Here is a 121896-nt window from a genome sequence, read left to right on the forward strand (position 1 = left end):
GAGAGCCGTTCAGCAGTGGAACTCTCTGCCCCGGAGTGTGGTGGAGGCTCCTTCTTTGGAAGCTTTTAAACAGAGGCTGGATGGCCATCTGTCTGTGGTGCTTTGAATGCAATATTCCTGCTTCTTGGCAGGGGGTTGGACTGGATGGACCATGAGGTGTCTTCCAACTCTTTGATTCTATGATTCTCTGATTCTGTGATCTATCTTTCTTCTAGCACCCTACTAGTATATATCTAGTATTTATGCATTTCTTCCAGTACAGAATCTAGAGTAGGTAATGCTTCTTGGCAGGGGGTTGGACTGGATGGACCATGAGGTCTCTTCCAACTCAATGATTCTATGATTCGATGAAAATGAACAAAATCTGGCCACCAGGATTTAAAAAAAAAACTCTGAAATCTTAACAGTAAATAAAGAACAATATTCAAAAACAGGGGAACTCCAGACAAGAAACAGTCAGGGACAGCTAATCACCTCTCAACAAAGGATTCCCCCAGGCAGTAAGAAGCCATGCCTTTAAAACTGCTAGGCCATTAAATGTTTATCAAGGTGGCCAGTTGAAACATTCACACATACCTCCAGCAAACAAGAGTTCTTTCTCCCATCCTGGATATTCCACAAATATATAAACCCCACTTTCCTAGTTTCCAAAAGACCTCACAACCTCTGAGGATGCCTGCCATAGATGTGGGCAAAATGTCAGGAGAGAATGCTTCTGGAACATGGCCATACAGCCCCAAAAACGTACAAGCCAGTGAGAGAAAGACCCCAAACCCTTAATTCCTTCCAAAGACCCAAAGGAGATTGGCAAGAAACTCCATGTTCCCCGCCTCTCCCAATTGCGAGTTCAAGGATTCCCCCGAGCAAACAATCTCTAAAGAGCTTAGAGGCAGGATTAAGTTTGGGATGTACCAGCTGTGGGATTAAGGCTCCCAGAGGCTGAAAGAGGCTCAGTTTCCCCTAAAGCACCAGGAACACCAAGGCAGAGAGGTGAACATAAGGAGGGTACGATGCACCTGTGGAAGGTACGGATGGCAGGGAAGGAGGGCATATCAGCCTAATAGAAAGCAAGGCATGGTTTGGAGTTGATATAAAATGATGTTTGTGGTCATCATATTGATTTATATCCCGCCCTCTCCCCAATTTGGAGCATAAGGAGGTTTACGGCGGATTAAAAGTTAGTAAGGGACTTTAAGAAAGGCTAAAACCCAATTAAAAATACAAACTATTCAAAAAAGCACAACAAAAATAACAAGATAGATGGGGATGTTGCCACAAGTGCTAACGTGGGATCGTAGTGCTATAATTGTGCAGAGTGGAGAGGTCATTCTGGGGTTCTCGTGCCAATAATTGCCTTATGTGGTTTTATTGTGAAGCTGTTCAAGGCAGGCTTGGGCCATGGGACGCATTTCACACAACGCTTGCTTGTTTGTTGTCTTCATTTATTTCCTGCCTGTTCCCGGTAACAGGACTCAAGGCAGCTAGCAACATACTACACAAAACAAAGTCAACAAATGTATAAACAGGAAGTTTGCAAAACAATTAAATGCATTGTAAGCTGGAACAGTAAGCATTAAAGATATTAAAGGCAACCCTACGCTCTCTATGTGGGGTTGCCTTTGAAGACGGCTCGGAAGCTCCAATTAGTCCAATGCTCAGCAGCCATGATACTAACTGGAGCGGAGCGCAGGGAGCATACAACTCCTCTGCTGCACCAGCTCCACTGGCTGCCGATTTGCTACCGGGCTCAATTCAAAGTGCTGGCATTGGCCTATAAAGCCCTAAACGGTTCTGACCCAACCTACCTATCCGAACGTATCTCTGCCTATCAGCCCACCAGGACCCTAAGATCTTCTGGGGAGGCCCTGCTCTCTATCCCGCCTGCTTCACAGGTGCGGCTGGCGGGGACGAGAGACAGGGCCTTTTCTGTGGTGGCCCCTCGGCTATGGAACGCCCTTCCCATGGAGGTAAGATCAGCCCCCTCGCTGATGGTGTTCCGTAGAAGATTAAAAACCTGGATGTTCGAACAGGCATTTGGTTAATTCGGTGCAATGAATGTGATGATTAAAGGATTGGTAATATGGACGACGAAACTGGATCACGATTTTAGTCAGGAGATGCATTGGATTGTTATTGATGTGCCAATATTGTGTATTATGTTTTTATGGTTTTAAATTGTATACTGTTGACTGTTTTATTTTGTTGTACACCGCGTTGAGTCGCCAGCTAGGCTGAGAAACAGCGGTATACAAGTTCAGTAAATAAAATAATAAATAAATAAAGTGTTGTGATGGAGTCTTTGAGTAGTGATACTACTGGGAGTATTAGGAGGGGACTCTCATGGTTGTGAATTAATAAACTTTACTTTTACTAAATACAGGTCTGGCGCTATAAGGGATCTGTCTTGCAACATAAAATACATTAAAATTATACCCCCCCCCCAAAAAAGTGGTAAATCTTAGGAAATGGAGGAAGCATATCCAAAAAAAATATTTTCATGTCAGGAGCAACTTGAGAAACTGCAAGTCGCTTCTGGTTTGAGAGAATTGGCTGTCTGCAAGGACATTGCCCAGGGGACAACCAGATGTTTTGATGTTTTACCATTATTATGGGAGGCTTCTCTCATGTCCCCTGCATGGAGAGTTGGAGCTGACAGAGGGAGCTCATCTTATAGAATCATAGAATCAAAGAGTTGGAAGAGACCTCATGGGCCATCCAGTCCAACCCCCTGCCAAGAAGCAAGAATATTGCATTCAAATCACCCCTGACAGATGGCCATCCAGCCTCTGTTTAAAAGCTTCCAAAGAAGGAGCCTCCACCACACTCCGGGGCAGAGAGTTCCACTGCTGAACGGCTCTCACAGTCAGGAAGTTCTTCCTCATGTTCAGATGGAATCTCATTTCTTGTAGTTTGAAGCCATTGTTCCGCATCCTAGTCTCCATGGAAGCAGTAAACAAGCTTGCTCCCTCCTCCCCAGATTCAAACCGCTGACCTGTTGGTCAGCAGTCCTGCTGGCACAAGGGTTCAACCCATTGCACTATCAGGGGCTCCAAAATGAGATGGGAACATCAGGGACCACATGTGGCCTGAATGCTAAGCTCTCCCGGATTTCTAATACGACATTTTCTTGCTCCTCCATAACATGCCAAGAATTGAAGTCGGGACCTTTTGTATCCAGAGTATGTGATCCACTAAGTGGTACCTATATAGTTCTGCCAAGTTTTCAAAATAGCAACAAGGGACCGTCAAAATTCATGACATGCAGGGTTGGCAGTCTGCAAGTGGCTATTAACAACTTTGTTCTCGGCGTAAATCCCAAGTGAATATATTGATTTCCCTTAACATAGTCTCACATTAAAAATTACACGTCTGTCTCATTTTGGAGGACCTGCACCCCAAAATACTGGAATCTGTGGCCTCTTTTTCAGAAGAAAGGAAAGGGAAAAGCTCTACTGGATGTCTACTGGTTCTATAAGAAATTGTTGTTGTTGTTATTATTATTATTATTATTATTATTATTATTATTTGATTCACAACAAGAATGGTACACAGCAAACAAGATCACTATGCTGGTTGTTGTATTTGATCACACATCGGACACTCCCCAAGTGTGTAGGACTGTATGCTGTATCAGTGAATAATGCATGCAGATCCCAGTAGGGTGGCATTTTGAAGCTGACAGTTGGTAATTTTGTCAGAATCGATTGTTTTTCCGTGCAGGCCAAGGTCTTTAGGCACTGCACCCAGTGTGCCGATCACCACTGGGACCCCCTTGACTGGCTTGTGCCAGAGATTTTGCAATTCGATATTTAAATCCTCCTATCATGTCAGCTTTTCAAGTTGTTTCTTCTCAATTCTGCTGTTTCCTAGGATTGTCACATCAACAATGCATTCTTTGAGGTCAGGAGTATTGTGCTCCAAAACTCTGTCACTCTGAATTCAGAAGTCCCAGAGAAGTTCAACATGCTTATTTCTGTAACTTTTTCAGGGTTGTGATCCCACCAGTTCCTTGTCACAAGCAGATGGTTATTTATGGCACCAGTTCCAGTGGATCATCTGAACAATTGTGTTATGCCTCTGCTTGTAGTCTGTCTATGCAGTCTTCTTGCAGCAGCTGAGGATGTGATCTATTGTTTCATTTGCTTCCTTGCTGAGTCTACAGTTGGAATCTGTCGTCAACTTTTCAATTGTGCTTTGAATGGTATTGGTTTGAATGGCTTGTTCTTGGGCTCCGTCTCCTTTTTCAGAGTTCTATTTGTGAGCCACGTCCATGTCTTTTCCTTGTCCATTTTGCTCAGTGTATTGCTGAAGGCTTTCATGACTGGAATTACTAGGTTGTTGTAGGCTTTTTTGGGCTATATGGCCATGTTCTAGAGGCATTCTCTCCTGACATTTCGCCTGCATGCATGGCAAGCATCCTCAGAGGTTGTGAAGTGTGTTGGAACTAGGAAAATTGAAACTAGGAATATTCCACATATATATAAACCCAATTTTCCTAGTTCCAACAGACCTCACAACCTCTGAGTATGCTTGCCATAGATGCAGGTGAAACGTCAGGAGAGAATGCCTCTAGAACAGTGGTTCTCAACCTTCCTAATGTCACGACCTCTTAATGCAGTTCCTCATGTTGTGATGACCCCCAACCATAAAATTATTTTTGTTGATACTTCACAACTGTCATTTTGTTACTGTTATGAATCGTAATGTAAATATCTGATGTGCAGGATGTATTTTCATTCACTGGAACAAATTTGGCACAAATACCCAATACGCCCTAATTTGAATACTGGTGCGTTGGGGGGGATTAATTTTGTCATCTGGGAGTTGTAGTTGCTGAGATTTATAGTCAACCTACAAGCAAAGAGCATTCTGAACTCCACCAACGATGGAATTGAACCAAATTAGCACACAGAACTCCCATGACTGACAGAAAATACTGCAAGGGTTTGATAGGCATTGACCTTGAGTTTTGGAGTTGTAGTTCAGAGAGCATTGTGGACTCAGTAATGGATCTGGACCAAACTTGACATGAATACTCAATATGCCCAAATGTGGTCACTGTTGGAGTATGGGGAAGATAGATCTTGACATTTGGGAGTTGTAGTTGCTGGGATTTATAGTTCACCTACCATCAAAGAGCATTCTGAACCTCACCAATGATAAAATGGGGCCAAACTTCCCACACAGAACCCCATGACCAACAGAAAATACTGTTTTCTGATGGTCTTTGGCGACCCCTCTGACACTCCCTTGCTACCCCCCCCCCCCCCAGAGGTCCCGACTTCCAGGTTGAGAAACACTGCTCTAGAACATGGCCATATAGCCCGAAAAAACTTACAACAACCTAGTTATAAATCAGCTTTCGGTGTACATCCATCTGTTTCCTCAAATGTACACTCTCCTTTAGCACGATGGGTTATTCCTTCAACTTAGGATAAAATGATTAACCTGAAGTATTATTAATTTTAATGGAAACCATGACATATGTGGACACATGTGCATGCATGTACACACACAGAGAGATTCATAGAGTGTGTTGAGATGTGTACGTGTATGCAATGCATGCACACAGACCTTGGCTTGTCATTATTACCCCCTTGGCCATCCCCCCTACTTTTGGCTCTGGCGCCTCAACCGAAACAAAAGCCCTTTTGAACAAGGGCAAGAGGGGCTGCGGAGGGGAGAGGAGGGCCATTTTGCTCAGAGAGCCCCTCTCTCCCCGCTAATAGCGCCTCGCCTGCCCTTTGCAGAGTTGGAGCTCAGCCTGCTCCTAAATGATGCTATTTGTACTGTTTGGCTTGGCAGTTAATGGAGTCAACCGGGGCAGGAGCGAATGCCGGAGGGTCACTCCCAGGCTAGTTTTGCAGCCACCTCCCCTTTCCTTGCGGCCTCCTTGGGCCGGCAGTCTCTGGGTCTGACCCTCTGCTTCCTGTATTTAGTCTGCTTTGGCAGAACAAGGAGTGGGGTGGGATAAACATGTCCCCACCTCCTCATCCGAAATTTCATCTGTGTCACTTGGCTCAGTGACTAGGTCAGTGGTTCTCACCCTTCCTAATGCCGCGACCCCTTCATACAGTTCCTCATGTTGTGGTGACCCCCAACCATAACGTTATTTTCGTTGCTACTTCATAACTGTAATTTTGCTACTGTTATGAATCGTCATGTAAATATCTGAGATGCAGGATATATTTTCATTCACGGGACCAAATTTGGCACAACTACTTGATATGCCCAAACTTGAATGGAGGAGTTGGCAGGGAGGGTAGAGGGAGGATTGATTTTGTCATTTGGGGTTGTAGTTGCTGGAGTTTATAGTTCACCTACAATCAAAGAGCATTCTGAACTCCACCAGCAATTGAACTGAACCAAACTTGGCACACAGAACTCCCATGACCAACATACTGGAAGGGTTTGGTGGGCATTGACCTTGAGTTTGGGAGTTGTAGTTCAAATAAATCCAGAGAGCACTGTGGACTCAAACAGTGATGGATCTGGACCAAACTTTGCACAAATACTCAATATGCCCAAATGTGAACACCGGTGGAGTTTGGGGGAGGGGGGGGGGGGGGTAAATAGACCTTGATATTTGAGAGTTGTAGTTACTTGGATTTATAGTTCATCTACAATCAAAGAGTATTCTAGACCTCACCAACAATAGAATTGGGCCAAACTTCCCACACAGAACCTCCATGACCAACAGAAAATATTGTGTTTTCTGATGGTCTTTGGCAACCCCTCTGACACCCTCTTGCGACCCCCACCCCCAGGGGTCCCGACCCCCAGGTTGAGAAATACTGGACTAGGCAATGCCAGCCAAGAACACAATGTATGTTAACACCACAAAGTCAGGGCCAAAAGGCACCAATGGGTTACAAAGGGGCCACTGTTGAAGAGTCATTGGACTACAATGGCCCGGAGAAGGCTAGGAAGCAGATCCGAGAATCTCAATTCAAAACTGGAATCCATCTTCTTTGTGGATGCATCTACACTGTAGAATTAATGCAGTTTGACCTCACTTTAACTACCAGTTTCCATCATCTTTATGGACACTCTTGAAGGGTGATTGGATTACAATGACCTGGAGAGGGCTAGGAATTGGATCGGAAAGTTTAATTTCGAAACTGGAATCCATATTCTTCATGGAGGCATCTATACCAGGCATCCTCAAACCGCAGCCCTCCAGCTGTTTGAGTCACCAACTCCCAGCATTCCTGACCATTGAACAATCTAGCAAAGGTTTCTGGGAATTGAAGGCTCAAACAACTGGAGAGCCGTAGTTTGAGGATGCCTGATCTAAACTGACCCCAGTTTAACTCCCAGCTTCCACCAAGAAGGAATCCATGATCTTTCTGGACCACTCTCAAAGGTTGATTGGACTACAATGACCTGTAAAAGACTGGAAACTAGATCCAAAAGTCTCATTTCGAAACCAGAATCCATCCTCCTTTATGGATCACTATTGAAGGATCTTTGAGGGGCTAGGAACTGAATCCAAGAGTCTCCATTCAAAACTGGAATCCACGTTCTTCATGAGTGCATCTACACTGTAGAACTAATGCAATTTGGCTCCACTTGAACTGCCACGTGTTGCATTCCAGGCCTGGAAACACCTATGACCATTGCACCACACAAGAGTCCAGGAATATAAACAAACAATTTATTGTAAAACACACACACACACAAAAGCATATAAGATCAAGAATAAGGAAGGAAGATATATAATCCAAAAAGGTTTAGCAATAACCAAACAATAATCCAAATGTCTCATAAGGTTCCAGAGGTGACAAAGTCCAGGAACAGCCGGAAATTACAGGTATAACACAAGTCCAAAAGCAAGTAAGTATAACTAGTAAAAACTTGAACAGGAATACAAGAACCGGAGCATAGAAAACTTCCAGGATATCTTAAATCCAAAACCAAGGCTTGACTTAATCCAAGAACCAGAGAACTCGGGCTAGGTTCTCACTTTAACACTACGTTGCCTGAACTGAATTTAAGGTACCAACTTGCTGTTTAATAGACACCCATGAAATCATTCCTTTTCCCATGAATTTTCTCCACAACTTTCCCATGTAATCTCTCTGAATATATTTATATATATTTATATTTATCGTGTCAGGGGCAACCAGACCATTGTATTACATTTCTAACAGAACAAAACAAACAAACAGATTAAAAAAAACCACAAAGTTTGCAAGCTTGGTAGTTGATCTCTCTGAATGATATAATCTATTTTCTGCTCTGATCTGTAAATGAAGACTTTTGTTGATCTCCGTAGATCTCCGTAGCTACAGGTGGTTTCTCCTGGGAACCCTCCTTATCACTCAACTCTTCACTCGATTCCTTATTTGCTGCTGCTACTTCTGACTCCTTGGAATGCCCTTGAAGCCCTGCACTTTCTGAGTCAGTTTTCTCATAGAGAGAACCATCCTTTCCCAGGCTTGAACTTCTCATCACTTTGTGCTATAGGGAAGCTTACAATCATTTCTAAATCATCAGTTAAGCCATCGAATCCTCGGAGTTGTATTTTGGTGAGGCACCAGCACTCTTTGACGGAGAAGACTAAAGACATACAACTACAACTCTTTGGATTCCATAGCATTCAGCCAGGGCAATTTAAGTGGAGTCCAAATGTATGAATTCCACAGTGTAGATGTTACCTAGGTCTCACCAGGGTGGTTTGAGCTTGACTCAGGAGACCAGGGTTCAGCCATGGAAACCCAACTTGGGAGAGTCACACACTCTCAGCCCCAGAAAACCACATGATAGAAAAACAACTCTATAGCCAGGTGCCTTGCAAGCATGCCTCTGGAACAAAGAGTTTTAGGAAAGTTTTCATTCCCGAACAAGATGTTTGATCTTCTGCATCTGCGGAGCTATGCCTTCTTTTGCATTCTGAGACCGAAAGGCATTCGTCCTCCACTTCTTCTGTTCTCCAGGATGCCTTTCTCTTCAAAAGCGTGAAGGCCAGCCCAGACTTTTCTTGTGCCTGGGAGCATATGGGAGCCATCAATCGCCCATGACATCCAAGGTGAAGGGTCAACGCTCCATCCATTGCCGGTCTGTCCAGGAAATATGACCTTTCCCAATTACACCTAACTGAGCTGACCTCCCTCCACTAGACGGCAGGGCCATTCCTGCCCCGGTTGACCTGCAAGAAGAGTTTCCACATCCAACGCAGTCCGGACCATGCAACCCAAAGGCAATCTCTAACCCAAAGAAACCAAAAATGGGGAAAAGTTTGGCCCTCCCATTTTGGATCATATTTGTTCATGATCAGTCAAACCACAACTACCAAAGTCATAGGTACGGTTCTCGGACTGGTTGTTAGGGCATAGATGGTGACAATAATGGTAGCCCAGGCATTGGCAAACTTCAGCCTTCTAGGTGTTTTGGACTTCAACTCCCACAATTCCTAACAGCCGGTAGGATTTTAGGAATTGTGGGAGTTGAAGTCCAGAATGCCCTTCAGCGCCGAAGTTTGCCCATGCCTGTGCTAGCCATTATTTGGAAAGTTGACTTTCTATAGGTAGAGAGATGCGGTTGGCTTTCCGTATCATGGATTAGGCATCAATGGATACTGTAACTCCCCAAAAGTAAAGATGTGACCAGATCATTTTATATAATGTGACTTGAGCTTCCATAGACTTTGGCATCCATGGCCTTTAAAAATCTAGAGTTGGAATGTGTCCAGAGAAGAGTGACAACATAAATGAGGAAACATGAAAATGAACAAAATCTGGCTACCAATATTAAAAACAACAGAGAGTAAACAATCAGGCACATCAAATCACCTCTCATCTCAACAAAAGATTCCCCCAGGCACTGCCAGGCCATCAAATGCTAATTAAGGTGGTCAGTTGAAACATTCACACCTAGCTCCAGCAGACAAGAGTCCTTTGTCTCATCCTGGTCATTCCACACATATACAAACCCATTTTCCTACTTCCAACAGACCTCACTACCTCTGAGGATGCTTGCCATAGATCCAGGCGAAACGTCAGGAGAAAATGCCTCTAGAACATGGCCATATAACCCGGAAAAACCTACAACAACCCAGTGATTCCGGCCATGAAAGCCTTCGACAATACAGTGACTAAAGATTTGGAAACCAAGCCTCATGAGAAATGATGGCTTAGTGAGCTGGATATCTTTAGCTTAGAGAAGACCTATAGGTGACATGATAGATATCTTTCAATACGTAAAGGGGTTCTTGGGTGCATCTACACTATAGAATTTATGCAGCCTGGTCCATCTTTAGCTAATGTGGCTCAAAGCTTTGGGATCATGGAAGTTGTAGTTTAACAAGGTCTTTAACTTTCTCTGCCAAAGTGGTGGCTCTCCAAACTACAACTCCCACGACTCCATATCACTGAGCCGTAGCAATTAAAGTGGTGTCAAACTGCATTTCAGATGCTCCAAAGATTAGGATATTGATTAATTAATTAATTTACAGTATTTATATTCCACCCTTCTCACCCTGAAGGGGACTCAGAGCAGATCAAAGAACATATATACGGCAAACATTCATTGCTACTTCATAATTGTGATTTTGCTACTGTTATGAATCCCTATAATGGAGTTCCCGGTGGCACAATGGGTTAAAGTGCTGAGCTGCTGAACTTACTGACCGAAAGGTCGCAGGTTCAAATCTGGGGAGTGGCATGAGCTCCTGCTGTCAGCCCCAGCTTCTGCCAACCTAGAAGTTCAAAAACATGTAAATGTGAGTAGATCAATAGGTACTGCTCCAGCAGGAAGGTAACGGTGCTCCATGCAGTCATGCTGGCCAGATGACCTTGGAGGTGTTTACGGACAACGGCGGCTCTTTGGCTTAGAAATGGAGATGAGCACCAACATATAGAGTCAGACACAACTGGACTTCATGTCCTTTTCCTTTAACTATGAATTGTAATGTAAATACCTGATATGCAGAATGTATTTTCATTCACTGGACCAAATTTGGCACAAATACCCAATACGCCCAAATTTGAATACTGGTGGGGTTGGGTGGGACTGATTTTGTAATTTGTGAGTTGTAGTTGCTGGGATTTGCATTTAACCTAAAATCAAAGTGCAGTTAGAACTCCACCAATGATGGAATTGAACCATACTTGGCACAAAGAACTCCCACAGCCAACAGAAAATACCGGGAGGGTTTGGTGGGCATTGAACTTGAGTTTTGGAGTTGTAGTTCACCTACAACCAGAGAGCGCTGTGGACTCAAATAATGATGGCTCTGGGCCAAACTTGGCACAAATGCTCAATATGCCCAAATGCGAACACCGGTGGAGTTTGAAGAAAATGGACCTTGACATTTGAGAGTTGTAGTTGCTGGGATTTATAGTTCACCTACAATCAAAGAGCATTCAGAACCCTACCAATGATAGAATTGGTCCAAACTTCCCACACAGAACTCTCATGAGTAGTAGAAAATACTGTGTTTTCTGATGGTCTTTGGTGACCATCCCAAGACACACACACACCCGGATCCTGACCCCCAGGTTGAGAAACACTGACCTAAACATTGAGAATAAACTCTAGACTGTTTGGCAATGGAATAGATTGTCTCAGGTAAGGTAAAGGTAAAGGCTTTCCCCTGACATTAAGTCCAGTCGTGCCTGATTCTGGGGGTTGGTGCCCATCTCCATTTCTAAGCCAAAGAGCCAGCATTGTCCATAAACACCTCCAAGATCATCTGGCTGGCATGACTGCATAGAGCACCATTACCTTCCCTGCAGAGTGGTACCCATTGATCTATTCCTTTCCACCTGCTACTAAGGAGGCTGTTCAGGTCCTGAACCGGTGCTTGGCCGCTGCGATGGTCTGGATAAGGGCGAACAAATTGAAATTGAATCCAGACAAGACAGAGGTACTCCTGGTCAGTCGTAAGGCTGAACAGGGCATAGGGTTACATCCTGTGTTGGATGGGGTCACACTCCCGCTGAAGACGCAGGTTCGCAGCTTGGGTGTGATCCTGGATTCATCGTTGAGCCTGGAACCCCAGGTCTCAGCAGTGATCAGGGAAGCATTTGCACAGTTAAAACTTGTGCGCCAGCTGTGCCTATACCTTGGAAAGTCTGACTTGGCCATGGTAGTCCATGCTCTGGTTACATCCTGTATAGACTACTGCAACGCTCTCTACGTGGGGTTGCCTTTGAAGACTGTCCGGAAGCTTCAAATGGTCCAACGCTCGGCAACCAGGTTACTAACAGGAACGGCACTCAGGGAGCATACAACTCTTCTGTTGCGCCAACTCCACTGGCTGCCAGTTTGCTACCGGGCACAATTCAAAGGCCTTAGCCTATAAAGCCCTAAACGGTTGTGGCCCAACTTACCTGTCCGAACGTATCTCCTCCTATGAACCAGCTAGGACGTTAAGATCATCTGGGGAGTCCCTGCCCTCAGTCCCGCCTGCATCACAAGTACATCTGGCGGGGACAAGAGACAGGGCCTTCTCAGTGCTGGCCCCTCAGCTGTGGAATGCCTTTCCCACAGAAATTAGATTGGCCCCCTACTTGTTCACATTTCAGAGGAAAGTGAAGACCTGGTTGTTTGAGCAGGCATTTGAATAAGCAGTGTAACTAATATAGAAATATGGAACCTTTGGATGACGAGACTGGATCTTGATTTTAACTATGAGACGAGACGAGATGTTATGATGTTTACTGATAATTATAATGTTATTCTTTTAAATTGTTTTTACCTGTTTTATCATTTTTAAGTATTGTATTTGCTTTGTTAACTGCTCTGAGTTGCCCTGAGGGCTGAGAAGAGCGGTATACAAATATAGTAAATAAATAAATAAATACTCACATTTGCATGTTTTCGAACTGCCAGGTTGACAGAAGCTGGGGCTAACAACGGGAGCTCACGCTGCTCCCTAGATTCGAATCTGTGACCTTTCAGTAAGCAAGTTAAACAGCTCAGCAGTTTAACCCACTGCACCACCCGGGGCTCCAGGCAATGGTCTTGAAACCAGAGGTTGGATGGGCATCTTTTGGGAGTCCTTGGTTGTGTATTTCCGCGTAGTAGTGGGTTAGACTAGATGACCCTTTGCGGTCCCTTCTAAATCTAAGATTTTATAATCCTATAACTTTTATTTCCCCGTTGCAGGATACAGTAATTGGAATATAAGGATTCTCTTTCCTTTTAATGGCCATCATGCACTACCAAAATAGAAGCGATGAATGAAATAGAATATAAATTTACATCTTAAAGAGCACTTAGGATCCAAGGAAGAAAGAAAAGTTTTCTCTATGACTTTTTTGAGTATTATAATTATTTTATTTTATTTTTCCAAAAAGAAAAAGAAAAGAAACACACACACCCCGAGAGGACAGAAGCATGTCATTAAGGACAATGGGGAACTTTAATCAGGTTTGCTCGAAATAAAATATATATAGAACCTCGCTAAAAAGATTTGAATGAAGGGTTTTAGGAGCGCTGGCATCAAAGCCTGGTTGCCTTTTGAAGTTGCTAATCCCTTTTGGAAATCATATTTTGGGCATAAAAGCTCACAATGGAAGGAGCTATGGAGGTCAGGCCCTGGATGTCGGCAAAATCATATCCCTCCGAGATGTCTCTATTATATCTCCCGCCTCGTCTTTCATGGCTTCACAATCCCCCTATTGTTGCCCGAGGTCCCCACCGTTATCATGTTAGACCAAGCTGGGGTGAGACGGAGCTCGGGGCGGAGGCGGGAGAAGGGGACCCCGCAGAGGACAAATCAGGTCTAGCAAGGAGGCTGGAGGAGAGAGAGGGAGCCAAAGAAGACGCCATGCTCAGTGCTGTCGAATCATGGGAGCCATAGTTTTTCAAGGGGTGCATCCACACCGTCAGTTAGTTTGGCCCCACTTGTACTGCCAGGGCTCAATGCTATTGAATCGTGGGAGCCATAGTTTTCCGAGTAGTGCATCTACACTGCAGAATTAATGCAGATTGACCCTATTTGAACCACCATGGCTCAATGCTAATGAATCATAGGAGCCATAGTTTTCCGAGTAGTGCATGTACACTGTAGAATTAATGCAGTTTGACCCCACTTGTACTGTCATGGCTCAATGCTACTGTATCATGAGAGCCATAGTTTTCCGAGTAGTGCATCTACACTGTAGAATTAATGCAGATTTACCCTATTTGATCCGCCATGGCTCAATGCTATTGAATTGTGGGAGCAATAGTTTCCCAAGGGGTGCATCTACACTGTCAGTTAGTTTGGCCCCACTTGTACTGCCAGGGCTCGATGCTATTGAATCGTGGGAGCCATAGTTTTCCGAGTAGTGCATCTACACTGCAGAATTAATGCAGATTGACCCTATTTGAAGCACCATGGCTCAATGCTAATGAATCATAGGAGCCATAGTTTTCCGAGTAGTGCATGTACACTGTAGAATTAATGCAGTTTGACCCCACTTGTACTGTCATGGCTCAATGCTACTGTATCATGAGAGCCATAGTTTTCCGAGTAGTGCATCTAAACTGTAGAATTAATTCAGATTGAGCTTATTTGAACCGCCATGGCTCAATGCTATTGAATCATGGGAGCTATAATTTCCCAAGGGGTGCATCTACACTGTCAGTTAGTTTGACCCCACTTATACTGCCTTAATGGGGTTTGGACCTACTTGAACTGGCATGGCTCAAAGCTATTGAATCGTGGGAGCTATAGTTTTCCAAGGGTGTATCTACACTGTCAGTTTGACCCCACTTGTACTGCCTTAATGGGGTTTTGACCTACTTGAACTGCCATGGCTCAATGCTATTGAATCATGGAAGCCGTAGTTTTCCAAGGGGTGCATCTACACTGTAGAATTAATGCAGTTTGACCCTACTTGAACTGCCATGGATCAATGCTATCGCATCATGGGACCCATAGTTTCCCAAGGGATGCATCTACATTGTATAATTAATATAGTTTGATCCCACTTGCACTGCCATGGCACAATACTATCAAATCATGGGAGTCATAGTTTCCCAAGAGGTGCATCTATATTGCATAATTAATGCAGTTTGACCTCACTTGTACCGCTATGGCTCAGTGCTATGGAATCCTGGGAGCCATAGTTTTTCAAGAGATGCATCTTTGTTTTATAATTAATGCAGTTTGATCCCACTTTGTCCTGCCACGGTTCAATGCAATGGAATCCTGGGATCCATAGTTTCCCAAGGGGTGCATCTGCATTGTATATTTAATGCAGTTAGATCCCACTGGTACCACCATGGCTCAAATGCTGTAGGATCATGGGAGTCTTAGTCCAACAATTTGACTCACTTGAACTGTTGTTGCTTAATGCAGTGGAAACATGAGAGTTTTAGTTTCCTGTGAAGTGCATCTGCACTGTAGAATTAATGCAGGTGGACCCTACTTTAACTGCCATGGCTCAGTGCTATGGAATCCTGGGAGTCATTCAAGGGGTGGTTGATTTCAAGGGGTGGTTGATCAACCATTCCTGGTTAAAGTGTGCAGTGGATGGAGCAAGCCCCTATCTATATATATATAAATGCTCTGTGCATAATGAGTACCTTAAAAACAAAGGAACCAATGAATGAAATCACACCAAATTTGGCACCAAAATGTCTCACAACGCAAGGAGTGACCATCACTCAAAAAATTATGATTTTGTCATTTGGGAGTTGCAGTTGCTGGGATTTATAGTTCACCTACAACCGAAGAGCATTCTGAACCCCACCAACGATGGAATTGAAACAAACTTGGCACGCAGCTCTCCCATGACCAACAGAAAATACTGGAAGGGTTTGGTGGGCAGTGTCCTTTGGTTTTGGAGTTGTAATTCACCTACATCCAGAGATCACTGTGGACTCAAACAATGATGGATCTGGACCAAACTCTACACAAATACTCAGTATGTCCAAATGTGAACGCTGATGGAATTTGGGGAAAATAGAATCTTGACATTTGGGAGTTGTAGTTGCTGGGATTTATAGTTCACCTACAACCAAAGAGCATTCTGAACCCCACCAACAATGGAATTGAACCAAACCTCCCACGCAGAACCCCCATGTGGGCCACAGCAACGTGTGGCAGGGGACGGCTAGTTCCATATATATCTCCCCTTTGGAGAGCATACATTGGGACGGAAAAATAAAAATATTGCAAATATATATATAAATACATAAAAGATAATTATGCTCTGGGCACAGCACCCTTCTAGAATTTATTTGACAGAGCCTATTAGTCGCTTGCGTGTTACGCCCAACAAATAAATAAATAAACGTGGAGCGATGCGCTGTTTTCTCCATATCTGGTGTTATAAATATAACCTCTCAAAGGGAACTGTCTGTGGCTTTAAAAGAATGGGCTTTGCCAGAAATAGGAGAGTATGGCCATGCCTTAGGAAAGGGTGGCTGGCTCAAGAAAGCCAACGGTGGCATGAATATATAACCACATCAAAGGATGGGAAAGTTGCATTTTGGGTTGACATCTGCAATGATCCTCAAGCTTTAGTCCATTTTTCCCTAAGCTCTATATCAGATATAAAGAGATCTGCAGTCCCAAAAAACCAACATCACCTCACTGATCTATTCCAGCAATTTGTTTCTCCACCCAGTCAACAACGAAGTGCCATTACTGCTCAAGCAGGGAGTTTTGAGATGGTTGAACAGAAGCTCTCCGAAGCTCTAGGTGCTCTTACTGCCTATTACAGGGAAAACCAGCTGATCCCTAATCCATCTAAAACACAGACATGTGCCTTTCACCTTAAGAACAGACAAGCATCCCGAGCTCTGAAGATCACCTGGGAAGGAATCCCACTGGAGCATTGCAGCGAACCCACATCCCTGGGAGTCACTCTGGACCATGCTCTGACCTACAAGATGCACTGCCTGAACATCAAGCAAAAGATGGGTGCTAGAAACAATATCATACGAAAGCTGACTGGCACAACCTGGGGATCACAACCAGACACAGTGAAGACATCTGCCCTTGCGCTATGTTACTCTGCTGCTGAGTACGCATGCCCAGTGTGGAACACATCTCACCATGCTAAAACAGTGGATGTGGCTCTTAATGAGACATGCCGCATTATCACGGGGTTTCTGCGCCCTACACCACTGGAGAAATTACACTGTTTAGCCGGTATTGCACCAGCTGACATCCGTCAGGAAGTAGCAGCCGATAGTGAAAGGACCAAGGCAGTGACATCTCCAGCCCATCCCTTGTTTGGGTATCAGCCAGCACATCAACCACTTAAATCAAGAAATAGTTTTCTAAGATCTACAGAGTCACTCGCTGGAACACCTCAGCAAGCAAGAGTCCAAAAGTGGCAGGCTCAAACCCAGAACCTCAATCAATGGCTGATTCCAAATGAGAGACTCCCCCCTGGGCACACAGAAGACTGGGTGACTTGGAAGGCGCTGAACAGACTGGCACCACGCGATGCAGAGCCAACCTCAAGAAATGGGGCCACAAAGTGGAATCCACGACATGCGAGTGTGGAGAAGAGCAAATTACAGACCACCTGCTGCAATGCAACCTGAGTCCTGCCACATGCACAATGCAGGACCTCCTTGCGGCAACAGCAGAGGCACTCCAAGTGGCCAGATACTGGTCAAAAGGCATTTAATCAACTACCAAGCTTGCAAATTCTGCGCTTTGTCTGTCTGTCTGTTTGTTTGTTTTGTTAAAAATGTAATACAAATGTCTGGTTGCTCCTGACACGATAAATAAATAACAATGAAGTTGATTGATTAATCCACTGACCATATCAACAGTAAAGACAAAACAATAAAGTACACAGACACTAATCACTATCCTAAGACTCCTATAATAGTGAATTAACATACATTAGAACTTGATTAAGTTAAAAGTTAAAAGTATTTTAAAATATCATTAAAATGCCAAGGTAAATCTTCATACTACAAAAGTTAAAAATCAAAGGTTAAAACAAAGGTTAAAATAGACTAGCTATTACCCAATCCCAATCCAGTTCAAATATCTGCATCACCCCTACAGTTTACCCCAATCGCCTCCTAATATGCAGTTCTCAGCTGTGTTGCTTTATGAAGAAAAAGGGCCGTTGAAGGTCGCAGGTTTGAATTCAGGGAGTGGCGTGAGCTCCCGCTGTTAGCCCCAGCTTCTGCCAACCTAGCAGTTCCAAAACATGCAAATGTGAGTAGATCAATAGGTACCGCTGCGGCAGGAAGGTAATGGTGCAGTGGGTTAAAATGCTAAGTTGCTGAACTTGCTGACTGAAAGTTCAGCGGTTCGAATCCGGGGAGCAGGTGAGCTCCCACTGTTAGCCCCAGCTTCTGCCAACCTAGCAGTTCAAAAACATGCAAATGTGAGTAGATCAATAGGTACCATTTTGGCGGGAAGGTAACAGTGCTCCATTCAGTCATGCTGGCCATATGACTTTGGAGGTGTCTACGGACAACACCAGCTCTTCGGCCTTTAAATGGAGATCAGCATCAACCCCCAGAGTCGGACACAAATGGATTAAATGTCAGGGGAAAACCTTAAGATCTTCCGGAGGGGCCCTGCTCTCAGTCCCACCACCCTCGCAATCGCGATTGGTGGGGACGAGGGACAGGGCCTTCTCGGTGGTGGCTCCTCGGCTTTGGAACTCCCTCCCACTCGAGATTAGATCTGCTCCCTCCCTCCTGACCTTCAAGAAACTAACAAAGACCTGGCTTTGGAACGTGGCATTTGAGGACTGAGTCTATAACCTTCGCCCACATGGAAGGAGGATGATGAACTGTGACTGTGACTGTATTGACGACTTGGCTTGTGTAATGTGATGATGATGTTTTTATTGTTCTTATATTTTAATATGTAATGATGATGCACTGTGTTGTTTTTGTACATTGTTGTATATGAACACATGTTGTGAACCGGCCTGAGTCCCTCCTTTGGAGGTGAGAAGACCGGTATATAAAACTTCTAAACAAATAAAATAATAAATTTACCTTTACCTGTTGTTGTTGTTGTTGTTGTTGTTATTATTTCTCGATCCTTCAGGAGTTAACCACAGACACATGCTGAAGGACCCAGAAATACTACCGATACTACGTTATGCTCCTGCTGAAAGTGTTTCATTTTAATAGAGTTTGCTACTATTTGCAATTTTGTGTTTCCACAGTAAGCCCAGAAATGTATGCCGAGGACAAAGAGGGAAAGTAAGAGGAGGAGAGCGAAACTGGAACATTATGAAAGGAGCATTAAAAGTGGAGCAACAGTGTACTAAAAGGGACCATCGCTGCCAAGTTTGGACAGGGACAGTGTATGAGAGGACCACAAGTCCCCCATAATCATTATTCCATATACACCATAGGTAAGGTGGAGTCAAAGCATGATATGCCACAACACAGACCTATTTGCGGACTCCACCCTTTGCAATACACGGATGCACAGATCTTTTAAGGTGATTCTCCTTTGCCTTCTCCTTTCAGCAGCCTGGGCTCCTCATCCCTGCCAGTCATCCATCCTCTCCAGGGGCTGCCTGCAGCAATGTAAATAAATAGCAAAGGAGCGTGTAGAGGCAGCCTTTTCATTGCTGTTCTCCAGCTGCCCCCGGGCTATTATATTAGGCTTCTTCCTCCCCTTCCATGCATACACATACACACACTCCTCCGCTCTTATCTCTGCAAGGAGACCAGCTTAGTCCCTCGGTTAGGAAGGGTTTCCAAAGAACTTGGGTGAAGAAAAAGGAAAGTGGCAGAACTGGGCAGAGCTGCTTTTTGAGGCAACACAAAACACAATCAATTCAATGTGGATGAGTGGCGGGATCAAAAGTGGTATCCTTTCGATCAAAGGCATCCCCACATAATCTCAGATGAGGTTCAAAAGAGCATCCGATTGAGGGACGTCCACATTGTGGTGGAATGAAAATCACACGTAGCTCATATTTTTACTGTCTTGCCAGAGAAAGAAAATATGCCAACGCAGACGATCAGTAAAGAACAAGGAGTTTACTCTTTGTAATGCAGAGCAACACATATAAAGTCATGTGAATAGTTGCAATGACTCACACAACGTCCTTTGAGAGAGATTCAAATGGTTTTTGGATGTCCATGTGGAAGATCTTCTTCCGGGATTGTGGCACAGCTGGCTGAGTGTCAGCTGCATTAAGATCACTCTGACCAAAAGGTCATGAGTTCGAAGTCAGCCCGGGTTGGAGTGGGTTTCCAACCAATTGTGTGTAGCCTGTTGTCGACCTTTGTAACCCAAAAGACAGTTGTATCTGTCAAGTAGGAAAATAAGGTACCACCTTAAAGTGTGGGGAGGCTAAATTAACTGATTTATAAGGCCATAAAGAAGACTCCAGCAAAGCATTCCAGCGGGGAAGCATGCGGGGAATGCGGAAGTGCTTCATCAGCATCGCAGATGGACGATGAAAGCGACAGCTCCCCTGGCGGCCAGAAAAAGGTTAAATATACCTCTGTGTATGTCTGTATATGTTTGTATGTCAAAAATTGTCATTGAATGTTTGCCATATATGTGTACACTGTAATCCGCCCTGAGTCCCCTGCGGGGTGAGAAGGGCGGAATATAAAAGCTGTAAATAAATAAAGAAATAAATAATTCTAGCAGCTCATGAACCAAGAACTGTTTCTCTGCAAGCTACTGCACAGCTAAAGCCTAAATATGTAACATTTGCCAAAATTCCCAGGCTCAGCTACTCTCTTGGGCCTAGCTATGATGGATTGCCTAAGTAAAGTAAGACCCTGAAGGTGGTTTCCTGAGTTAATGATCTTTCTCTATATTACTCTGCAAATCTGTATCCTCAGATCACAACATTCCCAGATTCTAGCATCTGAAACCACGCCGAATCACTTCTTGCTCCCAAAGATCGTGGCACCAACTAGATTGTGGTCTTTGATAGTATGATAGACACCTTGTTTGTCCAAGCAGCTTTTTGGAAAAGTGGAAATGCCGATTATGGTCGGCATTTCCACTTTTCCAAAGAGCTGCTTGGACAAACAGGGTGTCTATCATACTATCAAGCCATGTATGAAGGAACACCAGAAATCTCTCGTTCCTTCTCCAATCAGGATGAATCCAAATGACAGGACTGCTTCCAGTTCAATGGGAAATGAGTAGGTGACATTTCACCCTGAACCTCTTACGGATTTCAGTGTCAGGAGAATTTTGGCCGCATTCAGTAAAGTTTGGAAATTCTGGACTGAATTTGTGGGTGACTGGAGACCTCCAGTGGCGAAGTGGAAAATATCTGCCTGTTACTGAGAATCTCTGATTCTCTTAGGCTTTGTTGTTCAAAAGTGTTACCAGTTGTACAAAAGTGTTACCTCGGCTGATCACAGAACCCACACCGCTTCATAGGGGGAGATACAATCACGAAGATAGGCAGGGCACAAACCGTTTAGGGCAGTGGTTCCCAACCTGTGGTCCACAAGAACTAAAATATGGTCTGTGGCCTCACCGTTACTACACTGTTGCAATGAGAGTGACTAGTCTTGCAAAACTCTCATATAGTGCCAAGGCTTATTAAATATGGTTTTCTGTGGGTGAGCAGATGGTGACTATTGGCAATATGTTCTGTATCAGAAACTAGAGCTGATGTGGTCTATCCAATGCAATTCTCTGAATCAGCACCTTAAATAACCAAACTGAATCTAAAGTTGACCAAAAACTGATTCGTAACCCTTTGGGTACTAATGTTGGAGAGTCAAAGTGGTCCCTGGTTAAAAAAAAAAGATTGGGAACCACTGGTTTAAGGCTTTGTAGATCATAACCTGCACCTTGAATTGGGACCAGCACCTTACTGGCAGGGAAACACTGGGAGAATGGGTCACCAAACAAGAGGCAACCATTATTAATGAGGAATAATACACAGTCTCGGAGAGACTGCAGCCATTTGCTTTTACTGGGAAGAACAACATACAATGCTGAGTTAATTGAATGCAAACTATTCTTGTTTCACTTTGAGCCCATTTTGCAGCAGTTGAAGCAAGCTGAAAACAGAGGGAGAAAGCGGAGGAGGAAAGAGAAGCAGGGATATTTTAAAAGCAGCTGAAAATGGGAATAGCAAGAGTTCAAGGGGGCCACAGGGGCACAGCGAGTTAAAGCACTAAGCTGCAGAACTTGCTGACTGGAAGGTTGACGGTTTTAATCTGTGGGATGGGGTGAGCTCCTGCTGTTAGCCCCAGCTTCTGCCAACTTTGCACTGTGCAAAGATCAAATAGGCACTTCGTCGATGGGAAGGTAACGGTGCTCCATGCAGTCATGACCTAGCAAGTGTCTATGGACAACGCTGGCTCTTTGGCTTAGAAATGGAGATGAGCACCAACCTGCAAAGACATATTTGACTACATTTATTGTCAAGGGGAAACCTTTACCTTTAAGAGATCAGGACAGTTAGAGGATATGAGATAAAAATATAGTCATCACCACACACGATGGTGGTGTTGATGACAGTATTTTCCTCTTTTTTCTCCACCACATTTCAGGCTGACTGACTGGTCACCGAGAGGCGATTACACCATGTTAAGAGGGAGCTAATTTTCAATTTGTTTGGATTAGCTGGGATTCTCTTGAGTTTAGGTTATGCCCCAGAGTCTTGATGCTGCATTACTACGAAACACAGAAGCATGTTCACCATTTCTTCGGTACAGGATTAAGACACACAATGACACCCATCAAGTTGCAAATATCCATTTTTTTAAAAAAAAATGCCTTTGGGGTTTTGCTTGGGACTCTTGCACCCAAAGCCTCATTCCGGTAAATATTCAAGCCCGCTTCCAATTAGTCCGGGTCCTTCTTCTCCTCCAAGTGACGACATCTTCCTCCTTTTGAACCCCTTCAAAGCTGAAACAGGTCTCCATCGCTGCTAATTCCGTTTGACACCCGTGGCCAAAAATCTACCTCCAAAAGGGACGATTTCTCCTGCTTTAATTGGGGACACTTCTTCCTTAATTCCCTTTAATTAGACAAATTGGCCGCGGCCTCCAGCGATGGCGGAGAGGCCCTAACAGTGGGAGGCAGGAGGTTAATAGCAGCTAAAAATAGCCTGCCGGTAAGGACCTGGAGTAGGTGCACCGAGGAGCAAAAAACACTCTTCCCTGATTAATAGAGGGGTCGAGGTGGAAGGTAAAGGGCTTCTGGTGGCCTAGGGGACAATACAAGAGGGCAACATCTTCTTGAACTTGACACTCCTTCATTTGGTTTACCATCAAGCGAGTGGAACCATTCTCTTTCTGGAAAAGACTGTCTGCACCTAAACTTGGGAATGTGATTTTCTTTGCTCACACTTCCCAAAATCAAAAGGAAAAACACATTTCACAAGATTCTGAGTGTTGTAGTCTCTGAAAGTAACATTTCCAAGTACATCATAACATTTATCTCAATGCCAGTCATCAATAAGGCTGTCTGCACCTGAACGTGGGAATTGCTTCAGTCTCATCAATGTTGGAATTTCATCACGGTCTTGTTTCCAAGTGTTCCTAGTTTCCAAGTACATCATAACATTTATCCCAATGCCAGTTGTCAATAAGGCTGTCTGCACCTGGACTTGGGCTTGTGATTTGCTTTGCTTACAATTCCTAAAACCGTAAGCAAAACAAATCTTACAAGATTTTGGGAGTTGCAGTCAAAGAAAGTAACGTTTTCAAGTACATCATAAGGGGTCTACCTATGCCGTCACACCTGGGGGCTATAACTCTTAGTGAAAGAGACATAGACATGGCATCTTTCCCCCAGGGGATTGCTTCTTGCCTTCTTTTAGAGAAGTTGAACTCCCAAGGACCAAAACACTGTAGATAACTCAAAATAGGTTTTATTGTTCACAAAGAGTTACCTCTTTAAGGCAATAAGCTGGAAGTTTCAAAGGGGATAAAGGAAATATACATTACAATCTCTGGTTGTCTTGGGTCCAAGGAGATTTCGCAGCTGAGAAGCTTTTCCTGTTCCCTCTTTTCTCAATGGCTGTGAAGGTCGGAACAAACACAACCCCCAGTCCAATGGCCTATGTTGAAGGCACAGAGTCTTCCTTTTGATGCCAAAGGACCAGTTTGAAGGCGCTTGGGTCTCCTCAACATTGTCCAGGGCGATCTCGACATGAAGTATGAGTCTCAAGGGTAAAAACCTTAGAATTGGTGATGAGAGGTAACTTAATTAAAGGCTTTAGAGCCAAGTCTCTTTCTCACATCTATCTGATAGAAAGTTTGATGGTAGAATGGAAAAGGAAAAGCTCTGCCCTCCTCCAGGAAGAGGTGGAGCCAAGCAATTGAGCTGAGGAAGCAATATAACTGGTGCAAACAACATTGATTGACAGCTATAAATAACCAATCAATCCAATTATACATTTACAAACTAGGCAAGTTTGGGCATGTTATACAGTTTCAACCTTTGCACTTTAAAGTTTTGTACACAGGTGGCGCCACTCGCACCATCACACTACCAACATTTATCCCAAATGCCAGTCATCAGTAAGGCTGTCTGTACCTGAACTTGGGAATTGCCTCAGTCTCATCAACGTTGGACTTTCATCACAGTCTTGTTTCCAAGTGTTCCTTGTTTCATGTACGAAGTTTTGCCAGGCTCCTGATCTCTGAATTGGATTTTCATGCTGCCTTGTTCTGTGGATTTTGTACCTTTGAATCTCGTGTTTTACCTTGTGCCTTGAAGTTTCATGGACTATTTTTTATCTTGGAACTATACTGTTTTTTTACCATTTTTACTACATTGCCTACATTTATTCTTCAATAAACTTCTTGCTGATTTTACCAAGCTGGTGTGGCATTTAAGGTCAGAGGTGTTCCTGCTCTGGAGTCAGGGAGTCAGATGAGATGAGCTCTGAGGTCTCTTCCAGTTCTGTCATTCTCAATCCTACTGGATTCAGTGTGTTTGCACCCAGCTAATTGCCAAGATTATTGTAGTCACCAAAAGCTCTGAACCAATGAATGTATGGCTTAAAAGGAGAGGGTGGAGCAAAACTGTTTTATGTTCCAATCACACACAATTTGGGAAACCCAACACATGATAAGAACTGGTTTAGTTGAAATACTGTGAACCATCCGAATGACATCTTTGGGCCTGACCAGGCTAAAAGGAACCCCCAGTGGCGCAATGGGTTAAACCCTTGTGCCAGCAGGACTGCTGACTGAAAGGTTGGTGGTTTGAGTCCATGGAGCAGGGTGAGCTCCTGTCTTTCAGCTCCAGCTTCCCATGAAGGGAAATGAGAGAACCACCCCTGAGCAATGTTTTTGCAGATAGCCATTTATTTATTTATTTTATCTATTTATTTACAGTATTTATTTCTCGCAGGGGACTCAGAGTGGATTACAATGTACATATATATGGGAAACATTCAGTGCCATAGACACACAACATATATAGACAGACACACAGAGGCTATTTAACTTTCCAGCTTTCACGAGAGACCACCAGGGGAGCTGTCACTTCACCGTCCATTTGTGACACTGATGGAGTACTTCCTCATTCTTTGCTTGCTTGCTGGAGAATTTATGGCATTGTAAATTAGTTAAATTAGTCTCCCCGCATGAGCAGTACCTAAATTTCCTACTTGACAGATGCAACTGTCTTTCGGGCTGCAAAGGTCGACAGCAAGCTACACAAAGGTTGGAAGCTTACCCCAACCTGGGCTGGCTTTGAACTCATGACCTTTCAGTCAGTAGTGATCTTAATGCAGCTGACTCTCCACCAGCTGTGCCACATTCTCTCACACCAGAAGCAACTTGAAGTTTCTTAAGTTGCTCCTGTCTATCAGCTCCAGCTTCCCATGAACGGAAATGAGAGAAGCATCCCCTGGGTAACGTCCTTGCAGACAGCCAATTCTCTCACACCAGAAGTGACTTGCAGTTTCTCAAGTTGCTCCTGACACGGGGAGGGGGGGGGGAATCCAAAAAGTAACCTCAAACACTCGACCTGTAGTTGTGAATTCTCCAGGCTCCCCACCAACATCAGCAGGACTCAGTCTTAACCTGGATTAAAGCCTTAGTGGCTTAATCTACCAATTAAATTAATGAAAGCTGGCACTCGTAAGCAAAAATATCACTGAAACACTGAACATAGTCCGAGTGGTTCTCTTTTCTTTTATCCCGTGCCACTGGATTTCAGCCATCCAAGCATGAAAAATTATTCATGCACATAGAGAGAGAGAGGCCCAAAAATAATGCCCATTAGAGTTAATGGCCAATTTGGGACACATGTCAGAGCATTTATGGTGCCACATAGATCCAGGCTGAGCATTGCAGCTTGCCTGGAGGACTACTTCTTCTGAAGTGATTTATAGGAGCAGTAATATTGGTTCCTAGACACCTACAGTTAATACAAGAAGCAGTTGAACTGAAGCTGTTGGATGGGGTAACAGGGCACCCATTTCCACCCACTCAATCATCTGGATTTGCATCCCTCCTTTTCAAGAGCAGGACCCAGCATGGCAGAACACAGACATTAAGAATATTTTCTGGATAGATTACCTGCTCTTTAAACATCAACTGAACTATGATTAAATATGATTTCACATTATAATCACACTTGCCATATGGGTGTCTCAGAGGGTTGCCAGATTTAAAACAGAACATGGCTTCTATACATTCAGTCACATGGTAGTCAAAAGTGTTTGTGGCGTAATGTAAAATAAACCATGTGTAGTTCATGTTTGATTAGCCCACACACTACCATGCCAGAGAAAGAAAATATGCCACACAGATGCCATGCATTATAATCACACCCGCCATATGGGTGTCTCAAAGGGTCGCCAGGTTTAAAACAGAACATGGCTTCTATACATTCAATCACATGCTAGTCAAAAGTGTTTGTGGCGTAATGTAAAATAAACCATGTGTAGTTCACCTTTGATTAGACGACACACTGCCTTGCCAGAGAAAGAAAATATGCCACGCAGATGAACAGTAAAGAACAAGTAGTTTACTCTTTGTACTTCAGAACAACATCTGTACATCAACTCACATCATGTCCTTTTATGAGAGACTAGCTGTACTCGGCACGCATTGCTGTGGCCAACCTTCCCTCCTTCTTTCTCTCCTCCCTCCCTCCCTCCCGTCTTCCTTCCTTCCTTCTTTCCCTTTTTTTCTTTCCTTCTCTCCTTCCTTCCTTCTCTACCTCTTTCCTTCCTTCCCCTCCCTTTTTCTTTCTCTCCATTCTTCCTTCTCTACCTATTCTTGGACTGCAACTCCCAGCAGTCCTCTGATTGATCTACCTACCTACGACCTTCTAGCTATCTAGATATATAGATAAGATAATCTATATATCTTATCTATCTGGAGGATTGCTGGGAGCTGCAGTCCAGGAATGTTGTTGTTTATTCATTCAGTCGCTTCCGACTCTTCATGACCTCATGGTCACGAAGAGTCGGAAGCTCCCTGTCGACCATCAGAGCTCCCTGTCGACCGTCAGAGCTCCCTGTCAACCATTCCCTTCCCCGGTTCCTTCAGAGTCAAGCCAGTCCAGGAATACAAGATAGGAAATATGTACAGATTGGGATGCTCTCAAAGAAATCCAAGGAGAAGTAAGCTTGCAGCATGGAAGTAGTACATTTGGAGCATCCTCCTCCCCTAAAGGGCTTGGTCTAGGAAATGCTGGGAGTTGTTTTCACGCATGCGCTGTATTGTCATTTGGCTTTTTTGGGTTTTTAAGTCCTTTCTGCTGTTTTTTGGGAGGGGTTTATGAGTGATGGTCAGTTGTTGGTCTGTTAGGGGTGTAGTGTCCAAATTTCGTGTCAATTTGTCCAGTTGCTTTTGAGTTATGTTAATCCCACAAACGAACATAATATTTTTAATTATATAGATTTAAAATTGTCTTTCTTTGTCAATTTGGGTAAACTCCTTCAGCAGCTCATGAAACTCTGTCTCTCTCTGTTTCACTCTTCAAACTGTCTCTCTCTGGACATGCATAGCTCAAGCCTGAACAAAAAATGTAACAGTAACCAAATGTCCCAGGCTCATCCTGCTCCCTGGGCATTGCCCAACCAATCAGCTTCATGCAACTTATTTTATAATAGACACACACACATTAACTGATTCCTTGCATGCTCCAACAGTGTTGTGATGCCATTTTGGCACATTGACTTATAGTTCCACTATGTGGCTTATTTGCCTGGAGCAAGAAGTAGCTGCTGGGCAGAAAAGGAGAGAAACAGTTCCATTTTGGAGAGAATTGCAGAAGACCCTGGTAATCCACTCAACTGTTCCTTTGGCTCCTTTCTAAAGAAACCCAGCAGTAACATCAATGATTAAGGCTTTGTTGTAATCCCAGATTTGGCAGCCACCATCCCTAAACTTAGACGGGGGAAAGAACACAGCAGAGACTTGGTGTTCTTTATTTCTGCCAACTTTCATTCCCTCTCATCCTTATTTTAGCCGAAAGGAGGAACTGCTGTGGGGTTGGCTGAGAGGCGCTGCCCAGGCCTGTTATCTTTTGAAGAGCTGCCGTGGATTAATAAATGGCATCCAGCAATGAAAAAGACCTGGCCCTTGAAAGTTTCCTGAATGAAAGGCCTCTCTCTCTTTTCTCTTTCCATCCCTGGAGTCCGCAGTCTCACTGTCTGCCGGTTAAGATGCAACTCTGCTGCCAAAAGATAAAAAGCGGAGCTCCGAGAAAACAGAGCAGGTCTTGAGAGATCTTGTCTCCAGCACCCAGGTTACCATTGGAAACATGAAGCAGAAAAGCTGCAAGAAGGGTACAAGCAATATCCAAAGGGCTCTACATTTTGGGGGAAAAATCTAAAATAATCCTAGGTTTTGCATAGATCCCCTGTGCCTTTCTGGGTGAGGTTTGAGCAAATGCTGAGACAAACTTTGGAACAGAATCCTTCCTGGATTTACATATTAGCATACATATGCCTCATGGACCAGTATTTGAACACCCTAGAATCCATGGCAAAGGGGGTTTATAGAGATCTTGATAAAAAAAAATCCTAGCAATCTCAGGCATATTATCTGGGGGAGCCACCGGAGAAAGGTAGGAAATAATAATAATAATAATAATAATAATAAACAAGAAAACTGATGACAATCCATTATGCATTACACCCGCGTAGTGATGTCAACAGACTTGACCTGCCCAGAAAATCAGGAGGCAGAGGGCTTCTGCAAGCCAAACAAAAAGTAGAAGAGGAGAAATATGCCCGGGCAGATGATGGGAAAGGCAATCAAGAACCAACATTGAGGGAAGTCAATAGTAGTAAACTGCTTAAAGTGCAAAAGACAAAGAGGGAATACCGTAAAAACACAATGCAGAACAGAAGAGAAAACTGGCGAAAGAAGGCTCTCCATGGACAGTTCCTGGGAAAAATGAGAGCCAAATTGACAAAGAAAAAACATGGCTGTGGCTCACAAATGGAACTTTGAAAAAGGAGGCAAAGGAGAGCCTGATTCTGGCAGCCCACAAACAATCCATTAGAACAAATGCCATCAAAGCCAGAATTGAAAAGTCAACAACAGACCTTAAATGTAGACTCTGCAAGGAAGCAGATGAAACAATACATCACATCCTCAGCTGCTGCAAGAAGATCGCACAGACAGACTACAAGCAGAGGCATAACACCGTTGCTCAGATGATTCATTGGAACTTATGCCACAAATACCATCTGCCTGCGACAAAAAACTGGTGGGATCACAAGCCGGAAAAAGTTACAGAAAATGAACATGTCAAACTACTCTGGGACTTCCAAATTCAGACTGACAGAGTTTTGGAGCACAACACTCCTGACCTCATGATCATGTTAAAAAACAAACTATGGATTGTCAATGTTGCAATCCCAGGTGACAGCAGGATTGCAGAGAAACAACTGGAAAAGCTGACACGATATGAGGATTTAAAGATCGAACTGCAAAACTCTGCCAGTAAAGATGATCCCAAGGGTGATTGGCACATTGGGTGCATTGCCTCAAGACTTTGGCCTGCACTTAAATACAATTGGCATGACAAAATTACCATCTGCCAGCTGCAGAGGGCCACCTTACTGGGATCTGCATGCATTATTTGCCGATACATCGCTGTCCTAGACACTTGGGAAATGTCCGATGTGTGATCCAATACAACAGCCAGCAAAGTGATCTTGTCTGCTGGGGACTCATCTTGTTGTTATTTCAAATAAAATAAGAATAATAAGAATAATAATGAAGCACTGGATGCAGTGCCTAAAGACTTTGGCCTGCACTTAAAATAATAATAATAATCATCATCATCATCTTTATTTGTATCCTGCCACCATCAGGGAATCAGGTTGGCTTACAAAAGCACTCAACAGTGCAGGCATATACAAGGAGCGTTCATTAAAGATTTCCCCGACCCACTTCCTGTGGACTGAGAGCAATGAAATTTGGACACATTCCAGCTTGTCAATATCTCTCTTCAGTTGTGGTGCCCAGAACTGGACACAGTATTCCATGTATGGTCTAATCGAGGCAGAATAGAGGGGTAGCATCCCTTCCCTGGATCTAGACACTAGACTCCTATTAATGCAGGCCAAAATCCCAGCATTACATGGTTGGCTCAGACAATGTGTCTCGTTGCTTTCCTGCTTGTTTCCAATGGCAAGCTGGATGCTGGAAGCACAATCTCTCAAAACCCTCTCCGTTTTCTTGGAGCTCCTTTTTTATCTCTTGGCAGCATCTTAGCCAACAGACAGTGAGACTGCGGACTCTAGGGATGGAGAGAGAGAGAAAGCAAAGAAAGGCTTTTCAGTCAGCAAACTCTTTCAAGAGCCAGATTCTTTTCATTGCTAGATGCCATTTATGAATCCACGGCACTTCTTCAAAAGATAACAGAGTTGGGCAGCACCACTCATATATACAGGATGTCTTTTCAGTCACTGGACCAAATTAGGCACAAATACCTGATGTGCCCAAATTTGAATATTGGTGGGGTTGGGGGGTGGGATTGATTTTGTCATTTGGGAGTTGTAGTTGCTGGGATTTATAGTTCACCTACAATCAAAGAACACCCAAACAATGGAATTGAACCTAACGTGGCACACAGAACTCCCCTGACCAACAGAAAATACTGGGAGGGTTTGGTGGGCAATGACCTTGAGTTTTGGCGTTGTAGTTCACCTACATCCAGAGAGCACTCAACAAAGATGGATCTGGACCAAACGTTACACAAATACACAATATGTCCAAGTGTGAACTCTGGTGGAGTTTGGGGAAAATAGAGCTTGACCTTTGGAAGTTGTAGTTGCTGGGATGTATAGTTCACCTACAATCAAAAGACCACTCTGAACCCCACCAATGATAGAACTGGGACAAACTTCCCACACAGAACCCCCATGACCAACGGAAAATACTGTCAGTTCTTGTGGGTTTTTTCGGGCTATATGGCCATGTTCTAGAGGCATACTGTGTTTTCTAATGGTCTTTGGCGACCCCTCTGATGACTCCTCCCGACCCCTCCCAGGGGTCCCGACCCCCCCTCCCCAGTTGAGAAACATTGCCTTATGGTGTTCTTGGAAATGTTACATTCAAAGGCTACAACTCCCAGAAACTTGTGAAATGTGTTTTGCTTATGATTTTGGGAAATGTAAGCAAAGCAAATCACATTCCCAACTTCAAGTGGAGACAGGCCTTTTCCAAAAATCCTACAAAGGAAAGGACTGACTCAATCAATGGTCAATCAAATGAGAGAGGGTCAAGTTCAAGAAGACGTTGCCCTCTTGTCTTGCACCCTAGGCCACCAGAAGCCCTTGCCTTCCACTTCCACCCCTTTATGAATCAGGGAAGAGTGTCTTTTGCTCCTTGGTGCACCTACTCCAGGTCCTTACCGGCAGGCTATTTTTAGCTGCTATTAACCTCCTGCCTCCCACTGTTAGGGCCTCTCCGCCATCGCTGGAGGCCGCGGCCAATTTGTCTAATTAAAGGGAATTAAGGAAGAAGTGTCCCCAATTAAAGCAGGAGAAATCGTCCCTTTTGGAGGTAGGTTTTTGGCCACGGGTGTCAAATGGAATTAGTGGCGATGGAGACCTGTTCCAGCTTTGAAGGGGTTCAAAGGGAGGAAGACGTCGTCACTTGGAGGAGAAGAAGGACCCGGACTAATTAGAAGCGGGCTTGAATATTTACCGGAATGAGGCTTTGGGTGCAAGAGTCCCAAGCAAAACCTCAAAGGCATTTAAAAAATGATGGGTGTATCATTGTGTGTCTTAATACTGTACCAAAGACATGGTGAACATGCTTCTGTGTTTCATAGTAATGCAGTATCAAGACATTGGGGCAGCCATGAGCACTCTTGGGCATTCCCTCCAGGTGTTTTGGAATTCAACCTCCACAATTCCGAATTGTGGGAGTTGAAGTCCAAAATACCTGGAGGGAGTATCCAAGTTTGCAAAAAAAATTTATTTATCGTGTCAGAAGCAAATTGAGAATACAGTTAGAATGTATAAAAAACCACAAAGTTAAAAACTTGATATTATGCTAAATTTCCTTTGCTGGTCACTTGGAGTGCCTCTGGTGTCACTGTAAGAAGGTCCTCTGTTGTAGTGCGGCTCAGACCGCATTATAGTAAATGATCTGTGGTTTGCTCTTCTCCACCCTCGCATGTTGTGGACTCCACTTGGTGGTCCCATTTCTTAAGGTTGGCTTTGTATCTCGTGGTGCCAAAGCGCAGTATGTTCAGTACCAAGTTGCCCAGTCTTCCTGTGTGCCCAGTCCGGGATTTAGCCTGCCACTTTTGGATTCTCGCTTGCTGAGGCATTCCTGTGAGCATCTCTATAGATCTTAGGAAGCTGTTTCTTGATTTAAGTCATTGGCTTGCTGGCTGATATCCAAACAGAGGATGGGCTGGAGGTGTCACTACCTTGGTCCTTTCATTACTGGCTGCTACTTCCTGACGGATATCAGGTGGTGCAATACCAGTTAAACAGTATAATTTCTGCAGTGGTGTAGGGCATAGGCAACCTGTAATAATGCGGCATGTCTCATTAATAGCCACATCCACTGTTTTAACATGGTGAGATGTGTTCCACACTGGGCGTAAGTATTCAGCAGCAGAGTAGCAAACCACAAGGACAGATGTTTTCACTGTGCCTGGTTGTGATCCCCAGGCTGTGCCAGTCAGCTTTCGTATGATATTATTTCTAGCACCCACTTTTTGCTTGATAGTCAAGCAGTGCTTCTTATAAGTCAGAACACGGTCCAGGGTAACTCCCAGGTATGTTGGTGTGCTGCAATGCTCCAGTGGGATTCCTTCTCAGGTCATCCTCAGAGCTCGAGATGCCTGTCTCTTAAGATGTGCATTCTTAAGATGTGTGTCTAGTTTCCAACAAACCTCCCAACCTCTGAGGATGCTTGCCATAGATGTGGGCAAAACGTCAGGAGAGAATGCTTCTGGAACATGGCCAGACAGCCTGGAAAACTCACAACAACCCAGGTATCCCCTTAGTGTGTTGCTCTAACTTTTCTTACATCCATGAAGTAGTGGAAGGAAGGAAGATAGATGGATGTGCTGTAGTGCTTTATGGATTTTCCTAGAGATCTTGCAGTCAGGAAGTTCTTCCCAATGTTGGAATCTCTTTTTCTGCAATTTGCATCCACTGCCCCATGTCCTAGCCTCCAGAGCCACAGACAACAAGCTTGCCCCCTCCTCAATGGATCGTCCTTTTGGATATTTAACCATAGCTATCAAGTCATCTCTCTGCCTTCTTTTCTCCAAGCCAAGCAGACCCAGCTTCTTCAGTTACTCCTTAGAGGGAGTCTTGGCTTCCAAACCTTTGACCATTTCAGCCATCCTTCTCTGGACACCAGTTGAGCCATATACCCCTTGAATGGTAATGTAGGACTGACACAACAGGTAAAAGTCAAACCATGGCTAAAGGCATTCCTTCTAGCCCAGCCCATTTGAATTTTTGCACTTTCCCTCGGCTCTACTTACGAATCATTGCACTTATTTGAGCTTCAACCCAGCTTCAATTTTTGTTTTCAGCCATGATATTGTTCTTATGATGTTGTTTTGTGATTGTGTTATGTTTTTATTTGACTGATTTTAATGTGGTTGTTTTTATCTGTAATCTTTGGGCCTGTCCCCTTGTAAGCTGCCCCTAGTCCCCTTGGGGAGATGGTGGCAGGGTTTAAAAATAAAGTTGTTATTATTGTTGTTGTTATTTAGACCTTCCTTCTCTTCAGATGGCAGTTTCTTGACTTTCCTCCCCTTCAGATGGTGGTTTGACTTTACTTTCCTTCAGATGGTGGTGTCTAGATCCCCCTCCCCTTCAGATGGCGGTGTCTGGATCTCCCTCACCATCAGATGGTGGTTTGTAGACCGACCTTCCTTCTCTTCAGATGGTGGTGTCTAGATCTCCCTCCCAATGGGATGGTGGTTTCTAGACCTAACCTTCCTTCAGATGGCGGTGTCTAGATCTCCCACCCAATCTTGACCTCCCTCCCCTTCAGATGGCGGTGTCTAGATCTCCCTCCCAATTGGATAGCGGTTTCTTGACTTTCCCCCACTTCAGATGGTGGTTTCTAGACCTTCCTTCTCTTCAGATGGCAGTTTTTAGACTTTCCTTCCCTTCAGATGGCGGTGTCTAGACTGCCCTCGCAATCGGATGGCATTTTCTAGACCTTCCTTCTCTTCAGATGGCGGTTTGTAGACCTTCCTTCCCTTCAGATGGCGGTGTCTAGATCTCCCTCCCAATCAGATGGCGTTTTCTAGACCTTCCTTCTCTTCAGATGGTGGTTTCTTGACCTACCTCCCCTTCAGATGGTGGTTTCTTGACTTTCCTTCCCTTCAGATGGCGGTGTCTAGATCTCCCTCCCAATCGGATGGCGGTTTCTTGACTTTCCTCCACTTCAGATGGTGGTTTCTTGACTTTCCTTCCCTTCAGATGGCGGTGTCTAGATCTCCCTTGCAATCGGATGGCGTTTTCTAGACCTTCCTTCTCTTCAGATGCCGGTTTCTTGACTTTCCTTCCCTTCAGATGACGATGTCTAGATCTCCCTCTCAAGCGGATGGCGGTTTCTTGCCTTCCCCCCACTTCAGATGGTGGTTTCTTGACTTCCCTTACCTTCAGATGACGGTGTCTAGATCGCCCTCCCAATTGGATGGCAATTTCTTGACTTTCCCCCACTTCAGATGGTGGTTTCTAAACCTTCCTTCTCTTCAGATGGCGGTGTCTAGTTCTCCCTCACAATCAGATGGCGGTTTCTTGACTTTCCCCCACTTCAGATGGTGGTTTCTTGACTTTCCTTCTCTTCAGATGGCGGTGTCTAGATCTCCCTCTCAATCGGATGGCGGTTTCTTGACTTTCCCCCACTTCAGATGGTGGTTTCTAGACCTTTCTTCTCTTCAGATGGCGGTGTCTAGATCTCCCTCCCAAACGGATGGTGGTTTCTTGCCTTCCCCCCACTTCAGATGGCGGTTTCTTGACTTTCCTTCCCTTCAGATGGCGGTGTCTAGATCGCCCTCCCAATTGGATGGCAATTTCTTGCCTTCCCCCCACTTCAGATGGCGGGTTCTTGACTTTCCTTCCCTTCAGATGGCGGTGTCTAGATCGCCCTCCCAATTGGATGGCAATTTCTTGCCTTCCCCCCACTTCAGATGGCGGTTTCTTGACTTTCCTTCCCTTCAGATGGCGGTGTCTAGATCGCCCTCCCAATTGGATGGCAATTTCTTGACTTTCCTCCACTTCAGATGACGGTTTTTAGACTTTCCTTTCCTTCAGATGGCGGTGTCTAGATCTCCCTCGCAATCAGATGGCGTTTTCTAGACTTTCCCTCTCTTCAGATGATGGTTTCTTGACTTTCCTTCAGAAGGCGGTGTCTAGACCCCCCCCCCTCCACTCGGATGGCGGTTTCTAGATCCCCCTCCCCTTCAGATGGCGGTGTCTACATCTCCCTTCCAATCTGATGGCGGTTTCTAGACCTTCCTTCCCTTCAGATGACAGTCCCTAGACCCAATCGGATGGCTGCACTTGTGGAAGATGAGCTTCTTGCGCTTCCACTGTCGTCCATGAATCTGCAACCCGCCCCTTACGACATTCAGCGCGACGGGCCTCGCTTGACGGCAGCCCTCCCCTCCGTTTGTCTCCATGGAAACCGCTCCTCTCTGATTGGCCCTCGCGCTTTGCGTCACGGCAGCCCCGCCCCCTTTTCCCGAGCATGCGCAGAAAGCGAGCAACGGCTGTGAGGGCGGGACGGAGCGTCGCCCGAGGAGGCCTCCTTGGCGGGGTGGGCTTCAGAGGCCGGGAAGGAGGGAGAGGGCGGAGGGGAACCGAGGCGGAGAGGCCGGGAAGGCCTTTGCCCTTAACGGAGAGACAGGCGGAGGTCGCCATAGCGATGTGAAAGTGGGGGTCATGACGCGCGAGGGGCGTGGCCTCCCTCAGGAGGGCGGGGCCTCCGACCGGAAGTGGCTCTGGACTGGGGAGGTTGTTCCCAGAGAGGGAATCTCCTTGGAGGCTCTCCTTTGGAAACCATCCTCATCCCATGCAAAGCCATATACACACAGAAAGGGCCCAAAGTGGGGAAGGGATGGCCTGCCTTCTCCTTTGCTACAGAAACAACCCGCCCAGAAATCAAAACAAGGAAGGAAGTGGGCTGTTGTGGGTTTTCCTCAGAGGTAGTGAGGTCTGTTGGAACTGGGAAAGTGGGTTTATATATCTGTGGAATGACCAGGGTGAGACAAAGGACTCTTGTCTGCTGGAGCTAGGTGTGAATGTTTCAACTGACCACCTAGATTAGCATATAATGGCTTGACAGTGCCTGGAGCAAACTTTTGTTGAGAGGTGATTAGATGATTAGATTAGATCACCTCTCAACAAAAGTTTGCTCTAGGCTCTGTCAAGCCATTATGTGCTAATCTAGGTGGTCAGTTGAAACATTCACACCTAGCTCCAGCAGACAAGAGTCCTTTGTCTCACCCTGGTCATTCCACAGATATATAAACCCTTTTCCCTAGTTCCAACAGACCTCACTACCTCTGAGGATGCTTGGTATAGATGCAGGCGAAACGTCAGGAGAGAATGCCTCTAGACCATGGCCATATAGCCCGAAAAAACCTACAACAACCCAATAATAAATACAGTAACAACTATGTTTCCTAATAGTAAAGAACAGGGTCTGAACTACTCTAACACCAGATGTGGCCCTAGGTAATTTTCAACGGTAAGCAAACAGTATTTTGGCGCCCCTCCCCTCCCAACCTATCACTGATATATATTTACTGTTCATCGTGGGAGTTCTGTGTGCCATATTTCGTTCAATTCCATCATTGGTGGAGTTCAGAATGCTCTTTGATTGTAGGTGAACTATACATCCCGGTAACAACAACCCGCATATGTCAAGGTCTATTTTCCCTCAAGAGCACCCCTGGGCAAAATCAACTATACTGCAAATGCTTACTTTGCGTAATGGGTTGAGCCGCCCGTCTAACACCCATCTCTTCTAAGGTTTCAAAGAGAACGAAAGACTCAATTACTACATCTCTCCTGGCACACAAGCAGAGAGAGATCTCAAAGCACAGAGCACATACTCTCCATACTGAAGTGTAAGAAGGCAGAAGGCAGATTCAAAAAGCTTGCAGTAGAAAAATATCCCTTTTAACCAATCAGAATGAGAGTAGAAACAGAAAGGGAGAGGACAAAATACATTCCAACTGCCATTCGGGGCCCTTCCTCACAGCCCTCTATCCCAAAATATCAAGTCAGAAAACCCCACATTATCTGAGTGTGAACTCAGATAACCCAGTTCAAAGCAGATACTCTGAGATTTTCAGCGATATTCTGGAATATAGGGCTGTGTGAAAGGGCCCTTAGAAGGGAATCTACTAAAATAACTGCTCCTTGTTGAGGACTTGAGACTTGGGCAGTGTGGAGTTGAATTCCAACAATAGTAACTCTTCCAGGAGGGGATTTCTCTTCCAAGGGGTAGATTTCTCTCACGTACTATTGCCTCACGCCCATTCTTAACTAGGAGTCATTTGTAGGTCGGATGTTTGTAACTCAGGAACTGCCTGTATTCTTCAAACACTCTAGGCCATTATATGCTAATCAAGGTGATCAGTTGAAACATTCACACCTAGCTCCAGCAGACAAGAGTCCTTTGTCCCACCCTGGTCATTCCACAGATATATAAATCCTTTTTCCTAGTTCCAACAGTCCTCACTACCTCTGAGGATGCTTGCCATAGATGCAGGCGAAACGTCAGGAGAGAATGCCTCTAGACCATGGCCATATAGCCCGAAAAAACCTATAACAACCCAGAACTAATCTTGTTTGTCAGCCCTTTAACAGCCATGACTCAATGCTGTGGAGTCCTGGGAGTTGTAGTTTAACAAGATCTTTAGCCTTCTCTGCCAAATAGTGCTGGTGCCTCACCAAACCAACTCCTAGGATTCCATATCATTGAGCCATGGCTGCTAAAGGGGTGCCAAACAGCATTAATTCTACAATGTAGATGGAGTCAGAAGCAATCTAGTATTCTTTTGGCAAGATAGGCATGATTTCTTTTTGTAGCACATACATAATTATTGCTGCCGTTAACATATATTGTTCTGTAGGATTCTTCAACATCTCTTCATGCTGATCCTTCAATAGTCCCAATTCAATCATACAATGGATTCCTATTCAGAACATTTGGGCTTACTACATATAGGAAAAATGGTGCCCACATTCTTTTGACAGTTCCAACACATATTAGACCGCTGGGTTGTTGTAGGTTTTTCGGGCTATATGGCCATGTTTTAGAAGCATTCTCTCCTGATGTTTCGCCTGCATCAATGGCAAGCATCACAAACTCTGAGGATGCTTGCCATAGATGCAGGTGAAATGTCAGGAGAGAATGCTTCTAGAACATGGGCATATAGCCCGAAAAAACTACTACAACCCAGTGATTCCAGCCATGAAAGCCTGACAGAATATTAGGTAAAGGTTGTCCCCTGACATAAAGTCCAGTCGTGTCCAACTCTGGGAGTTGGTGCTCATCTCCATTTCTAAGCCGAAGAGCCAGCATTGTCCATAGACACCTCCAAGGTCATGTGGCCTGTATGACTGCATGGAGCACCATTACCTTCCCGCCGGAGTGGTACCTATTGATCTACTCACATTTGCATGTTTTTGAACTGCTAGGTTGGCAGAAGCTAGGGCTGACAATGGACAGAATATTAGATCCTTGTTAATACATTTTAAAAACATGGTTTATAGGGTATACAGTACACAGCTTTTATTGGCATACAACAACAAAATCACCACACAGCCATATAGGAAGTCACAGATAAAAAGGAAAACATTAATAAGAGTTACTGATCTCATGACTAAAATTTGCAACAATCTCACAAAAGAATGCATCCGAGTTGTTTGTTTGTTTGTTTTTTAATAAATTTTTATTGATTTTGCAGTATAAAATGAACATATACATATGGGAAGAAAGGGAAGTGCATGGGTGACAATATCCACGTTACAGGGAAACAAACAAACAGACTGACAAACAGATAGCCCCGGTGCCAACCCTCCCCTCCCCCCTCCCTACAAAACTACCCTCCCCCAATCTACCCCCCTACCCCCCCTACTCTAAAGTTTAAAATCGACTTCCTCTCATCTCGTCCACTTTCTGATATATATCTTCTTTCTGTAATTCTATTACCTATCTTCTCTCCTCACTTTCTAACCAATGCTAGTCTCATTTCAGTATATTTCATTTTCTATATAACTTTTGAGCAAGCTCCAGTCCGTCATAACAGTTCCTTTTCCGTTGTGTTGTCTAATCCAGAAGGTCAATTCGTCAATTTCCTGTACGTCCAATAGTTTTTCCAGCCATTCTGATCTTGATGGTATTGCGTCTTGTTTCCATTTTCTAGCAAAGGTCATCCTTGCTGCAGTTACAAAAAAAGTAAACAACTTTTCCATATTATTATCGGGGAATAACTTTAGGTCATACATTCCTAATAAATATATTTCTGGGTTCATCGGTATTTTCATCCTTAAAATTTTTCTGCACTCTTTATTAATCCTCCCCCAGTACTCCTTAGTTTTAGGGCATGACCACCATAGGTGGTAGAAGGAGCCCTCTTTCGCTTTACACTTCCAGCACCTATTATCCGCTTTCCTATACATTTTTGCAATTTTCTGTGGGGTTAAGTGCCAGCGGTGCAACATTTTCAGCCAGTTCTCCTTTAGGTCTGAAGCATAGGTGTATCTGAGTCTTTTCACCCATATTGTTTCCCATTCCTTTAATTGAATGCTTCTACCTATGTTTTTCACCCAGACAACCATTGAGTTTTTAATCAGCTCCTTTTCTGTAGCCCATCCCAATAAGTTTTTATATAATAGCGTTGTTGTTTTCCTTTTACTTTTTTGAATTCTATCCCACAGGTCATCTTCCTCTCCAAATCCCAGCTTTTTATCCTCTCTGTAGCTTTCTTTGATCTGAGTATACTGGAACCATGAGATGTTCCTAAAATCTTTGGCTATGTCCTTTTGAGATCTAAGTTACCTAGACCCATTCTTTTTAAGGAGGATATCTCTATATGAGGGCCATTGGACCCACCCCAGTAGTCTGCGTTGGTTTGCCTCCAAGGGTGAGATCCATAGTGGTGTTCTATGGAAGAGATATCTTTTATATCTTTCCCAGACTCTTATCAACGCGGACCTCACAAAATGGTTTCCGAAGTTTCCTTCCTTTTTAACTCCTCCATACCAGAGGTACGCGTGCCAGCCCTTTCGGAGCTCAAAGCCCTCGATAGTCAATATCTTGATGTTAGTTAATTTTGTCCAGTCCTGGATCCATGTCAGGGCGCACGCGTCATGGTATAGTTGCATATTTGGTAGTCCAAACCCCCCTTTGTCTAGTGGCATTGTCATTATTGTATGTTTTATTCTGGGTCTTTTATTTCTCCAGATAAACTTAGATATCGTGTTGTTCCATTCCTTGAAGGTTCTGTTGTTTCTGATGATGGGTAGGTTTTGGAAAAGGAATAGCAGTTTGGGTAACACACTCATTTTTATAGTCGCTATTCTACCTAAGAGTGAAAGGTTAAGTTTGTTCCATGATTCTAGTTCCTTTTTCATTTCTTTATGCATCCGAGTTGTTTGGAAGACAATGAATTTTATAATACCCTTGCCATTGAGAACACAGGAAAAATGGAATTGCTGTATTTCATCTATATATTTTCATATTTAGGGCATACAAACAGAATAGTGAAGTGTGTTGACAGAAACTAAATCGGAAGAACAAAACTTTTGGAACGTTCTACGTTCTATCTCCCATCCAAAAGAGCTGATAGCAACCAAAGGCAAAGCTCTGTTTTGGGTGGGATTAATCAAAAGGCAAAGACGCTCGCATGGCATTAATGATGTGGTAGGGGAACAAGTTGCCTTTGCTGCCAGAGTCAGATTATGAAAGTAAAGCTCCGATACTAAAACAGTTGAAATGCTCATTCAGATCCAATGTTAAAACAGTACAAAGATTAAGGACATAAAATGCCTTTACAGCCCAATCCACACTGCCATATAAAATCCAGATTATCTGTTTTGAACTAGATTATATGGCAATGTAGACTCCTTTTTTTTTTTAAATAATCTTTATTGATGTTTTCAAATAACAGTAAAATAAGGGGATGGGTATGGGGTAAAAGTAAAAGGAAATGAGAAGAAAATAGGGAAAGAAAAGAAAGGGAAAGAAACAGAAAAGGAAAAAAAAAAAAGAAAGGGGACCAAAAGAAAAAGGGGGGAAAAGAAAGTTAAAAGAAAATATCTTGACCTCCTGGTGTCTTCCAAAAATCTTCTGTTCGTTCTTCTCATTCAAAAAAAAAAAAAAAAAGAATAAAAAAAAATAATCTTCTTTATCTTTCTTCTCTTCTGTCTTTCTTTCCCTTCCTCTATGGTTTTCATCCTCGTTTCTCCTCCTGTCTCTAGATCAATATCTCTTTCTTCTTGTCCTTTAAGTATTTGGTAACGTCTCTCCAGTCTGTTTCCTTTCTTCCAGTTTCTTTGTTTTTCAATAATAGAAAAGTGAGTCTATCTAGATTGCTGATATCCAGCAATTTTATCATCCATTCATCTTCTTCCGGTGTTTCTGTTTGTCTCCATTTTTTTGCGTAACACATCCTTGCAGCCGTTAATGCTAGGAATAGGAATCTTATCCTTATTTTTTTCCATGTTGTCATACATTCCCAACAGGAACAATTCTGGTTTCATTGGTAGCTTAATTTTTAACATATTTTGAATTTCTTTTCGTATCATCTTCCAATAACTTTTTGCTTTCTCGCAGGTCCACCACATGTGGAAATAAGAGCCTTCTTTCTTCTTACACTTCCAACAGGTCGAACTTGTATTTTTATATATTTTCCCTAATTTTTTGGGGGTCAGATACCACCTTAATGACATTTTTATCCAATTTTCCCTGAGATCAGTGGCAATGTAGACTCCTATCCCGTTCAAAGCAGATAATCTAAGGACCCTTCCACACACAGCCCTATATCCCAGAATATCAAGGCAGAAAATCCCACATTATCTGAGTGCGGACTCGGATAACCTAGTTCAAAGCAGATATTGTGGGATTTTCTGCCTTGATATTCTGGGATATAGGGCTGTGTGGAAGGGCCCTGAGTTATCTGCTTTGATAATCTGGATTATATGGCAGTATAGAAAGGGCCCAAAACCATTCAAACACAATCTAGAAATAGTTCTGAGATCTAATTTGGAAACAGATGATATCAAACATAATAGAATACCTTGGAGCCCCCGGTGACGCAGTGGGTTAAACCCCTGTGATGGCAGGACAGGTCGCAGGTTCAAATCCGGGTCGCAGGTTCAAACCCCTGTGATGGCAGGACAGGTCGCAGGTTCAAATCCGGGGAGAGGCGGATGAGCTCCCTCTTATCGACTCCAGCTCCTCATGCGGGGACATGAGAGAAGCCTCCCACAAGGATGATAAAACATCAAATCATCTGGGCTTACCCTGGGCAACGTCCTTGCAGACGGCCAATTCTCTCACACCAGAAGCGATTTGCAGTTTCTCAAGTCACTCCTGACACGACAAAAAAAAATAAATAGAGTACCTTTGTACTCCATATATGCTCTCTGAAATTCAATCCAAAAACAATCCTAAAAGCTGGTCTGGAAACAACTAAGGTAGAGCAATTCTAATCCTAATAGTACATTTATGCGATAGACTACTGAGATTCCTCCCAGCTCCATTGAACCTCACTGTTGTGTATCAAACTTCTTTTATTGGTGTGTTGTAGGGCTTGTCCTCATGTAAGCCGCTCCGAGTCCCTTGGGGAGATGGTGGCGGAGTATAAATAATAATAATAATAATAATAATAATAATAATAATAATAATAATTATTATTATTACTATTTTATTCTCTCTTTTATAGACACATTGAAGTGTGATCAAGCATTGGGAAAAAGGCTATAATGCCGTGGAATTCCTTGTGAATGGATATGTACATAAACGTCCTATCACACATGAAGCTCAGAGGGTGATTTAAATAAGAATCTGACTTTTGTATTTATTTGTCCATTTGATAGGTTCCCCTCTGAGAAGGTCTGTCATGTGGAGGTTTCTTGTGGCCAGGCTGCTCCTCTTCCTCCTGCATCCCAGATATACGCTCTCAGACTCAGAATGTAAGTGGTTGGCCGTAGTCAACAGGTTTGATAACCTCGGAGGTGACCGGAACGTCTTCTTTCAGCAGCGTGAAATTCCCTCAGTAAAGGATGTCTTCAAGGAGCTGGTGGATTCGGCCATAGACCCTGATGACAAAAACGCAGTGAGTACTCGCATCCATGTTGAGAAGTGGGAGATGAGAGAAAGGAGAAGATCCAGAAGGGCTATTGGGTTACACAGGTTGCCAAAAATATGATAGCTGGGACCCAATGCTGGTTGCACGACAAGGGTAAAAATTTGAGAAGTGAAGACGTTACGTATTTGAATGTGTTTATATACAATATCTGGATATCCTTAAGCACTATTCTTGACTGTTTGTTGTCCCCCCCCCCCCCTTTTCTGGCGAACTATCTTGCCACGACTCTGTTACACCTGCATCTCTCATTCGCTGTGCTATCTCGGCATTGGGTCCCAGCTATCATACCTTTGCCCATAGGCCTTCAACTGAAGCTGTGTTCATTATAAGCCATATAGAGCTCTTCAGGGCCCCATTTACACTGCCATATAATGCAGTTTGAAATGGTCAGTGTAGACTCATATCATGCATTTAATTATATAGGAGTCCTGGTGGTGCAGTGAGTTAAACCCTTGTGCCAACAGGACTTAAGACCAACAGGTCGTAGGTTCGAATCTGGGGAGTGCATGGATGAGCTCCCTCTGTCAGCTCCAGCTCCCCTTGCAGAGACATGAGAGAAGCCTCCCACAAGGATGGTAAAACATCAAAACATCCTGGTGTCCCCTGGGCAATGTCCTTGCAGACGACCAATTTTCTCACACCGGAAGCGACTTGCAGTTTCTCAAGTTGCTCCTCACACGACATTTTTATTAAATTATAAGGTCAGTGTAGACTCATATAATGCAATTAAATTGCATTGTATGAGTCTGTGCTGGCCATACAATACAGTTTCAAACTGCATTATATGGCAGTGTAGATGGGATATCGGAGTGGGGATGGAAGTGGGATACTGGAGTCATAAGAACATTAAAACTACTGGTTCAGACTGTTTGCTCCAACATTCTGTTTTCAGATGTCCCTACGGAAAGCACACAAGCAAGACTAATTGATGAGGGAGAATAGGATATCCTGCATCTCCAATAGGAAAGAATGGTTCATGAGAAGAACTAATACTGCATTTATGCAGTGTTGCCGAACTGGTCATCAATCATTTAGAATTTTAAATGATGGCTCTGCAGAGATTCAGACACAAACTTGTCCACATTTGCAAGACTTTGTGGTGATGGGTTTGCTATGAGTTTTTTGGGCTTTGTGGCGATGTTATTCAACGTTGTGTTCTCCAAATGGAAACTGCAGCGGAAATAACTCTCTTCTTTTACAGAAATACCTGGGGTTTCCATACTACTTGAAAATTAACCTGACCTGCAAAACACTGGTAAGGGCAAGGCTGCAAACTTGGCCAAAGCCTACCGGATCTTGGTGGGAGGTGAATTCAAATTTCAAGCGTACTTCCAGAAGCCCACGGAGCTAAGGTTGTTGACAGAAAGATCACAGGTTTGAATCCAGGGAGCAGTGTGAGCTTCCTCTGTCATCCCCAGCTTCTGCCAACCTAGCAGTTCGAAAACATGCAAATGTGAGTAGATCAATAGGTACCTCTCGAGCGGGAAGGTAACAGCTCTCCATACAGTCATGCTGGCCACATGACCTTGGAGGTGTCTATGGACAATGCTGGCTCTTCAGCTTAGAAATGAAGATGAGCAGTGTCTGGTGGGGACGAGGGACAGGGCCTTCTCGGTGGTGGCCCCTTGACTCTGGAACTCTCTCCCACTGGAGATCAGAACTGCCCCCTCCATTCTGTTGTTCAGAAAATGGGTGAAAACCTGGCTATGGGGTTTGGCTTTCGACGAGTGAATCAATATTTCTGTAATCGGATAGATGACAATGAATGATGGACAACGAATTCACTATGACGACTGACCATTGTTATTATGTGATTGAATTTTGCTGTTATAACGTTTTAATTGAATATGTTATATGATGTTTTTAATTACTGTTTTGTGATTTTATTGTTGGAAACCGGCTCGAGTCCCCCGATAGAGGGGAGAAGACCGGTATACAAAATTGCTAAATAAATAAATAAATATATGGCCCCAGCCCATCTCACATCTCACTCTATGCATCTCACTCTATGAATTATCTCACTCTATGAATTATCGTGGAGGTTAAGATCCTCTGGTGAGGCCCCGCTCTCTGTTCCACCACTGTCACAGGCCCAATTGGCAAGGACAAGAGAGAGGGCCATCTCAGTGATTGTCCCTTCCTAGTGAGATTAGGTCAGCCCCCTCCCTCCTGTCCTTTAGAAGAATGATAAAAACTTGGCTGTGGACCAAACCTTTGGAGCAGTGCAATAACAACAGCTATAGGAACCTTACTATGTCCACCAGATTTTATGCAGATAGTTGAGATTGCTTAAATAGTTAATGTGGAGATAAATGATTTTAATGTTTCAGTGATTATGTTTGTGCACAGTCTATTTATGCCCGGCACTGAATGTTTGCCACTTATATGTTGTGCTCCGCCCTGAGTCCCTTTCAGAGTGAGAAGGGTGGAATATAAATGTTTTAAATAAATAAACCACTCTGTGAAGGTTTGTACTGCTCTCCCCTTCCAGAACTCTGCAATGGCACTTCGGACAGCTCACTACAGTGGACTGAAACCAGTGGTGACTGTCACTTTTGAAGAACCCACCCACGCTGTGCGTCAGAAACAGGAACAATTGCAGATCGAAATGACGGGAGCTCCGTTCAGGATGGGAGGTATTTTCATACCCTTGGGGGTCACAGCATCCTGAGGTCCAGCGGCACCAAGTAAGCCGGTGGCATAGCAGGAGGTTCCTGACTACAGTTTAGAAAATAGGTTTCCAGCAAGGAATTTTTGTAATTGTAATGTTTTTAAATTGTATTGTGATACTATGTATACTGTTTTGTTGGAAACCGCCTTGAGTCGCCGATAGGCTGAGAAAGGCGGTATACAAATACAATAAATAAATAATAAATTTGGTTCAATTCCATCATTGGTGGAGTTCAGAATGCTCTGTGATTGTTGATGAACTATAAATCCCAGCAATTACAACTCCTAAATGTCAGGATTCTATTTCCCCCAAATTCCAGCAGTATTCACATTTGGGCATATTGAGTATTCTTGTAGAGTTTGGTCCAGATCCATCATTGTTTGAGTGCACAGTGATCTCTGGATGTAGGTGAACTACAACTCCAAAACCAAAGGACACTGCCCATCAAATCCTTCCAGTATTTTCTGTTGCTCATGGGAAAACTGTGTGCCAAGTTTGGTTCAATTCCATCGTTGGTGGGGTTCAGAATGCTCTTTGATTGTAGGTGAACTATAAATCCCAGCAACTACAACTCCCAAATGACAAAATCAATTTTTTTTGAGTGAAGGACATACATTGGGCTGTTAGGTGTCTTGTGTCCAAATTTGGTGTCAATTCACCCACTGATTTTTGAGTTCTGTTAATCCCACAAACGAACATTACATTTTTTATTTATATAGATAGAGCTTTTTCTTCTTCTTTTGGTGTTACTGGAATTAGAGTGCATCTTAGAGTAGAAGAAATATGGTATTTGTTTATTGTTCTGTGGCTCAAGTGTTGGATAAAGATTAGGTAAATCTTCATTCAACTCATTAGATCTCAGCCAGGCTATCGTAAAAATATTTTGAAAAAAAATGGGTGATCATATTTTTGAGCCCTTTGGAGAATTGGAGGAACATACATTTCACTAATAATTCATTTGCAGGTATCATCTTCAATGACGATTATCACTCTGAAAAATTAATTAATAAGCATTCACAAAACATTAACTCAGTAATTAATGGCCAGTTTAGGCATGCTAAAGATTTGGTGGTATGGAGACATGGAAACTATGCTAAAGTACCATTGAAAGCAGAACTCTTTTTACTGGGATTATTAGACAAACAGACATTGAAACCTCAAGAAAGAATTTTTCTTTATATGAGAACAGCAGCCAGAACTGAATAGATCAAACTATGGAAACAACAAAACATACTAACACCAGAAGACTGGATTACAAAAGTTTTTGAAATGGCCAAAATGGACATTAGCTCTACAACAAATACAGAAATTCTAGAAGAATTGAAACCCTTTATTGAATTTATAAAGAATCAAAGGATTTGTTAACTAATTATTATTATTATTATTATTAAACTTTATTTGTACCCCGCTAGCATCTCCCGAAGGACTCGATGCAGCTTACAAAGGCCAAGGCCTCAACAAAACAATACAACAATACAAAACCTAAAGCAAATTAAAACAATTAAAGCAATATAAACAACAAGCAATAAACAATACACCGAGACACAATAAAACTGGGCCGGGCCAGAGTAATGGGTACAGGATTAAAAGTGCTGATGTGACAGGAGGTATATAAGGCATTATAGGGCAAGTGCAGTGTGTGGTGTGCAGCAATCTTAGTTCTAGTAAAGTGCTTATGGGACTTGGTATTGGAGGATTCCTATTCTGGGAAGGCACATCGGAACAGCCAGGTCTTCAAGTTCTTTCTGAAGACTGCCAGTGTAGGGGCCTGTCTGAGATCTTTGGGGAGGGTGTTCCAGAGTCGAGGGGCCACCACAGAAAAGGCCCTGTCTCGTGTCCCCACCAAACGTGCTTGCGACGCAGGCGGGATCACGAGCAGGGCCTCTCCAGATGACCGAAGTGAGCACGTGGGTTCATAGGCGGAGATGCGGTCACGCAGGTAGGATGGTCCCAAACCGTTCAGGGCTTTGTAGGTAAGCACCTGCACCTTAAATTGGGCTCGGAAAATAAACGGCAGCCAGTGGAGCTCCTTGAACAGGAGGGTTGACCTCTCTCTGTAAGGGGCCCCAGTTAACATCCTGGCCACTGCTTGTTGGACCAGTTGGAACTTCCGAGCCGTTTTCAAGGGCAGCCCCATGTAGAGCGCATTGTAGTAGTCCAATCTGGAGGTGACCAAGGCATGGACCACCCCGGCCAGATCAGCCTTCGCAAAGTACGGTCGCAGTTGGCGCACGAGTCTTAATTGTGCGAAAGCCCTCCCAGACACCGCCGACGCCTGAGCCTCAAGCGTAAGCGATGAATCCAAGAGGACTCCCAAACTGCGGACCTGCGGCTTCAGGGGGAGTGTAACCCCGTCCAGCACAGGTTGCCACCCAATACCCCGGTCAGGTTTACGATCGACCAGGAGGACCTCTGTCTTGTCGGGATTGATCTTCAGCTTGTTCCTCCTCATCCAGATAGACACAGTGGCCAGGCATTCGTCCACCACCCGAGAGGCCTCCTTGGAATTAGGTGGAAAAGAGTAGTAGAGCTGTGTGTCATCTGCGTAGAGATGGCACCTAACTCCAAAACTCCGGATGATCTCTCCCAGCGGTTTCATGTAGATGTTAAAAAGCATGGGAGACAGAATAGAGCCTTGCGGGACCCCACAGGTCAAAGGCCAGGGGTCCGAGCAGGCTTCTCCCAACTTCACCATCTGGGATCGACCCTCCAGGAAGGATCGGAGACAAAACCGTGCCCCCAAGACCCATCCCAGAGAGTCGCCCCAGAAGGATACCATGGTCGATGGTATCGAAAGCCGCTGAGATGTCCAAGAGAACCAACAAGGTCACACTCCCCCTGTCCAGCTCTCTACGGAGGTCATCCACCAAGGCGACCAAGGCTGTCTCGGTACCGTGACCAGGCCTGAAACCAGACTGTGACTGATCTAGGTAATTAATGTCATCTAAAAAGCCCTGGAGCTGGGAGGCAACCACCCGCTCCAGCACCTTACCCAAGAAAGGGAGATTGGAGATTGGTCTGAAATCGTTCAGCACCGTGGAGTCAAGGGAAACCTTTTAAAGTAGTGGACGAACCACAGCTTGTTTCAGGTGAGATGGAAAAATCCCTTGCTCCAACGATGCATTAATGATCAACACAAACTAAAAATAATATTAATAGTTGATACATTTTGTACTATTTATATACTCTATATTCAAGAGACTTTAGATAATTGACCCATCAGTACCCTTGAATTAGACTAGAAATGGTTGCAAGCCTTATTATTTAGGTATTTTATAACCACACACACACACTTATATATACACATGCATACATACAAAAATACATGTTTGGGTACTCTTTTTAAAAAAAGAAAACATAACAATGTAACAGTGAATTCTCATGTACACAATATTAATTGAGTAACAAATGGAATTGAATTTTTAGATTTATATGGCCAGAGTTAAAACGATATAAAATACAAGTAAAGAACTGAAAAAATATAATATAAAAATAACTATTTTTATACCCTGCCTCTATCTCCCTGAAGGGACTCAGGGCGGCTTATATGGAGCCAGGCCCAACAGAATAGTTAAAACATAACACATTAAAATGCATATCAACAAAAAGATAACAATATAAAAATAAAAACAACATTAAACAGTATATAAAACATACATCAAACCAACCCATAGCAAAGTAGGAAGAACATTATTATTTATTATTTATTTATTAACTACATTTCTATACCACTTTTCTCACCACTGGGGGGACTCAAAGTGGTTTACAACATAATAAATGGCAAATTCAATGCCTCACATATATATATAAATATCACATATCTAAATCAATAACATATAACTGCAGATAAAAGCAATTAAAACTATAAAAACATCAAACATAGACATAGACATAAGCACGAAACATATTATTGCTGCAATTGACAATGTAGACATTGGATAGTATGGGAAAACATGACTACCAGTCTTGACATTGGACGACAAGAGTGTGGTCTTTTCTGTTTTATAGAGGACATTTGGAACTTTCAGAACTTTAGACGATGTGTATAATAGCACTTGAGTTGAAGATATAGTTGTAATAATTATAACAAATAGAAGGTTTCTTTCCCCCCTCAATCCCCTTTCTCTTCCTCAGTGACATAGTAGACATTTATATAGGCCTGATCTACTAATCAGAGCTCCACAACCCTTTCCTCCTAATTTGTTCTCCTTTTCTTTGTGTGGAAAAAAATAATGCATAATAAAAATCAGTGGAGAGGAAGACACATCAAGCAAACCCTTGCTGTGACTGCCTTCCACCTGGAAATCTGTGTCCTCACTGTAGATCCAGAATAGAGCTCTACAGTCACTTACAGAACCACTGCCAAGACTCTGCTCTTGGAAGACAATCATACTTGACCACAAGTGATCGCCTGTGAGATGTGTTTTTCCCCCAAATACTGAATGAGACTCATTCCGTTTCCAGGTAATGAATACCCTTGGCGTGTTGTAATGGCTTTGCAAATAAATCCACAAAGTTACCTGCCCATCCAAATTACTAATACTCATTAATATTATTCAATTGGTTGTAATGCACTTGTGTTTCCGTTTGTTCTCTGAGCATGCCCTGTCTCCAAAAGGTTGCCGAAGCGATGAGGTTTGCAGGATGTGCTGGTACACGCCGATGCCCTTCATGAATGGCAGTGTCGTCATGGATGTGATTGTGGCCAGCAATCACCTTGGCATGACTGTGGACGATAAGAGGTGAGAGAAATGCTTCGGTTTGTGGTGCAACGTTCAACGTATAGCTAGAGTGAACACAATTTTGAATGTCCTAATCGCTTGGAAAATAATAATAATGATAATGATAATGATAATGATAATAATAGTGCAATTTTCTGTCATTGTATATTTCTGCCGCTTCTGTGATGGTTCATTTGTATTTTGATTCTGTAGCCCACTTGTCGATTGATGTCCAGAATGAGCAGCATCCACCGCAGTCCTTTTTATCCTGGGCGTCGACCGTGCCAGTGTAGACTTCATTTTGGTTTGCTTCTCCATAGTGCTAATGGGTTAGGTGCTCTTGGTTCCACTCCTCAGCTGAGACCTCTCTGGCTTGGTTGGACCTGCTGGTAGTTACACTACTGCCAGCACAGCTCTCAGCGTCCTTGGAGCAGTTAAGCCCCCCACCACGACAAGATGGCACCCATTGGGGGGAATTGCAGACTGTGAAAGCAAGCTGATGAAACCATGGATCATATCCTCAGCTGTTGCAAGAAAATCACACAGACGGACTACAAACAAAGACACAATTCTGTGGCTCAGATGATTCACTGGAACTTATGTCTCAAGTACCACCTGCCAGCAGTAAAGAATTGGTGGGATCATAAACCCGCAAAAGTCATGGAAAATGAACAGGCAAAAATACTGTGGGACTTTCAAATCCAGACTGACAAAGTTTTGGAACACAATACACGAGACATCACGATTGTGGAAAAGAAAAAAGTCTGGATTATTGATGTCGCCATACCAGGTGACAGTCACATTGAGGAAAAACAACAGGAAAAACTCAGTCACTATCAAGACCTCAAAATCGAACTGCAAAGGCTCTGGCATCAACCAGTACAGGTGCTCCCAGTGGTCATTGGCACAATGGGTGCCGTGCCAAAAGATCTCAGCCGACATTTGGAAACAATAAACATCGACAAAATCACGATCTGTCAAGTGAAAAAGACCACCTTACTTGGATCTGCACACATCATTCAAAAATACATCACACAGTCCTAGACGCTTGGGAAGTGTTCGACTTGTGATTTTGTGATACGAAATCCAGCATATAGATCTCGTTTGTAGTGACATACTGTGCTTTTGTGTCAATAATAATAATAATAATAATAATAATAATAATAATAATAATAAACAAATGTCATCAAAGACAGAACTGAAAAGTCGACGACAGATCCCAAATGTAGACTCTGCAAGGAAGCAGATGAAACAATAGATCACATCCCCAGCTGCCGCAAGATCGCGCAGACAGACTACAAGCAGAGGCATAACGACATTGCTCAGATGATTCATTGGAACTTGTGCCACAAATACCATCTGTCTGCGACAAAGGACTGGTGGGATCACAAGCCTGAAAAAGTTACAGAAAATGTACACGTCAAACTACTCTGGGACTTCCGAATTCACTGACGAGTTTTGGAGCACAATACTCCTGACCTCACGAAAATGTTAAAAAAATAAAGTATGGATTGTCGATGCTGCAATCCCAGATGATAGCAGGATTGAAGAGAAACAACTGGAAAAGATGACATGATATGAGGATTTAAAGATCGAACTGCAAAGACTCTGGCACAAGCCAATCAAGGTGGCCCCAGTGGTGATCGGCACACTGGGTGCAATGCCTCAAGACCTTGGCCTGCACTTAAACACAATCAGCACTGACAAAACTACCATCTGCCAGCTGCAGAAGGCCACCTTACTGGGATCTGCATGCATTATTCGCCAATACATCACACAGTCCTAGACATTTGGGAAGTGTCCGACGTGTGATCCAATACAACAACCAGCAGAGTGATTTTGTTGGCTGTGGACTCACCTTGTTGTGTTTCACATAATAATAATAATAGTCTTTATTTCTATCCCACCCTATCTCCCAAGAAGGGACTCAGAGCGGTTTACAACAAAAATGGGTCCAGGCCGGAGACCACCATGACAAGCTCAGGCAGGGAGACTGTTGTGTAGCAGGGTGGACAGTCCATCAACAGAATCCATGTTCTGTCCCAGCCACTCACCCTTAGATAGACACTCTCAAATGTGTTCAACTGTGGGACAGGACACCGGGTCAGGTGCATGGAATCTCAATAGACTACTGCAACTCTTCCTCCCCACCCCCCAGGTCTGGCCTGCTGATACACACTGAAAGCTGATGGACAAAGTTGGGAGAAGTTCACCCCCCCACCCCTCCTTTGTCCAACCAGGTCTCAGTAATGCAGGCTAGGTCAGCGTACTCATCCAAGATTAGATCTTGGATGGCCGTTGATTTTCCATTCACCGACTTGGCATTAAGCAGCAGGACTTTCAGCCTGGCCGGGGGCGGGGGGGGGGGGGGTGAGGCTGCCTGAAAATGATTGATGAATTAAAATGACTTCCAAAGCTTGATGCACAACCGATGAAGTGGTAGCCAAACTCATATCATTAGCAAGACTGGATCCAACTTGTGTGCTGTAGGGGCCATTCCGCTTTTATAAGGCAACTAGTCTAGGCATTTTATAAGGGCTAACATTATAAATAATCATTGTTTATTTTTGGATTTTATGAATAGTCCCCTTAGAAAATGCATATGGATGTGGGTGAATTAAAACTCCCATAATCATAAAGAAAGAGAGAAAGATAAAAAGGGGAAAAAAGGAAAGAAAGAAGAAAGAAAAGAGGAAAAATAAAATAAAATAAATAATAATAACCGCTCTGAGTTGCCTGAGGGCTGAGAAGAGCGGTATACAAGTGAAGTAAATAAATAAATAAATAATGGAAAACACAGCATAGCAGATAAGTGGTTAAAAATCTGGAGCAGGATGGTATATATCTCCTTTGTTGACTTCCTGAGTATTTTCCAAGTGGCTTTTCCTCTTCTGTCTTTTGTCTTGACTTTTCTTCCCTCTTGTTTTCTCTTCTTTTTATATTATTATATTTCCATTTTTCTGTTTCAAAATAATTTGTCGCTTTTGTCCAGTCAGTTTCTTTTATTGGGGTCCCTTTATTTTTTGATATTAGGTATGTTAACCTATCCATATTTTTAATATCTACATTTTTTTCTATCCAATCACTAATTTCTGGCATCTTTTCTTTTTTCCGTAATTTTGTGTAGCAAATTCTTGCTGCAGTATTCAATTAAAAAAGGAGTTTATCTGTATTTTTTCTAATTTTTGGTCTATTATCCCTAGTAGAACTATCTCAGGTTTGAGTGGGATTCTTATATTTAACATTTCCTGCAATATTTTGTGATTTTTCCCCCAATATATATATTTCCTTTTTCTCTTTCTCTCTTTCTTTATGACTATTATTATTATTATTATTATTATTATTATTATTAGATATTTTGTATTATTTTTTTAAAAAAAACCTTCAATAAAGGTTATTTTTTTTTAAAAAAAAACTTCCATAATCATCTGTCATTGCCCCTGCAGCAGCAGTTGAAGTTGGGCACGATGGGTATGTGTGCCAGGTTTGGTCCAAATCCATCTTTGGTGGGTTCACAGTGCTTGCAGGATGTGGGTTGACTACAACTCCCATTGTTCTCTGTCATTGACAAGAGCCACAGGGCTCTGTGGATAGGACCATCTTTGTGCTGTCATGCACTGGGCCTGTGAAAAGGTCTGTAAACAGGGCGTGCTCTGTATGCCCAACAGGACACCGGGGATGCCTTGGATTAGAGGCCCTATAGATTTCTCTAAACAAAGTCTTTAGAAACTTGGAAAGTTTAACGAAGTTCTTTATTAGTGCTTAGGTCTTCAATAAATCAAATAAATACTTCAAGGCTTTGAATCAACTGGTGGCTTTCTTAATCTTGACAACAAGGGACAGGCAACTGTCTTCATGAACTGTTTCTTTCCCTACGTGTCTGTGCTGTGAATGCGCACTAATGGTACTCTCTCTGCGCATGCGCAGTCTCATCCGGAATCTTCAGTTGAAATTCAAAAGGAAAAAGCGGTTGGCCCCGCGCACACTCCCCAAGATAGCATAAATAGCCCGCGGCAGGCCAACCGCCTCCTGATCTCTTCATCCGCGCTCACAGCAGCAAGTTCGGATCTTCCTATTGCTCAGATCTACTTATTATTTGTTATTGTTGTTACGATGTCCCTTACAAAGGGATTTAAGCGTTGCTCTGCCTGTCAGAGTAATTACCCAGACAATGATGCACATTCGCTGTGCATCGCCTGCTTGGGTGAAGGACATTTATCTCAGGCCTGCTCCATATGCCAGTCCTTCACCCCACAGACAAGAAAAAATAGGGAAATTCGTTTAAAGGCTGCCCTTTATGAAAGGGCTCTTCTCCCTGTAATGGCTAAGTCTACTGAGCCAAAAAAGAAGAACTTACCTGGTCTGGCGTCCCAAGAAAAGCCGGCGAAGAAGATGAAAAAAACTAAAAATATTGAGGGCAAAACGGCCGCGGCGAGGCTCCCAAAGCAAGCGGCAGGAGTCATGGCCGCAGCTCCTCAGCTGGCCCCTTTAGCTGAGAGGGGAGAAGAGACTCCTCCACGTGGCTTTACAAATGCAGAGGAGCCGGCAGGAGCCTCCGCTCGCCTCGTGCGAGCACAGGAGGATATTGAAAGTGAAAGAGAGCCGAGATCGGCTGCAGCACGCCCCGCGCGTGCGCGGGAGGAGACCGGCGTCACGCCCCCGATGCCGACACTCTCGGCGCCGGCTCCTCCCACTGCCCAAGGGACTGCCTCAGAGGAGGAGTCAAGGCATGCAGCCTATGAAGGGCTCCTCCTATCAGCTGGCGCGAGTGCTGGGGATTTGAATCGGCACCGCGCGAGCTCCGTGCAGCCTTCCACATCGGGGATGCCAGGCGCTGGGGCCCCGAGTCGGCGCCGTGCTCGCGCTCCATCCCGTAGGAGCAAGGGCAAGAGAAGGCGTCGGGATCGATCCAGTTCCAGTGACTCCTCCTCCTCCTCCTCTTCAACGTCCAGTTCCTGCTCTGATTCATCCTGCTCTGCTAGGATGCGCAGGCAAGCACGTGCAAAGAAAGTGAAGAAAGCCTCTTCTTCAAGGCTTTCCCGACGGAATGATAGAGAGCTTCCCCTCCCTCACCCAGGATTTTATGAAATCACACCTCAAGGGAGATTCATCTATTGTGGACCACCACAACCTATGCCTCCTACTCAAGAGAATTTACGTCCTCCTAGGTGTCGTAATGAGGACTATAGACTTAACAGACAATTACCAGAACAAGAGACAATCCCTGGGTGCATGAGAGATGAGCGCCAGGGATGTTATTATTCCCAAAGGGGCACACCGTTGCCATCTGTCTGTGAGGATCACCATCCAAATGACATTATTGACTCAGATGCTTCTGTGGAGATGATGGAGGCCCCAAATATAGACAATGATAAGGAGCTTAATGGGGACCGTCTGGATGACTTTAATAAATTTGTGCAAATGATTGGGAGAATGATAACTGCATTAAGCATTCCTGCTCCCAAACCTGTTTCTACTGTAGAAGACCATATGTTTACTCCTGAGGAACAGAACACTTCCTCTCCTACACTACTCCCAACATTGCCATATTTGCTTAAGTTGACAAGGGTCCCTGACATTTCCCCGTCAATTGCCCCAGCAATTCCTAAGCGGGTTGACCTTTTTTACAAAGTAGACCTTTCATCAGCAAATTGGATTGCCCGCCCCACTGCTCCTAATACGGTAGTGGCGGAAGCAGCTAGGTCTAGAAGGCCTAAAAAATTTTCTGTGTCACCACCAGACAAGGAAGGCAAAAAGATTGATTCCCTCGGGAAGAAAGTGCATATGGCTGCGGGGTTATTCGCTAGGATGGCTCATTACGCCACCTTTATGAGCGGATACCAGAGTTTTCTCTGGAACAAAGTCCTACCTTTTATTCATCTCCTGCCTGCTGAAGACCGCCGTCTTCCTAAGGCTTATCAAGAAGAAGCCCTTATTCTTTCCAAATTTCAAAAAGCTTTTGCCAAACATATGGCAGAGACATCTGGAAAGCTCTTCGCCACGGCCACAGCTATACGTCGTCATGCGTGGTTGCGTGCTTCTTCGTTATCAGAGGAGAGTAGGTTGTTGGCAGAAGACCTTCCAATGCATGAGGAAGGTCTTTTTGATCCAGCAACGGATGAGAAAATTAAGCATTCACGTGAGGTTATGCAGGCGGCCAAATATCCCTATCCATATTCTTACTCTTGGCAGCCAGGTAGCCAGCAGAAGCCTCGTTGGCAGCAACGAGTAAGTCCAATTTATCGTAAGTCCAATTATAGTGGATATCGTAAGTCCAATTATAGTGGATACAGTGCAACTCAGAACAATCGGAATGCTTCAACAAAGTTCCAATATAACCGTAGGCAGAGCTTTGGTGCAAAGCCTAGGTACCAACCATATAACCAGAATAAGGTTAAGGCTGCGGGAAATCCCAGGCGTCGTCTTTGACGATCCATCTGTTTCTGTCCCGCAACAGTTAGGCTCTTTTCAGCCTGAGCCTTCAGAACTAGTTGGGTGTTATATATTTAAGGATAGACTTAGGCCGTTTGCACGGTCTTGGGCCGCAATAACGACCGATAGTTGGGTCCTCCAAATTGTTGAGTATGGTTATTCAATAGAATTTAAATCTCGGCCCCCGTTGGGACAGTTAAAAGTTACTCCCGAATCCCCAGCACTGCTGGAAGAGATTGAGAAGTTATTGAATAAGGGCGCGATTTCGCGCGTTCCCTCTTCAATGTTCAACAGGTGTTATTTTTCTCGTTATTTTTTAGTAACCAAGAAAGGTGGAGGTTTGCGTCCAATACTAGATTTAAGGGGAGTGAACATGTATATTGATTCGAGAAAGTTTCGTATGATTTCTCTTCCTATGATCCTTCCCTTTTTAAATAAAGATGATTGGTTCGCATCAATTGATTTAAAGGACGCATATTTTCACATTTCCATAGCTGAACACCACAGGAAATATCTTGCTTTCATGGTTGGAGAAAGGGCCTTTAATTTTAACGTCTTGCCATTCGGCCTTACTACGGCTCCTAGAGTCTTCACAAAATGCATGGCGGTAGTCGCTGCCCACCTCAGGACTAGGGGCATTACGGTGTATCCGTATATAGATGACTGGCTGTTAGTAGCGAGCTCATGTGACCGCCTGCGTGTGCATGTTGACACAGTTCTCTCTCTTCTCCAGTCTATAGGTCTTGTGGTGAACAGGGAAAAATCCCATCTAGTACCTGCCCGCAGGATTCAGTTTATTGGAGCCGTCTTGGATTCAACTTGCCAGAAGGCGTTTCTACCGGAGGAGCGTTTCGCGTCACTCAAGTCCCTGGTTGTGCAAGTCCTATGTTCAGGGGAAGTGTCAGCAAAGACAATTCAAGTACTACTGGGCCATATGGCCTCTACAACAGCGGTCACGCCATATGCCCGCTTGCGTTTCAGACCCATCCAGAACTGGTTCCTGTCAGTGTTCCGTCCTGGCATAGACGACCCCCATGTGCGGTTTCGTGTGCCGGAGGAAGTGCGGACCTCCCTATTGTGGTGGACAGAACCGACCAATGTTACTGTAGGCCTACCTTTTCAGCCTCCCGAACTGTCGAAAGTTGTCACGACGGATTCGTCTTTAAGAGGGTGGGGAGCGCATTTCAATGGTCTCACTGCCCGAGGTCTTTGGACTCCAGAGGAGGCCAAGTTCCATATAAACGTACTGGAACTGCTCGCAGTGGAAAAGGCACTAAAATCTTTCGAAATGGAATTGTTGGGCGAGGTAGTGCAGGTGATAACGGACAACACTACGACAATGTTCTATATAAACAAGCAAGGGGGAACACGGTCCCAGACTCTGTCAAGACTGACAATGCGTATCTGGGACTGGTGCATAGCGAGAGAGGTCCATCTGATGGCCGTTCACCTCCCAGGGGAGGAGAATGTTTTGGCGGACACGCTAAGCAGGACACCCATTTCGAGCCACGAGTGGTCTCTCAGTCAAGAGGAACTCAATATGATCTTCGTGATTTGGGGGGTCCCGAAAATAGACCTGTTCGCGTCGAGGGAGAACGCGAAATGTCCCCTCTTCTGTGCGCGCAGAAGAGCCAATCTAGCGCAGGGATGTCTGGGGGATGCATTCCTTCTCAAGTGGTCAGGAGATTTCCTTTACGCGTTTCCTCCGTTTCCCCTATTGGCGAAGGTCCTGTCAAAGTTAAGGAGGGACAGAGGGAACTGTATTCTAGTGACACCATGGTGGCCTCGTCAACCATGGTTCTCAGTTCTTCTCGGAATGTCCAACGGGAGATACAGACGTCTGTCGAGCAGGACAGACCTTCTGACCTTACAGGACGGAAGGGTTTGCTACCCGGACGTTCACGTGCTGAGGCTCACTGCTTGGAGGATTGCCCCAGATCATTAGATCTTACCTTAGGTTTGTCTAGTCCAGTTAGGGCTATTTTAGATGCGGCACAAAAACCGTCTACTAAACGTTCTTATGTTTATAAGTGGGCTCGTTACACAAAGTATATGTTAAGTAGGGGCTGTGACCCTGTTAGAGCTCCAGTTTCAGTAGTGTTAGACTTTTTGATTTCCTTATCTGACTTAGGTTTGTCTATCTCATCATTAAAGTGTTACCTCGCAGCCATCTCATGGTACAGAAGGAAAGAAGGGCTGCCCTCCCTTTTTGGGGAATATTTAATTAAACTTTTCCTCAAAGGTTACGGGAATGTCAAACCAGCAGTTGCCCCTGTTATTCCCTCATGGAGTTTGGAGATAGTGCTTTCATCTCTTCAAAGTGCGCCTTACGAGCCTATGGCCACGTGTGATATCTCTCATCTTTCCTGGAAAACTTCCTTTCTGGTGGCAATAACGTCGGCTCGGCGCGTTAGCGAACTTTGCGCACTTAGATCAGATGAACCATATCTCCGGTTCCACAGGGATAAGGTAGTGCTCCGTACAGACATTGCCTTTCTTCCCAAAGTATCATCACATTTTCATATGTCACAGGAGATTATTTTGCCATCCTTCTTCCAGAACCCAGACTCCCCTTTGGAGCGTAGTCTCCATTTGCTTGATGTCCGCAGGGCGTTGGCGTTCTACCTTAGTAGAACTAAAGACATAAGAAAGACGCCTAGGTTATTTGTGAAGTATAGGAAAGACTCTTGCGGTTCTCCTGTGTCATCGCAGCGTCTATCCTCATGGATAGTTTCTGCAATCAAGTTGGCTTACCAGAAATCTGGACGTGAGATTCCATCTGCCGTGAAAGGACATTCCACAAGAGCAGTATCTACTACGGCAGCATTTTGGAAGGGTGTGCCCTTGGACGCCATTTGTCGAGCTGCCACATGGTCGACGCCGCTGACATTTGTTTCACATTATAAGCTTGATTTGATGGCGAAGAAGGATGCGGCGTTCGGTCGAGCAGTGCTTTTTTCTGCGGTGGCATGACTCCCGCCATCCAAGGTGGGTAGCTCGCTAGTCTTATACCATTAGTGCGCATTTACAGCACAGACACGTAGGGAAAATGAGAGGTTGCTTACCTGTAACCGTAGTTTCCCTAGTGTTGTGCTGTGAATTCGCACGGCCCCGCCCATCCTCCCCGCAGTTTGTCATGCCTCCTCCTTCTGGCTGCTTTGGCGGCGGAAGAGATCTGGAGGCGGTTGGCCTGCCGCGGGCTATTTATGCTATCTTGGGGAGTGTGCGCGGGGCCAACCGCTTTTTCCTTTTGAATTTCAACTGAAGATTCCGGATGAGACTGCGCATGCGCAGAGAGAGTACCATTAGTGCGAATTCACAGCACAACACTAGGGAAACTACGGTTACAGGTAAGCAACCTCTCATTTCTCTATCAGGGAAATCCTTGACCTCTACCTGGGCAATCTGTCTTAGGCTCTGCTGGCCTGGGCCCCTACACCTGGTCCAAATTGCGTTATGGCTGCCGCGAGTGGTCCTTACCAAACAGAGTCCTTTTGTAGATTTCCAAGAGGAAAGAAGGTCTTCAATTCCCAGCGAAGGCTGGCTGTAAAGCTGTGGGACTGGATTTCCTGAGCAAAAGCGATGCTTCTCTGTAGAGCTGTGGGACTGAATTCCCCCAGCAAAAGCTGGCTGTACTTCCCCAGCAAAAGCTGTAAAAGACGAAGCTTTCTACAGGTGGAACTGACTCACACTCTGTGCGAAAGGCTTCTCTGTGAGAACTGAACTAGAGGTCCCCTTTTCCCCTCCTAAACCCAGAAAAAGGGGCAGAACTAAAGAACCTAATGATGATTGATGGGTCATTGGCCCTATAATTGCAAACCAAGGAAAGCCACCTTTTTGCAAAATGCATGGAACTTTGAAATACATACAAACACTCAAAGAAAGAAAAAGAAGCTGGAGCTCCTGGTATAGCCATACCAGAACAATCGTCATAAAATACAAAGATAGGTTGATACATACCTACATATATACATACATTCCTACATAAATATTTTTATCATATAAATAGATATGAACATTATTACATTAGCTGGTTTCTCTTTTCTTTTTGAATAATGTCTCTTAGAATGGAGACTGTTCTTTTACAATAGGTGAAATCATGCTGTTGTTCACATGTTGATAGACTTGATGGTTAAGTCACATTAAACAGTTCTTTGCATACTTAAGAACTATTTATAATCAGTGGTTACAGAAGTAAACATTAGTTTTTTCACAGACTTCAGACCTAGCCAGTGCAGCCTATAGTGAGCAGTATTGTGAATTGCAATCCAACAACATATGAAGGATCTGTGGTGTTGTCTAACATAACAGTGTAAAAGATATTGATTCCTGCGATTTTTAATATTCATAATATTTTCTTATTTCTAGGTTCTCTATCAATGTAAATGGATTTGTGAGAGCAACTAAACAAAGAGCTAGATTCAGGATTGGGAGAAAGGTAAATTCCTGTGGTTGGTGAGGGTTCTGAGTTCACACAATTATTCAGCAACTGAGTTGTTAATATTTCCATTATTATCATCATCATCATTATCATTATTAAGATCACCCTCATCCTCTTTGGTATCCTGCCCTTTCCCCAATATTGTGGCTCAGGCCACCTTACAGCTCCACATACAAAAACACTAGTTAAATATGTTTAAAAGGTATTTTGAAAAGCAGTACATCTGTGAAATGAAAAATATTTAAACATTCATTAAAAGATAGGTTAAAAAAAATTTAAGGATGTACAGAGTTTCTTTATGTTTTGGCATGGGAGCTACCATTTGCAGCCGAAAGTACATGAGTTTCCCATTTGGTTGTGCCACGTTTATAAAAAGGGCTTTAGAGGGCAAACATGATATGAAGATAGCACAGAGAAGGATTCAACATAAATCTGGGTTATCCATGCGTCCTTCCTTCCTACCTTTGCGCACGGAGATTTGTCATGGAGCAGCATTACAATATATCACCATAGTCTGCCACCAAAAGTGGCACAGGCCATGCAGAATGTTTACTTTGTATTCTGTGGAATGTAGTATTTGGGCCTCCATGGCTTCAATATGCAGGAGAAAGGTTAATTGTGTCCTGATGCTCTCCTCTCTGGCCTCTTTATGTCCAAATAGCTGGATGCTTTGAATCACTTCATGTCTCTGTCACATGCGTCGCGTCCCTTGTGGCACACCCACATCCGCGCCCCTGTGCTCATCCTTGGTGACTTCCCCATGAGCAAGGTTGTCCTCCTCTCTGACACGGGATTTGAAGATTACTTTCCAGTAGAGGTAAGAGATTATGGGGGTGAGTTGGGGGGGGGGGTGCAGGACTCAGGGTAATCATGGCGGTCAGCCTCTCCTGGTTTCCTTCTCATGCAAACTACACGATAAAAGGATTGGAAACCCAGATGCAGCACAGATTGGTATTAGACTACCTGTTCAGAGAAGGAGGTCTATGGGTTTGGTTGAACATGACATCAGTGAATCTGGGCAGAATGAGGAGGATGTTTCCAAGATACACCAAATAGTCAACAGAGTCAGATCCACATACACTCAGAATTCAGCTTGGTGGGGGTGGCTCACTTCAGGCTGCCTGGCTTGCAGTGGTTAAAAGCTTTGGTCATGTCTGGAATTGCAGTGGTCATAATGTTACTGATATTTTTGTGTTGCTTCACTTTGATAATATGTGATTGTAAAGTTACATTATCCTCTGCAGTGACCTCTAGAAAGACTGAACAGTCACAACTCTTGGATGTCATTCCCAACTGGGATCAAAACAGAGAATACATCCCTAGGTTGGAAGAAACATCCTGAGTGGTCAAAGATGATTGGCCAGAACAGGGGGTCATTGTGTGGCAATAGATTGACTGTTTTTTTGCGCTGCTTGTGTAAACCTGCTTGATTTGTATTGTCGAAGGCTTTCATGGCCGGAATCACTGGGTTGTTGTAGGTTTTTTTGGGCTACATGGCCATGTTCTAGAGGCATTCTCTCCTGACGTTTCGCCTGCATCTATGGCAAGCATCCTCACTACCTCACTACCTCATATAGCCCGAAAAAACCTACAACAACCCAGTGCTTGATTTGCTTCACTGAAGAACTTCAGCTTTGCAAAAAGAGAAAGTCAGGAATAAGGGAGATGTAGCTTTAAAAGGGAATTTTCAGGGATGTTCCAAATGCAGATATGTCATGATTGACTATCATATTGTCCTGCTTCTGCAGAGGGCCTTTGTTAGGGTCCCATATGTGCACTATAGACTATAGTTGTGCCATTGTTAGGGTCCCATATGTGCATTCGTGCCTGTCAAAATCATAAAGAACCAATGAACATCTGTATTGCCAGCTTAGACCAATGAACTGATTGATCTTTGAACAACAATGAAATGTGTATTCAATTTACTGCCAAAGTGATAAAAGCTCTGCGTCCCCACTGAGGGGTGTGGCAAAACCTTTCGATTGCATTGTATGAGGGTTGGAATTATTTATTTACATATAATTCAAAAGTGATACATGCCACCAAGTTTTACAGTCCTTCAATATAGTTGCCAGCATTGTGTACAACCCATTTCCAATGATGTGGAAATCGTAGGACATTTGTTGCAGCTCCTGTTCTGTTGATAGTTCAAATTGAGCGGTCAACTGCTGTAAGAATCTCTGGAATAGTTCTGAAGCGAATGCCACGACATTGTTCCTTCATCTTAGGAATTAAGTCAAAGTCGCAAGGGCTAGTGTATAGTGGATGGTACAGCACTTCCCAGCCCCATCGATCGAACAAATCAGCCACAGTGTGAGCTGCATGTGGCCGAGCATTGTCATGCAAAGTGATAGGGGCATTCTGCAGAAAGTGTTGCTGTTTTCTTCTCAAAGCTGGTCTGAGATGGTGTTCCAAAAATGAGCAGTAATACTTCGCATTGACAATCTGATGTGTGGGAACAGCATTAGGATGACACCATCACAGTCGTACTCTAGAATCACCAGAACTTTCACATTGCTAGGGTTCTGACAAAATTTTGAACTTTGCCATCTTGCTATGGCCATGCAATAAACAGGCTTTTTTTTTGTTTGTTTTTTGCAGTTTTAAAGATCCAACTTGCATGGTGTCCTTTCTAGCCCTCTGCACTGGAAAGGGAGCTCCTGCTTTTCGGATTCGGATTTAAGGAGTATTTTGGATCTTTGCCCCTTCATTTTCAGTAGTAATCAAAAATTCAACACCTTAGTTTGATGACAGTTAACTACACAGAACATACCTTTCTGCTTTGCACTTCCAACAAGAAGTGTATTTTCCCGGGAGGGGTGTCTCTAGGAAGGAAGTCTGAGGGCAGGCCTAGGAAATACACTTCTTGTTGGAACTCAACCACATCCTTGTACAAGGACTTAGATAGGCAGATGAATTAGTGAGCAGAGAAAACCCTTCCTGCATTGGCCTCTCTGTCTGCCTGTCACTCTGTTCTCTCCTTCAATCACATTACTGTAAAGCAATGCTTTTGGGTTGGAAAGATTAACCAATTACAAGAAACGTTGCCTAGGGAATGCCCAAATGTATTGACTCAGTCTTCAAGGATGCTTTTTCCGTGTAAGTTACAGACAATGCAGTCACTGTTGCCCGTTTTTGATCTAAAATTGTCTAGCTGCTTGTGCTCCCTTTATTTTATCAGTTTTATATTTGGTTGTAGGTTTTTTGTGCTGTATAGCCATGTTCTAGAAGCATTCTCTCCTGACGTTTTGCCTGCATCTATGGCAGGCATCCTCAGAGGTGAGACCTCACCCCCAACACCTCTGTCGCACGGAACTGCTGCCACTGCCAGGGTCTGACCTCTGTGATATCACAAGCCCCAAAACCCCAGGTTTTTCCCCTCAAATCTCAGGGCCTGGGATAGTCCTGAAATGAAGGGACCTGGGTTCAAACCCAACAGGAAAAAAGCAGGCTCCTTTCCTGACCCTTTCATGGTAATGTCCTTGTTGCCTTCAGCTCAATAGGACTCATCTTGGTCTCTTCACATAAGATGCGCCTTGCCTCCTTTTCTGCTCTAGGTGGGCATCGACAGCTGCTGGATTGGCTCCATCTCCTGCCCGCAGAGGGGTTTCTCCACTTCCATTGCTGACAGCATTGCGACAGAAAGCACCCTCTTCATCCGGCAGAACCAGCTGGTCTATTACTTTGTGGGGCATTACCCCATTCTGCACATGAGAGGCCCAGGTTCAGGTAAGTGAGCCTGAAAAAAGCAACAACAACACAGGCCATAACGACCTGTGTTTGACCAATATGCAAGTTCTTTGATTATATCTTTTCAATTCCTACCTGAAAGAATAAGTATTATCATCATCATCAAAGCTGCTTTACCCAGTTCTCACGCTCCACCCCACCCCTCGGACATACAATTTACATACAATAAACTACATAAATTACATTTCAAATATCAGTCTTAATCTCAATTTTTTCACTTCACATCTTAATACATTCTCTAAATAGTTCCTAATGATCCCACATACTCTTCACTATTATAACATTTTCTATTTTGTCTATATTGTTCAATTTACAATTTGTTATTTCCACATTTGACATATTTACTATATAATTATACCAGTTTGTCAGAGTCCACTTTGTTTTCTCTTTCCAAACTCTCACTAAAATCACTTGTGTATATGCTGTTAATTTGTCAGTCACTCTTTCCCTTTGCACATTATATATTCCTGGTATGCTTTCATGTAATACATTTCTATTGGCTATTATTAGTTGAAGATTTGACATTCTATTAATTTCTCCTTCAATCATTCTCCAGTATGCTTTATAGACATCCAATTCAAGAATTCCCATTTTTTTCCTTATTTGAATTTCCATTACAATTTCTACATTTTTATTGGATCCCCAATTCTTCTTCCCTTCACAAATCCATATTGATCTTCTTTAATTATATTTGGCATTATTATTTCCAGCCTATTCACCAATTTTTTTAGTGAATACAGGAAAGGAGATTCTACCTGAACATTAGGAAGAAGTTCCTGACTGTGAGAGCTATTCAGCAGTGGAACTCTCTGCCCTGGAGTGTGGTGGAGGCTCCTTCTTTGGAGGCCTTTAAACAGAGGCTGGATGACCATCTGTTGGGGGTGCTTTGAATGCGATTTTCCTGCTTCTTCGCAGAAGGTTGGACAGGATGGCCCATGAGGTCTCTACCAACTCAAGGATTCTGTGATTCTATTAATATTTTGTAGACTGATAGGTCTATATGACCCTGGATGTGTTAAGTCTCTTCTCTTTTTTGGTATTGTAAGGATTTCTGATAACTTCCATGCTTGGGGGACTTTTTGCTCAGTATAGATTTCATTAAATAACTCTGTTAAGTGTGGTGTTAGTTCATATCTGCTTCATAATATTCCACTGGAAATCCATCAGGCCCTGGTAATTTGGCTCCCTTTAACCCTTTTATTGCCCTTAATATTTCCTCTTGTGTTATTGGTTGATTTAGTAGCTCTCTGTCTTTCTCTATAATTTTTTTTCCCTTTGGTATTTAAACTCATGAGAAGCAAGGAAAGCTTAGAGAAGACAATGATGCTGGGGGAAATGGAAGGAAAAAGGAAGAGGGGCCAACCAAAGGCAAGATGGATGGATGGTATCCTTGAAGTGACTGGATTGACCTTGAAGGAGCTGGGGGTGGTGATGACCTACAGGGAGCTCCGGCATGGACTGGTCCATGAAGTCACGAAGAGTTGGAAACAACTGAACGAATAACAAATTTAAACTTCCTTGCTCTACTCTTTCCTTCTTATACAATCTTTTATAATATTTGGCCATGATCTCCCTAATCTTACTTTAATCCTCTTGTTCCTTCCCATTTTCATCTTTCAATCTGTTTATCCATTTTTTGTTTTGTTTTTCATTTAATATGCCATCTTCCCCATTTTATATTCCAACTCTGGGAATAACTTTTTACACATAGGTACTTATTCATTATATCCCTTTCCTCAAAAGCTTCTAGTTGTTTTCTTTTCTCTTTAAACTTTCTCAAAACCTTCCTACCCCTTGTTTTTGTGTCTGTCTTGCAGGATTTCTATTTCTTTTATTCTCTTATCTTTTTGATTTCTCCATCTCTGTTTAGGATTTACCTCTAAACTTATACACTATCCTCTTATAACAGCTTTGATGGCGTCCCATACTATATCTTTAGTTACTTGTCCTCTGCCATTAGTCCCAAAATACTTATTTATTTATTTCTTAACAATTTCATATTCTTCCTCTCTACTATTTAGAATTGTATTATATCTCCAGGTTTCTTCTGTTATCTCTGTTTCTATTTTGCTGTCACTCATAGTGGTGTGTGATCTGACCAATAGGTTTTTTGGGCTGTATGGCCATGTTCTAGAAGTATTCTCTCCTGATGTTTCGCCTGCATCTATGGCAGACATCCTCAGAGGTTGCGTCATGAGGATGCTTGCCATAGATGCAGGTGAAACGTCATGAGAGAATGCTTCTTGAACATGGCCATATAGCCCGAAAAACCTACAGCAACCCAGTGATTCTGGCCATGAAAGCCTTTGAAAATACTTCTGACAGATATATTGGAAGACTTTTTACCTGTAAGATCAATGACTTGTTTGTGTTTTTCCCCAGTACAAACCTATTTTACTATATATGTTATGTCTTCCCGAGGAATATGTCCATCTGTTATGCTCAGTCTCCCCTTCGAATAAATCATTCATATTGTATTCCTTTATGCTTAACTTTATTTTGTCTTATTGATACTAATTCCAAGTTGTAATCTCCCACACAATACAATTCCCTTTGTGCAAATTTATCCACCTTTCTAAATATGTGTTTTAGGTACCTTTTTGATTCTTGTTTGTTGCTTATATACACACAAGTTGTTATTTATTCATTCAGTCACTTCCGGCTCTTCTTGACCTCATGAACCAGTCCAGGCCACAGTTCCCTGTCAGTCGTGGCCACTCCCAGCACCTTCAAGATCAAGCCAGTTCCTTCAAGGATACCATCCATCCATCTTGCCCTTGGTTGGCGCTTTTCCCTTCCATTTTCCCCAGCATCATTGTCTTCTCTAAGCTTTCCTGTCTCCTCATTATGCGACCAAAGTACTCCATCTTTGTCTCTAGTCTCCTTCCCTCCAGTGAGCAGTCGGGCTTGATTTCCTGAAGTATGGACTGGTTGGATCTTCTCGCAGTCCAAGGCACTCTCAGAACTTTTCTCCAACACCACAGTTCAAAAGCGTCTCTCTACATTCGCTCAGCTTTCCTTATGGTCCAGGTCTTTCATCTGTAGGTTGCTATGGGGAATACCATTCCTTTAACTATGCATATCTTCGTTGCCAGTGTGATGTCTCTACTCTTCACTCTTTTATCAACATTGGTCATTGCTCTCCTCCAAAGAAGGAAACATCTCCTGATTTCCTGGCTGCAGTCTGCTTCTGCAGTGATCTCTGCACCCAGAAATACAAAGTCTCTCATTGCCTCCACATTTTCTCCCTCTATTTTCCAGTTATCAATCAGTCTGGTTGCCATAATCAGCAATACATTGAGCAAGAGTTGCCAGATGTACAAGCTGGGTTTAGAAAATGTAGAGGAACAAGAGACCAAATTGCCCATATCTGCTGGATAATGGAGGAAGGCAGGGAGTTTCAGAAAAACATTTATTTCTGTTTTATGTACTATTCTAACACCTTTGACTGTGTGGATCATAATAAATTGTGGCAAGTTCTTGGTGGTATGGGGATACCTAGTCACCTTTGTCAGAGTTTTATATTGTTTAGGTCATTTCTTAAGTGAAAACTGGGTGATTGTAAGAATCATGTCCAATCATTGTATGGCCAGCAACAATCAAGCCACCTGTGGGAGCTGAGGTACTACTAATAGAGACTAAGTACATTGTATTTCTTGAGGTTGGAGTTTGGAGGTTGCAGGTTGGAGAGAGATTGGCTGGAGGCTGGAAAGAGGTTTGGAATTGCTGAAGGTGTATTATTGCTGCAACGTCTGAAGAACAAGACTGTGAAGATAAAGACTTTGTGTTTATAAGCTTTTGTGTGGATATTCCAAGGACTCTGCTTTATTTGTGAATATCTTTATATAAATATTTCTTTGCTTGAAGACAGTTTGCTTTCTGTTGGTTTTTTCCCCCTCTTTGGACAACGGGGTGCAACTTCTGCAGAAGGGGTTGAATGTTGCCAGGAGGAGCTCAGGAACCAACCTCAGTTTGATAGCAGCACCAACCTTGTCTCTCTCCTGAGGAATCTGTCTAAGGACCAAGTAGCAACAGTAAGAACTGACCATGATACAACACACTGGTTCAAGATTGGGAAAGGCATACGGCAGGGTTGTATACTCTCACCCAACCTATTCAACTTGTATGCAGAACACATCATGCGATGTGTGGAGCTTGAGAAACCTAGGCTGGAGTTAAAATTGCTGAAAGAAACATTAACAACCTTAGATATGCAGATGATACCACTTTGATGGCCAAAAGCGAGGAGGAGCTCAGGAACCTTATCACCAAGGGGAAAGAAGAAAGGGCAAAACCTGAGTTGCAGCTAAACATAAAAAAAACAAGATGATGGCAACCAGACTGATTGATAACTGACAAATACACATCAGAGTAATCTCTATTTTTTCTATTTTTCCTTTTATTAATTTTTCCTATTTTTACTGAAAGAATAACGTTATAGTTTTAAAGGCTTCACTTCCTTCGGATCTTCCTATTTCGCACTCGCCAACCGTTATTGGAGATAGTGCAGACTGAAACTTTTGCTTGGCACTAATTTGTTTAATTCATACTGCAAAGAGGAATGAGCCCATTTTTAGGCAATGATTGTCACAAGAAATTGCAGCCTGGATCAATGGCATTTTGTCGTATTTCTCCACTCTGTTTTAACTGTGGCATTGTTGTTGTTTTCTTATTTTTCTGCTTTTCCTTTAGAGATGTGGACACGTGTATTGAACAACGTCTGTGTGAAGCAACTAAACCCTGTGTTTTTTGTGAAGAATAACACCGAATACGTGATTGCTCTTGGTGGCGGCGGGCAAGAAGGGCAATTCTTTCTTATTTCTGTGCAAGGTATTTTTCTTAGATTGCCAGAATTCAGAGCAGAATGGATGGCTTCTGTCTTAGCAGGCCGGTCCTGCTCTCTTTTTGTCCCATGTGAGGAAGTGGGCCAAGATGGCTTGAATGGAGTCAGTTGGGTGTAGAATGTCCTGGTGATGGACAAAAGATAGGATTCAAGAAAAGTAGATCCAAAAAGCAAGGAAAAATTAGCTTCTGTAGGATATGGAGAATTTCCATTGAATTATCTGTATGACAGTGGTGTTCCACTGCTTTTTTAGGGTTTCTAGATTAGTGGGAGGATGGATGAGGTAAAAAAAAAAGAGAGAGATGAGTAGATAATGTCCTCCAGACAGCAGGGGAAAAGGTAAAATTGAGAATTTTTGCACCGGGATTGTGGCGCAGCTGGCTGAGTGTCAGCTGCATTAAGATCACTCTGACCAAAAGGTCATGAGTTCGAAGCCAGCCCAGGTTGGAGTGGGTTTCCAACCAATTGTGTGTAGCCTGTTGTCGACCTTTGCAACCTGACAGTTGCATTTGTCAAGTAGGAAAATAAGGTACCACCTTAAAATGTGGGGAGGCTAAATTAACTGATTTATGAGGCCATAAAGAAGACTCCAGCAAAGCATTCCAGCGGGGAAGCATGCGGGGAATGCGGAAGTGCTTCATCAGTGTCGCAGATGGTCAATGAAAGCGACAGCTCCCCTGGCGGCCAGAAAAAGTTAAATAGCCTCTGTGTATGTCTGTATGTCAAAAATTGGCATTGAATGTTTGCCATATATGTGTACACTGTAATCCGCCCTGATTCCCTTGCTGGGTGAGAAGGGCGGAATATAAAAGCTGTAAATAAACAAACAAACAAATAAATAAATAAATAACAAATTCAGTATGGAGAACTGCAAAGAATAACCACTTAGACTCAGAAAAGGCACTCCTAATCACTGGGTTGTTGTGTGTCTCCTGGGCTGTATGGCCATGTTCCAACAGCATTCTCTCCTGACGTTTCACCTGCATCAATGGCAAGCATCCTCAGAGGTTGTGAGGTATGTTGGAAACTAGAAAAAAATGTGTTTATATAATAATAATAATAATAATAATAATAATAATAATAAACAACTTTATTTGTACCCCGCCACCATCTCCCCAAAGGGGACTCGGGGCGGTTACATGGGGCCAAGCCTGAACAAGAATTACAATATAACAATACAAATTGCAATCAAATAAACAACATAACATTAAAATATAAAACATCAAAGCATATAAAACAAGATACACAAAACATAAGAACTAAGCATAATGACAGAAAGACAAAGGGCGAGCCACATGTAAAATGATTTAAAAACTCAGGGTGAGATAAGGGGGGATAACTAATTGTAAGGGTAAACTCATAGAGAGATAGGAAATTAAGCCAAACTTCGTATGGGGGGGGGGGGGCTCTCCTGGGACAAGAACATTGGAGGAACACTAGCATAAAATTATGTGGCTACTCTTCAAAAGCGCGACAGCAGAGCCAGGTCTTAAGACTCTTTTTAAAAGTTTCCAGGGTAGGGGCTTTCCTAATCTCTCCAGGCATTGAATTCCAGAGTCGGGGGGCCACAGAGGAGAAGGCTCTCTCCTTTGTACCCACAAGGCGAGTCTGAGAGACTGGTAAGGGCGAAAGGAGGGCCTCACCCGAAGATCGAAGGGTACGGGCTGGTTCATGGAGAGAGATATGGTCATGAAGGTAGGCAGGTCCCAAATCGTTTAGGGCTTTATAGGTATGAACCTGTACCTTGAATTGTGATCAAAGGATGAACGGCAGGGTGGGAGAAATAACTCTTTTCTGTTTGCGGTAGGTGTGAATTGGCCACCTTGATTACCATTTAATGGCCTAACAGTTTTCAAGGTCTGGTTGCTTCCTGCCTTTGGGAATCCTTTGTTGGGAGGTTTCCCTGCGTGGCTATGCTGTGAATGCGCACTAATGGTAACCTTCTGCGCATGCGCAACATAGCTCGGAAATCTTCAGTTAAAATTTTGAATAGGACGGCGGTTGGCCCCGCGCACACTCCCCATGATACTATAAATAGCCCGCGGAAGGCTAACCGCCTCAGTTCTCTTCATCCGCGCTAAACGCAAACAGCTCGGTTTTGATTTGAACTACTTTTCTTTACTGTGAGGCTTGAGTCTGGGAAGTTTGCTTCAAAATGTCACAAACGAAGGGTTTTAAACGTTGTAGTGCTTGCCCTTCTAACTTTCCAGACAATGATGCCCACGATCTGTGTATAGCGTGTCTGGGTGAGGGGCATCTGACTCAGAGCTGTGTCATTTGCCAGTCCTTTACTCCCCAGACAAGGAAAAATAGGGAGATTAAATTAAAGGCGGCGCTGTACGACCGTGCTCTCCTCCCTCCAACTGAGGATCGCCATAATGGCGACCAAACACAGTCAAAACAGGACTTACCTTTGAAGACTTTAAAGAAACCCAAGAAGACTAAAAATGTTGAGAAATTGAAAGCGCCCACCATTACAGTGAAGAAGAAGACTGGTCTCTCCAATGGAGCGGCTTGGCTCGCTCAGCTGGTGGAGAAAGGAGAGGAGCCCTCTCCAGCCGCGGCAGAAGCCAGGCCTGAGCCGATGCCGGCACAACCACGCCACGAGCGTGCCTTGCAAGCAGATGGGGAGTCGGCATCGGCGAAGCCACGCCTCGCGCGTGCGCGGGAGACAGCTCAGAGGAGTGAAACCACACCCCCGATGCCGATGCTCTCGGCACCGGCCCCGCCTCCATCCCTATCAGGCGAAAGGGAGGAGGAGCAACGCGGGGCTTCCCCAGCTGGGCCGTCGACGTCAGCTACAGCAGGGAATGCCCTTAGTGAGCAGGCTCGGCGCCGATCGCGTGCACCTTCGCGCGCAAGGAAGATGAGGGGGGCGCGCAGGGATAGATCCAGCTCCAGTGACTCCGCATCGACGTGTTCAGACTCCTCCTGCTCTGTGAGGAAGCGTCGGCAAGCAAGACTGGAGAGGGCATTTTCGGTGGCATCTTCAAGGTCCTCTTATTATGGGGGTCGAAGGAAGATGACTGACTACCCCCCCCCCCCCCACAAGCGGGGTTTTATCAGGTGACTCCCAATGGGGGAATTGTATTCTACGGAGATGACAACCTACCTTCTCCTGTGGTCCAGAGAACCAGCAGGCAGCCAGCGCAAGATAAAAGGGCCAATGCGTCGGATCATCGCCTTCAGGCCGTGAATAGAGACATGGGGCGCCCACTTAGGGGCACACAGTCTATGAATGTGAACGTATTGCAGCGCACTCGTTGTGATGACTTGAATATGGACAATGTTGTTGATACAGATGCCTCTGAGGAGGTGGATGAGATACCTAAAGATGAAAAGGACATGGAGTATTCTGCAGGTCGATCGGATGACTATAATAAATTTATGCAACTGATTGGGAGAATGATAACTGCCTTGGACATTGCAATTCCAAAGACGTCATCAACGGTTGATGACCCAATGTTTCCTTCGGAGGAGCAAGACAATCCATCGTCTGCTATTCTCCCAACATTACCATATTTATTGAAGTTGACTAAGATCCCTGATATGTCCCCTTCTCTCGTTCCTGCCATCCCTAGAAGAGTAGACATTCTATATAAAGTTGATTTATCCACAGCTAAGTGGATAGCCCGTCCTTCTGCTCCTAACACCGTGGTTGCAGAAGCGGCTAAGTCCAAAAAGCCTAAAAAGTATTCAGTCTCTCCCCCTGATAAGGAGGGCAGAAAGATAGATTCTTTAGGAAAAAAGGTCCACATAGCAGCTGGGTTATTCACTAGAATTGCTCACTATGTAACATACCTTAGTGGTTACCAAAGTTTTCTGTGGAACAAGTTGGCACCATTTATTGACAAGCTACCATTAGAGGAAAGACGATATCCTAGAGCATTCCTAAACGAGGCTATACCCCTCTCCAAGTTTCAAAAAGATATTGGGAAGCATATGGCGGAATCTGCCGGTAAACTGCTGGCCACTGCTACCGCTATTCGACGTCATGCTTGGCTTCGAGCCTCCTCTTTATCTGAGGACAGCCGATCTTTGGCTGAAGACCTCCCAATGACTGAGGAAGGCCTATTCGATCCCACCACAGATGAAAAAATCAAACATTCCAGAGAGGTTATGCAGGCAGCCAAGTATGAATACCCATGGCAGCCTGGTTACCAGCAGAGGCAGCGCTGGCATCAACCAGCGAGTACATACCGTAAAAATTATTTTGCTGGATATGTCAATAATTCGGGGTTTAAGAATTCTAACACCAAATTTCAACCCAATAGGAGGCAAAACTATAATGCCAGGGCAAGATATCAACCATATAACACTAAGGCTAGGAATGGAGGGAACCAAAAGCGTCGTCTTTGATGTTCCCGATGCATCTGAGATTCAGAGGCAATCATTGTTATGTGGGGCAGAGGTATCGGTTGCTACAACCCCAAATCAACCAGTAATATTTTTTGAAAGATTAAGGCCGTTTAGGCATGTTTGGAGTTCAATTACTACTGATAAGTGGGTTTTGCAAGTTATTAGTGATGGTTATGCTATGGAGTTTGTATCCTTGCCCCCGTTGGGCAATGTGAAGTCTACCCCGGAGTCACCTCCCTTGCTGGAGGAAGTAAATAAGCTGTTAGATAAACAGGCTATATCCCCTCTTGATCCTGGAGTTTTGGCTGAATGTTTTTTCTCAAATTACTTCCTAATTAAAAAACGGGGAGGTGGCCTTCGTCCTATTCTGGATTTGAGGGAAGTTAATAAGTTTATATTTTCACAGAAGTTTAGAATGGTGTCTTTGTCGTTAATTCTTCCTCTGCTCAATAAAAATGCCTGGTTCGCCACCATTGATTTAAAGGATGCTTATTTCCACATATCAATGGCAGAACACCACAGGAAATACCTTTCCTTCATGGTAGGCAAGCGGGCTTTCTGTTTTAACGTCCTCCCTTTTGGACTGACGACGGCCCCTAGAGTTTTTACGAAGTGTATGGCGGTCATTGCGGCTTACCTTCGAACTCAGGGCGTGACCATTTACCCATACATAGATGACTGGCTTTTGGTGGGAAATACTTGCGAGGGACTGAGAATGCACATCAAAACGACACTTTCTCTCCTCCAGTCCCTAGGGTTGGTGGTCAACGCAGAGAAATCACACTTGCTGCCGAGTCGCAGAATCCAGTTCATCGGAGCTGTGCTGGATTCGGTGCATCAATGGGCCTTTTTACCGGAGGACCGCTTTGCGTCTTTGCAGTCCCTAATAGATCAAGTCGTTCGGGCGAACCGGGTGTCGGCGAAGAAAGTGCAAGCGCTGCTCGGCCATATGGCCTCGATGACTGCCGTCACCCCGTATGCCAGGCTTCGTCTGAGGCCACTGCAGACCTGGTTTCTGTGTGCCCACAAAATTGGAATAGACAAGCCCCATGCCAAATTGGAAATGCCTTCTGTGATCAAGCAATCCCTCAATTGGTGGTCGGACCCTTCCAACGTTCTGGCAGGCCACCCCTTCCAAATCCCCGAACCTTCCAGGGTCATCACCACCGATTCCTCCATGCATGGTTGGGGGGCGCATTTCGAGGGACTCACTGCCCAAGGTGTATGGTCCCCCGAAGAAGCGCTGTCACACATCAATGTGCTAGAGCTTATGGCAGTGGAGAAGGCCCTAAAGTCTTTCGAGCATGCACTGTTGGGTCAGGTGGTGCAGGTGGTAACAGACAACACTACCACAATGTTTTATATAAACAAGCAGGGGGGTACCAGGTCACGACCACTGTTGGACCAGACAATTCACATTTGGGAGTGGTGTGTGGCAAGAGGCATTCACCTAGTGGCGGTTCACCTGCCAGGGAAGGAAAATGTACTGGCAGATGTGCTCAGCAGATCTCCTCTGTCAGTCCACGAGTGGTCCCTCAATCAGGACGAACTGGAACTCATCTTCAAAACATGGGGAAAACCAAGGGTAGATCTCTTCGCGTCTCAGGAGAACACGAAATGTCCCCAGTATTGTGCACGCAAGCGACCCGACCACGATCAGGGATGTCTGGGGGACGCCTTTCTTCTGAGGTGGGCAGGAGACTACCTGTATGCTTTTCCCCCGTTCCCCCTGTTACTCAAGGTAATCACGAAGCTACGAAAAGACAGGAGCAACTGTATTCTAATTGCGCCGTGGTGGCCTCGGCAACCATGGTTTGCGGCACTTCTAGAGATGTCTCAGGGTGTATACAAACGTCTGCCGGCCAGACCGGACCTCCTGACAACACAGAACGGCAAAGTACTCTACCCCGATGTCCACACCTTGAAACTGACAGCGTGGAGGATACTGCTCCAGGTTTAGACGACAAGCTGTCTGAGAAAGTTAGGGAAGTGTTGGATGCGGCTCATAAACCATCAACCAAGCGCTCATATACATACAAGGTGAAGCGCTTCAGGGAGTTCGTAAAATCGAGAGGGAAAGATCCAGTTACGGCACCAGTGACAGAGGTGCTGGAATTTCTTGGTTCTCTAATGGATTCAGGGTATACATTGTCATCGGTAAAGTGCTACCTGGCCGCAGTGTCGTGGTATAGAAGGAAGCAGGGCCTACCATCTCTTTTTACAGACTATTATGTCAAGCTTTTCCTAAAGGGGATGGGAAATATGAGGCCAGCGGTTAACCCTGTCGCCCCGTCGTGGTGTCTGGAATTAGTGTTGGAATCTCTCCAGGGCCCTCCGTATGAACCGATGGCTACGTGCCAGATGTCGCACTTGACCTGGAAAGTCTCATTCCTGGTAGCAATCACGTCAGCCAGACGGGTGAGCGAGCTGTGTGCTCTCAGGGCGGACCCGCCTTATCTCCGTCTCCATAAAGACAAGGTGGTGCTCCGCACAGACATCTCGTTCCTGCCTAAGGTGACATCTAACTTCCACATGTCTCAGGAACTTGTGTTACCAGCTTTCTTCCAGGAACCTTCCTCTCCACTAGAACGGAGGCTCCATCTACTAGATGTACGTAGGGCCATTGCCTTTTACCTTGATCGGACTAAGGACATTAGAAAAACACCTAGGCTGTTCATAAAATATCGCCAAGATTCTTTGGGTCTCCCCGTATCCTCGCAACGGCTGTCGGCTTGGCTCGTATCAGTTATCAAGTTGGCATATCAGAGATCGGGACGGGAACTTCTGCTTGGGGTCAAAGGCCATTCGACAAGGGCACAATCCACGTCTACGGCTTTTATGAAGGGTGTGCCGTTAGAAGCAATCTGTCGTGCAGCCACGTGGTCTACGCCTATGACTTTTGTGACACATTACAAGCTGGATTTGGCATCGAAGAAGGATGCTTCTTTTGGTCGAGCTGTGCTTTTTTCTGCGGTGGCATGACGCCCACCAGCCACGGTGAGTAGCTTGCTAGTCTATTACCATTAGTGCGCATTCACAGCATAGCCACGCAGGGAAAATGAGAGGTTGCTTACCTGTAACCGTAGTTTCCCTAGTGGTATGCTGTGAATCCGCACGGCCCCGCCCATCCTCCCCGCAGTTTGTCATGCCTCCTCTTTGAGCAGTTTTTGCGGCCGAAGAGAACTGAGGCGGTTAGCCTTCCGCGGGCTATTTATAGTATCATGGGGAGTGTGCGCGGGGCCAACCGCCGTCCTATTCAAAATTTTAACTGAAGATTTCCGAGCTATGTTGCGCATGCGCAGAAGGTTACCATTAGCGCGCATTCAGAGCATACCACTAGGGAAACTACGGTTACAGGTAAGCAACCTCTCATTTTTTAATACTGGTAGCCAGATTTTGTTCATTTTCATGGGTTTTTTCCTGACAACTACCATTTCAGACTACACAGAGAAGGTATTGAAATCCGTAAGCATATGGACAATTTCAACAGAAAGGAAGAAGCCATGAAAATGACCAAAATCTGGCTACCAGTATTTAAAAAGACCCTCTAAAATCAAGACAGTAAATAAAGAACAACACTGAAAAACAAGGAAATTCCAGACAAGAAACAATCAGGGCCAGCTAATCGCCTCCCAACAAAGGATTCCCCCAGGCAGGAAGCAGCCAAACCTTGAAAACTGCTAGGCCGTTAAATGCTAATCAAGGTGGCCAATTGAAACATTCATACCTACCTCAAACAGACAAGAGTTTTTTCTCCCACCCTGGACATTCCTCAGATATATAAACCCAAATTTCCTATTTTCCAACAGACCTCACAATTCCAACAGACCTCACAATCTCCATAGAGGCAGGCAAAAATGTCAGGTGAGAATGCTTCTGGAACATGGCCACATAGCCCGGAAAACACACAACAACCCAGTGTTTCCGACCATGAAAGCCTTCAACAACACACTCCAAATCAGTCAATAAGAGATCTATAATACAGTATAATATAAGGCAACAGATAGTAGCATAGTTTTAGGCACTGTTACTGAAGAACTTGACTAGTACTTCCTAATTTGCTTATTGTTTTTTGAAATTTATGTTTTCCCTTATTGGTCAAGAAGAAGATGTTTGCTGATGTGTGAATGATAGGACACATCTAAATAAATCCGCTGGATAGGATGAGATGGAGCCTGTGGAAACAAGGCCATAAGCATCTTGCAAATCTGTTGACACTGGGTTTGTCTGTATGTTAAGAGGGCAAAAATAGCCCTCTTAACATACAGACAAACCCAGTGCAAGTTTAATGTTACCATTTTTTGTTTTTGTTTTTTTTCCCCTTTTACAGATGGGATTGTGAACACCACTACCTCTTTGAGGGCTCGGAGTAAGACGGTGTGCCAATATATGAATATAGGTCTCTCTACATTTCTGCTGTTTACCCCACACCTCCTGTCCTGGTCTGCTAAAGTGGGTAGGGATGTTTTGGGGGTGGGGAGCAGGCAAAACCAGAATGGGCTAGTAGTGTCTTCCCCTTCTCCTTGTAATGATGATTATGGAGAGAAGAATCCAATGGGGAGTGCTCTTCTGGCACTAAAGACTATTCCAAACCAACTTAGCATGGTTGAGCTGAATGTAAATTCTACAGATCTTCCTTATACCCAGGGTATAATATAAAAATATTCAAAATATCATTACAAAAAAATGAACAAGCATTCATGAAAATGGTGATGATGATGATGATGATGATGATGATGATGGAAGGAAGGGTGGAAGGGAATGGAGGGAGGGGGATGGAAGGGAAGACAAAAGGGAAGGAAGGAAGGATGAAAGGGTAGAAGGGAAGGAAGGAGGAAGTAAGCGTGAGGGAGGGAAGGGAGAGGGAAGAAAAGACAAAAGGGAAGAAAGGAAGGAGGGAGAGAGTAAAAGGGGAGAGAAGGAAGGACGAAAGGGTGGAAGGGGAGGAAGGAGGGAGCAAGCGCGAGAAAGGAAAGGGAGAAGGAAGAAAGGACAAAAGGGAAGAAAGGAAGGAGGGAGAAGAAAAGGGAGGGAAGGAAGGGAGAAAGGGTGGAAGTGAAGGGAGAAGGGAGTAAGCGCGAGGGAGGGAAGGGTGAAGGAAGAAAAGACAAAAGTGGAAGAAAGGAAGGAGGGAGAGAGGAAAAGGGGAGAGAAGGAAGGACAAAAGGGTGGAAGGGAAGAAAGGAGGGAGTCAGAGCGAGGTAGGGAAGGGAGAAGGAAGAAAAGACAAAAGGGAAGAAAGGAAGGAGAGGAAAAGGGAGAGAAGGAAGGACAAAAGGGTGGAAGGGAAGGAAGGAGGGAGTACGCGAGGGAGGGAAGGGAGAAGGAAGAAAGGACAAAAGGGAAGAAAGGAAGGAGGGAGAGAGGAAAAGGGGATAGAAGGAAAGAGGAAGGGAAAAAAAGGAAGGAAGGATAGGATGGTGAGAGAGAGGAGGACCTGAGAAAAGAGCCCAAGGGCCTGGGTTTGCCCATACGCGCAGTAAACATTTGATTTTCATACCTGTTTTATATACATAAAAATTGGGGTCACATAAAGAATAGTTGAGATCACACAAAAATTTCTCGGGCAGAAATGGGCCGTGAGTGGAAAAAGTTTTAAAAGCCGTGATCTAGGTGATAATGATAATAATAATAATTTTTATTTATTACTCACTTCTCCTTATGGCTCGAGGCAGGGCATAGCCTAATCAATAAATAAGGGCGCATATTAAAAAAAAACATGGAACAAAAATTAAAACATAGTAAGCATAGAAAGTGATTTTAAAATTTATAGTTAGGCTTATGCAAGCCACACAAGCCAAAATTTCTTTTACATTTGGCTTAGCATGGCATGTTCTGTTCTGGGTTGCAGTAGCATCATATCCAGATGTAAGCGCGCACACACACACAGTTTTCCACTTCCAAGATATCAACAAACTGTGAGTGATGTTTTTTTACCTCTTCCAGGTCACTGCCGACTCGTGTGGGTTATCTTCTCTACAAATGACAACAAGTTCATTTTGCTGGTGCATGATCAGGGAGCACCGCTGCACTTTATTGTGGAGTACCAGAGAAGTTCAGGCATGAGCAAACTTTCTAACTTGGGGGCCGCATGACGGGCTGCAGCAGGGTGGGTAGGTCAGGGTGGGTAGGTTCACTCAAGCCCCCTCACTGCCCTTTCCTCCCCTTCCTCTTCTCTTTCAGAGGTAGAAAGTGAAGGAAAGACGGGACACGTTTGGATCCCAAAAGGGTTGGCCTTGACCAAGATGAGATGGTGGAGAGAGAAAAAAAGTGTATTCATTAGACCTTGTATTGCCTACTCCTGATATAGAATCCTAGAACTGGAAGAGACCTCTAAGGGCCATCCAGTCCAACCCCCTGCCATTCAGCAAGGCACAATCAAAACACTCCCAATAGACAGCTTCTGCTGAAAAGCCTCCAGAGAAGGAGACTCCACCACACACCGAGGCAGCCTACGACACTTTCCAACAGCTCTTACTCTCAGGAAGCTCTTCTTAATCTTTTCAGTCAAATCTCTTTCCCAGCCATGTGAAACCATTGCTCCCTTGTGCCTGGTCTCTAGAGCAGCAGAAGGTTAGACCCCCCCCCCCCCAAGGGACACCCTTTTAAATCTTGAAAGGTTCTCATGTTCCCTCTCTACTGTCTCTTCTCCCAGCAAAACATCCCCAAGAGGAAAGGAGGAAGGAATAAGAGAAGGAAGGAAAGAAAGAATCGATGGATAGATGGATGGATGGGGGGAAGGGAAGGGAAGGGAAGGGAAGGGAAGGGAAGGGAAGGGAAGGGAAGGGAAGGGAAGGGAAGGGAAGGGAAGGGAAGGGAGGAAAGACAAAGGGGAGAAAGAGGGAGGCAGGGGAGGGAGGGAGGGTAGGAAAGAGAAGGAAATAAGTATAGGATGGGTTGTTGTAGGTTTTTTTTTTTAGCTATATGGCCATGTTCTAGAACAGTGGTCCTCAACCTGAGGTCCCAAGATGTTTTTGGCCTACAACTCCCAAAAATTCCCAGTCAGTTTACCAGCTGTTAGGATTTCTGGGAGTTGAAGGCCAAAAACATCTGGGGACCCCAGGTTGAGAACCACTGTTCTAGAGGCATTCTCTCCTGACGTTTCGCCTGCATAGGATGGTGTGAGAGAGGAGGGCCTGAGAAAAGAGCCCACAGGGCCGCATCCTGCCCCTGGGCCTGGGTTTGCCTATACTTGGGTTAGATTGACTCTTTTAAGCATCATCCTTCAAGCCACCTGCCAACGCATGGCGACCCCATGCATTTTACAGGGTTTTCAAAGGCAAGAATGCTCTGAAGGTCATCGTCATTTAAAATTCAGGTGGGAGTTGCCCAACAAATAATTGCTTTTGCATCAGAGAAGAATGGCAATAAAATCTATATGTTTGTATACATAAACAATTGCAATATTTGAGTGTTGTGTGGCTTCCAGGCTTTTTGTCGTGTTCTAGCAGCATTTGTTAAGATTAACTTCACAGTTCAGCAGCAGATCAGTTGCACAACTTCAGCGCTTTCCAGTAGCTTCTTTCTGCACAGCTCTTTTCAGTCAACTGCTCCCACAGCCTGCAGCCACGCTGGAACCTTTTACAAACACTTGAGCACATGCCTGGCCATTGTCAGTTTTACCATTGTCTTTCCCCCAGTCTAGATGATATTACAGATTCACCACAGCACACAGCCATATCTTGTCCTAGTAGACAGGTTCTTTAATTACATATAGCCTTCGACAAACAACATCACAACACAAGGAGAAATATACACTGTACATGGTTTCCTTATATACAATTCATTTACACATAGCAATCTCTGATTGGTTACCAACTAATTGACCCAACCCAAACCCAGGATTGCATCATTCACAATCACCTGGAGTAGGCCAGAACACATTCCCCAAATGATTCCCTATATACAATCAATGCATATATACAATCAGCATTCCCAACAGAAGCCCATTAGCAGTGCATGACTCAGTTTATTACATTACAATACATTGTAAAACCTGACAGCATTTTTTCCTGATGTTTTGTCTGCATCTGTGGCTGGCATTTTTTTTTTGTTCTTGTTGTTGCCTTCTCCCCTTGGCTGATGGTCATCAGACAGAGGATAAGTGATGTTGCTGGTGACAGAGCAGTATACGCCTCAAATCCTCATCTCCAGAGGTTTGGCTTTCAACCCCTTCAGCCTGGAAATCACACAACATTCCAATGATTCTGGCTGTGAAAGCCTTCAACAATATATCATGCCATTCCCTCCTCCTTCGCATCACGTTGTAGTGATTTCCCTTACTTTAGGTTAGAGACAGTCATGTACTTCTTCCGTCTTGTTCCTTCTTTCTAGTATGTTGTTGTTCATTCGTTCAGTCATCTCCGACTCTTCGTGACCTCATGGACCATCCCACGCCAGAGCTCCCTGTCGGCTGTCACCACCCCCAGCTCCTTCAAGGTCAGTCCAGTCACTTCAAGGATGCCATCCATCCATCTTGCCCTTGGTCGGCCCCTCTTCCTTTTACCTTCCACTTTCCCCAGCATGATTGTCTTCTCTAGGCTTTGCTGTCTCCTCATGATGTGGCCAAAGGACTTCAGCTTTGTCTCTAGTATCCTTCCCTCCAATGAGCAGTCGGGCTTTATTTCCTGGAGGATGGACTGGTTGGATCTTCTCGCAGTCCAAGGCACCCTCAGAACTTTCCTCCAACACCACAGCTCAAAAGCATCGATCTTCCTTCGCTCAGCCTTCCCTAAGGTCCAGCTCTCACATCCGTAGGTGACTACAGGGAATACCATGGCTTTGACTATGCGGATCTTTGTTGCCAGTGTGATGTCTCTACTCTTTACTATTTACTATTTCCTTCTAGTATAATAGTTATTATTTTAACATTCTGTACAGAAATTCTAACAGATTAAATTACAAAGCCTTCATTTCCCTCTTTTTTTTCTTTTTACTAAATTTTGAAATGGTTCCCAGTCTTTGATAAAGCTTATTTTTTTTGTTCATCATACCCAATTTATCCATTTCCGCTATTCTAAGACACTTTTACAGACTATTCTTCTATTGTGAGATCTGCTGTCTGGTTTTAGGAATAAAGCCTTGCAGGGCAATCTGGAGGTTGTGGGGGAGCTATTAACAAGCTGCGTATCTCCTAACATCACTTCAAATCACCAAATCCTATAATGCAAGTTGGTTTGACTCTGAATGAAGAAATTAAAAAAAATAACAACCCAAGTAAGGCCTTTGAGAGAATGAAAAAGAATGGGTCCAAAATTCATATAAGATCTATTAGATTTATCCAAGAGTGGCAGACAGTTTAATCGGCATGAAACAAAATCAAAGAAAAAAGACAGGTGAGGGCAAAATAAAAACAGAACAGTGCATAATTATGAGGTAAGATAGAATTGGGTTGCTGTGAGTATTTCAGGCCATACTTGTAAAACTCTGGAAGATCTCAGAGTTAAATTCAAGCTCATAATAATAAACCACTGGAGACAAGTGGTTTATTTCTTCTTTCCACAATCCTAAAAAGATAGTTCTAAAGTTTCCCTGTTCAAACCTCCTGTATATATCAGTCCCAACTTCCATCCGCCCCCTAGTGGGCAAAGACTGTTCCTACTGCAGTGTTAATTTTGCTCACAAAACAAATGTCTTATTTACACTACCTTCCCTAACTGTACCAAGCCCACCTCCCTTCTCCATTGCAGACAACCGAAACAGCCAGTGCCAGGCTGATACAGTGATTCTGACATTGGTAATGCCATGAAGTTGTGAACACCAGCTCAAATCACTGGTCCATCTAGTCCAGGCATGGGCAAACTTTGGTCCTCCAGGTGTTTTTGACTTCATCTCCGGTAGGCTGTTAGGAATTTTAGGAGTTGAAGTCCAAAACACCTGGAGGGCCAAAATTTGCCCATGCCTGATCTAGTCTATAATCGCCCACTCTAATGAATGTCTGCCTTTCTTTACCTCTTTAAGTTTTACTAACTGAATGGACCCATCTGTTGGTCATCCCAAGGACATCCCAGCTCAGATGTTCTCCACATTCCTAAACAGTTCCATCTCAAATGTGTTGTTGAAGGCTTTCATGGCCAAAATCACTGGGTTGCTGTGAGTTTTTCAGGCTGTATGGTCATGTTCTAGTAGCATTATCACCTGATGTTTCTCCTACATCTTTGGCAAGCATTCTCAGTGGCCAGTTGACCAGTAGAATCATCTGCAAACCAAATCAAAAAGTGGGCCACAAAGTTTACAGAAAATGTACGCACACTGGTAGATACCTACATAAATACTCCAACCATCACAAAGGTTAAAAAAAGCATAATTAAAGCCCTGGTAGACCATGTGAACTGGATCTGCAAAGTCCACCTCCTCCAAGATGAACTGAACCACCTAAACTGGGCTCTACAGGCCAATGGAGACTCTATCACAGGCATCAGAAGAGCTGCAAGAGCAAGAACAAGCCAGTAGAGTCAAGACAAAGACCCACCCAGAGGAAAAGTATTCTTGCTATACATCAAGGGAACCACTGACCACATGGAGAAGATGATGAAGAAACACAACCTACAAACAATCTACAGATCCACCAAAAACATTCCACAAATGCTACGTTCAGCAAAGGATAAGAGGGATCCTCTAACCACTGCAGGAGTCTATTGTATAGCATGCAGCGGTGGACAAGTCTACGTAGGAACCACCAAATGCAGCATTGCCCAAATACAAATCAAAGAACATGAAAGGCACTCTAGACTAGTTCTACCAGAGAAGTCAGCTATAGCAGAAGCCTTGACTAACCAACCTGGGCACAGAATATTATTTGAGAACACAGAAATGCTCGATCACTTAAAAAACCATCATTAAAAAAAACAGACAAGCTATTGAAATCCATAAGCATATGGACAATGTCAACAGAAGGCAGGAAACCACAAAAATGAACAAAATCTGGTTACTAGTATTAAAAAAACACCAGAATCAAGGCAGTAAATAAAGAACACAACTCAAAAATAGGGGAATTCTAGACAGCAAACAATCAAGTGCCAGTGAACGCCGCCCGAACAAGGAGTGCCTTCAGGCACAACATCCAGGCTACCTCTATGCAAATACCCTCACTGATTGACTTTGCAAAGCTACTCAATGCTAATCAAGCTTGCTCGTTGCTACATTAACACTTGCTTCAAACAGACAAGGGCTCTTTCTCCCACCCTGGACATTCCACAGTTATATATTCATTCCACTTGCCTCACTGCCATCAGAACCTCTGAAGATGCCAGCCACAGATGCATATGAAATGTCAGGAGAGAATGCTTCTAGAACATGGTCATGCAGCCCAAAAAACTCACGGCAACCCAGTGATTCCGGCCATGAAAGCCTTCGACATCACATTGAGATGGAACTGATTAGGAATGTGGAGAACATCTCTGCTGGACCTTGGGATGACCAAAAGATAGATCCATTTAGTAGAACAAGGTACAGAAAGGCAGACATTCATCAGTGAGTATCTCAGGATTGGATGGACCAATGGTTTGAGCTGGTATTCACAACTTCGTGGCATTCGTATGGCACTCATTTACCCTGTAAATCGACTGCCTTGCATCTTTCAAAGATGGGGAAGGGGAACAATTCAAAGAGTCATCAAATCAATTTCCCTACGTGGCTGTGCTGTGAATTCGCACTATTGGTACTTTTGCGCATGCGCGGCATCGCTCCGGAATCTTCAGTTAGAATTTAAAAAGGATCGGCGGTTGGCCCCGCGCACACTCCCCCTAACATTATAAATAGCCCGCGGCTGGCTAACCGCCTCCAGATCTCTTCATCTGCGCTAAAGACAGCAGCTCGGATCTTCTTTATTTCAAAAATCGAAATTTATTTAATATGTCCAATACTAAAGGATTTAAGCGTTGCTCTGCCTGCCGGAGCAATTTCCCAGATAACGATGCGCATTCTTTGTGCATCGCCTGCCTGGGTGAAGGACATTTATCACAGGCATGCTCTATTTGCCAGTCCTTCACCCCTAAAACAAGAAAGAATAGGGAGATTCGTTTAAAAGCTGCCCTTTATGAACGGGCTCTTCTCCCTGATATACCACAAAACAAAGAAAAACTCTTACCTGAGATGGCGGTCCAGACTACAACACTTAAAAAGTTCAAAAGGAAGAAAGTTATTCAGGGTAAAGCGGCCTCGGCAAAGCTCCCGAAAACGGCAGGATCCGAGGCCGCGACTTCCCAATTGGTCTCTCCTTTTGAGAAGGAAAAGAGACCCCGCCACGTGGCTTCAATGCTGGAACTGAGCCGGCATCGACCTCCGCTTGCCCCGTGCGAGCACAGGAGGAAACTGAAACCGAAAGGGAGCTGAGGTCGGCTAAGACATGCCCCGCGCGTGCGCAGGAGGACACCATGACGCCCCCGATGCCGACGCTCTCGGCACCGGCTCCTCCTATAGTTCAAGCTGCAGGCTCAGGGGAGGAGCCGGGACGGGCGTCCTTAGCAACGCTCCCCTCCACATCGGGAATGCCTGTTGCTGAAGCCCTGACACAGCGCTGAGCACGCACTCCTTCGCGCTCACAGAACAGCAAGAGGGGGCGTCGAGGCTCGAGCTCCAGTGACTCCTCCTCCTCCTCTCCATCTACATCGTACTCTGACTCCTCATGCTCTGCAAGGAAGCGCAGGCGTGCGCGCGCACACAGAGCAAAATCAGCCTCATCTGCAAGATCCTCCCGTTGGGGGGATCGAAGTGATAGAAGACGTTCTCTTCCTCACCCAGGAGTCTATGAGATAACCCCCCAAGGGCGATTTATCTACTGTGGTCCACCAGTTTCCCCAAACCAAGAAGATACTTACCATTCTAGATATGGTAAAACAGACTGTAGATCAGACAGACAGACAGACAGACAGTTGCAAAGACAAGAGACTTTCCCTGTACGATTAGGTCATAGACACCAGGGAACTTACTATACTCAAAGAGATACACCACTGCCATCAATTTCTGAAGACCAACTTCCACTTGATGATGGGGAATCAGATTCTTCGATGGAAATGATAGACTCTCCAAATGCAGAGAAGGATCAGGTCTCCAATGCCAACCGTGCAGAGGACTATAACACGTTTGCACAAATGATTGGAAGAATGATAACTGCCTTGGACATTCCGGCTCCAAAACCAGTCTCCACAGTGGATGATCCTATGTATCCATCTGAGGAGCAAGACAATTCCCCATCCACACTACTTCCAACTCTTCCATATTTGTTAAAGTTAACTAAAGTTCCCGACATGTCTCCATCGGCTGCTCCTGCTATTCCTAGGAGGGTTGATCTTCTTTATAAAGCTGATTTATCAGTAGCGAGTTGGATTGCCCATCCCACAATACCAAATACAGTGGTGGCGGAGGCAGCTAGGTCGAAAAGACCTAAAAAGTATTCTATAACACCACCGGATAAGGAGGGCAAAAAAATTGACTCCCTTGGGAAAAAAGTACATGTGGCTGCGGGATTGTTTGCCAGAATGGCTCATTATGCAACCTATTTGAGCGGATACCAGAGTTTTCTCTGGAACAAAATGCTACCCTATATCAATCTTCTACCGGCTGAAGACTGACGTCTTCCTAAGACCTTTCAGGCAGAAGCCCTTGTTCTTTCTAGATTCCAGAAAGACTGCCAAACATATGGCTGAGACATCTGGCAAGCTTCTTGCCTCTACCACGGCCATACGGCGCCATGCATGGTTTCGTGCCTTCACATTATCGGAAGAGAGCCGTTTGTTGGCGGAAAACCTTCCTATGAAAATTCCAATTTGGCCGGAAACAAAATTATAATACAAAGTCCAGGTATCAACCATACCAAACTAAGGCTAAAACTGCAGGTAATACGAGACGTCGTCTTTGACGACCCCTCTGTTTCTAATATCCACTGTCTCCGGGATACTGTGCCTGAATCTCCTGAACCCGTTAGTTGCGTTTGGTTCAAGGATAGACTTCAACCATTTGCGCAGGCCTGGGCTGCAATTACCACTGATAGGTGGTTTCCTCCAAATTGTTGAGGAAGGTTATTCCATAGAGTTTATTTCGTTGCCCCCATTGGGCCATTTAAAAACTAATCCAGAGTCTCCAGCATTGCTGGAAGAAGTTAAAACTCTCTTAGCTAAAGGAGCAATTTCCCGTGTTGACCGTTCTATGTTTAATGAATGTTTCTTTTCCCGTTATTTTTTGGTAACTAAGAGAGGAGGTGGCCTGCGTCCAATTTTAGATTTAAGAGGAGTGAACATGTACATTGATACAAAGAAATTTCGTATGGTATCTCTCTCTATGATCCTTCCTCTTCTTAATAAAGATGTTTGGTTTTCAACCATTGACTTAAAGGACGCAGATTTTCATATTTCTATGGCTGAACATCATAGGAAATATCTCGCCTTTATGGTTGAAGACAAAGCTTACAGATTTAATGTTTTGCCGTTTGTCCTTACTACAGCCCCCAGTGTTTTCACAAAATGCATGGCGGTGATCGCTGCTCACCTCAGAACTCGGGGCATTACGGTTTACCTGTACATAGATGACTGGCTTTTGGTGGCTAGATCACGTGAACGCCTGCATGTGCATATAGACTCAACACTCTCTCTTCTCCAGTCCTTAGGTCTCGTGGTGAACAGAGAAAAATCACATCTACTACCTGTTCACAAGATTCAGTTTATTGGAGCGGTCTTGGATTCAGTTCAACAAAAGGCGTTTCTGCCAGAGGACCGATTTGCATCACTCAAGTCCCTGGTTGCGCAAATTCTATGCTCAGGAAAGGTGTCTGCGAAGAAAATCCAAGTATTGCTGGGGCACATGGCGTCTACAACTGCGGTCACGCCATATGCCCGATTACGCTTCAGGCCCATCCAGAATTGGTTTTTGTCAGTATTCCGCCCTGGTCTGGACAACTCCCATGTGCGGTTTCGCATGCCAGAGGAAGTGCGGCGCTCTCTTTTATGGTGGACGGAACCAGACAATGTAACTGCTAGCCTGCCCTTTCAAAATCCCGATCCGTCCACTGTTGTCACGACGGATTCCTCCTTAAAAGGATGGGGAGCACATTTCGAGGGCCTGACTGCCCAAGGTGTGTGGACTCCAGAGGAGTCCGCATTCCACATCAATGTTCTGGAATTACTCGCTATAGAAAAGGCGTTAAAATCTTTCGAGATGGCGTTGTTAGGCAAAGTAGTGCAGGTGGTTACGGACAATACAACGACAATGTATTACATAAACAAACAAGGGGGAACAAGGTCACAGGTTCTGTCAAGCCTAACAATGCACCTCTGGGAGTGGTTCATAGCCAGAGAGATTCATCTAGTGGCTGTTCACCTCCCAGGGGAGGAGAATGTATTAGCGGACAAATTAAGCAGATCCCCCATGTCGAACCACGAATGGTCCCTCAATCAAAGGGTACTCAGTACGATCTTAAAGATCTGGGGGCTTCCAACAATAGGTTTGTTTGCATCACAGGAGAATGCGAAATGTCCCCTTTATTGTGCCCGCAGAATAGCAAATCGGAGGCAGGGATGCCTAGGGGATGTGTTTCTATGCAAATGGAACAACGATTTCCTTTACGCGTTTCCTCCATTCCCTTTACTTCCGAAGGTTCTTTCGAAGCTTTGGAGGGACAAAGGGAACTGCATTCTAGTGTCACCATGGTGGCCTCGCCAACCATGGTTCTCAGTTCTTCTAGAAATGTCCAAAGGAAGATACAGGCGTCTGCCAAACAGGATAGACCTCCTAACTTCACAGGACGGGCAGGTTCATTACCCGGATGCCCATATGTTGAGACTCACTGCCTGGAGGATCGTTCCAGACAGTTAGGTTCATCCTTATCTTTGTCTGCTCAAGTTAAGGCTATTTTGGATGCAGCTTAAAAGCCGTCTACACAACGCTCATATGTGTATAAGTGGGCACGTTATTCCCGGTTTATGAAAGAAAGGGAGCTTGACCCCGTAAATGCGCCAATTTCGGTGGTGTTGGATTTCTTAGTTTCATTGTCTGATTCAGGTTTATCTCTCTCATCCCTGAAACGTTACCTGGCGGCCATATCGTGGTATAGAAGGAAAGAAGGAATGCCTTCCCTCTTTTCAGAATACTTAGTCAAGCTCTTCCTTAAAGGGTTCGGGAATGTTAAGCCAGCAGTTGTCCCAATTATCCCTTTGTGGAGCCTGGAGGTTGTGCTTTCGTCTCTTCAAAGTCCACCGTATGAGCCTATGGCCACATGCGATATTTCGCATCTCTCTTGGAAAACTTCTTTCCTAGTGGCGATAACATCAGCCAGACGTGTTAGTAAGATTTGCGCACTTAGATCAGATGAACCATACCTCCGGTTCCATAAAGATAAGGTTGTGCTCCGCACAGACATTTCCTTTCTTCCCAAGGTGGCGTCTTGTTTTCATATGTCCCAAGAGATTATTTTCCCAGCCTTCTTTCGGAATCCAACCTCCCCTTTGGAACGTAGTCTTCATTTGCTGGATGTACGCAGAGCAGTGGCTTTCTACCTCAGTAGAACAAAAGACATAAGGAAAACGCCAAAATTATTTGTTAAGTACAGGAAGGATACCTGTGACCTCCCTGTATCGTCACAACGTCTGTCATCATGGATAGTCTCTGTGATCAAGTTGGCATACCAGAAATCTGGATGAGAGCTTTCTATTGGCGTAAAGGGACACTCCACGAGAGCAGTGTCTGCTACGACAGCGTTTTGGAAAGGTGTACCCTTGGATACCATTTGTCGAGCTGCCACCTGGTCTACGCCGCTGACGTTTGTGTCACACTATAAACTTGATCTGATGGCCAAGAAGGACGCGGCATTTGGTCGGGCAGTGCTTTTTTCTGCGGTGGCATGACTCCCGCCAACCAAGGTGGGTAGCTCGCTAGTCTTCTACCAATAGTGCGTATTCACAGCACAGCCACGTAGGGAAAATGAGAGGTTGCTTACCTGTAACCGTAGTTTCCTTAGTGGTGTGCTGTGAATTCGCACGGCCCCGCCCATCCTCCCCGCAGTTTGTCATGCCTCCTCCTTCTAGCTGCATTAGCGGCGGAAGAGATCTGGAGGCGGTTAGCCAGCCGCGGGCTATTTATAATGTTAGGGGGAGTGTGCGCGGGGCCAACCGCCGATCCTTTTTAAATTCTAACTGAAGATTCCGGAGCGATGCTGCGCATGCGCAGAAGTACCAATAGTGCGAATTCACAGCACACCACTAGGGAAACTACGGTTACAGGTAAGCAACCTCTCATTTCTCCAGCAACTGTAAGGGAGCAAAGGTGTATGTGTACATTGAGCAAGAAGGTATAAAACATGAGGTTGGGAAGGACTCAAAGATCCCAGAAGCAGCTGGTGACTGAAGTACAGGCAACACATTTGGGTCTTTATTGCACATCTTATTGTGCTTTTCTCTATTCAATGTTCAGGTGGTCGTTTTCAGCCGATTTATACCATCCCTAAATATATACCGAGAGGTAAGAACCACGGCATTTCGTGACAGGTCAGAGTCTATTGTTACATTTAAAAGACTTTACGTTCATTGACACCCTCCCTGCAGATCATATAGGATCAAAAATTGTTGCAATCACTTGTTTGTATTCGGGGTGGGGTGGGTAGGAGAGATTTGAACATTGGGTGCCTGATAATGCTCTTGTTTCAAAAAATGTCTGACGTATTGAGAGTGTTGGAACTCAACCACATCCTGCACAAGTTTATGGTCCTCATTAAGGAAATAGATAATGCTGGTGGGTTAGTTGGCAGGGAAAGCCCTTCCCCATTGGCCTGCCTATCAGCCTGTTTTCTCCTCCTATCCCCTGACTGTTAGACTGATACTTCTCAGGGACACACCTCTTTTTCTTGAGCACATGGCAAGCCCTGGAGTCCTCCATTTAGTTCTTCTGTGAGCATGGAGAGAGACAAGATGTCCACTCTGATTTAGATAGCCAGGCCCTTTGCTTTCCTATCTAGAAATGTCGTTCTTTGAATGAAGTGTTTTACAATTTTTTAAAGCTTTATTCTGCTCCTGAATTGCCGAAGCTCATTTGCTCTAGTGCTGGCACAAGAAGCTTCTGATCTGCTAAACCACTGTTGCTGTTGTTGCAGATTTCCTTTGGAAATTCAGTTTCCTTTTTGAAATTGCCCAACACTGTGGGAGAAGGCAGTGTCCCCTCCGCTGCATCTCTCCCACTCCCTTGCTGTCCTCTGTAACTCATTGCACTGCAAGACTTTTGTGGCTCCTTGTCTTTGTTGTTGTTGTCTTTTCCCCTTAGCTGTCTCAGACAGAGGTTACGTGCTGTTGCTGGGGACAGAGCAATATACTAGTCGATTCCTCACCCCCAGAGGTTTGGCTTTCAACCCCTTCAGTAAGATATTCTACATCTGGGGGAATGCTATCTTGCAAAGGTAAGGCCTACTGCCTGATTTCAATGTGATCTCAGGTGGCTTCCCATTTCCATATTGTACCTTGATCCTTTTCTGAGTTGCAGGAATAATATTCTCAAATGAAGGCTGCAGTCATAGTGGGGAGCCCATCCACGTGGCTGTGGCTTCACACTCCTGTCCTGCAGACCCCAACATGTTTGTCTAGAGCCAGTCCCAGTCCCTGCTCTAGGCTCATGGCTGACCTTTAGTTCAATAGGAGGTAGAATTATGAGAGGAGAGTCTTCTGTAATTTTTCCCCTTTAGAATCAGCTTGGGTTAGTGGTTTTGGACTATGACTTGAAACCAGGGTTCAGATCTCTGCTTGGCCATGGCAACCCACTGGGTGACTTTGGGCAAGTCACACTCTCTCAACCTCAGAGGGAGGCAAGTGCAACCCTTCCCTCTCTCTGAACAACTCTTGCCAAGAAAGCCTCGTGATAGTTTAGCCTTAGAATCATAGAATAATAAGAGTTGGAAGAGACTCCAGGGGCCATCCAGGCCAACCCCATTCTACCATGCAGGAAAAACACAATCAAATCACCTCTGACAGATGGCCATCCAGTCTCTGTTCAAACGCCTCCAAAGAAGGAGCCTCCACCACTCTCCAAAGCAGTGAGTTCCACTCTTGAACAGCTCTTCTTACGGTCAGGAAGTTATTCCCAGTGTTCAGGAGGAATCTCTTCTCTGTAATTTGAACCCATTCCTCCAAGTCCTATTGCACAAGCCAAAAAAATCAAATCATCAGAAATGAGAGTGACACAGTTTAAATCCATTTTAATGCTGATTTTAAATATGTCTTTATTTTTTCCCCATCATATCAACTTTTTAAAATATGGCTAATGGTACATTACAGCAGACTACTGTAAAGTTTGCATATTTTGCATCATATTCGTGTAACACAAGCCAATAGTATTTTTCACCAGATATAATTTTAGGTTATTCTTATAGAGGTTTTTTGTGCTGAATTCAGATATGTGTTTATTTTCCCCTCGTGGTCAGCTGTGAATATTACACATATGGTTAATTCTTGTGCTCGCGCAGGCTGCATCGGATTATAAGAACTAACTATAATATATAGAGTTCAGGAATTAACCATATGTGCAAATTCACAGGTGACCACTTGGGAAACTATGTTTACAGGTAAGCAACCTATATTTTTTCTCTATCACTTTTAGCTTTTGCGCTGAAGCTAATCGAATAATTCATGCATTTATGTACTAATATCAATTAGATTCTATTTTATTAGTCTCATCACAAAACTTATCCATGATAGAGAAAAAATGCAGATCTGAATTCAGCACAAAAAACCTCTATAAGAATGATCTAACATCATATCTGATGAAAAATACTTTTTGGCTTGTGTTATGATTATGATTGTTATTATGATAATAATTATTATTTATATCCTGCTTTTTCTCTCTACCAGGAGACTCAAAGTGGCTTACATTAAAAACATTTCCATACAATTGAAAATACAAACATTAAAAAAGAATGAAATATCATTGGTATTTTTAAAAATCAGTTAAAACCCATAAAAACATATTCGAAACTAAAAACCACAGCACCCCTGACTAGTCTCCAGGGCAGGAGAAAAGAACTGTGAATCAGAAAGGACTTGAAGGCACATAACAACAATCCTTTACTTGAGCCATTTAAATAAAAAAAAAAACCCCCCACAGTAATATGAACTTTTTTTGATTGACTTTGAACTTATTTTGTTTGTCTTTTCTTGACAGCAATGACATGGTGAGCTACATATATTTGTCTAACTTTCCGGGCGATTCTCCTATCAAATATTTTGTTATGTCCTTTACTGGCCACATTGCTTTTGTGACAGACGCAAATGAGGTACGTGCATTTATTTTCCCTTCTGCAGAAGTGATTTGGCTTGGAACTATTTCTTGAGTGTAGTCTGTTGTTAATAAATGATCCTGTTTGCGTGGACTGGGCTTTAGCACAGATGGTTAATTACCAGTAGCAATAGATCTTTCCCAACCAAAAGGTTGGGAGTTCAAGCCCAGGTCAGGGTGAGCACCCAACCTTCAGCCCAGCTTACTGTCCACTTAAGGAGTTTGAAAACAGCTGTAGCTATGAGTAGAGGAATTAAAATAAAATAAGCGGGGAGGTAATTTATGGCACCATTTAAAAAAGGCTGGCTATCAAAGACCAGGAGGAAAGTCTGTGAGCAAAAAAAGGCTCATTGTCATAGAACTGAGCATAATCTCCAGGATGCCAAAGTTGGAAAAATGCTGAGACACCTACGTCTATCTGCCTGTTTGTCCTGAATGTCTAACGCAGTGGTTCTCAACCTGAGAACAAAAATCCAGTCTGTGAAACTCCTTCCTCTTTATTTATTTTATTTTATTTTATTTTATTATTATTTTATTTATTTATTTATTTTATTTTATTTTATTTTATTTTATTTTATTTATTTTTGCTCCTTTCCGCAGAGCTAACCAGCCCCGCCCCTTTTGGTACTAATGTTGGAGAGTGGTCCCTGGTCAAAGTGGTCTCTGGTCAAGTGGGCCTTGGTCAAGTGGGCCCTAGTCAAAGTGGGCCCTGGTCAAGTGGGCCCTGGTCGTGGGCACTGGCCGAGTAGGCACTGGTTAAAGTGGGCCCTGGTCAAAGTGGACCCTGGTTAAAGTGAGCCCTGGTCAAGTGGGCTTGGTCAAAGTGCACCCTGGCCAAAGTGGGCCCTAGTCAAGTGGAACCTGGTCAAAGTGGGCCCTGGTCAAGTGGGCCCCGGTCAAGTGGGCCCTGATTAAAGTGGGCACTGGCCGAGTAGGCACTGGTTAAAGTGGGCCCTGGTCAAAGTGGGCCCTGATTAAAGTGGGCACTGGCCGAGTAGGCACTGGTTAAAGTGGGCCCTGGTCAAAGTGGACTCTGGTTAAGGTGAGCCCTGGTCAAGTGGGCTTGGTCAAAGTGGACCCTGGCCAAAGTGGGCCCTAGTCAAGTGAGCCTAGGTCAAAGTGGGCACTGTTACTGGTCAAGTGGACTCTGGTAAAAAAAAAAAGGTTGGGAACCACTGGTCTAACGTCATTTAATGTTTGCCTGTATTTGTTCTGTGATCACACCTGAGCCTCCTTCAGGGTGAGAAGGGCAGAATATAAATGCTTTAAATAAATATCTGGACCATTATTTTCATCTCAGTCTAATTAGCTCTGAATACGTTCAGTAAGATATTCTACAACTGGGGGAATGCTATTTTGCAAAGGTAAGGCCTGCTGCCCAAAACATACTGATTTGAATGTCTTCCCAGCTGGCAACAACTGACAGGGAGTTCTGGCATGGGCTGGTGCATGAGGTCACAAAGACTCGGAAGCGACTGAACAAATAAACAACAACAACAAAACATTTAAAATCATTTTTATTTTAAAACCATTAATATTTAATTTTATATTATTTTTAAGGTTTTAAATTATATTTTGTAGTATGACCTTTGTTCTGTTACTCATGATGTCATTTGTTGCATTTCTTTTTTCTATCAGTGACTCCGGCAAAAAAAGAATGGAGGGGATGGGGGGATTAAAATAAATGTCAACCAGAAAGAGATTTTAGTTGTGCATTTCTCTCTCTCTCCCCACCCTTCAATTCAAGGTCTGGGTTATGAGTGAAAGCAGCACAGAGATCAAAAGAGCATATCCGTCTGAAGCCTGGTCCGTGTACAATACCCTGCAAGTGATGGAAGGCTCACCGGATCACGACTTGAATGCCACTCAAGCTATAGTCACGGTTTTCTTTGACAAGGATGGGATGCAAGAGGTGGGTGTCTTCGGTGTGTTTGTGACAGTTGGAAGTTCAAGGGGAGCGACGGTAGTAAGAAACAGCATGAGGGTCCTGATAGCAATAGCAGCAGGACTCTTGGCGATGAGAATTTCGGACCCTGGTTTGCCCACAGAAACCCACCGAGGGACCTTGATCAACTGGCACTCTCTGAACTCCAGAGGAAGGCAGTGGAGGGACAGCTCTCCCAAAGCCATTTTTGCAGCCCTTCTCTCTCTTAATATACTCCATTCCTTTTATTGGTAACCAAGTGATGCACCTTTGACACCTTCTTCTCATGATCATAGCCTGAGGTCTAGGAACCTAAATACTGAAAATCTGACAATGAAGAGAGATGTTATGGATGGAGCACTGTAACTCATGTCTTCATCGGCCTCTTTTTCTCAGCGCTGGAATATGTATGAGCCAAGCTGAAGTTTTGCTCTTATCGCATCTGTTCCCTTTTTGCTGATTCTGAGATCAGCCCTCTCCTTGTCACTGTGGCCCTTGGATATCTCAGAAAGCATCTTCACATTGAGCCTGTTAAGCTCAAATGCCAAGTGATCACTGTCATCAAATCACAAATACTGGGCTCACATCTCTCCATTTTTCATTCTTTGTTTCCCTCAGTAAATATTTACCCACTAAAGCGCATTAAACAAGTGCTGCGCCGACCCAACTTGTGTTAACAGGGATTGGGAGAGAGGCCAAGAAATGGTGGGGACATGTGTTGCCTGCCCCAAGAAGACTGCATGCTTGCTCTTGCTTCTGCTGTCCCTGGACAAATAAAAAGAGTAGGAGTTTTGGATTATATTGTATTGTTTTGAATGTTGGGAACCCTTAGATTCTCTCTATGATCAGCTCTTTGGGTCTCCAACTCCCAGAATTCCTAACCATTGAACATTGAAGGACTTCTGGGAGTTGATGGCCCAAACAGCGGGAGGGTTGAAGAGGCCTGAATCAACTGCTCTTAATCCCTTCTCTTTCAGTTGGTTTATAGGGAGGATCCTGGAACCACTGGAAAGTTAATCAAGAGGAAATTCCCTCTGGATCATATCCTGACCTACGACCAGGTGATCAACACTCCTCACAAATGGATGACTCACAAGTGAGTGGTGGCGCACAAGGTGCGGCTGAATTGTTTCTGAACTTGTCCACCATCTCAGCAATAGTTCTACTGGCAATGGACTATATAGATTGTTGTAGTCCAGAGAATGGCTTCTCAGATCTAGCACCTGCTTCCACTTTATTTGAAAGTGTCTTTGGACGAGAGAGCATCGTTCGCTCAGACACAAACGGCCTTCAAGGCTAGCCAGAAATACCACTCTCAGTCAGTTGTTCCACAATGGTTCTCAGCACTTTCTTGTGCCCAGGGAAAGTTGTTCACTGTGAGGTGAAGTCTAAACCCAGACTATGGCTGGGTACTCCATTGGATCGAAGGACTCCAGTCAAGGATCGGGTCAAAGATGTGGAATGTATGACCCATCATGTATTCTTGGTTTCAAGCTCCATTGGCCCCATCCAACACATCCAGGTTGAGGGATGATGGGAGTTGCAGTCCATGTACTTCTGGAGGGCCATTCCCTTCCTCCACATTTGAGGTAGAATTCTCCTTGAGTTTGTGAGATTGAAATAGTTCATAGTCAGATGTAAATAATATGTATATTTAAAGAATGTTTACAATGTTTATGTGTTTCAATTATGCTGTAACCCGCCTCGAGAAGAGGCAGGTAATAATAATAGTAATAATAATAATAATAATAATAATAATAATAATAACCATAAATGATGGCTTGGCTTCTTTGTTCCCAGTGGCATAGACTACATCAGATTCACCCACCGTTGCCCATTTGCCGTGGTCCGCTTTGTGGACTTGCCGTTCCCACAGCGCTATACTCGGATGGAGCATTACCGTGTCAAGCCTCCGGAAATCATGGTCAAGACAGGCTTCTATGACCAGAAGTCGCTGATTGTGTACCAGGGACTGGTCTACCAACTGCTACAGCTGCATTCAGCTTACCACAGAGTGAGGACAGTTTTTTGATGTCAACTTCAGAAAGTGGTTTCCCTATGCACAGGCTTGTGCTCACTTACATCAGGCTTTTCTCCCGTCCACTCCTGGTACAAGGCCTAGAATTATCAGATTGAATCCAGGCCTCAGTGCAGGAAGAGGTCATGGAAATCTCCACTGACTAGAATGAAAATGCCTCTCCTCTCTCAGTTTCCAAACCCTAATTTTTTCTGCCCTTGTTGTGTGTCATTCTTGGGCTGAAAGCTTGCAGAAGTGAGCAGCCCCTAGTTTCTCACCTGGAATCTGGGACATCCATTTGAAGCTTGGGAAACACTTGTTTCCAATTTGAAAACAGAAGACGCTCCTTGGCCTTGATGGTCTTGTGTAATATTTACATATTTATAGATGTATTTATAGGTCCCTCCCACTGAAAGGACCAAGAGGCCCACTTTGAATGTCAACCCTTCTTCTCCTGTTTTGGATTAAAACAAGCAATGGGCGGCATTCATACTTTCTGGAGGTCTTTTGGGAGTTTAAAAAAGGAAGTCTTCTTTTCCAATGACAGTGGGGCTCTTGTATGTGCCTGCATTTGAGCATCTTGTCCTAAGGGCAGCATCCCACAAGCCATGTCCACAGCAGAATGCCCAGGACCATTGCCTTTTTAGGCCCCATCTGCACTGACCAATTAATGCAGATTCAAACCAGTAGTGAAGAAAGTGCCTTTCGGTATGCAGATGATTACATAGGAAATGCTGGAACTACTCTGAGGCCCAGATAGTAATGGCAGAAATCACAGAGCACTTTCCTTCGCATGGTTTTTTGGGGGCATTTTTGTTACCTATTTAGCTTTTAAATAGTCAGTGTGGATGAGCCTCAGTGTCTTGCTTCTTATCAGCCACCAGAGGCCACCACAAGCCCACAAGAACCTCCTGTCTCCAGTGCTTTCGCTGGCATGGCTTCTGTGCTACTCATAGAATCATAGAATCAAAGAGTTGGAAGAGACCTCATGGGCCATCCAGTCCAAACCCCTGCCAAGAAGCAGGAATATTGTATTCAAATCACCCCTGACAGATGGCCATCCAGCCTCTGTTTAAAAGCTTCCAAAGAAGGAGCCTCCACCACACTCCGGGGCAGAAAGTTCCACTGCTGAACGGCTCTCACAGCCAGGAGAGCCGTTCATCTGTCACAGATAATGCTGGGTTCCTTCTGGCTGAGGCTGCTCTTGTACCTGGGTGGGGTCTTTTCTCTTTCTCTTTCTACCAACTGTACTTTACCAAGTTTTCTTTTTTGTTATCTTGCTAGGCTTATGCTGACCCAGTCCATGACCCCACTTGGCGCTGGTGGAAGAACAAGAAACAAGATGCAGTAAGAAAAACCAGTCTTGGGGAATTGATATGGAATTTAGACCACAATTAAATGAGAGAGTTTGGATTGGTGAGCTATACCAACCATAATTTTAAAAAACCCCAAGTTCCAGATTAAAAACTCACCAGTGAAGCAAAGGCATAAGACAGAGGAGGCATTTTATTCCATTTTGGCCGAGATGTGATGCATATCAGAGCTTCTGCTCTGAAAATTACAAGCATAAGAGAGCATGTGCTCCGCACAACAGTTTTTATACAAGAAGGTCCATTGTTTCAGTTTGAATGCTCCCTCTTTTGTTTCTGGTTGGCTGAGCTCTGATGATATGGCTGGAAATCTCCTCCCAGCCAGGTGAGGAAAGCTCTCTGAGTGGAACAGAGTCTCTAAGGAATGCTGGCTTTCCAGACCAGCCTGGGTTCAGGGCGGGGATGATGGGATTATGAAAACCAGACCTTGGAGAACAGTGGAAGCTGATCTCTGAGGTCTTGGCTTGGCTAGGTAAACAAAGGTGCCTGTTGAGGAGCTATCACTCTATTTTGTTATATTCTTTGCCTGACACTGAGAAGCATTCTTGACTGGCTTGAGTCATACAGTTTAGTTTCTTATTTTAGTACATTTAAGAATAAGGCGGAATAAAAGCACAGTTTATACATTTAAACTTGGGAAACAGACACATTATATAAAAGGATAAACATTGGAATTGATAAATATAAGTCTTGGGTTGTTGTAGGTTTTTCCGGGCTATATGGCCATGTTCTAGAGGCATTTTCTCCTGAAGTTTCACCTGCATCTATGGCAAGCATCCTCAGAGGTAGTGAGGTCTGTTGGAAGTAGGAAAACGGGTTTATATATCTGTGGAATATATTGTCCCAGGGTGGGACAAAGGACTTTTGTCTGCTGGAGCTAGGTGTGAATGTTTCAACTGACCACCTTGATTAGCATTTAATGGCTTGGAAGTGCCTGGGGGGAATCTTTTGTTGAGAGTGATTTGATGTGCCTGGTTGTTTACTCTCTGTTGTTTTGCTGTTGTAATTTTTGAGTTTTTTAATACTGGTAGCCAGATTTTGTTCATTGTCATGATTTTAAGTCTTAGCTTTGGACGTCTAAGCATAATTGTGTCTTATTTCCAGACCAGCCAGACAAAGGATGTGGCAATGACCCAAAGTCCCCTTTGTCTTGAACCACACCTAGGGCCATTCCCCAGTGTGAGACAATTGTAGGATAATTTGCCTCCTGACCTAGGTCAGGTAAAGGTTAATGTTTTCTGTCCCCGAAGTAAAATACAACACATTTTATAGGAATCAAAGTGGAATAAAATACAGTTGATAGAGGGAAGAGAGAGAGGTCTAGGGGTGGTGGGGAGGCCTGGGGGGTTATACAAAAGGGTTAGGGTTAGCTCACTGTATATCTGGCTTATTGCCCTTGGAAAACTAAAAATCCCTAACTATAAATCCTTTTTTATTTGGGGTGGGGGTAGTGGTGTTCAATAACAGAATCATTCTTCAGTGAACCCCTCCCCACTGAGAATATTAAGTTTAGCCGTACCTTAGTCCCCGGGGGGGGGGGGGGGGGGGTAAAATCTCCTGGTTTTAAGGCAAATAGCAAATTCAGAAAAGTCAATTCCAGAGCCTGCTTCTGATCTCTACTTTCATCGAGTTAAACTAGGGACAATAGTAAAGGAGGAAATCCATTGTGGCAGATCTGAAATGGTTAAACCTCTGGACAGGTTGTATATATGTTAAATCCTGTATTTACATACATGAAAGCACAGAGATTAAAATTTCACTCACCACTACATGTTTTGTCTACCTCTCCATATGGCTCAAAGCAGGGAGCAGCAGATTAAATATGCACATCTATTATCAAACACATAATAGGGGAAGGTGTGCATTGGTACTACTGTGGCTATAGACATACAAAGAATCGGATGGTTTATATCCCTCCTTACAATCACATGCAACTCTTTCCAGGAATACTACTACTACATGGCCAGCAATTGGAAATCTTCTGGAGGCATCTATGTTGACATGGCCAACTATATGAAGATCTACGACATCATGCCCAATAATTTGCTGCCGAAAACTATCTACTTGGACAAGGAGCAGACTTTCCTCTTCTCTGTGTACTTGAGCCTCCGGACGACCAAACAGAGCAGTAAGATGATGTGGGAGATTAGAGATGTGAGACTCACTCAGGCCCCTTCTAAACTACCATATAATCAAATTTCTGAATCCACATTATCTGCTTTGAAGTGGATAATATGAGTCTGCATGGCTATATTTGTTGTTTATTCGTTCAGTCGCTTCCGGCTCTTCATGGACCAGGCCAAGCCAGAGTTCCCTGTCAGCCGTGGCTACCTGCAGTCCCTTCAAAGTCAAGCCAGTCACTTCAAGGATACCATCCATCCACCTTACCCTTGGTTTGCCCCTCTTCCTTTTTCCTTCCATTTTCCCCAGCATCATTCTGTTCTCCAAGCTTTCCTGACTTCTCATTATGTGGCCAAAGTCCTTCATCTTTGCCTCTAATATCCTTCCCTCCAGTGAACAATTGGCCTTTATTTCCTGGAGTATGGACTAGTTTGATCTTCTTGTAGTCCAAGGCACTCTCAGAACTTTCCTTCAATACCACAGTTCAAAAGTGTCTATCTTCCTTCGCTCAGCCTTCCTTATGGTCCAGCTCTCACATCCATAGGTTGCTACGGGGAATACTATTGCTTTAACTATGCGGACCTTCGTTGCCAGTGTGATGTCACTCCTCTTCACTATTTTATTGAGATTGGTCACTGCTCTCCTCCCAAGAAGGAAACATCTTCTGATTTCCTGGCTGCAGTCTGTGTCTGCAGTAATTTTCACACCTAGAAATACAAAGTCTGTCACTGCCTCCATGTTTTCTCCCTCTATTTGCCAGTTAGCAATCAGTCTGGTTGCCATAGTCTTGGTTTTTTGATGTTTAACTGCAACCCAGCTTTTGCACTTTCATCCAGTTCAAAGCAGATAATATGGACTTTATATGGCAGTATGCTGAACAGCTCTCACAGGTAGGAAGTTCTTCCTTATGTTCTTCCTTTCCTGTAGTTTGAAGCCATTGTTCTGCGTTCCAGGGCAGAAGAAAACAAGCCTGCTCCCTCCTCTCACATTTTCATAAATGGCCATCACGTCTCCTCTCAGCCTTCTCTTCTGTATGCTAAACATGCCCAGCTCTTTTAAGCTGCTCCTCATAGGGCTTATTCTCCAGACCCTTGATCCTTTTTGTTGCCCTCCTCTGGGACTTCTCCCGTTCTCCAAGAACCCTCAAAGGTGATTGCCAGTGGTTTCGAAATAACTTCCGCTAGTTCCTTCAATACTCTTAGATGTAGTTGATCTGGCCCTAGGGACATGAATTTGTTTAGACCAGCCAGGTATTGTTGTAGGTTTTTCCAGGCTATATGGCCATGTTCTGGAGGCAATTTTTCTCCTGACGTTTCACCTGCATCTATGGCAAGCATCCTCAGAGGTAGTGAGGTCAGACCGGCGGGAAGGTAACGGCGCTCCATGCAGTCATGCCAGCCACATGACCTTGGAGGTGTCTACGGACAACGCTGGCTCTTCGGCTTAGAAATGGAGATGAGCACCACACCCCAGAGTCAGACATGACTGGACTTAATGTCAGGGGACTACCTCTACCTTTACCTATACACAGTGTTAAAAATGCAGATATACCATAGGGGTTGTAGTGGAGTCATAGGCCTTCTCTCGTTTTGCCTTTAGTGGGGGAAACGGCGGAAGAGAATTCTCTCAACTACATGTGGCTCACCATACTTTTATCCCATCCGGAATATGTTCATGCGGATCTAGAGAGGCACGAACTAATCAGCAGAGGCTCCATCCTCTATAAGGTAAAGTCCCCCCCATTCCCACCAGATGAACTGTGTGAATGGGGCCAAGAGGAGGGGGCTCCAGTATGAGTAGTAAACTTCTTGTGGCTATATCTGAAGTTCATTTGAGTGGTGCAGGCAGGGTCAACAGTGAAAAACAAAGCAAGAGGAGCCAGCTTCAAAATTGTGGAGTTAATTCTATGCATGGAAAAAGTGAGAATACAAATACGTTGGTCATTGATTCTGCACACTTGAAAGGCTTGCAATAAGGGGAAGCCGACATAGAAAATGGGGAAGCCTGATAGTGACAAAACCTTTCTTTTCACATTTTTTTTTGTCTTGCCTCACTTATAACAACAACTCCTCCTCCTCACAGGTGTCAATCTCAGACAGTGGCCATTACCCAATGCAACAGCTCAGTGGGAAGGAGCTGTTGAAGAGCTCTGCTAATTTAAAGGTAAGAGAACAGTCTTTATCAATGCCCGTTCTTTAATTTCAATGGCTTTCTTTCTGATTATCAAAGTGGAGCTCTTTGGTTAGGGCTGTTATGAATGACTTTTCAATAACTTTGAAGCATAGGTTCTTTTTATTGCAATTTCCAGTGTGAGAAGATATATCAGATTACAGAAAACATTTAGACAAAGAATGACATTGGACATACAGACATACAGATTCTATGCAACTACATTGGATTCACAATTACATTGGTTAACAAACAAACAAAGGGGAATTACATTTTCACTCAGCATTCACACACATGTACATGCATTCATCCACATGCATCCAAATATTACCATATCCTTTCTCCCTCCTTGGAGAAGCACCTGTAAGGCCAGACCCTGATTTCCTGCAGCCTGCCAACGCATAGTTCCATAACTTCCATAACGCCATAACTTCAAAACGCCGAAATGCCAACACTTCTTTCCCTAAGAACAGTGCCAAGGACCAGATCTCTGTTTTCCATACAGCAGAACCTGACTCCCTGCACAAAATCTAAGACTCCAAAAGCGCACTTCTTCCTCTTCCCTTGAGAAAGAAGCCCCAAAGTGTTCAGAATCATGCTTTCCCATAGCATATCTGACACTCTCCAAATACACCACCTCTCTCCTTCCCATGGAGCAGAGCATGGCGGGTGGATCAGACTCCTCGGTCTGCCACGATTTGAGCATTATTAGGCTGAGTCTTTTATAGGAAAATTCTGTTGATGTAGTCCCAAAGTTGTAAATTAATGATAGACGTCTTCCATCCTGGATCCATCCCAGTTTCCTGGCCAGATGTTGATCTTCTTGATTGGTGTTGATCTTCTGTTGACTTCCTTCTTAACATAAGGAATGTTGCAAACATTTCCTTTATCCCTGTCCCAGTTCTTATCAGGGTTTCTCATTAGCAAGTCCAGCAAGCAGGTAGTTAGTCATTGCAGGCCTTAATATTATACTGGTGATTCCAAAATTATTAGCTCCATCCATACATCCTTCCATTCTTCCATTCATTCCCACACATCATTTTAAATTCACATTTATCAAATTTGCACATTGAATTTCTTATTACAGGGCTAGCATGGCCCATCAGAGACCATTTGGTGTGCCAGGCTAGCCCTTCACTTGAAATGTGTTCAGTTTGTTTTGCTTTTCCCAGGTTGCACACTCAGGGATGAACTGCTACCATTACATGAATGACGGACCAGTCATAAAGGTAAGTGTGGCTTTACCTTCCTGATGGCAAGGGAGATGATCCCTGTTCTGTCCTTCTGCAAGAAGCCCCAAGACGCATACAATCAGTGGGTTGCTGTGAGTTTTCCGGGCTGTATGGTCATATTCCAGAAGCATTCTCTCCTGACATTTTACCCCCATCTGTGGCAGCCATCCTCTGAGGTTGTGAGGTTTGTTGGAAACTAGGCAAGTGAGGTTTATATATCTGTGGAATGTCCAGGGTGGGACAAAGAACTCTTGTCTGTTTGAGTCAGGTGTGAATGTTGCAATTGACCACTCAAAAAAATGGGAATTCCAGACAGGAAACAATCAGGGCCAGCTAACACCTCCCAACAAAGGATTCCCCCAGGCAGAAGCAGCCAGGCTTTGACACTGCAAGGCCATTAAAAGCTAATCAAGGTGGCCAATTGCAACATTCACACTTGCCTCAAAGTGACAAGAATTCTTTCTTCCACCCTGGACATTCCACAGTTATATAAACCCTATTTGCCTAGTTTCCTACAGACTTCACACCCTCTGAGGATGCTTGCCATAAATGTGGGCGAAACATCAGGAGAGAATGCTTTTAGAAGATGGCCATACAGCCCAGAAAACTCACAGCAACCCAGTGATTCTGGCCATGACAGCCTTCGACAACACATAGAATTAATATTTGATCTTTGGGACCCTGAAACAATTTGACCACCCATCTCCCTCTCTCTGCTGTTCTGCAAGCCGTTCTTCCCTTCATCCCTTTGCCATGGCATCCTTCCATCTGCCATCTCTTCCTACACTCATGCATTAATGATGCCAGCCACATTCTCTGGGGCATTCTGTGTCCAAGAAGGGAAGTTCCTTGCATATCGCTCCAAGTCTGTCTCCTCAAGGTGTTCCTCCGATTCCACCCCAAAATGCAAAAGGCTTATTCGAATCCGAGCGTGCCAAATCGAACACGGTTTGTGTCCTTTTTAAGGGCATATGCCGCGGCAATAAAAGCCGCAAAGAAGACTTTCTTTGCGGCTACTATTGCGTCTGCAAAGAACCGTCCGGCTGAACTGTTCCGAGTTGTCAGAGGCCTTTTAAAACCCACCATCCAGGATGGGCGCCCTGATGACTCGGCAGTTCGCTGTGAAGCCTTTGCTCGGTTCTTCGCAGACAAAGTCGCTTTGATCCGCTCTGGTCTGGATACCATATTAACGGCAGTCTCTGAGGATGTAACACGAGCATCTGCTTGTCCGGTTTTGATGGATTCATTTCAATTGGTTCAATCCAAGGATGTGGACAAGGTGCTTGGAGGAATGAGAGCTACCACATGCATCCTAGACCCCTGCCCATCCTGGCTTCTGAAGGAGGCTAGAGGGGGATTGGCCGAGTGGGTGAAGGTGGTGGTTAATGCCTCCCTCCGGGAAGGCAAAATTCCAGCCAGCTTAAAGCAAGCTGTAATAAAACCGCTGTTGAAAAAACCATCACTGGACCCCACTCAATTTGTCAACTTTCGGCCTGTTTCCAATCTCCCCTTTTTGGGCAAAGTCTTGGAACGTGTGGTGGCCTCACAACTCCAGGCATTCTTGGTAGACACGGATTATCTGGATCCGGCACAGTCTGGCTTTAGGCCGGGGCATGGTACCGAGACAGCCTTGGTCGCCTTAGTGGATGATCTGCGCCGGGAGCTCGACAGGGGGAGTGTGTCCCTGTTGGTGCTGCTGGACCTCTCAGCGGCCTTCGATACCGTCGACCACGGTATCCTTCTGGGACGCCTCGCGGGAATGGGTCTTGGAGGGACTGTTTTACAGTGGCTCCGCTCATTCCTCGAGGGCCGGTCTCAGAAGGTGTTACTGGGAGACTCCTGTTCAACCCCACAACCTTTGACTTGTGGGGTTCCACAGGGCTCTATACTGTCCCCCATGCTGTTTAATATCTACATGAAGCCGCTGGGTGAGATCATCCGGAGTTTCAGAGTGCGATGTCATCTGTACGCGGATGATGTCCAACTCTGTCACTCCTTTCCACCTGCTACTAAGGAGGCTGTCGAGGTCCTGAACCGGTGCTTGGCTGCTGTGACGGTCTGGATGGGGGCGAACAAATTGAAATTGAATCCAGACAAGACAGAGGTACTCCTGGTCAGTCGTAAGGCCGAACAGGGTATAGGGTTACAGCCTGTGTTGGATGGGGTCGCACTCCCCCTGAAGACACAGGTTCGCAGTTTGGGTGTGATCCTGGACTCATCGTTGAGCCTGGAACCCCAGGTTTCAGCGGTGACCAGGGGAGCATTCGCACAGTTAAAACTCGTGCGCCAACTGCGCCCGTACCTTGGGAAGTCTGACTTGGCCACGGTAGTCCACGCTCTGGTTACATCCCGTTTAGACTACTGCAACGCTCTCTACGTGGGGTTGCCTTTGAAGACGGCCCGGAAGCTCCAATTAGTCCAACGCTCGGCAGCCATGATACTAACTGGAGCAGAGCGCAGGGAGCATACAACTTCTCTGCTGTACCAGCTCCACTGGCTGCCGATCTGCTACCGGGCTCAATTCAAAGTGCTGGCGCTGGCCTTTAAAAGCCCTAAACGGTTCTGGCCCAACTTACCTATCCGAACGTATCTCAGCCTATCAGCCCACCAGGACCCTAAGATCTTCTGGGGGGGCCCTGCTCTCTATCCCGCCTGCTTCACAGGTGCGGCTGGCGGGGACGAGAGACAGGGCCTTTTCTGTGGTGGCCCCGTGGCTATGGAACGCCTTCCCCATGGAGGTAAGATCAGCCCCCTCATTGATGGTTTTCCGGAAAAGACTAAAAACCTGGATGTTCGAGCAGGCGTTCGGTTAACTCAGTGCAATAAGTGTAATGATTGAAGGACTGGCAATTTGGATGACGAAACTGGATTGCGATTTTAGTCAAGAGATGAATTGGATTGTTTATTGATATATGTATTGTGGATCGTGTTTTTATGCTTTTAAACTGTATACTGTTGTTTGTTATAAGTTGTTGTAAACCGCGTTGAGTCGCCGGCTAGGCTGAGAAACGGCGGTATACAAGTATAGCAAATAAATAAATAAATAAATAAATAAATAATATTCTTACTCTCTGCCAACCTTGCAGGGCAGTGATACAATCAGCATCAATATTGGATGTCCTCCAGGCAGAAGGCTGGCTTTTGACATCACTTACACCAAAAATTACACTACCGAGAAGAACAAGCGCTACTTCGACTGTGTGAAACCGGACCCCGAGATGCCCTGCTTCTACTTCAGTGATGGTAAGGACAGCGGGAGGAATACCTGGGTGCATTGGGTTTCTGCCATGAAGTGAGCTGGGAAGTCAGATGAGTGGAACGGACATGGTTATATATCTGATTGTTATGGCAGAAAAGATGCATAAATCCAGTGGTTCCTCAACTAGGACCAGTAAAAATTGATGTTTAGTTCTGGTCAGTAAGACAGTTTCAAGAGGGGTTGTTCAGTTCAGCCTGCTCCACCTGGGACCATTCCAAGCATTCAGCATATTTGACACACTTTCTTCTTTCTTTTCTTTCTTGGCAGTGTTTTACCCTTTCTTCTTGATCCAAGACATGGTGACAGGGCACTCAGGACGTTTCAATGGAAGGTGAGGCCTGAGCACAGCTTTGTGGAAATGTTGAGTCGGGATGAATAGATTCTCAAGCTCTTTGTTCAAGTTCTTTGGAACAAGGCGGAGGCACCTGGGTCCAAACCCAATGCACTTGGACAGGGACACTCCTGGTTAATCCTTTGTTGCGCCACATTTTCAGCTTCCTTAAAAATGTCCAGGTTCCTCTCGCTTCCTCACAGTTACTCCCTTAACTACAATTGCTGCAGAATGAGTTCAAAATGCAAAAGTTGTTTGTACTGAGTTAACTGAGGAGGAGGAGGAGAGAAGGAGGCAGAATGTTGTCCTTCCCAGTAGGTATTGAGGTTTCAAAAGCATTCATGCCCGGCTGCCTTCTGTTTATTGGTTGATCATACTCCTTTCTCTTTGCCACAATTTTGGATTGGGGCTGTGGCCTTTTTGTGGCATATATGTTCTGTTGTGTTCCCTGCATCAAACATAAGCTTCTCCTGCTAGCTCTGCAAATATAAGCCTCCTCAATGTGTGCAGCATTCTTAGTCCCCAGAGAAAAAAAGATACAAATTATCATCTTCCTCCTCCTCCTCCTCCTTCATAGCCCTCTCTGTCAAATTCATTCTCCTTCGCTCAGCAACATCCAGTTTTTCCTCTAATACCACCATCCTTGCAAGAAAGTGCAGGCTAGGTAACTCCAGGAAAAAGGAGTGAAGATTTTGTCCTAAGTGTTCAAAAGGCTTTGGAATAGTTAAAGCAGTGCTTCTCAACCTTCCTAATGTTGGTACCCTTTAATATAATTCTTCATGTTGTGGTGACCCCCAACCATAAAATTATTTTCGTTGCTACTTCATAACGGTAATTTTGCTACTGTTATGAATCGCAATATAATTATCTGATATGCATGATGTATTTTCATTCACTGGACCACCTTTGACACAAATACCCAATACACCCACATTTGAATACTAGTGGGGTTGGGGGAGATTGGTTTTCTCATTTGGGAGTTGTAGTTGCTGGGAATTATAGTTCACCTCCAATCAAAGAGTATTTTGAACTCTGCCAAACATGGAATGGAACCAAAGTTGGTGCGCAGAACTCCCATGAGCATCAGAAAATATTTGAAGGGTTTGGTGGGCATTGATCTTGAGTACTGGAGTTGTAGTTCACCTACATCCAGAGAGCACCGTGGACTCAAACAGTGATGGATCTGGACCAAACTTGGTACAAATACTCAATATGCCCAAATGTGAACCCTGGTGGAGTTTGGAGAAAATAGACCTTGACATTTGGGAGTTGTAGTTGCTGGGATGTATAGTTCACCTACAATCACAGCAGAAGGGGGGGGGGGGGGGTTGGTGGGAGGATTTGCTGCCTGTTTCCAAAAAGGAAGAGAAAGACAGGTGGAGAGATCTTCAGCCTTCTCCGCCAAGGGGGTTCCTAAGATGATCAGAAATAATGTGTTCTTTGGCAACCCCTCTGAAACCCCTTATTGACTCCCCAGGGGTCCCGACCCTCAGGTTGAGAAACACCGAGTTAAAGCCTTTGCATGCAGACTTATTTTCTTTTTCTTCCCATTTTTTCATGACAGCTATATCTTCACAGTCATTGGTGGGGGAGCTTTTTCAGTCGATAACATTGAATACTTCAAAGAGGAGGACCTTCCGCGCTACAACACCATGATTGGCAGGTGCATACAATGCATGGTCTCTCACACTCTTCTGCCATTTCTGCAGTAGTTGATTCCTAAGCGGCATTTGGTGGGTCTTGTGGTCATTCAGGTCATTGTTGGATTCAGGCTCTCACCAGCCCAAACCATCTTGGCCAGTGAGAGGGGATGCTGGCAGTTGTATGTGTCAGGATTTGTAAATTACCTGGCATTTCTTAACTACATGTAAAAGTTCTGTGTTCCTGTAATCAGAGTGTGGAGGCCGATGTAATGGGAGACGTATAAAATTGTGTTCTCCGTGGTGAGGGTTGATGAGGGATGGATGGTGGGTGTTGGAGAGAGTTGTGTTAGGGAAAACTACCCTAAAATATAAAGCGGAACATCCAAAAACAAACAGGGCACATAAAGTTAAGCATCAGCTCACAGCATACGAAGTGTGAAGTGCCATGTGATGTGTCTGTAAAGAATTCAGAACTTAGGAGGCAAACATGCAGTATCCAATCTTTTAAAAAATCACAAAAAGTTTGTTTAGAATAATAACAAATAACTGCATTTCTTAATAATCAAGAACTGAGTCAAGAACTAATCAACTAATCAAGAACCCATCTCTTCTAAGATTTCAACAGAGGGGGGAAATTCAATCACTATATCTCTCCACACACAGAAGGAGAGAGATCTCAACGCACACAGCACATTCTGTCCATACTACAGTGTAAGAAGGCAGAAGTCTGATCCAAAAAAGCTTGCAGTAGAAAAGTGTCCATTTTAAAGAATCCGAATGAGAGGAGAGAAGAAATTAGATATATTCCTACTGTCATACAGGAGACATAATTGAAGCTAAACCCTTAGTCTAGACCAGTAATGGGCAACCTTTTGAGCTTGGTGTGTCAAAATTCACCCAAAAGCTGAGCATAACTTGGATAGTGTGTCACGTTGAGAAAAAAACCCATAATTTTACTATATTTAAAGTTTAAATAACAAAAATGCAATATACAGTATAACTTTAGGCAGTTAGGGGATAACTAGCCGAACTGACCACAAGATGGCACATGTAACTATCTTTTAGGAAAGGGCAGGGTTAATCAGAAATAGGGGTTCATAAGGATGCACAACAGTAATAGTGGTGAAATGGAGTCTGTACTATGCTGCAAGATGGCATTGTTTATGTAAATTAAGATGGCTGCTGCTATTTCTAATGGTGGGAAATGGCACCCATAGCACAGGCTCTTGCCTCTTCCAGCTTCCCCCTCACTTATCTTAGTAGGTAAAGGTAAAGGTAGTCCCCTGACATTAAGTCCAGTCATGTCTGACTCTGGGGTGTGGTGCTCATCTCCATTTCTAAGCCGAAGAGCCAGCGTTGTCCGTAGACACCTCCAAGGTCATGTGGCCAGCATGACTGCATGGAGCGCCGTTTTCTTATCTTATCTTAGTAATGATGGTCAATTAGAAATCCACGACACCCTAAAACAGTAGATTGGGTGATGATTGCTGTGGTTATGTGGTTGCTGGTAATGGTGATTACAGCGCCCCAGAGATGCATCCCCCGCGGCATTGCGCTGCTCCCTGCTCCACCGGCCGGAAGTGAGGTCAAAGATTCTTTAACAGCCTTACTGGAAGTCCCAGAACTAGATGCTCTGTGCCAAAGATCTGTTGTATTGGCCTACAGACCTCTGCTACAGAGTGACTACAATACAGTACAGCAAATGTTTCATCCTCGGCTACTGCACCTGGCATGCAGCCCCATACTTCTCTGTATGCGGCTGCGTGTCATTGAAAATGGCTACACGTGTCAGTGCTGATACACATGTCATAGGTTCGCCATCAGAGGTCTAGACTAAACTAACTAAGTGCTCCTCGTTGAGAGTTGCTGTAGAATTGGAGAGGGAGAGAGAGAAACTAAAATGTGTATATGTTGTTTGCACTGTATATATTGCTGCAACTAAGAAGAGAAAAGCCTTCCTGCATATTTTTAGATACTGTCTCTGTGTTCTTGTTCCTGCAGAAGTCCATTTCACCTATCTGTGGGTATCTCGTTTTGTAACGGTTGTTTTATTATTGTATAAAACCTCTGACAGTACACCAAATGCTTGAAAGGCCACAAATTTCCCACTCCTGCTTTAAAAGCATGTCTTGTGACAACAGGCATCTTTGTTGCCTATCCTGGAGGAATAACCTGAAGTGAGACCATTGAATGCAGTGGTTCCTAACCTGTGGTCCATGGACCACCAAGAATGCAAATCTGGTCCACAGCCTCACCATTACTACATCGTTGCCTCGAAACCACGCAGCAACAAGAGGAACTGGTCTTGCGGAGCCCTCTTCTAGTGCCAAGGCATCAGGGATGTCTGAGGGGGAGAGATTGACTATCTATGAAAGATAACTACTACCACATCAGCACTAGATTATTAAATATGTTTTTTCTGTGGGTGAGCAGATGGAGACTACTGGATGGCAGATGCTCTGTATCAGAAATTAGAGCTGATGTGGTCTAGCCAATGCAATTTTCTGCATCAGCACCCCAAATAATCAAACCAGATCTGAAGTTGACCAAAAACTGATTAGTAACCCTTTTGGCACTAATGTTGGAGAGTGGTCCCTGTCAAAGTGGTTCCTGTTCAGGTGAAGTGGTCCCTGGTCAAAAATGGTTGGGAACCACTGATTTAATGTATTAATGAAATTTCTCATCAAAGTCTCAGAAATATCTTAGGAAGGGGAACAGTTTGACTTGAACTGCTCTTGGAGGTTTCCTAAACTCCAGTTCAATCCATCTTCAGGCCTGGTTTGGCCTCTAACATAAACTTGCTTCCTCGATGGATGGACAGTGGCCTGTTTCTTAGCAGTGGTTTACATCATCAGTCAAGATATCCCACTGGATCATCTCTGGATCGGAAATTAGACACAGCGATATGGTGGTTCCGCCCCAACCTACAGTGTTAATTTCAGGATTGGAGGGGTTTCAAACATCCCTTCCTCTTGAAAGTATTGGACTTGAGCGCCTAGCATTCTTCTCCGTGGATTAGGCTGTTGTTGTAGTCCAGCAACATCAGGAGGGCTGCAGGATTCCCAACTACGCCCAATTTCCAACTTGAGTTGTTTTCATTTTCTTTTCCTAGCGTAACAAACAGTCTGATCTGGCTGAGGGCTGATGGTGAAGATAACAACACCGATGCCGAAGGTTTCAATGTCTTCTCTCAAGACAGCTCTGGAATACTGTAAGGCTCACCAAGTGTATTTATTCTGATTCTGTCTCTGATTTCCATCCTGAATAAAAGAGGCAATCCCCCTTGATTTCAATGTTTCCCTTCCTTCCCTGTTCGGCCTCCTTTCCTACAAGATATTATCTAAAAAGCTCTCCTGGACTCAACTCTGAAATGTGAAATGAACCTTCTTTCTCTCAAAGGTGGGTCTGCCAGAAGAATTCTCCCTGTCACGACATTGTTCCCAATGATGCCTCTGCTCCGGAGTACTTCTTTGTGATGAAGGTTTCAAACAGGTAACTGTTCACTTTCCAGTTTACCTTAGTTTAAAACTCTGTGCCTTTATATCTTAATTTATTATGCTTAGGAGCCCCCAGTCGTGAAGTGGGTTAAACCACTAAGCTGCTGAACTTGCTGACCGGAAGGTCGGCGGTTCCAATCCAGGGAGCCTGGTGAGCTCCGGCGGTTAGCCCCAGCTTCTGCCAACCTAGCAGTTCGAAAACATGCAAATGTGAGTAGGTCAGTAGGTACTGCTTTGGCGGGAAGGTAACGGTGCTCCATGCAGTCATGCCAGCCACATGACCATGGAGGTGTCTACAAACAACGCTGGCTCTTTGGCTTAGAAATGGAGATGAGCACCAGACCCCAGAGTTGGACACGTCTAGACTTAATGTCAAGAGGAAAACCTTTACCTTTACCTTTATCATCCTCTCTAAATCATCAGTGAACCCATCAGGCTCAGGAGTCTCAGGCTGATCTCCAACAGGACTTCCATCCTTAGGGCAACACTCCATTGGCATCCATGGAGGCTGAGAGAATGTGACTTGCCCATGATCACCCAGTGTGATTCTGTGGCTGAATGGGGATTTGAACCCTCATTTTGGTAATGCGAGGGAGGGAAATGAAAGATATTGGGCGAGTGGCCTTAATGACAAAAGACCCTAATCCTAAATGTACAGCTGAGCAACTCATTAGTAGAGATTGATCCAGCTCCAGGAGCCCAAAGTGGTAAAGAGAACAAAAACACTCAGACCAATGTTGTCTCTTCCATAGGAGGCTTTTCTTTGCGGTAAAATAATATAGTTGTACTATTTACAGTAACAAGGTTTCCACAACACGAATAAACAAATACATAATAGCTTTATATAGACAGCAGCCCTTATACACTGGAGCTACCTCACAAAAGGCTTCTCTCATATAGACATTTACCTCACACACTGACCATTTCCCTCACTTTGGCCCACTAACTCTAACAGGCTTCGGCCTACTAACTCATTCAGTGCTTGCCTCACGCTTTGTCACAGAGTGACCATTTCCCTCACTGAGGCAAACTGACATTAACAGGCTTCGGCCTACTCCTTCTCCTCAAGGCAACGCTAGCTTTGGCCCACTAACTCTAACAGGCTTCGGCCTACTCCCTCTCCTCAGGGAGACATTAGCTTTCGCCCACTAACTCTAACAGGCTTCGGCCTACTAACTCTTTCACTGCTTGCCTCACACTTTGTCACAGAGTGACCATTTCCCTCACTGAGGCAAACTGATACTAACAGGCTTCGGCCTACTCCCTCTCCTCAGGGCGACTCTAGCTTTGGCCCACTAACTCTAACAGGCTTCGGCCTAGTAACTCTTTCAGTGCTTGCCTCACACTTTGTCAAAGAGTGACCATTTCCCTCACTGAGGCAAACTGACACTAACAGGCTTTGGCCTATTCACTCTCCTCAGGGCGACGCTAGCTTTGGCCCACTAACTCTAACAGGCTTCGGCCTAGTAACTCTTTCAGTAGGTTCTTGTGGGTTTTTTCGGGCTATAGGGCCATGTTCTAGAGGCATTTCTCCTGACGTTTCGCCTGCATCTATGGCAAGCATCCTCAGAGGTAGTGAGGTCTGTTGGAATTAGGACAGTGGGTTTATATATCTGTGGAATGGCTGGGGTGGGGCAAAGAGCTCTTCTCTGCTGGAGCTAGATGTGAATTCCACAGATATATAAACCCATTGTCCTAATTCCAACAGATTTCACTACCTCTGAGAATGCTTGCCATAGATGCAGGCGAAACGTCAGGAGAAATGCCTCTAGAACATGGCCCTATAGCCCGAAAAAACCCACAAGAACCTAGTGATTCCAGCCATGAAAGCCTTCGACAACTCTTTCAGTGCCTGCCTCACACTTTGTCACAGAGTGACCATTTCCCTCACTGAGGCAAACTGACACTAACAGGCTTCGGCCTACTCCCTCTCCTCAGGGCGACGCTCACTTTGGCCCACTAACTCTAACAGGCTTCGGCCTACTAACTCTTTCAGTGCTTGACTCACACTTTTGTCATCAAAAATACCCAGTTGATCTTTAATATTCCACCAAAAGAGGATCTTCTTTCTCAGCAGCCAAACTCCTTCTCTCCTTTTTTGTTTCCGCAGGGGAGTGGACCAAACCACCTACTGCGACTACGCCTTGGAGTTCATCATCCACGTTCACGGCCTGCGCCTTAGCTATACCAGAGCCCTCTTTCTCTTGGAGGTAACAACTGCTGGGCCTCCATGCCTCTTGGCATTTATTCTCTAGCGTTCGATGTGCTTGCCATGGCTCCACCAGTAGCAGTTCATTCTCTCTAGTGCTTCCAAGCTCTGCTGAAGCAAGAATTTAATGTATATAGGCCGTGCCATCTTGTTTGTGGTGTTAACATGCTTTCAAAACATCTCTGACCTTCTCCAAGGGTTTTCTTCAGAGGAGGTTTGCCCTGAACTCCCTCTCAACTATAGAAGTTGAGAGAATATGAGTTTGCCCAAAGACACCCATTTCGTCTTCATTACTAGGACTCTCGTCTCTCAGGCAGACTCTCAAGGAAATCCTAAAAAGTATAGGTTGTTGTAGGGTTTTTCGGGCTATATGGCCATGTTCTAGAGGCATTCTCTCCTGACGTTTCGCCTGCATCTATGGCAGGCATCCTCAGAGGTCTGTTGGAACTCGGAAAATGGGTTTAGATATCTGTGGAATGACCATTGTGGGACAAAGAATTCTTGTCTGTTGGAGCTAGGTGTCAATGTTTCAACTTGTAGGGGCAAAAATGACCAAGATAATCCACAAATCCAAGAGCAGATCGCCCCTTTCCCAGGGAGGGCGAGGAAGGACACCATGAAAGTTGAATCTTCAAAATTGCAAAATGCTATTTATTGCGCAGCTGAAGCAATAGTGACAAGCATATAGGAATGCAATCCAGGGGTTTGTCCAACCTAAAGTTGGTTGCATTGATTATTTATGACTTTCATTAAAACAGTTTGATTGGTATTATAGAAATCAATCACTCATTGGTTGTGGCTGACAATTTGGAATCTTACTGGTTCTTCTATGTTTCTAACAGCAAAAGCCTATAACAATGGTTCTGTTGAAATTTCTGACCCTGAGTTGTGGAACTTCTGGTCTGCTTATCTATATGTAAATTGCTTTTCTTCTACGGCTGAGAAAATTAAGGGAGTGAGGGAGTGACTTACTGCTAGTATCTTTGACTGAACAAAGAACACAGAGAACAATCATTCTCCAGCAGACAAAAGTCCTTTGTCCCACCCCTGGTCTTTCCAGATATATAAACTCATTTTCCTACTTCCAACAGACCTCACTACCTCTGAGGATGCTTGCCATAGATGCAGGTGAAACATCAGGAGAAAATGCCTCTAGAACATGGCCATATAGCCCGGAAAACATACAACAACCCAATCATTCTTTCTCTTTGCTAGCTTTCTCTATGCATCAGAAGTTTCTGGCAATCAAGGTTTTCTCTATAGACAGGGCTTCTGGGACTTGCAATGATTGGGAATTCATTTTTCTAAATCATGTCCCTCTCAAACTGACCACCTTGATTAGAATTTGATGGCCTGGCAGTGCCTGGGGCAATCTTTTGTTGAGAGGTGATTAGAAGTCCTTGTTTGTTTCCTCTCCGTTGTTTTGCTGTTGTAATTTCCTAGTTCCAACAGACCTCACTACTTCTAAGGATGCTTGCCATAGATGCAGGGGAAATGTCAGGAGAGAATGCCTCTAGTCTAGAACATGGCCATATAGCCCAAAAAAACCTACAACAACCCAGTGATTCCGGCCATGTAAGCCTTCAACAATACACTAAAAAGTATATGTTGTATAGGCAGTCCTCAAGTCACAAACAAGATTCTGTGGGTTTGTTCTTAAGAGGAATTGGTTTGTAAGTCAGAACAGGTCCATTTTAAAGTGGAATTCCAGTCTCTCATCTATATAAATAAAAGTATAGATGAGAGACTATAGAAATAAATAAGCTGTGGGGCCCACCTGGAGAGGTCTTCCACCACATTATCCATTCCTGAATACTCCCTCTCTTCTCATCCTCCTTCATGTCAAGGAGCAGTCCTGTTTCCTCTCTCGTGGTGTTTGTGCTGTCCGCCCACATACGTCTACAATTAACCGATGGGCAACAAATCAAACATCTCTTCTTTACAAATGTCTTTTCCTGCTCCCAGGTATCAATGGGCGTCATCTTTGGTATGCTCATCCTATACATAATGGTCCTTACTATGGCTCCCACATGCAAGTCCTACTTTGGCAAGCTCATGAAGAGGATGGAAGAAGCATTGGTCTTTCGGACAGGTGAGTTGTCAAAACAATACATTGAGTGATATGAAAAAGAAGAAACATGCCTTGTTTTGAGAGCCTTCCTGACACTTCTGTTACCTTGAAGGCTTTCTGAAGTTGCTCTTCCCATTGCCGTGCTCATTTCAGCAACTCTTCAGTGACTGGTTTCCCCACCTACAGCATACTCTCCTATCCCTGGATTGTAGGATTGATCCATTTTTGACAATAGTTCCATTTCATAATTGTGGTCTCTTATCTTGCTAAAATGCTGAATGGGGAAGTAGGTTTTAGCCTGAAGTAGAGAAGGCTGAGAGGAGACATGATAGTCATGTATAAATATGTGAAAGGAAGTCATAGGGAGGAGGGAACAAGCTTGTTTTCTGCTTCCTTGGAGACTAGGATGCAATGGAGCCATGGCTTCAAACTACAAGAAAGATTCCACCTGAACATGAGGAAGAACTTCCTGACTGTAAGAGCTGTTCAGCAGTGGAAATCTCTGCCCTGGACTGTGGTGGAAACTCCTTCTTTGGAGGCTTTTCAACAGAGGATTGATGACCATCTGTCAGGGGAACATTATAAGAACTGCTGGAAATGTGGAATGGCAGAGAATTAATTAGGACTGTCCCTGCCAGATTGAGACATTTGAAGGATGTGGGGCTTATCTTCCTTTCTCTTGCATTGCAAGCAGGAAAAATCTATGTGCTGGTACGGCTGTACCAGAAGCTCCAGCTTTATTTGCTTTGTATTAAATGTTTGTTTGCAATCCAAGGTTTCAGGGACTCTGCAGATAGGTGACTTCCTTTGGTTGCAGTCGTAGGGCAAGTCACCTGTCCATCATCGTTAAGTTTTGGTCCAGCCCCTTGCTCAGGGCAATTGGGAAGGGAAGGGAGCCATTTTTTAGTTAGTCTCAGCAAGGAAAGCTAATGTACAGGACGTGTGCAAGCTTCCCCTGTACAAAAGCTTCAACCCTTAAGACTTTCCGGGGGAGAACAGTCTTAAGAACCTCCAAGGATTCTAAAGATTTCCAGGGAAACAACCCTAAAGCTTTGAAGAATTTCGGAGGGTAACAGTTTGAAAGACCAAAGAACTCCAGCTGGAGAATATCTAAGCCTTTACTGGTAGGTCCACTCGGTGCTTCGAGACGCAGTTCGACCCGGTAGCGGAGCCCACATCAGCAAGGGTTAGATTACAGTCAGCCTGGGAGAAGTTTAAAAGGAGCTTTTCCTTTAAAGTAAAGAAGTTATTGAAGACAGTTGCCTGTCCTTCGTGGGCAAGTTTAGGAAGCTACCAGTTGCATAAAAGCCTGGAAGCATTTGGTTAACTTTATTGAAGACAAGAAAAGTTTCTGTTTGATTGTTCATTAATAAAGGACTTTGTTATACTTCAAGCCATCTAAAGATCGTTTGTGGTGGAAAACCTCTGAGAACTTCTCTTTGGGCCCCCTGGCTTCTCGCTGGGCAGAGGTTGCACGTCCTGTCCTAAAGGGAATTCTTTACAGGCCCAGCGCGCGACAGAACAATCTATGTCAGGAAAGTTTTAGGGAACCAGCCTATTATCAGCACCAGCTGTGCTAGTATGTCCACCATTTACCGTTATCGAATAGTCTGACTCTGTCCTTAGATATGCCCGTAGGCATAGATGCCCCATCTGACTCTCCTTTTCTACACTGTCAGTCCCATACTCCAGTGCGACAGTGTATGAACCAACACCTTGAACCTCTCATTACCCTTTGTGTTCGCGATTTCCAGAATGTGTTTCAAAATGCTTTCTTTCACCGTCTCTTTTTACGCCAGCATCCAGCCTCACCTTCACCTCATCGTTCACCAGCCAATCGTCACTGCATCATATGACTTCCGACGGGATCCGAGGCAGTTTGGTCCAACACTCCTCCAGATCAAATCCAGCGGAAGCCTCAGGGATGCAGTAAGGCCAGCCAGCTGATTTCCTGCACTCCTCTGCCTGTGATGTGAAGGGCTCTTCCTTTCGTTTTCTGGACTCAGAGGATTTCTGGGACAAAGCAAGTGACTATCAGCATTGTGGCAATTTGGAGACTGTTGGATCCTTTGGGGAAATGTGGGGAACTTCAGAGAAGGCCACGGCCTCCTTGGAAGTGATTCCCAAAAGTTCACCTATGGATCCTTGTGCTGCATGAACAGGTTGCAGGAGGCATGCAAAGAAGTCATAGGAAGTGTTCCAGATGCCATTGGTTGCCCATAAAATTACTAAGACTGTTTAGGACAGGCACGAGCAAACTGTGGCCCTCCAGGTGTTCTGGACTTCAACCACCACAATGGGGAGTTGTAGTCCAAAACAACTGGAGGGCCGAAGTTTGCCTATGCCTGATCGAGGAGGTAACCTATAAAATCCACTCTTTAAAACCACGGCCAGAAAGGAAAACACCATCTTTCCCTTTCTGTTCCATTTACTGGTCCACTCATTGATACTCTAATAGTACATGCATTTTATTTTCTTGCCTTGGTAGTTTCTTACACACTGTGGCATGACACAGAATTATTCCAGACAGGATTGAATGGGTAAGATTAATTTATTTTCTGTTACATCCACCTCATGAAGTGTCTGGCCCTGCATGTCCCATTCCTGAGCTGGTTTGAGGTTTAAAAAGTGCCTTGGTGTACACTATTTATGGGCCAAAAAACAAAAACTTTATATCTTCCCAGCTCGTTTTCAAAGGTTTCTTGCTAAAATGCAGATTTCATTTTAACTACATATTCCTCTAGCTTTTGTTTCTAGGATTTATTTATGTATTTCTTTATTTGCTTGTCATTTGAAAAAAACTGTCTAATTCAATAAAGACTTAAATTATTGTGGAATTTGTTTTGAGAAATAACTTCTCCAGTAACTATAGAATATAGAGCAAATCATAATAGAGATAATCCCT

General features: G+C 44.3%; 1 protein-coding gene across 1 annotated transcript; it reads left to right on the top strand.

Moving 5' to 3' along the window:
* Nucleotides 1-36068: 36068 nt before the first annotated feature.
* On the top strand, nucleotides 36069-121481 carry LOC137095262 (cation channel sperm-associated auxiliary subunit gamma-like). The gene is made up of 30 exons (XM_067461715.1): nucleotides 36069-36117; nucleotides 43416-43654; nucleotides 44889-44942; nucleotides 46179-46323; nucleotides 50977-51100; nucleotides 61880-61949; nucleotides 62614-62769; nucleotides 65510-65681; nucleotides 70395-70532; nucleotides 79235-79303; nucleotides 80851-80958; nucleotides 92305-92352; nucleotides 93148-93280; nucleotides 95035-95146; nucleotides 96896-97060; nucleotides 98050-98168; nucleotides 98873-99086; nucleotides 100374-100436; nucleotides 102404-102587; nucleotides 104180-104307; nucleotides 104663-104743; nucleotides 105922-105978; nucleotides 109068-109224; nucleotides 109508-109571; nucleotides 111136-111234; nucleotides 114327-114425; nucleotides 114614-114706; nucleotides 116822-116921; nucleotides 118886-119012; nucleotides 120791-121481. Exons 2-30 carry the CDS (start codon nucleotides 43439-43441, stop codon nucleotides 120922-120924), a joined length of 3429 nt encoding a protein of 1142 aa, XP_067317816.1. The 5' UTR covers nucleotides 36069-36117; nucleotides 43416-43438; the 3' UTR covers nucleotides 120925-121481.
* Nucleotides 121482-121896: the final 415 nt, after the last annotated feature.

The sequence above is a fragment of the Anolis sagrei genome, chromosome Y (genome assembly GCF_037176765.1).
Source record: "Anolis sagrei isolate rAnoSag1 chromosome Y, rAnoSag1.mat, whole genome shotgun sequence".
Taxonomy (NCBI): domain Eukaryota; kingdom Metazoa; phylum Chordata; class Lepidosauria; order Squamata; family Dactyloidae; genus Anolis; species Anolis sagrei.

Bases quoted from the DNA above. Each gene is read 5' to 3' on its own strand.
- LOC137095262 (XM_067461715.1), top strand. From the start codon at position 43,439: ATGTGGAGGTTTCTTGTGGCCAGGCTGCTCCTCTTCCTCCTGCATCCC. The intron at 62,770-65,509 runs GTAAGAGATTAT...TTTCTGCTCTAG, and splicing joins AAGATTACTTTCCAGTAGAG to GTGGGCATCGACAGCTGCTG. The intron at 109,225-109,507 runs GTAAGGACAGCG...CTTTCTTGGCAG, and splicing joins CTGCTTCTACTTCAGTGATG to TGTTTTACCCTTTCTTCTTG.